Source organism: Achroia grisella, unplaced genomic scaffold (genome assembly GCF_030625045.1).
Source record: "Achroia grisella isolate CSIRO2021 unplaced genomic scaffold, CSIRO_AGI_Agris_v1 utg1245, whole genome shotgun sequence".
Taxonomy (NCBI): domain Eukaryota; kingdom Metazoa; phylum Arthropoda; class Insecta; order Lepidoptera; family Pyralidae; genus Achroia; species Achroia grisella.
This window is the reverse complement of record NW_026712606.1, coordinates 743,025-887,203: the sequence shown is the minus strand read 5'-3', so window position 1 is coordinate 887,203 and position 144,179 is coordinate 743,025. Positions and strand designations below refer to the sequence as shown.

General features: G+C 31.3%; 5 protein-coding genes across 10 annotated transcripts in view; 2 read left to right on the top strand and 3 right to left on the bottom strand.

Annotated features, from left to right (window-relative positions):
• Positions 1 to 427, top strand: part of LOC131854741 (caprin homolog) — a 5,770-nt gene extending 5,343 nt beyond the window's left edge. Inside the window, exon 4 of the mRNA XM_059205883.1 lies at positions 1 to 427. This exon is cut by the window's left edge and continues 996 nt beyond it. Coding sequence (XP_059061866.1) covers positions 1 to 427 — 427 coding nt within the window.
• A 113-nt stretch (positions 428 to 540) lies between these two features.
• On the bottom strand, positions 541 to 19,124 carry LOC131854850 (mucin-12-like). Of its 2 annotated transcripts, XM_059206018.1 has the most exons (9): positions 18,822 to 19,124; positions 17,522 to 18,528; positions 15,014 to 15,805; positions 13,781 to 13,941; positions 11,582 to 11,719; positions 11,232 to 11,493; positions 10,611 to 10,900; positions 4,327 to 4,509; positions 541 to 3,615 (listed from the first exon to the last, which is right to left on the bottom strand). In XM_059206018.1, the coding sequence occupies exons 2-9, from the start codon at positions 18,366 to 18,368 to the stop codon at positions 3,529 to 3,531; spliced, it is 2,760 nt and encodes a 919-aa protein (XP_059062001.1). In that variant the 5' UTR covers positions 18,369 to 18,528; positions 18,822 to 19,124; the 3' UTR covers positions 541 to 3,528. The 2 variants fall into 2 exon arrangements, with proteins under 2 accessions (XP_059062001.1, XP_059062000.1); XM_059206017.1 differs by having other exon boundaries at positions 15,014 to 18,528.
• A 5,438-nt stretch (positions 19,125 to 24,562) lies between these two features.
• Positions 24,563 to 44,401, bottom strand: LOC131854769 (DENN domain-containing protein 5B). 2 transcript variants are annotated; one of them, XM_059205910.1, is made up of 24 exons: positions 44,101 to 44,401; positions 43,917 to 44,026; positions 43,537 to 43,707; positions 42,438 to 42,673; positions 42,190 to 42,334; positions 41,296 to 41,440; positions 40,549 to 40,683; positions 38,892 to 39,082; positions 38,536 to 38,641; positions 37,195 to 37,344; positions 36,760 to 36,941; positions 36,256 to 36,467; positions 35,696 to 35,908; positions 31,203 to 31,359; positions 30,592 to 30,859; positions 30,020 to 30,055; positions 29,384 to 29,579; positions 28,456 to 28,706; positions 28,004 to 28,146; positions 27,665 to 27,783; positions 26,680 to 26,864; positions 25,598 to 25,780; positions 25,202 to 25,412; positions 24,563 to 24,946 (listed from the first exon to the last, which is right to left on the bottom strand). In XM_059205910.1, exons 1-24 carry the CDS (start codon positions 44,198 to 44,200, stop codon positions 24,769 to 24,771), a joined length of 4,023 nt encoding a protein of 1,340 aa, XP_059061893.1. In that variant the 5' UTR covers positions 44,201 to 44,401; the 3' UTR covers positions 24,563 to 24,768. The 2 variants fall into 2 exon arrangements, with proteins under 2 accessions (XP_059061893.1, XP_059061894.1); XM_059205911.1 differs by lacking the exon at positions 30,020 to 30,055.
• Positions 44,402 to 44,861: 460 nt separating this feature from the next.
• Positions 44,862 to 48,297, top strand: LOC131854814 (beta-1,4-mannosyltransferase egh). The gene is made up of 3 exons (XM_059205979.1): positions 44,862 to 45,005; positions 46,129 to 46,933; positions 47,540 to 48,297. Exons 2-3 carry the CDS (start codon positions 46,130 to 46,132, stop codon positions 48,110 to 48,112), a joined length of 1,377 nt encoding a protein of 458 aa, XP_059061962.1. The 5' UTR covers positions 44,862 to 45,005; position 46,129; the 3' UTR covers positions 48,113 to 48,297.
• A 12,960-nt stretch (positions 48,298 to 61,257) lies between these two features.
• LOC131854734 (eye-specific diacylglycerol kinase-like) lies at positions 61,258 to 133,199 on the bottom strand. Of its 4 annotated transcripts, none has more exons than XM_059205872.1 (17): positions 132,900 to 133,199; positions 96,958 to 97,096; positions 88,079 to 88,282; positions 80,371 to 80,500; positions 79,985 to 80,291; positions 78,039 to 78,207; positions 75,298 to 75,514; positions 73,156 to 73,348; positions 72,396 to 72,498; positions 71,456 to 71,646; positions 69,069 to 69,166; positions 68,172 to 68,297; positions 66,572 to 66,857; positions 64,080 to 64,331; positions 63,292 to 63,355; positions 62,156 to 62,477; positions 61,258 to 61,473 (listed from the first exon to the last, which is right to left on the bottom strand). In XM_059205872.1, the coding sequence occupies exons 1-17, from the start codon at positions 133,103 to 133,105 to the stop codon at positions 61,424 to 61,426; spliced, it is 3,057 nt and encodes a 1,018-aa protein (XP_059061855.1). In that variant the 5' UTR covers positions 133,106 to 133,199; the 3' UTR covers positions 61,258 to 61,423. The 4 variants fall into 4 exon arrangements, 3 of the variants coding, with proteins under 3 accessions (XP_059061855.1, XP_059061856.1, XP_059061858.1); XM_059205873.1 differs by lacking the exon at positions 132,900 to 133,199 and adding an exon at positions 113,482 to 113,993; XR_009358073.1 differs by lacking the exons at positions 61,258 to 61,473; positions 62,156 to 62,477 and adding an exon at positions 63,579 to 63,720 and having other exon boundaries at positions 63,296 to 63,355.
• Positions 133,200 to 144,179: the final 10,980 nt, after the last annotated feature.

The following is a 144,179-nucleotide window of genomic DNA, read 5'->3' as shown; positions in this document are numbered from 1 at the left end:
TGATAGACAGAATAGATACAGACGTTATGGTAGACGTGTAGGTGGTCGTGGGGCACCAAACGGTCATCGCGGCCGTGGAACCTTCCTGAATATGCAGAGCGGCGATGGGTATCGGGGTAGACACGGCGGCGAATACCAGACCAGGCCTAATAAGGAAGGCTACCAGAGCCGACAGTATGATGGTTATCAAAACAGGCACGGTAAGGACGGGTATAATAACCGAGCTGACACCCGAGAAGATGGGTACTACGGAAACGGCGATCCAGCTGATTCCCACCACCATAACGATAATGGTGGCCGAGACAGATACAATGATAATAATCAAAGCTATCAGGGTGGATTCAAAAGTCGCGGCAGGGGAGGGCCACGGGGTGGTCCACGTGGGACTGCGCGGCCTCCGCGCCCCCAACACTGCACGATGGGCTAATTGACCTGACCTCATGCTCATCTTATCATCCTCCACTGGTGCCCCCCCAGCGTAAACCGTTAGCGCAGGCGGGTGCACCATTCCATTATCAACCCTCAAAAAAAAAAAACACTTTAATCGCAAGTCAGACAACGTCGAATAATTATATATGAATTAGAAGATGCTTCGCATCATGGCCATTATGTCATATACATAGTGGTGGACAAAATCATTCGTGGAAGGCAGATTTCACCGGCAACAACGCGCTGTGGTAACAACAAACAGAGATTATGGTATAAAAATAATAAACAAAAAAAGAATAAAAAAAAAAGTAAAATATTGAAACATGAAACTGAATAAAAAATAAGTTACTTGAATTTAGATGTATGATATATGCAATTATTATAAGTTACGTAATTCTAGATTCTTGTATAGGTTATGGTCACGCTTGTGACTAAATTGAGGCGATATGGATCGGGCCAGTGGGGCCGCCATATGTCGCTAGTACCTCGTGCGTGCCTCGTCCTCGTGATAGATTAAGTACAGAAGATGTGTGCACACACAACTATTTACCGGGACCTTATTAAATCTCATTCATATTGTACTTTTAATACAGCTGATTTTAATTGTATGTATATTATATGTATTAAAATATTTCATGCATTGTTTCTTAAACCAACTTAGTTTGGTGATTAGATAATTTTACTATTATTTTAATATATTGAAACCAAGGTTAATAGCTTCAATAATAACATTCACTAATAATAAATAATGACTTTCAGCAATGTTTTAGACTAATTATTATTTTGAGTACGTATTACGTCGCCCGAAAAGTATTTGTTAATGTATTATTTCAGTCGGACTTCAGTTCTATTACTTAACAATAGAGGCTGTGTGCAAGCAAATTATAAGTATTCTGAAAAAAGGTACTTGTTTTATTTTCTAAATGTCCTAAAATAATATTAATCTGTTTATTAAAATAATAAAACGCGATTTGAAATTTCACAACAGAACAGGTAAGATTATTTTAAATAGCCCATTACAATTGTAAGTCTGTAAAATGCTGCTCACTATAAATCAGTGGTAGTGTTAGAACAAGGTTCTGCAAGGGAGCAATGAGTACAAGTAAATATTTCACAAATTTCCAGTTTCTGTAACTTTATTTATTTGTGTATAACTGTGTAATATTTGCTTATTTTGTTTTTTTTTAGTAATAAACCATTCATGAATAATTCTTCTTTTGAACAATTAATGAAAGATAATAATAAATGAAATTGCCGTTTATTAAGATGTCTTACATTAAAATATTGTGTCAAAACAAATTCGACCAAGTCTTGTCCAATCTGAACAAAATAAAGTTTTCTTCAACTTTAATTACCAGATAGAACCTGTATTTTTACAATGCTACATAACTACTTAGGATTATAAACTACATTATGTAGTAATGTGTTAACCTATACAACCTAATGCAATAATTATACAAAATATCATCTCGTACTGTACTTTATTTGCACAATAGAAATATTGTTACATTTTGTTCGCTTTATAAATAGGGGCAAATTGTAGTCGTGGTATATACCATAAAAGAAAATATTATTTTAATGAGACCAGGTAAGAATTATATCTCCAGGAATGTGAAATTGAATGTATACATCAATGTTCCCACATGTTGTAAACGCTAGTTTTTCACAGACCAAAGGCTTAAAAATAATAATTAAAAATCACAAAATCAACAAAAGATTTTTAGTATTACATTTATCAGATTGAAAAGTACAGTTAAAAATTAAGTGGTAAACTTCACGAGACTATTTGTAATTTTCATGTTTAAAGAACAAATGCCATGTTCTATACATATTAGCTTTATTGGAGTATATCGTTTATGTAGTTGAATATATTAGATAGAACAGAAAAGCAAGACACTAAGTATGATTGTTTGTATCGGCAAATTTCTTTTGTTACTTTGTTACCACTCCTTGTATCATTAATAGGCCTAAGATCTTATAAAAGAAAAGATTGTATGAAGATCTCATTTGTTTACAGAAAATCATACAAACGACTAAGTAAAAAAGGAACTATTTGCCTTGCAATTTAATAATTTCTATACAATTCTGTACATGGTCATAGTCACAAATAAAAGGTCACCGATAATTTGAAATATCTATAAAATTGTTTAATATAATAATTCTACATTTACAATCCACATTGTTAATTTAAAAGAAAATAAATCATATTCCTCATTAGGCATTGCACAATAATATCATATTTACAATAAGAAATAATAGTGGAATAATTTCATTACAATATTGAAAATATACTCATATTTTATTAGAACATAACAAAATTTATAGTTTGCTTTTCTTACTTAGCATAACTGGCAAATAAATGATGGTTCAAACAACATGACTACATTTCGAGTATATAAAATAGAGTATTTCTTTGATGAGCCGATCATTATACAATCTCTATAAGTTCTAATCTTTGTATAAGACACATTTTCATTTAACAATAGATTCAACGTATCCCAACCTCATTGTTTTATATTAGTATATGCCGATTTTTATTTAGTTTCTGGTCAATTACCACGTTTACTAAATTTTGTTTACTAGTAATGCCATACAAGAAAAAAAACAGACTATAACTATAGTGCTCGTCGAAATTACGTATTTATAATGAGATAAATTTGTTTTGGCCATTATTTTGGGTAGACAATTGAATTTGTTAAAACTCAAAGCTAAGCTGCTCAGGTATTTTAGAACATTTGTTGTTATTCTAATTACATAAATATAGCGAATAACGAAAAAGGTTACCATGATCCATACAACATAATTATTTTTTACAAAACGGTATAAAAATGGCACCGGTGTATTGACACGAATGGACTGATACTAAGTAACAGCCAATAAAATTCGATGACAAAAACAATAAAAATAATATTAACTAATAGAAACGTGATGTGTGCCTATAGCTAGTAGATCCTGCCCCTGGTATTTAAATTTAAATGCTAGTACATTGCATACTAAAATACAAAAAGAATTACATACATACAGCACGTATTTCACAGGTATCAAAATCAAATTAAAAAATAGTCCATGAATACAGCGTCGTACATCGACGAGTGCGGGTTATACGAGGTGTCTGGCAGGTTGCTGACGCAGCTTGCGCTCCCAAGCCTCTGCTTCCGCCCAAGAGTGACGCACGTCGCGGAACAACTGTCGACAAATACAATGTTTAATGTATTTCGTGCAATATTTTTGAAGATGTAATAATGTAATATGTTTTAGCACAAAACAAAATAGGAAAGACACAAATGATAAAAACGAAATAGTTTTTTTCTTTAGTGTTTTTACAGAAAACCCTACTTCGGATTACTTATAATAGATGGCGTTCGTCAACGACAAACGATAAAGTTTATATATTTAAACGGTCATTTCTTCTTAATTAAGGTAATTTCAAGATTGATAAGAATTATAACCTCTGATCAAAAGTTGTAATATACCTATTTTAGGTACATTGTAAGTGATAAGAAGTTCACAGGTCACAGTGATTTTACACCATTTTGATATTCATGTGCAATATCACAGAAACTACTTTCTTTAACAGATTAAAAGAATGTACTTATTTAGTCATTTATCAAATGAGGTATAATTTATCTTAATAATAATATTATAAACGCGTTTGTGAGTATCAATGTTTGATGTTCTTAACATGCAAAAACTACTAAACGGTTTTTTTTTTAAACTTTACAGTAATATAGCTTATGCAATATCAGAATAACATATAGGCTATATTTTTATTGAGATTTGACCTGGGTGAAACAGCGGACACAGCTAGTATCAAATACATTATGGACGACACAATATTAATATCTATTATATATATACATTTTGTGAGTTATTGTCATATTGATGCACAATTATTACCTGTGACAACCAAACTTCGTCTGCTAACAACTCATTTAGTATTACAGTAGTATCCTTATTGGGGTTTTGCATTCTTTTCTCGGCAACTCGTTTACTACATTCTGCGTACATTAGATACTTTTGATGTGATATTCTTGAATATAGTTGCACACGACCGCAACATGTCCCGCATACGAGAAACTCCTGGAATAATATTTATTTTAATTACTTATAAATAGGAAAAAGTTATATTTATTGTTCACGTGGAAATAACTTGTTGCAAGTGCTATCCTGTTATACATACACTCATCTGACTGGCTGTAGCATCATGTATTTATCATAAGTCAGCAAATAGCATGAACATATAATAAACGTTCAGTTTTCTCCCGATTAAAAATTTGTCATATGTTACTTTATATACTAGGTATTCTGTATAAAATAAAATTGTCAGCCGTAACGTAGTATACCCGTCAGCTAGTGTATTATAACAATATTAGTAAAAATTTGGTCTTTGATAACACTATAATAAGCTTAAAATCAATTCCAGTTCTTGTTTAGAAAATTAATTTTAATATATGGTGTACTGCATATATTTGTATTATAATCATTTCTCATCATTACCACTTTTCATGATAACTGGCCGCTTACAGACAAGACAGACACGATCCACATTAAAATATTCTCATGTCATCCGTCACTCGCCACAAAATTCTAATAAAATTTTCTAGTATCGATTTCTATAATCTTCCTTAATATATACATTTTATCATTTGTTGAGGGTATATTTTATTTACATTATTATTACTACCGACCCCACATTGGTGACCTACCGACCGGAACAAATTCAACATAATGGAACAACAAATCGGGTTGGCGTGAAAGTACCACCTTTCTGGCCCGAAGAACCAGCCGTATGGTTCGCTCAGATCGAAGGACAATTCACGTTATCAAACATCACAGCCGATACCACAAAATTTTGATCACTAGTACGCAGCCGAGGTGAAAGATATAATTGTTTCGCCGCCACCTACGGATAAGTACGAAAAGCTAAAATCCGAACTTATAAAACGACTTACCACGTCAAAGGAGCGTAGAATTAAGCAATTATTGATGCACGAAGAGCTCGGAGACAGGAAGCCTTCACAATTCTTGCATCACCTGAAAAGTCTCGCTGGACAAGCAGTAAGTGAAGATCTTTTATACGTACTATCTGGTCCAGTCGCTTACCCGCTAACCTTCAGGCTATCGTCGCTTTGCAAAAGGATAGCACACTTGAAGCCACCGCCGACTTGGTTGATCATGTACACGATATCGCACCACCTACCATCGCACATGTAACGTCAACCGTACCGGAATCCGCGTTCAACACCATGTGCCAGCGAGTAAAGGAGTTAACTAGCCAAGTACAAGCAACAAGATCAGTCTCGTTCCAGATCGAGAGGCAGACCTTACTATGGTAGACGTACTAATTCAAGATCCCGCTCCCGATCTAAATCACAAACCAACGATGTATGCTGGTATCATAGAACCTTCGGAGCTGCAGCAAGACGATGTACTACTCCCTGCACATACAATTCGGAAAACTGCACAGGCAGCCAGTAGTGGCGGCAAATGACTGCCTAGTATGCAACGGCCGCCTCTTCGTCACTGACAGGAAAACCAAGGTCCAGTTCCTAGTAGATACAGGCTCTGACTAATGCGTATTCCAAAAATCAGCGACCAGAGGACCACGACGTAAAACCAGGTACGAATTGTTCGCAGCTAATAATACAGTCATAGCAACATATGGTTATATCCAACTGCACCTCGATTTTGGCCTCAGAAGAGATTTCAATTGGAGAGTCAACGACTGGCCGACGTTACCAAACCGATAATAGGAGTCGATTTTTTAAGTCACTACAATTTATTAATCGACTGCCGCAACCATCGACTTATAGACGTCACCACTCTCTCCATTTCAATCCCTCATTGCCAAGATACATCACAAGAAACAATTACAATTAAAGCAGTTACAGGAGATTCACCATTTCACGATTTGCTGCGCTAGTATCCTGAAATCACACGACCAGCTGGTGCACCAACCGAACCGAAGCATAACACGCAACATCACATCCGAACCACTCCCGGACCTCCAGTTGCATCTCAGCCTCGCCGATTAGCAACCGACCGACTGCTCATAGCTAAAAAAGAATTTGAAGATATGTTACAGAATAGAACTGCACGGTGATCCGAGAGTTCCTGGTCATCATCTTGCACCCAAAAAAGATGATGGCTGGCGTCCTTGAGGAGATTATAGAGCTCACACTCATCGCACGGACGATACCTGACAGGTATCCAATCAGACACCTCCAGGACTTCAGTTACCACATATCAGGTTCGCAAATACTGTCAAAAATTGACTTAATAAAAGCCTACAACCAAATTCCCGTAAATGAAGCCGATATTCCAAAGACCGCCATCACCACATCCTTCGGGTTATTCGAATTCCCATTTATGACGTTCGGCTTAAAAAATGCAGCCCAAACATTTCAACGATTTATCTATGAAGTGCTACAGGGACTCGAATTTGTATTCTGATATTTGGACGACATACTTATCTTCTCCAGAATTCAGGAAGGGCATCTTCAACACCTTAGAATCCTGTTCGATAGATTCAAAGCTTACGGCGTACTAATCAATACAGAAAAGTGCGTCTGGGGCGTTAGTGAGCTAACATTTTTAGGATACCACGTTTCCGTACACGGTACTCGCCCACTTCCAGAGAAGATCACAGCAATTCAAAGTTATCCACTACCTAAAACCGCCAAGGAATTGAGGAGATTCCTAGGAATGCTGAATTACTACAGACGATTTATTCCTAATGCAGCACAAATACAAGGAGACCTCAATTCTAAACTCGCAGGAAACATCAAAGGTTCAACTCCTATCAATATAACTGAAGACTCTGAAGCCGCATTCAACAAATGTAAGTCCAGTCTTTCTCAGGCAACGCTCTTGTCACATCCAGATGTTCAAGCCGAATTAGCCTTATTTACTGATGCATCTGATGAAGCTATTGGCGCCGTACTTCAGCAAAGACAGAACAATGCATGGTCTCCATTGGGATTCTTTTCACGCAAACTGTCATCATCACAAAAGAAGTACAGTCCTTACGATCGTGAACTGAAGCCATATATGAAGGAATTAGATACTTCAGATTCATGCTAGAGGCTCGAAATTTCGTCATATTCACTGATCACAAACCCATCACCTTTGCATTCAAAACAAAACGAGATAAATGTTCACCTCGTCAATTCAGATATTTAGACTTCATATCCCAATTTACAACAGATTTACGTCACATTGCTGGTAGCGATAACGTTGTAGCCGATGCACTTTCTCGCATAAAAGAAATCGGGCATGAGATAAATTATGATGATCTCGCACGCGACCAGGCTCAAGACCCTGAATTGCAAGATCTTCTCAGAAAAGGATCAGCACTAGATTTAAGACAGACCGATGGGAATGTATACTGTCACCACTCAACGGCATATCCTCGACCATACTTGACACCATCATTCCGTCGACAAGCATTTGAAAACATGCACAATTTAAGTCTCCCCGGAGCAGCAGCAACAGCCAAACTAATTGCACAGAAATATGTATGGCCTGGTATACGACGTGACTGCAAATTATGGGCTCAACAATGCACAGATTGCCAACGCAGTAAAGTCACACGTCATTCATTCTCACCTTTCACTACATTTCCCATACCATCCGAACGCTTTTCTCATGTTCATCTCGACATAATTGGCCCTTTGGCACATTCTTCTGGTTACAGGTACTGCCTCGCCACCATCGACAGGTTTACTCGTTGGCCTGAAGCTTACCCACTGGTGGACATCACCGCAGAATCATGTGCAAGCGCCTTCATTTCCGGCTGGATTGCCCGCTTTGGTTGCCCGCACTCCATAACCACGGACCGGGGGCAACAGTTTCAAACCTCTTCCAGCGCATTTCATAACTGGTCGGTGCTCAACACAATTCTACCACTGCTTATCATCCGCAGTGCAACGGCATAGTAGAGCGACTACACCGCCAACTCAAGGCAGCGATTATATGCCATAATAATCCACAGTGGACCGAAGTACTGCCACTGGTTTTATTGGGTATCCGCAGCGCCTGGAAGGAAGACCTGAAATCTTCAGCAGCTGAACTTGTCTACGGCGAGACACTCCGATTGCCCGGCGAGTTCTTCACTCCAGCTGCTAACACCACATCCGATCCCACGGATTTCGTCGCTCGCTTGCGCAGACATATATGGCCAAGTTTACACCAACTCCTGCATCGTGTCACAGTAAGCCAACATTTTACCTACCAAAAGATCTCTCCAGTGCAGAATATGTATTCTTACGCAGAGGTCCTATTAAGAAAGCTCTCGAACCACCCTATACGGGGCCGCATAGAATTATCTCAAGAGAAGCTAAGACGTACAAGATCGACGTTCAAGGCAAGGAGCTTACCGTCGGTTGAAACCAGCTTATATGGCACGCAGCGACAACGATTCCAGTCCGCACTCTACGTCAACGCAACAGCGATCACAATCCGCACCTGAGAGGCCACGTACTACACGCAGCGGCAGGACAGTTCACTTCCCGGACTACTATCGCCCGTGACACGGTCTCGGCAAGGGAGTGTTATGGTGTACTGTATAAATTTGTATTATAATCATTTCACATCATTACCTCTTTTCATGACAACTGGCCGCTTACAGACAAGACAGATACGATCCACATTAAAATATTCTCATGTCATCCGTCACTCGCCACATAATTCTAATAATATTTTCTAGTATCAATTTCTATAATTTTCCTTAATATACATTTTATCATTTGTTGAGGGTCTATTTTATTTACATTATTATTACTACCGACCCCACAAATAGATAACTTAATCTGCTTCGGCGCGCTACATGAAGCTGTATAAAATGTAGAACACGCTTGTTTTTAGTTTTGATGACCTTCTATAGAAGGTTTATAATAAACCTTATCATTGGTATTAATTAAATATAAATGATGACAAAAAAATATCTGAGCATTCTATAGAAGGTCATCAAAACTAAAACCTAACCTAACACCATCTAGTCTCAAGCTATCCAGAGCTTAACTGTTACATATACATAGTTGTAATTTTAGTTTTTTTTTGTTATCATTTTTTGTTAAAATTTTAATTTTTGTTATACATATATAATATATACAGAAAATACCCCACCCAATCATATCATACTCATGACTATTTGTATCGTGCAAGAAATCGAACGAATCCATTCAGCGATTATCAAAAATAAGGTGATGTGCTAAATCGCTAGACTACGGATGACATACAAATGTTTGAATTAAGTTAGGAAACATGTAGTCACTACCCGCATGAGGCATTACATTGATGTCAAAGAATTTAATCAGCAGTCGTTCAGCGATAACTCTTCTACGCCTTTACAAATAATTAGTTTGTCTACAAACGAAGAAGACAATTTTTGTTGACAATTATGCATTACAAATTACATTATAAATACAAGGCATAAGCTAGCTATACAAGTTATTGTAAATGTTAATTACTAGGTAGTTTTAAATTGTCAATATAAATTGATCGGAATAAATTGGTTCAGTATTGTTTACTAAAATTCACTATACATATTTTATTGACAAATTGAACGTAATTTAAAGCTCCAATATCTTTAAATGTTTAGTCGTTCCTTACTAATATAAATTACGTATATCATAATATGTTTAATAAATAAGAACACCTGAATCAATATTAATCTTATTTTAACTTTACGTTGTGTCATTCACGTTATACAAATTATTATTTGTATAACATGAATGACACAACGTACGTTGTGTGTATTGGTCTAGGTAGACCAATCCAAACAATCATACTCGTGGATACAAAAGTTTCGTCGCGAAAGGACCACCGCTTATCACACTATGCCAACTAAATATGTGGAGTATTTTTGTTTTTGTTGGAATTATAATGGCATGGTGCACCTGCCTACGTTAACGGTATACGCTGGCGGTCGTCACCAGTGGAGCATGATAAATATATAAGTTCAGTAATGTTATTGTCCATCATGACAATTCACCAGAAATTAGTCATGATGGTTTCCAGAGGGAACCGCGCGGAGGCCAGCCGACAATAGTACATTGCCAGCAATGGGGTCGTCAGTCCACATTACTAATAATTGGGGAATATTAGTAATGTGGACTGACAACTGACTGACCCCACCAACGTGTGAAGTAGTTAATAGGTAACGCTGGACAATAACTCACTTTCTCGTAGGCGAGCCTCGCGTCGGGCTGGACGGGCTCGAGCGTGGCGGGGTTGTAGGGCTGGCCGTAGAGCAGCAGGCGGGCGACAGCGGCGCGGGCGCAGGCCCGGCACGCGCCAGCGCCGGCCGCCACGCTCAGCCCGGGCCACGTGCCCACCGCAGCGTCCAGCGCCCGCGCCGCTGCTGCCGCCGCTCCCCCAGCTCCACCCACACCCGCGCTGCTAGACACGCGCCCGCGCATCCGCTCCGTCACTTCATCCACCGTTTTCACGTTGGACAGGAAGTATTCGTCTGGAAACGATATTTGTACACGTTAATACGGTTCCAGATTCCCTATTCAAGTATATTTTTAGTGTATACATTTCAATGAATTCAGTTTCCTATTGATACCAAATTGATTAACTAGTTTTGTTACGATAGATGTTCTTTTTAATTAATACTAAACCTGCCTGCCATAATCTAAATAAATCGTTCAAGTTCATAACATTTTTACGATTGTGTATTTGCATTTTTATCTTGCGTCCGCAGAATTTAACACTTCTCTATATACCCAAACCACTGCAATTCTGTTACACTTTGGAGTTAATGAAAACATTTACATAAAAAATAAAAAGCAACTCACCTTGCTCTTGAAATATTTCCGTTAGAAAATTCGGGTCTAATGCATGTGATATTAATGTTTGTATATACACTTCAAAATTCTCCTGATACATTTGAGTTTCCAGCATCCTTTTCTCTATAAAACTACAATCATCGAAGGGCAATTCGCTTCTAGGCAATTCACTCCTAACTAACTCTACTATCGTCTCCAAATGCGACTGTGACCGAACTTTCACTGGGACCTGTGTGTATAATTTTTTATTTTCTGGATTCCACGCCGCGTACTGAAATTATATAATTTAATTATCAGACACGAAATCAAACCATTGTCTTGTCTGATTAGTTTCTCTCTTTCACAACAATTTAACTTACAGTGGAAATATTTCGATACAATACTTTGCCATTCTCTTCAAAAGGTTCATACTTTTGTAGCAATGTTTTCCCATCTACCCTCCAAATAGAAGGCCACATCTCACTTAATTCAGTTTTTATCGCCACAAATTCTCCGGACTGAAATAAATTGGGTATTACTTAGATATTAGGAGCACGGAGCACATATAAGCAATAGACTGCATAAATACTCATACAATGTAACCTCAAGGTACTGGTGACTAGTATTTGGATACGTATACTCACGTTATATTGGATTGAACTCTACCTGTTAGAATAACGTCTACACACTGGCATGATTACGAAGTGCAGCGATTGAAGTACGTTTTCAAAGTGTAAAGTTAAGCTTAAATACATGGTAGATTCATAATCCGTAAATTTCTATATATCGGTATTATAATACCGTGGTAATACCAATAACTTTGTACTTAATACCTTGTTATTTATCCATGATTTTTATACCTCGATTCAGTACATAAAGCCTTTCTCTGGCTATTTATGTCACATAAAAATAAAGATATTAAACATTTTTTGTGACATTAATTAATAATAATAAATATAACCCAGGACAATTCACACAGCGCCATTTAGTAATGCCAAGTAGATAGTCTATCCAAGTGTCTGATTGGTACTAAACAATAGATATAAATAGATTTTTTGGCAATATATACATAACATACATAGGGAATATCCAAACCTTTCTTTAAACATCATACTTAGGAATACAAATGTTTGCGCTGTGCGAGTAATCGAACTGGCGACCATCAGAAGTTTGGCGGTGTTTAATCCGCAAGACCACCGAGGCCGTCAAGTACCTACTTAGATATTGTTAATATTTATTATTATGAATATCATAATATTACAGTCATTGTTAGACTATAACCTGCTTAACTTTGTTCACTTAATTCTGTAACTTCATCACTTTAATCCAAACGATAAGAACGAGACGACGTTTAAGACGACCTTGAGGTGATTTGAGAACCAGTGAGTAGATCCGCGTGGATTTCTTACTACTCAATTTTCTTAGTATAAACATCATAAGAAATTGCTTTAAGTTTTTTTTTGTATCCTTTTTGTTCCATGCGAACATTCTTGCAATTTCCTTGTTAAAAACATCATGTATTTTGTAATATGTTAACATAATAGTTATCCTATTTGCTTATTCCTTCTATGCGATCTTTTCTTACGCATTTCTTAAATCCATTACAAGTATCTTTTTCCAATACAATTTTCTTCTCCCTAGTTTCTCACCGTCTACTATTATCCGTATATGTGCGATTCTTTTCTCTCTCTACTCTTTTGGAGTGTAGCCTTGAGTTGAGTAATGCTTCTAACAATTGCCGAGTGGTCGATTTACCCGTCATACTGCCACGTCTTTCTTAAGATCTCGTACTTGTATTTAAGCAGAAGGAAGATTTCGAAAATTTAATTTAAAATGTTTAAATCTAAGAATTGACGTTTTATTAAAACCCTTTGTAAAAAAGATAACTATGACATACGTACGTACGTACATATGTACTATGCATAACATCATTATGAAATCAGTTTAGTAGTACTGTATCTTTTAAATTCACTTAGACAGCAAGAACATTGAACAAACATGATATTGGAGCCCAATAATACCTGAATATTTAGATTCTAGTATAAATGTTTTTTTTTATTTATTATAGAAGATATCTAGCAAGTGTTACCTACCTTCGTGAAATCTGTATTGAATAAGCAAACTTTTGAAACTACTTGCCAAAATACTTTACTTTTTTTTTCAGTACAGTTTAAAGTTAGAAAATATATTATTTATATATTTTGTTCAATGATTTTTCTGAACTAAGACGACTTTAAATTTAAGGCTATGATTAATAGAAGCAGTACTCAGGTTATAGGATGTTGATTTTTTAGCTTTTTTTTTATACAAATACTTATTAGTTTCATAACTACAGGGTCAAGATTTCTTTATTTTTCTGAATGCCTTCACTTCCGGTTAATCGTAGATCTTTGATAGCCTGTGTAGTATATATCTTTCTCGTACAGCCTCTGCAGTAATTTTATGTCGAGATACTATATTTTTATTAGTAGGTACTGTCCTGTATTTATTACAATTCTTACTGCCAAGAATTAAATTGATTCGATTTTGTTGGTGCGGTACTAAATTCGCCTTGTAAACAAACACTACAAATTCTTTACCTGATAAGGCATTTCTTCTATTGGTCTAGTATTTTCAATTTGTCCTGTACTGGAAATTTGCTGATGGGTTTTGATATGGTGTAATTTTCTATCGCTGTTGTTGTCATTTTCTTGAGCACCATATCCGAGCCCATAACCTAGACTAGGTCCATGTGCTGTAGCTAAAATGAAAATTTAAATCATAAACGAGAAATTACAGTTTTAAAAAACAAAAATTTAAAAATATATTTACCTGTTGTTAAGATCAATGCAGTGCTTGTTGTGTTGAATATATCAAATTGTAATTAAGGTTTGAGGAGTGGTGAGGAAAGGAAGCCAAGTGACGAACAAGTCATCATTGTGATAACATGTACACATGACAGCTATTGCTTTAATATTGCTTAGACAATTAATTTATTATACAATCAATAAATTCAAACAAAAAAAGATTACAATTACAATGTACATGTTATCCCTATTTTGGCGAAGTGAGGGGTGCTACCAGGAATAATTATAAATTAAAATTATTTTACACATGATCAGTAATATACTCGTGTTTATTTTATGTCTCCTCCTATTATACAAAAGTATTTACATAAAATATTGAGAATTGTGCATAAACAAATAACAATTAAATAGAAATACAAAAAACTTATGTCCAGGGCATGGCCATCTATTACATAATCTTGCACTTACTTATAGCTGTCAATTTATTATGCAAATCATTTTCTCCTTATAATATAAAATCACTTTCAGCTAAAGAATATGCATACACTATAGTAAGTACCACCTAAACTCAATACTGTAAAATACAATACACTATGTTATATATACAACAGACACCCACTGGTATTGATTCCATAAAAAAATATACCACGATTTTAGAATTATTAATGGTAGCACCCCTTCAGTAGCGAGTATGACAAGAGTCACAATTTCTACAATTTACAATAAAATGGCACTAATAATGTGTCATTAACAACAATGCAAGTGAAATCTTGTTACAGACTAACGCTAAAAATATCAACCTCTACAAGATAGGTACATCACATTTCTTTTATAGAAAATATATACAGTTCAATAATCATAGATTTCATCTAATAAAAATTTACATTATCACAGTTAAAATGTAACAAGTTTTCACGATAACCTGCCTTAATGGCAGTTAGCTTGCTCCTGTCATACAAGCTTCAGGGCTAGCTCTTCACCATCGCGCTCTACTTCTTAAATGGAAATCTAATAAATTGAACGCACCTTCGTCGGGTTGTTGTTGGTAATAGTATTGCTGGTGTGGCGCTGCCTGCAGCGTAGCCACGGGCGGCGGCGCAGGCGGTCGTGGCTTCTTAGGCGCGGCCGGCTGAGGCGCCACTACTGCTGAAGGCGTCGGCTTATTCATAGTCGTCCGACCCTTCTTACCTTTATCATTTAGAGGCGTACTAGGCACATTGAGCACTGGCTTATTCAATCTTCTTGCTTCTTCATCCGCATCGTAAGAAGATTCCTCACTTCCATCATATTTACGTTTTCTATCCTTATTCAAGTTATAATAACGGGGATCATCCAATTCAAGACCTTTTGTTTGCGAGCTAAGTAAATTTGTCGACGTACCATGTATCTGGTTAGCACCCAATAAGCCTGCTGTGCTCATATTTGCTGTCGAACTCATAGCTGGATTACTCAGAGACATCCCTGTATTTATTACATTAGGCGTCGTCATAGCGCCGTTAGCGCTTTGCTGAGTAGTATTTGCATCACACTGACTTTTAGTGTGATCATTCTGTGTGTACCCTTTATTATTAGTATTGCTGTTTGTAGTAGTTCTCGACCAAGTCGATTTTCTGGCGCCTCGACCGGCCGGTGGCGGAGAAGTATCCCGTTCTCCTTGTAAAAATTTCAAGTAAGAAGCCATGAAACCTGAACCGGGGCCCGTGACTGGGACATTGAATTTTTTTTCCATAATTTTTGTAGTAGCGTCTTGTGAAGTGCTGTTTAGATTTGGCTGCTGTGAAGTGGGTGCTACCGATGATGCAGTATTTGCCCGTTGTTCTGCAAGGAAACCAAGTTCTTCCTCTATATTAGGTACTACCACCTTAGGCTGTTCCTCTTCACGAGTTTCAGGCGTTGAAAAAGATGACGAGGAAGCCGAAGGTGGAGTCTCGCTAAATGACGACAATGGTGTTAACTCCACAGAAGATTGGAAATCAGGATGTGGACCTAGGTGAAATGGCGGGAAATATGTTAAAGCATGGCCATGTGGCATAGCAAGTGCTTGATGTTGGTTAGCAAAATTTGTTGCATGTAGTGGAGCTTGAGAACCGAAAGCGGTAGTGCCAGGAAACATTTTGGGTGGAGGAGGTGGAAGATTCCATCTTTCAAAATCAAAATAGCTACCATTCTGTTGTTGATTACTAGTTGAACTATGAGCTGGTGGTGGAATTCTATTAGCTAAATAATCTGCCATTACTGCATTTGATATTTCATTCATATTTGTATGAGAAACAGGTTTTTCAGTACTCTTTCTTCGTGCTACAGTTTTATTGGACACCGGTGGTGTTGATATTGGGGTTTGATTTTTACTTGATTTTGTATCTTGTAATTGACAACTTTGTTGCAAACTTTGCAAGTTTTTGACTATAGTCATGGGATCCCCTCTACAACTAGAAAGATCTTGTAAAGCCACATTGTTACTATCAAAATAGTTTTGATGTTTCTCTGACAAGGTTCTGTGAGTTGGAGTTTGAGGAGTTTCCTCATTATGACTGTTACTTTCAGCTAATGTACTATTATTGTAAGTATTACTATTACTACTGGTATTAGAAAATTTTCTAGTTGATTGCCGTTCATTTTCCCAACAACTTTGACTGGAAGACTGACTTTGTGTTCGTTCAAATCTATTTTCAGCATAGGTTTTAGTTTGATCAATACCTAAAGCTCGTGTTATAACAGACGGATACGCTACCTGACTATTTTGTGAAGGAGGCCGTGCTATTGATGCATCCAAAGGTGATCTGGGTGCAGAACTGTTAATTTTATTAAAGTGGTCACCATGTTGCTGTGGTGAATTTATAGAATTCATAGGACTATGGTACATAGGATAAGCAGGACTAGAACCATGCCCAATGGGAGAGGTCTGTGGGGGAGCATGTGAAGGACTCTGTCTTCTAGCTATAACCACACTGCAGTCAGGACCATTTTGTGAACTACTACTGGAATAACCAGTATCAGTACTAGAACTACTTTTTGCACGAACATGATAATCAGATTCAACATTATTACCACTTTGATAATGTCTAAAACTAGAACCCTGAGAGGCAGAATATTGAGTACTACCAATTCGATTAGATTTAGAAGAATTAATACTACTACTACTGTAGCTTAATCTTCCTGGGGCATCCATAATAGAATAACTTATAGGGGATGACTGAGGTTGCAATTTATCATTAGAGTCACAACTTTTTCTTTGTTCTGTATTTAGTTCTGGATATATTTTACTCTGAGCTTTTGTCTGCACTTGAGGTGGTTTTGATGTGGGTGAGACAAAACTACTACTACTATTTGATGATTGTCTTGATGATTTTTCACTACTGCTATTTTTAGGCGACTGGGAGTTATAAATAGAAGAGGAAGGTCGGGAAGTGGTGTTAGTGGAAGAACGATAATCTTTGCTTGGTGGTGTAGAGGAAGAGGTTACAGGTGGAGTTGACACAATACACGATTGCTGGGAATGAGCAGTTGAACTTGCAGAACTTGAATATGACTTACTTCCAGCATAATCCTGCTGAGATGAAAGTTGCCCACCCTTTGCACTTGCGCTTGTACTATATGAGTTATCAGTCTGATTTCCAAAAGATGAAGGAGATTGAAAAAATGTGGATGATGTGGAAGATGCTGGTTTTGATCCTGTTGCTGGTGAACCAGACCTATTTGTTTGTTTACCAGTACTTGAAATCTGAGAGTTCAGATGATTATTGAGTGTTTGTGCTGCAGCAAAATGGGCATTAAAATTCTCATAGGTTGCAGATGCCTTTGTTGTAGCTGGACTTGGTGATGACGGCACAACACTCTCATGGGGCAATATCCCAAATGGACTTGGAAGTTGATTATTTCCTTGCCAACTTAAGCTGGCTGTACTTCCTGGTGTTGAAGATTGATCAAAAAATGATGTTCCTTGTGCAGCTAATGTTTGATGAGAATAGTTTTCTCGCAATGAAGATAATTCAGTTTCTACTGAAGATTGTTTTGAAGCAACGGCTTGAGCTATTACTTGTCGATGTTGGGCCTGAAGAGAAGAGCTATAATGTGCAGGTTTAGGATTTGCATGGTGAAAAAGTGGTGAGAATACTGCATCATACCCAACAGCAGGTGGAGAAAGAAATCCTCCTGGGTTAAAAGGAGATGCTGTTGTTGAACCAAGTTGTCCTGCTAATGAAGCAGTAGTATGTGCTGCTTGAAGCAGCAACTGACTTGTTGTCGACGGTACGGACTGGCTGCCTAATCCTGTACCACCACTGGCTAGGTGGTGATGAAAGTCTCCACTTGCAGCACCAGCCTGTACCCCTGCTAACCGATTGTATGAAGCATATGCTGACCATGGTCCTACTGGATCCATTACCACCTCCGGGATGTTTTGTTTTGTGTCAATGTATGTAATATGTCAATAGAAGTCCACACTTTCATCCATATCCACTAGATGTGTTATTTACCACTAAATTGATGCACTGATTATCATCTTGAGTTTATTAGTAAATTCTTAGACATAAAATACACCCCTGAAAAGAAGAAAAGACAATTTTAGTGTACAAATACAACTCTACACAATTTAAATACGTCTTATTGGAGTTCTATTAAATGTTTATAATGGTATTAATGACTTCATAAATTACGAACATAGACTAATGACAATATCATTGTATATAAGAATATTAATTATCATTTGGACAATGTTATTGAAATAAAAATACCGCCGCTTCGCCATGAAAGCGTCAAGGTGCGACGGAACAATACAGAATCTTTTTTAATTGAACAGGTCACTTTCAGTAAGTGTACAGTCATCAAAACATACCATCGCTTCAGTTTTCAACAAAACATTTATCAATGTGGTTTCGGAGGACGCTCACACGACAGATAACATCATAAATATGGCCTCGACTCCTTGGGTGCTCGCTGCGACGGGTTTTGTCTATTGTGAAATAAAGCCACTGCAGTTTAACGACATACACAACAGTTCACGATATAATTTTCACTTTTACAATAATATATATCACTTTGTACAACAGTAAAATGATTAAATGTACCAATTACTTTATTTACAAGTAGAAATAAGACAACGTTTCGCCTTTCACATTAATAGTCGCCATCTTACTTGCCGAATATCTGTCGGTCGAACGACCGCACACAACAAGCAACGTAACGCCATCTAGTGATAGATATTAAAACATCGTTAGCGAGTATTCAAAAAATGTAATAGTTTAGACCTAAATAAAACTAGTTTCATATAAAAGTATATTAGTAGATCTTTTATTCCATTAAAAATAATATAATTTGAATAACAAATTTTTAATTGTCGTAACATAATACAATATATTAATATATACCATTTGAATTCAGCGCTTTTTTGTTATAGACAACGTTTAGTAATTTCATGTTTGACAAATAATACAGAAGTAGTAAAGGTATCGAATGTATAAATTTAGGAAATTAAATTATATTTTATTAAATATACCATACCTATGATTTACTGTACTTTACAAAATGTTAAGAGGTAACTTAAAATAATAAAACGTACTGCAATATTTTTGCAATAATATACGTACGTTCTGTTATACGCAAATAAACAGGGTTGTACCATTGAGCAAATTATCATAACGTTTAGTTGTACTTGTTGTAATTAGTGTAAATAACATAGTGATTACTAGCTCTAATTATTATAGCAATTCCCAATCGTTTCAATTCAGAGCAGATGCGATCTAAGTTTTACGGTTCGTTAATCCATTTAATTTACAGTTATTAACGAACCATTCAACCGTTAATAACTGTTAAATTGTAAATTTAATCCGTTCAAATGAGAATTGTTAGTAACTATTAAATCTAATATATTGGCTTAATATAAATTTAATAGTTACCACATTTATATGAACTACAAAATATAAGTACTTTTTTTCCAATGACATATTTCTAAGATTAAACAGAAGGAATTGCTGTTCTATATAATTAAGTAGTACGTAAGTAGCACTTTTGTTTGAAGTTTGAACGGCTACGGGTTAGACCCCAGACTAGAATAAAGTTTCTACCTACAGCTGTTTCTGTATGATACAGGTCTTTATACTTTATGCCAAATACGTAAAGATTATCACTAACTAGCCCATAGAAAGTTTTAAAAACTATCGGAGGGTAACAAAATGTGTAGTTATTTATTTACAGAACAGTAAACTATAGTAGTGATTTCTTTATTGAGTAGTTGTCTCTACTTGACAATAGATGGCGTTAACTTTCTAAGCTCTGGAACAATTTTTAACTCTTATAGTTACCAAATTTACGAATAATATTAAATTAGCAAGAAAGTAAGTTCTTTCAACCATAAAAGTTTAATTTGGAGAGTTTCTATATTCCAGGAACATGTATGTATAGAACATATATTTATAGAAATTAATTAATTGTATGTTACTTTAATCGTGTTCTTTTCTTAATACTTTTATTTTCGATTTCTGTTGCATATTATAAGATATGTAATGAAACTGAAATTCATAATATTATTGTGCCGCTATTTGTTAAAGCTTCTCAGTTTGTTTTACAAATAGTTTCAAATTATATTATATGAACAATTAAGAACAAATTGGAGTGGATCGGCGAGCTTATATCACGATTATAAATAAAAGACGGTATACTACAGATAATTTTAATGGACAAGTTTGTTGGAGTTATCTACGCAAGTAACAATTTATTATATGGAATCTTTGGTCAATTTTATAAAAAAAAAAACATTAAATTTAATGACTCGGAAGACTATAGTGTCAACGATTTTATTTGGTAATTAATGTTGTTATATCTGTAGACACAGGTGACTCACCATCGTGGTAGGGGAGGTTTTATAATAATATAACACTTTAGGCAAGTCTCAGTTAGATGAATCTCAAAATGGCGCCATTACAAAATGTCTGTACAATAGAAAGACAGTATATACAATAAATAAATAAAATCGTAACATGAATGTAGAATAATTTATCTACCCTTGCATTGTTTTATCTTCAACAGATATTTTACACTTTTACTCTAAAAATGTGTGTATGTAGGTATGTAATATAGAATAAGTTTAGAGTAAAATTATTAAATTAAAATACATATGCAGTACTTAATAATTCAATAATCTATTTATTATGAGGACATATTATTATATATATTTTTTGGCGAATACAGTAAACTTCCGTTATTTATCTGTTTTAATGATTTTCATACCCATTATTGGATCCATGCTGAAAGCTACGAAATTTATATTTCATAGCTTTCCAATATTGCTGAATGAATATTAAGAATCATAGGTATATTAGAAGTGTTTCTTAAAAGCATCAACCTTCAAATATAAACTATCAAAGCTAAACCACTAAATACTGTATTTTATACTTGAGAATGAGGACTATAACTTAGATGTTAAGCGAAAAACGTGAAGAAATATTACAATTCTTAGAAAATTTCCGACTCAGAAAAGCAATAAATACAGTTCTTCATTCTAAAAAGTATGTACTAAAGTGCAAACCTTCATTCATAACATGTCACAGAGGGCGGATTATAATAAAATGGCACCATTGTTGCTTTTTATAATGATATATAACACTGTGCATGTCTAGTTAGGGATTTTACAGATCTTGTTTGTTAACGGTAGTATTTTAAAAAAATATGTTTAATGGAACAGCTATTAATTCTAAGGTAAATACAGAAATAATTACCTAAAAATCCTATTAATAATGGAACATTAAATCACAACAAATTAATTTCAGAAAAATCACGATTTTTACCCTTTCTACATGCACTAACACTAATTTAATTACGACATCTTCCAATAACCCACTATTACTTTAAAGACAATGTTCTATAATAGTTACCTAATATTTTTAAACGTGTGTGGTGTATGTGTGTGTAAATTTCCAAACTATTTTAGTAAATTCAATCAGTATTATTTTTGGCACAAATACTATAAAAATATGCATTAAGTGGTTAAAAAATTGTAAAGAAACGATATAATAAATATTTAAAAATTTCTATTATTTGGCATAATTTGTGTAATGACACAGATTATATAACAATTGGTAGACAACACATCGAATTTTTAGATTAATTGATATATTTAAACTGATATATAATTTTAAATCAGTTACATGAGATTTTTAATAAATGAATCAGTTTCAAGTAGGCCGACAGAGGCTTTATCTTGATAGCAATGAATTGTTATTTTAAACTGGCTAAAATGTAAAATTTTGCGATTATGTAACAGTTGTAGTATGAAACGTACCTACTTACTACTCGATTTGTACCTTGCAACAGCGACAGGTAATCAAGCAAATTGTACAAGGTGAAGAGAAAGTAAGATCTGTAAAAAAATATTCCAGGTTCCATAACCATTATATAAAAATAAACGACCCGGCAATTATACATATCCTCCTAAAGTTAGCCACGTCTACTTATATTCTAAAAGACTTTAACATACGTCACAGTATTTGTACGAATTATAATGCATTGCATACTAATTGATAATTAACAAAATACAAAAGTAGAAGACAACATAAGACTTATAAAACTATTAAACCTGTAGTAAATGTCAGATAAATAAACATAATTACCATTGATACTTCACTGTTTGTCCCGGCTTCGCACGGGTGTACATGTATTATATATATAAACCTTCCTCTAGAATCACTCTATATATTTAAAAAAAAACCGCTTTAAAATCCGTAGTTTTAAAGATTTAAGCATACGTGGGGACAGACAGCGACAGCGACTTTATTTTATAATATGTAATAATGATAATGATGATATAATAAATTTTATTTCATATTATGTAATACAATAAAAATATATTTAATATGAATTTAATTATTACAAAATAACTTTGTATTTATTCAGAAGACGAATAAATGAAATTGCTGTTTAGTTATACAATAGTTTTTACATTCGAACAGTGCTTAGAATTTATTGTCTGATCCTATTAGTTTGTACAGCAGAGCTGTTGAATTGAAATTAAGATTAAAAAATGTTTAGCTGCCTATTAGTCAATTGCATCGTTCTTGTTATGTAATCATTAAAAGCATGTAGCATTTGATTTTTAAAAATATATGTATATTTTTTCCCGTGCATAGTTGTTGTTTAATTTCGCTAATCTAGCTTTTAATAAAGCCTAACATTGTATGTTTCATAAATTCTCTATATTTATAGATACTTGGCTCTTATATATTGCAGTAATAATGCTAATAATAGTTAACAAAGGAATTGAGGTAGTAAAATCAATAGAAATGTTGTTCTTATAATACAGAAAGTTCAATAAATTACGAACTGAAGTAATTTCTGCATTGTTACATAAGCTGTCTCAAATACATAAACATTTATCATACAATAATGTACCTACATATACGACATGCTGCATTAAAATTTGATGTTATATATATGTATGATTTTGCCTATTATGCGGAAAAAAGTGTGGCATAATGGTTATATGAATACGATGAATGTAACACGATATCATCGGTGTTACAATTTTAGAAAACAATGGTATATTTATTTAATAGAAGATTATTACATAAACAGTTCTTAGAATTAAATTGGATGAAAAAAAAGTTCTAAGTAATTTTTACAAATAATAACACATTATGACACTTTTAAATGTCTTTAGATCATAGTCGCCATACCCGGAGCAAAAAAAAACACCACAGTTACTACTACGAGACCGCATTACGCCGAATACACGTTGACTGCTTTCGTGCAGTGTTAGTTCCATGACTGTTGCGTCACTATCTTGCCTCAACATACGTATGTACATGGAAAATTTACATTTACTGTATTTTCAATGTGAATCAGAATAATTTAACATTGATTTTATCTACTTTGACTACGTATAAAGCTTTACTTCTCCGAACTTTAACAAAAATCATACGGTATGTACCAAAAAAGGTATGACATCCGTATTATTCGTTAAAATTAGAACAGAAACTTCATGCCCTGACTTATTACTAATATTTTTACTCGACAACAATTCATTATCAGTCATGTTGAAAAAAATATAATTAAATTTAATATAATAGTTGTCATGATAGAAAATAAGAATTTAGACAAAGTGTTATGTAATAAATGAATGAGTATTTCAATTTCTAATATATAATATATTATTGAATACTTTAATGAACAGCATCTTTTACCAAAATTGCACAAAAAATACTTACAAGATAAAAAAGTAAACCATAAAGCACCTTTCTAAAAAATAATCTTTGGGTTCAACTGGCAAGTAATATACATAAGTAAAGTACAACTTAATAATCATCACATGAAACTTAATAATAAACAAAGGTACAAAACAATCAGACCCTGGAAAATAATATCATTATCATAATGCCTATGAGTATTTCACATTACTTACATACTATTCTTTGAGTTGTTATAATTTTACACAGGATGGAAATTATTATAGAACTTTTTCACACGATACTGGTTTAACCATAAATTTCATTTGTATCATACATTACAACAAAATGTATGTACTAATTAATTAATTTTATTTGACACTACCACTACTGACACGCGGATGGAAGATAAAATATATATTATGTATTATTGTATACACTAAAGATATAAGTACTGTCACATTCGTTATAATTAACGCCTGTTGAAACTTTACAATGCACTCTATATAATAGTTTATATATCCAGTACATATCAATATAAGTAAAAAATAGGAAATGCAAATTAATTTCGATATTGAAATTCGATAAACAGACGTTAACAAAATACGAACGACTGTACGTCTAGATTTAAATGCCTTGGGTGAGAGAGTTTTCTAAGACAATATCAAACTCATCTAGTGGTTCGAGTATTTGTCTGAGGAATGTCAGGAGACCACGCTTACGTAGGAAACTTTGTTCTTCGTACATCTCAATTGTTACGCGAGTCATGGACATTGGCAGCAGCATTCGATGAAGCCAATGTTCTCTATAATAAAAAAAAAACATTGTATTTAGAATATCTGTTATGCATAACATTATCCATGCCATATAGGGTTAATTGTAAAGTGCCAAGCCACCTATAGTATTTTGAACCACTGAACCTGTATACTTTGACTTGTTTTTCATATAATATATTTTTTCATATTTCTGCCCACCTCAATGAGAGACGACTGCGTCGTATATGGTCACAACATAGTAGGACCCTTACTCACACGCATCTACTTTCTTACTAGGTACTTACCGTAAACTAAGGCATATAAAAAGTTGAAATTTGCCGTCTTTGCCTAGAGTACGGCCAGCGGTGCTGATTTCGTCCATAAGATGGCAGTAGCACCGCCAAATAGATCTGTGCTCCTGGTCTTGTCTACAGTTATACGCCACGCTGCAGCCCTTGTTCCCTTGGGGGCTCGGCTCATCACACAAGCTCATTTTGAACTCGTCTTTCACACGTGCTGATAACAAACACAATGAAAAACATTAAATACCAAACAAAACTAACAAGTAATTTATTTTAAATTAATATTTCCAGTAGAAATCACTTATAAGAAAGCATTGATTATGCCTTCATGTTTGTCTACTCATATATATCATAATATTTATTGTAACTCTATACTGGCTACTTTACACAAATACTTACCAAAGTAATCCCAAATGAATAGATTCTTTCCAAACAGACGTGCTGACTTAAATCCGCAAAGGAATGCTTGTTCTAAGCATTTAACCAATCCATTCTCACCGCATAAGAGTACACTGAGGGAGTTTGCATCTTTTTCTCTTTTAGACTGATAATGCCACTTCACTATAGCATTTACACAGTCACCTGTAATTAAAAAGGCTCCGAATTGACCCTGCAAGTTTGTCACACATTATGTAGATTCATGCAGTGAGTGTTTATAATTTAAAAGATTTAAACCAAGGAATTCGTGCCCTTTGATGGATTGTACTGACATATAATTTTAGAAATGTAAAATTATATAACATTTGTCGAAAAAAGTAACAGGCAAATATTTTGCTTATTCTATTGGCTGAATCAACTAATAATAAAAAAACCGTAAGTGTGATTTTATTAATTTTATATATACTTATATTATGTTCATTTCAATAAAGATTATTCTAATTGCTTTATTACAAAGTTTACTTGATTTAGGACTAGATTGTCAGTGTAATACATCAGGATTATAAATATATTTATACTTGCGATCAGTGTCATAAAATCCAATATTAAAACTTTTAATTACCATAAACATAATAAACTAATTATTATGTTTATGGTAATTAAAATTTATTTTAAATTTATTTACCAATATTCATGTCAAGATCCGACAAACTATAAAAATAACTAGCTATTGCCAGCGACTTTGCAAGAGTTTAGTTTGAAAGTTAAATGATTCTTAGCTTATGTTCTATAGTAAACTTATATAGGTACACCTACTAGATTCGGTTATGCGTTGATAATCAAACTATTTTATAAGTATTTCTATATACTGGCCGCTATATAGGGAAGATCCATATTCATGGATGTTAAACAAACATTGATGTTTGTTCATCATGGACAAGAAAAGTAGAGTATCGACACATATACGTTATCAAGATCAAATATTACCGGTCTATAAAAATATTAAAACTGATAGTTTAAGCGGAAACAATAACGTAAATACATATTTAGCTAATGTCTGTCCGATACTGTCTACAACAGTCAAACATATAAAAGCGACTAACCGATCATGTGCTGTATGGTGGAGGTGGAGAGGTGCGTGGTGGGCGTGTGGGGGGCCGGCGGGGGCGCGGGGGGCGCGGGCCGCGGGCCGCGGGGGGACCGCTCCGAGCGCAGCCGCGCCGCCAGCAGCAGGCGCTCCGTCGAGCCGTCGTCCACGCCCGTGCCCAGCCAACGGTTGCACGGGAACCTCCACCACAATCAATTACGTGTGAGTAATCGCCACCACAACCCATTATGAGTAGGTAATCGCCACCACAATAGATAACGGATCAGTAATCGATTAATTTCATACATGATTGAAAAAGAAAAGTAATCGATTCACTGATTTGATTGAATTCATTCAAGATTAAAAAGAAAAGTGATCGATTCATTAGTTTGATTGATTCCATTCATGATTGACACACATATTGTAAACATGATTACTGGCGTTAATCAATAATTGATTAGCATGATTAACTATGTTACAGACCCGGAATGGGGAACAAGTGTATTATACCCTTGTAAGACTCAGACCTCAGACCGAGCAGCGTTTTTTACACTTACTGATAAATCCCAAATATCGTGAGTTCAAATATGGACGTCCACAATTTTCTTATATTTCTGATTTAATCTTCGGTGGTGACGATACACATAAAACCCAAATTAATCGAAAAAAATACGCTAGACTAGGAATAAATAAGCAAAGGAAATACCATTGCTTGTTTATTCTTAGTGCAAACTACTACTCAGTGAAATTCAAATTTTTGCGTTGCGTCATTTGTTTTCATGTAGACATCAAACACAGTCAAATGCTATGAGAAACCTAAATGAAGCTCGTGAACTAAGAAAAACCACACCAATTTATTTTTTATAAGTTCAATGACGCAATCGAGTTGATGACCCAGCTGATGGAGACTAAGTTCTACATTTTTTGTGTGACATTTGCTAAATTACTAACAAAATAAATAAACTATTATACTATAGAGAAAATGTCTGTCTTATACTTACGTGTAAGTGTGTCCTGTGACTTCATTCCGCACAAATACTTGGTCAAGCAACCACTTAGGTGAGAGACCAGAATTATCGTGTCCTATACGTAACGTAGATAGTAGTCCCAAATTCTTGTGCTGAAGCAAATAAAATATATAATCAAACAAATCAAAAATTAATAGGGTCTAGTTTTGTTCGAGTTTTCATCACTTGCGCCAAAGTCGTTCGTCTGTACCTAGTCGTCTTATAAAACATCCTGCATTTCTATCCAAGGTGTTTTATAAGGCGAAATGAATACAGTGAGAGAATATTAAGTACCATGCAAATAAATATTAATGTAAATTACATATTACTTACATGGAAAACAAATTCATTGGTGTTTCGTGGTATTGGTATTTTGGGTGTAGATTCTCTGTTTGCACCTGATATAGCTATCCAGCAGTTGGCAGTAGTTTGGCTTGCCTTCCGAGATGGAACGATCAAAACACGATATGGCAATTCTAAAACAAAGTTACATGTGATTTGTGATATTTAAAAACTTGTCCTAGGCGTAGATTATTTCAAAGTAATGTATAAAAAAACTCTAAAGCTAGATAAAAAAATGAGAATATAGTGACATACATTGTACAAAAATTGTGCGAATTTGAAATTGTTTAGATACACTGGTGGTCTTTTAATATACTTAGAAATAGGACGACAAAGTTGAGTTTTCCTTAATAAAGTATGTAATAGTCTCTAAAAATTATTTATATTTTCTATTAATTAAATTAGAAGAGGTATAACATAGAATGTTTACAGAATCATCTTACTTGTAGTAGGATATGTATTAGTAAAACAATTATAATCAACAGCATTCAAAGTTAACAGATGATACAGGAATTGTTCTCGCTCTTCCTCGCATCGCAAGAAAGCCGTTCGCTTGTATTGAGATCGCAGTAAAGTGGTATCAGCTAAGAGCTCGCGAAGGTGTTTTGATAATAATTTCTTCTCAAGTGATAACCGCACCCAAGCACGAGCGTAACCAATTTCAGTCTTTATGTCGGTCATAGCTTGAACGTTTCTGTAAGCAAATAAATAAAAATAACAAATTTCACATAAAGAACGGTTACTTATAACGATAGCGCTCTTAATCTGCACCTTTTAGTATAACAAAAATCTGTACACTTTGCACTAACTCTTTAAAACGCTAATACTGACTTTTACTGACGCGAACATCTTAACCTGGAGATGTAGAAAAAGTAATAAAACTTATTATATATATATACATTATTAACGTTATCTAGTAGTACAGTTCTAAATACTATCTTGTTTGATTGTGCAATTGGTGTAGGTACTGTGTTACATATCGATTGCTTTGTATACACAGGTATATAAAGCAAACGATAATATAATAAAATTTCATTAGCCTTTGAATACTTTCACCCTTATTAAAATTACTGTATACAGTGTTAAATTAATAATAATTTGTCATTCTACGTTCCATGCTTATACTTCTTATAATGAGACAGTTTTCTGAATGAGCGGTAGATTAAAAGAAGTCAGTTATCCACTGACTATTCAAAAGTGTCTAAATTAAGTTAATTTGAATAAAGGATTTTCTATTCTATTCCATCTGATAGGGATAAGCTTTATCTACTTATCAGATGCACTTAGCGGTTAAAGAGAGCTCATATTTTTTGTCAATATTTATTAGTGCAGTAAGGAATAACAGTTTTAAAAATATTTGTAGCAACATACCTCATATCAAAAGTTAGACTCTCTGGTAGCGGCCGCAGTGGGTTTGGTGGTAAAGAAGATTTCCGTTCTAACGTTCCAGAATTGCTTAGACGATCACGAGAACTATCTCTGGAGCCGCCACGAGAACTGTCGCGAGACCTGTTACCACTACTAGTGCTTTGTTGAGCCTCCACTTCAGCACCCACCGAAGACAGATCTATAAAGAAAATTATTCATATCTATTATATGCTATTATAATAATTACAATTACAATAACATATATAGTGGAATAATAATATTGTCCAGAATGTTTAGTATTTAGAGGAAACTCTGGGGGGGATTATTAGTAATGTGGAAACCCTCAGTCAGCTTGACTTCCACGCGGTTCCCTCTGGAAATCATCGTGATAAATTACGCGTGAATTTGTCACGACGGGCTAACTGCCCTGAACTCATGCTCATCTTATTATCCTCCAACGGTGCCCGTAAGTACATTTGATAATTATTATATGTAGAAAAAACATTACACTTATTATATATTAGTATAAATAATACATTTCGATACCGTTAAAAAAGAGAAATACTATAAAATAATTTTAACTACATGTTGGATGATGCAAACAACGTCATGGAGACTATTAAGGCGACGTTTACTTACAGTCGAGACGCTTGCGTAACACACACCAGGCCAAAGCTGCATCCAAATTCAGTAAAACACAACCCATTTAAAATAAATAAGGAACAATTGAGAGCATAATTTCATGGGAATTATGATTTAGGGACAAGAAATTACAAATATGTTTAAATAATACATTGTTTCTTCATACATTATTCATGATTAATGATGACAATAATTAGATTAACAATTTAATTAAATATTAATAGTAATTAATAAAGAAGAAATAATTGCAATAGCAGCGCCCACAAGTACTACTAGAATTAGGTAGTAATGGTAACTATACAATGTTTTCCTACCACACATTCACTGTATGTTTTATTGTATTACTAGTTGTAACTGTTCTTACGTGTAATTTTGTCATTTTTTAGCTATGTGCGAGTGAAAGTCTCGTCAAAATCGAAGATTCGAAGCCGAAGTACAAACAGACTGGCAAAACATTAAAAAAATATTTAAAATATTAAAAATTTCATATGCATTTAGTGCATCTAATTTGAAATTACAAACAGATACTTCATATTTATTTATTTGTATAGATAGACTTGAAAGCATACCTGGCGTAAGATAATTAGGATCGATTGGTTTTGTGGAATTGCTACATTGTTCTAATTCTTGGTAATTTGTGAGATGCATCCATAAAGCGGACTTTCCCTTTTTGTGTTGCAACCCATGGGACCACAATCTCTCAAGCAGGTCGCATAACGATGCGATCATTGTACTCTCTTCAACTCCAGTTACAGACACCTCACAACCAAAACCTAGGTCACTCTCTTCTGTACCCATTTTTTCCAGAAGCATGCGTTTTGTTTTGCTTTTACACTCCTAAAATAAATAATTTAAGTATTAATACATTAGGATTATTGCTCGTTATATTTTCCTTAAATTATTATAGGTTTATTTGACATGTATAGCAAATAAGGCGTTGACCGATAGGAAGGCAAATGGTAACTGTCAGTAATAGATATGAAAACTATTAAAGAAACTGACAAAATACACTACGATTATATGTGGTAGGTACCTCTCACTAATTGCTGTTATTGAGTAATTAGGTGTCATCCTCATCCGTCAATCGAAAATTTTAGCTTTAACAAATAGGTGCGATAGAGGTACTGACGACTATGCGCAATTTACCTTCTATTATTAATAATAAAAATAAATGACAGACCTTGAGCAGTTTTTCTATAAATGTCTTATGATTCTGAACAATGACATTTGGTGTGGCTTCCGTGGACAATCTCCTACTAATATCTCCTAATAGTAATTCGGGTGGACAATCCTTCACTTGCCATTTTGCATTCTTTATACGCTTCAAGCTATTAGTTCTGAAATGTTAAATTATTTACTACACATAAATTTTGTGAGAAAATCACTAACATACATCAAAAAGCAAGCATACAAAGCTAAAAGACATTTGCAGTAACATTACTACAATACTAAATATGCATCTATTACAAAGTGCAAACATAGCTAAATATAAGGATAGGTGAACCAATATACAAAATACAATAATGTACATTTCAAAGTCTTTATTAGATATTACAAGTATTATTTTTTATATATTTATATGATTACTAAAATCTCGAGATAATAACAATTAAACATATTACTTTCAACTTAATGATGTTGTTCTCCTACTTATAATGAAATTATTACATTAAAAAATCTAACGATATTAAAATACGATCTCATAGACCAAATATAAAAACCATATAATAACAAATACTGCATTATATAAATTAATTACATGCAATGTTAACAAAGCATGCACAAATTATCACAAAAATGGAATATCAACTACAATTATTATACACCCAATAATACTAACCATAGGAGTCATCCATATATTTATAAAACAATTTTACAATAGTAATTATAAAGGGATACTAATAAAATATCAAATATTAAACAATTGTAGGAATACATAAAGATTCTTAATTGGGAAAGGTATTAGTGAGTTTCCAATACTGTTTAAAGCTTTGATAATTTCATATAAAAACGGTACTTTGTACTCATAACGGTTTAAATCTGGTATAAATATTATATTACTTAGGAGTCATCCATAAATTTTTTACATATTTAAGGAGCGCAAAGGCCGTAGGATTAAGTGGAGTGTGATTTTGAGTAAGGTTTTTAAATTTCGTGACGACACATGTACATATAAGGCTAAATTTAATTATTTTTAAAATAAAAATAATTCTGATTTCGAATTTAACCATCACCTGCTTCAAAATTGTAAAAAATATGATATCGCACTAGAGGTGTGACTCACAAATGTGATTAACTATAACAAGGACGAAAGGTCAAAATAATGAAATTCTTGTTTAATAAATGTGTTTATGGATGACATCTAACCAATAAAGTTAAATACATGGAACATATTTCTTTACTCATATCATGCATGTTAAACGCATCCAGCAATAATGCAAACAAAAAAAAACGAATTTTTATACATAACCAACGTAATAGGAAAAGTGCCTTAAGGAAGTATTAACGACGGATGTCGATATCTATTGTTGTTTTACATTGATAGTAACTCAAATTTAAATATTTATTTTTGCTATAATGATGATAATCGGTTAAACTATTCCAGATTATACATTAAGGGATTTTCAATTAATCACACATTACTACAAGGCAACGTTAAACTACAGTACTAAACATTGGAAGAATATTATTAAAGTGGCAATAAAGTGAGCACTGGATTCTTTAACTCTTTTAGACCTGAGTTCTTTTTTGTTTTAGATAATTACATTTAGATTCTTTATTTTGATGCCATTTCGCAGTCATACATGTGACTAATGTATCACCTCCTTGGTGATACAGTAGTCACATAGGCTAGGTACGATTTCTTAATGACCTAAATGTTAACTAACTTTAAACTCAGGCCCATATCAATCAGGTCTGCAAGGGTTTTCGATATTATTATGTATTAGTTCATAAACACACTAAACTAAATAAAAAATATACGCGTTTATTGTAGATATGACCACAAAAAATTCCTTTAGGATAATTTTTTTACATAATAAAGAACCGAAATAACAATTTTTAGTGCCCCTTGGAAATATAGAAGTTTAAATTCAATTTTTTATTTGTTACTAATGTTGATATTTATATATATAAACACATATATTCTAACAAGAATTCATGTTTTACTCCTTTGAGATTTAATTTGATAACAGATTAGAGCTTTCACACAAATTAAGATTATACAAAATATTCTAGCAATATTTCATATTGAGTATTACAATATAAATGAGATTAGTGGTAAGTTCATTAAATAAATTCGATTAGCTATTATAAATATAAAATCGATATAAACATTTACTAGACAGAAAATCTATATATAAAAATATAGAAATATTTTCTAAAGTAACAAACATTATTGCAATTAAGTTAATGTAATAATAATACAATAATAAAATGATTGTATATGAGATTCTAAAGAAGCTACCAAACATTTTTGGTACAATTGCAATACATTTTTTATAAATTTCTTGAGTCGTCAAATTTAATGTTTATTTTAAAAGATATCTAAAATTTTTGTTATACAATATGCTAGTTAAAATTAAATACTCAAGACAACGTTGTAAATAAGGTAGAAATCGCAGTTTCTACAAAAAAAAAACTTAAAATTAAGCACTACATTGTAGTACCATTTTACATAATATAAACAATCACTAACAACAGTTCAGGCTGATACAATCGCATGCTGTCACAAAAAGCGGGCAATTTATAAAAAAAAATATTTATTCATGAAGTATATGAAAAAACTGAGCAATCCGAGTTAACAATTTATAGTCAGGCTAGTAAATACGTTTTTAAATCACCAAATAATGTCAAAAAGAATTTTGGACTATATTCCATGTTTGATTATGGTCGTTTAAATGTTGTTATTGTTATATAATGTTATTAGTAGAATTTATTATATAAAGGTATAGCCAGGACCTATAGTCGATTTTTTTTATTATTTAATAAATTTCAGTCAAAAATGTTATTGTTTCAAATCAGGTTCCATGTTTCGTTTTCAGTTTAGACTAAATAGATGTTTTTTGTAAGTTGAAATACTTCTATTACTTCCTTTGTCTATATTTACGTTAGCGTTAGTATTTACAAGACGACAGTAAAAGCTATTTCTATGCACGTATATCTAATTAAAATGATTATTTATGTAAAAATTACAGGTACAACATGTTATCTCGACGCTCAGTGTATTTTGACAATGTGGGCGTGGACACCGATACCAACACAATGGCGTACGTACTACGACTGAGAAAACATTTTTCTTCATAATAAAATAGTATAATTTACACTTCATAGACAACTTTAATACATAATAAAAATAATTGAAATGTAATCTAAATAAAAATAGATTAATTCAATCGTAATAAGAATATACGCAGTTAACATTTTATGAAACAATAACAATAAATATGCTGTTTTCTCGCCCGTGAACGCTAAAAATATACCTAACTCTAACGATGCAACTGACTTATTTATATATTTTATTCTATATGGGAATGACCAACGATTATTCAGCAAATATTTATATAATGAGTTAGTTTTCAAAAGTTATGTATATAGTTCTTTATTATTCTTTCAGTGACTCGCATTACAAATTACTTTAACATCAAATATTGAGACACATAATTGCAAAGTATCAAAGAACATACTACGGCTGATCGGACGTGAGAGGACTTTGACATCATTATATGGTGTACTGCATATATTATTTATTATATGATTATAATGAGAGCAAATTTGGAAGTAAACTCGTAATATTTTCTATATTAACAATACTTACTTCGAATATTTTGAAATAAACCAATTCATATAACTTTTTATTGCACACCGAGATAATCTCATCATCTAGTATTCTCGTTGTGCAATAAAAATATATACATGTTGTAAGAAAGCGCTCTTATAGACAACTCCTAATCTGAATCATTGGTAAGACCCATTCTAGTGCGTGGCCGGTATGAACTGTGAGCAAACGTGGTTTGTGACAGTAAGACGGGAGCGTTAACCTTATCCACAGTGTGTCGCCATGTTGTGGTCATTAGGAGAATCGCTGCAGTTATTTATAACTGGATAAAAAAATATTTATGACGTATTGTATTAATATTTAAAGAGAATGTCGTAGTGGCAAGAGCTCTATCGAAAAGAGTGTGATTCTTAAATTATGAATGAGAACTAACATGGCGTATTCCATTTACAATAACAAAAAGAATTTAAATTAGTCGAAAAATGATTTTTTATTGTTCCGCAACTGGTCATTTTTAAAAATAGTTAAAAAAACCAGGCAATTTGAAAAAGTCTTCCTTTTATGAAGTTAATAAACGCCTGTCTAGCGAATGACGACTCGGAACAACTTTGATAAATACGTCCGTCACCCATTAGTTCATTGATTTATAGTATCACACCCCACTTAGGACACTATTGGCGTGTTTATATTTATGCTATAGCACCAAATGTCAGTCGCAGACTAAAGCCTTAGCCACTTACGTAATGGAAGTTACAATAATAGTCATATAATATTTCCGCACCCGCCATAGCCCACCACTGCGGCCACGCACCTATATATGATACGAAAAAGCAGCTGCATAATCAGAGCACGGGAGTGTTTCAGCGGCGGTGTTGCGGGGCGGCGGCCCGACGCACCTGCGGTCGGAGACGGGCGGCGGCGCGAGTGCTGTCGCGTCCAGCCGCGCCGGGAACGCGCGGTAGTAGGCCGCGCGGTGCGGCAGTCTCTCCCCCGGCGCTCCCACCTCCAGCTCGGCCCCCGCACCCCCCGCCACCCCGCCCGCACCTGCGCCGTTCCCGGCCCACACGCTGTAGCCGCGCGTCGCCAGTCCACCCTCCCCCAGTCGCCGTCTGCAACAAACCTCTCCTTACTCCCCGAGCGAGAGCTCAGGGCGCTTTCGTAGTCCGACGACGATGCTGAGATGCCCGTAATAAAGCTCGTGATATTTGTCAATGGAATATATTTATGTGCAAAATGCAGTATGAGTCCCATTAAGTGCTCGTTATATTGAGTGTGTTAAAACTTTAAATTATATTTAAAGTATGTTATCCATTTGGTGTAGGGACTTATTAGTAATGAAGCGAATGCGTACGATGTGAATAAAATTGACATAAGCTGACCTTAAAATAAAAAAATATATGCACAAAAACACCCCATTATGAAATCGTTCCTTGAAATATTAAAAAAAAACACGAACCTGACAGACTTAATTCGATGTTCGAAGACTTGTAGATTTGCATCATACTCTCCCCAATTACCCATGATTTTGTTGTCTATAAGTGTAGCGAACATTTGAGTTTCGAGAAATCGTGAGAGAAAAGACCTATGTCTCTGAGGTTGATCGGATAAGAAAGAAGCCTTATCAAAATTTATCATTGATTCGCGAGCTGAAAGCCAAGAATCCCGATCCTGCAAAGAAAAAATATATACAGAATCCACTTTCAATGCATACATTTTATAAATTTACCTTAACATTACAAGAAATGGTTATGATTTAGTCATGACATACAAACATTTATTGGTAACAAAAATGGATAATGTTATAGGTATGGCTATAACCAGAAATAGTATTCCTTGAGTGATGGAGCATCATATACATGTAATCTACTGTGTCTAATATATTAAACCCATTAAGAAGATACAAGAGTGAGTAAAGCTAATTTAATAACTTAATATAAAGATTATATATATTTCGGATTACCTGATTGGGCATGATGACAAAGTTCTCATACATAAGGAACATATGCACAAATCTGTTAAGGAAAGTCTCCCTAACAGCTACGTTAAAGCGAATATCTTCATTGTACTGTTCTTCATCATTAAGTATTTTCTTCTTTAAAGTCGGCATTACTGTATCAGCTTCCAAATCATCTATGTTAACACCTATGGAAATTAATTAGTGAAGTCAGTATCTTGTGTAGGTAAACATTACAATAAATTTCATTTTATATAAATAAGTAAGTCAGCCGCTGGACAGATATTTTGAAACGACGAAACTTGATGACTCTTGCTACAACTTGCCACGTCAGCACTAGTGTGACGACGTTTTGTGGACGTAATCTTTATTGCAGTAAATAAAAAATTAAGTCAATCGCCATATGTGCCTATCCGCTCACAGAAAGCAGTATGTACTTACCTGTGCGTTTAACGATGTCCACCATACGTTGAAGTGACTCCAGACGAAGCGGCGCTCGTCGGGTGGGCGAGGCAGGCGGAGACGCATTTAACGGCCGATTCTCGTCCCACTCTAGTACGTCGTGGAATGAGTGCTTGCGGCGCAAAGCACCTGCCAAAGTAGAGAGCATAATATGTAAATACACCAATGGCGTATTTACAGTATAGTTAAATATTATATTCAATGTTAAATATTATAATAAAAGTTAATTATTGCAAGTCAAAACAAACTACCACACATTGCTTTAGAAGGAAAATAAATCAAAGAGAAGAATGGAGAAGAAGAAGCAAGAAACTCACAGGAAGTTTATTTTCTTAAATGTTTTTGATTGTCAACTTTATAATGTAACGCTAGGTAATAATCTTTATTAAAATAAATTCAATACAAGCACTTTTAATAGTCATATTTTTTATTCTATCACTCACTCGAAACGCAGATTCATCACAAGAAGAATGAGCAAGACACTTGTGTGTTTCTCTTTTGAATAGATGTTTTATTTTATATAAATAAATAATTACACAATAACAAGTATGTGGTATGAGATAATCAACATAAAAATCGCTACGTACTAATTCTTAGTCAGCAATCAGATAATATTGTCAGCGCTATGAATTTTAAGTTTTTCTACAAAACAATTATTATCGTTAACGAACTCTTCAATTTTATAATATGCTTTTTTTATAAAGGAAGTATTTTATAGAAATACGACATTAGAATATACGACATTTAAATCTTTTTTCATGCGGATTTAAAACAAACTCTGGTAGTTTATTGTAAAACCTTACGCAATTACCATAAACGAATTAGTATCTGTAGTTAAACGACATTTCAATAAATTCTATATTTAAGTACAATCAGTTTGTCATTGTTATGTAAGTTTTTATTAGTGTAATCACTAACTCTTTTGAAATTGTCTACATTTTCCTCCTATAATATAATATACTAATATATAACTATAAGTAATAATAATAAATATTAAAGTATTTATTTGCCAATTGAATGTACAATAGTACCTATATATATATTGAATATACATAGTGCCCATTGAACTTAGAAGGAATAAAAGTTGTTTGAAAAATGTTAAAGATGTACCTAAGCCATTCTTTGAAATGATTTGTAATTTATTAGTTAGTTGCTGTTATTTACAGATGAAATTTCTGGTAAAAGTCGTCGTCTTTAGCAAATTTTAAATGTGTAACTTGCAAAATATCTCTAGAAATCAAATAGATTTGGAATAAGTATTTTGTATAACCATCTTTACTTAGTGTACTTTACAAGTGCAATAAAGTATATATGTCTTACCTGAAGGTAAAGTACAACTGCTACTCATGCTATCATTCATGTGTTTGTAAGAAGTTCCGTTTAATGGTACACCAAGTTTGGTTGGTTCTGTCTCTGGCCGTTGAATCTATAAAAAATATTGTATTAAAATGATTAAAAAATGAACACGATATGATTTATTTAATTGTAAATAAAGGTGTTTAATCTTATATTATCTTTATTTACCATTTACCAAAATTGTTCGTGTTAAGAACTGGTTAACAACATAAATAATGTATATTAGACACGAAACTTTAAAAATAACAATCACATACAACTTAGGGTCACTCTTTTACTACATGTAATAGAAATTAATCAAGTAACATATTTTTAAATACCTGATGTTTATCTAAAATATGATTTAATTCCTCAATAAAAGGAGTTCGGTGTGGGAAAATTGGAAGTTCCTCAGGTAGTTGTATGTCAGGTTTATCAATATCAACTAAACATAAAGCTGCTTCTGAACCGAGAGCAATACTCCGCGGGCCATTATGTCCAACACTCACGGCGGCACTGTCCGCATGTAGCCCTAAGAATATGAAACAAAATTATTAATGTATTTAGTTATTTATCATTCGTGGCACATTATTATATACAGTAAAAACTTTTTATTCACGGGATATATGTTCCATAAACATGCCGTGAATAGGGAATGGTAATTTATATGGCATTATAAGGGAGACGTTCCTAGACAAAGTAAAAACAAATGTATAAAAAATCAATTTAATTTAAGTTTTTGAACATTTTGATTCATTATCTTAGGCTTAGGCAATGGTTTGAATAATTTTGTAATTGTCTCTTGCTTGGCAGTTTTTTAAAGCTCCTACAATTCATACTGAAATACAGATACGATTTCCTTCGATACGTTTGTTTACATTCTCAAAAACACTGATCGCGGCGAAGACAGTTGATGTCAAAGTCCTCGGCGATATCATCTAACAACATGCAAAGTTGTAGTATATATATACATATTATATTCTATTTTACTTTTTTTATTAGTCCATTTGAAGGTAAGGAAATTTACAAAGCATATTGGGTTGGATACCTATTGGTATTATTATTATGTATGCTTATTAGATCCGCGAATAAAGAATTTTTAGCCGCGAATATGGGAATTTGGACGCATTTCTTTAATCCACGAATAGTGAAAACGCAAATTAAGGAAGTGCGAACAAGGAGCTTTTACTGTATACTAGTATTTCGTAGTTTATATTTTGTTACATCAAGTATTCAATCTGTAACTTAAAGTAATTAAATTACTCATTGTTATGAAATTAAAATGCCATAAAAATAATCGCTGACAAGTTATATACTAGTCATACTCATAAATACAGAACATAATATACATACATCGAAAAAAACCCTACCAACAAACATATACTTATGAAAAATGTTTGCATAATCTGGGACTTAAACCCGTACAAAAATTTCATGCAAAATTTTTCTGCTTTTTTATGAGATAAAACATAGCCTATATCTATATCCGCTATGCTGTTGAGCCCTGAAAAGGTAACCCTCAGATATATAGATAGACTATCGCATTTACATATACTTATTTATTTATTTATTCATTTATTTCAGGCAACTAGGCCCATATTATAAATACCTTATAGACTAACATACATATAATATAATATTTATATTTATAATATAATATATAACTTATATTTTTTTATTTACGATAATGAAATGGTGCATTCGCCTGCACTAATGGTTTACGCTGGCGGGCACCTGTGGAGTATGAGATAAAATGAGTATGAGGTCAGGTCAGTTAGCTCATCGAGACAAATTAACCAGGAATTTATCACGTTGGATTCCAAGAATGACCGCGTGGAGGTCGACCTGACATATACATTGATAGCAATGAGGTCATCAGTCCACATTACAATGTGTCAATACAACAATCCCCTTTCCCCCATTTATAATATTAGTATGGATAGTTGGTATGGAACTTTTAACTGCTTGTTTTCATTTAATTCTGGTAAATATACTCACCCATGACGAAAGGGACTGGCGCGTCCAGGAAATGATACAGCGGTGCTGGTAGTATGGGTACATATACGTGAGCCCACGTAAAAGGTACTAGTAAAGATACTATGCATTCTGCGACTAGCATCAGTTTATTATAATCTGCAAACATACAATTACCGTCCATTTTACATTTCTCACATTATCATATATCAGTTGCCTTTATTTTGCGGCCTGTAGAAAGTGTTTATATGTTGAATAAAATAGATAAGTACTATACGTAGTAAAAATACAATTACTATTCAATTATTTTAATTTACTCAAAAACTACAGCAAAATGTTTCACCTCACACATTGAGTGCTGTATACCTATATATTTATTTACGCTCGATACACTTATACAGAGTTTTTGTAATCGCAAGTAAGTACTGTGGGTTAAAGATATACGACACATTTATTTATTTTTTGTCTATATTTCCTTAGTTTATTCTAAAAATAAATTTTCTTTTCAAATTAATCCAAAATTATATTTTCTTTTAACTATACTTACTAGGAACTCGGCTAAACATTAGTCCTAACAGAAAATAAGGTTATTTTACTATAAATGTGATATCATGGAGCCTTTGATGTGAAACATTTCATGTATCAGGACAACTATTTACATGGCGATATGTAGTTAAAAAATGTTTTCAACACTTCACATACTCCAACCTCTACTTACTTTTTTTTTATTAAATTAGCAACTCATTCTTATAAAATATAATAATTACTTACCACTAGATCTGAGTAACACTTGATGTTCTAGTAGCACACATGTAAAAAGTTGAACGACGCACTCAACACCAAGCAAAGAAAACATTATACGTAGTGGATAGTCAAGTAGTGGTAACTCTTCGGGTGGGTTTGGCATTCTTATAATCTGGCAAATATAAAAAAAATTGCTGTTTAAAAACTATCGATATCTGATGATAATAATATTTATAAATAATAAGTATATATGAATTATCTATATCGTTAGTGGTTGGAAACATTTTGCTTGGCATGTTAAGTATACCTTTAAGTTAGATGCAAAAATACGATTTGCATGTCATATTCCCCCCTGAAACGCAACATCGTTTATACCTTAGTTGTCCATATCTGAATGCAAAAGTACATAAATACTTACTACTTATATTTGTTATTATTATTCATTTACTTTGTAAACTGTTTTCCAATTTAAAGTGTATGGCAGATACTATACTAAATCTTTATACTTGTTTTCCAATGTGCTAAACAAAGATCAGTTAAACAGTATGATGATAATGAAGTGCCGGATTAATTTTCTAAGCTGTTCTTGCAGCAAATATATAGTATTTGCTGTATGTTGCGGACCTATTGCATAAAAGTGCTCCAACACATACAAAATTATCTGAACATAATACAGAAAATAAATAACACATAGTTCCAAATATATTTTTTTATTTTGTATATAAGTTAAAAATGAATCTTTAACACAATTATTCATTTAATTGCGTAAATATTAAATATTAAGGCAATTAAGTATTAATCATTTCTAAGAGCTATATTTTTAAGAAATTAATCTAAACCATGGGTCTTTTGAAAGAATTTGCTACAGGCACTACATTGCAATATTCGGTACTGTGTTGATGATGAAAAATGAATACTTACAACAGGAACAGGGTCAAGGTGAGGCTCAGAAGGCGGCACATAAAGGCGTAGTGCTTGCCCAGGCAGTGGTACTGGGACTTCATAAAGCAGATTATATACATATGACTCAGGACTTAGTCCTGGTCCTGGCTGTCTTGGTAGTGACCTGGAAAATACCTGTGATAAGTATTTCAGAGCAGTAGGATAATTATACCAGAAATCTAATTTAAGAAAACTCATACACAAGATTTAAATTGTTACATACTTACCTAAATAGATTCTCTAGGAACATTTGTGCAACTCTGACATAGGGATATTGGCATATAAGAGCTATACTTTTGGCTACATAGAGTTTGTCTTTGGCTATGTCATAATAAGTGAGTGCAGCACCACTATGTGGTGTAAGTTTGAATGATCTAGGTAAAGACCTAGAGCTTTCTTTACCAGAACCTTTTCTGTGCCCAGGAGGTGTCTGTCCACTAGACAGTTCAGTAATGTACATTGCCTGCAGAATAGTAGAATATTATGGTATTATTAAATATGAAAGAAAGCAAAGAAAAGTGTGACTGGTACATTTAGTACATGATAACAATTACATAAATATGTTTTATTTATTTTATTATCTGTAAATTACACAAACACAATTACAATTAGTGCACAAAATTATTGATATCAAAAAACAATAATAACAATAACCTTGGACCATTCACACAGTGCCAATTAGTCTCAAGCTAAACAGAGCATGTGTTATGGGTACTAGAAATCTGACATAAATATTTAGATACATTTTTTGTAAATACATAGAAAACACTCAAGACTGATACAAACCTTTATAATCATATATACAAATGTTTGCACTATGTGAGGTATCAAATTAATGAGTATGGGAAGTAAAGCAGTGCTAAACTGCTGAACTATCATGGTAATCAAAAAGACTATGAAAATGTATTTCAAACAAACATTAATGTCATATTTTAACATTTCATTAAAGATAATCACATTAATATTTAAAATGTGAAAGTAAGTTACTTTAAATAAATGTTTAATGATAATATTAATATAAATACTTTGCCTGATAAATAAAATTCTCCTGAAACTTAGCATTTATACTATTTATGACATTCCATTGCCTCACAGATAAAATTTAAAAAATAATAAATAGTATTATCTCACTTTTTAGCACTGTCATATTTTTCTTTAATTTCAAGGATCTGGACTCAAAATCAGCTTCATTTTAACTATTTGATATGGGTGTCAAAATAAGAATAGAGCAAGCAGATTGGCTAATGTAAACTATATTGGTTAATAAGATAAAAATACGTTGTCATCATCTTAAATTTAAAAATGATAGACTGTAACAAAACATACCTGCAATGTATGCATTGCGGTACAAATCTTTCCATTTCTAACTTCTTCATAAAAAATAAGGCTACAGCCATAATATCTAGATGCATTCTCCCTTGTTACCACAAAACTGTGAAATTTTGGTTCCAGTGAGTGTTTTTGAGTTCTGAATTGTAATCCAGCTGGTAGACAAAGCTGAAAAAATGTATAACAATGCTAACTTGACATTTGTTCTTGATATAATGTTGAGATGGCAAATTAAATTATATATACAAAATTTCTCAATTTTTCTTTTAGAAAATATAAACCCTCAATTTTATGCAACATTATTTATTACAACACATACCATTTATTTTATATTTATGTATAAAAAAATATTAATGATCAATAGATAAAAATCTTACCATACACACTGCATGTTCATCAAATGGGTTACTCTGAATATTGTCTGGGTAATGAGCTAGAATCTTTCCTTTGTAGGACCGATCGAGAGGAGATACGTGTAAATTGTCACCTATAAATGGAACATACAATTTATTGATTGGATAAATTTAAACAGTAGGTAATTACCCCTTGAACGATACTTACCGCAGAGACGATCGGGTTCCAATCCAGAATCGAAATCTAGTCCACATATTGCAAAATAATCAGCAAAACGACATCCGACAGATAAATCAGGGACAGACATTATTTCTATCGACCCGTTATTTACTTATTTGAGACACTTTCTCTTCGATGTAGTAATTTTAAATATTTGTTTCAACATTTTATTATGGTTTCACTGGGTTCTTCCACATATTAATTGCACCATTACTTCAGATATTATGATTGCCTTTAAGGCTTGAAAATAAAATATTAAACAATACTTATACACAAAATATAATTAATCCATAAGACTGTACTAAACTGCCAAATAGTGCTTACTAGCGTCAAATGCGACTATATTACAAGTCAAAACTGTCAAGTCGAAGTTGTCAAACTGCTCCATGTGACAAACACGAACAATAAGCTAATTAAATAAAACACTTTATTGAATTCACGTAGAATTTAAAACATATACATGGTCAGTAATTAAATTTACAAGGAGTCATCAAGGAGTAAATTCCTGTGAACGAAGTAAAAGTCCTAAAATATGAGTTTCTCTTATGGATGTATGAACATCCCTTTGCCTTTCCGAAAGTAGAAAGAAAACCTACAAAATAATCTGTCAGTCCCGTCAAAAAAATGTCAAATTCTGTCAATCGAATATTCAAATTCTCAAAACTGGATTTGTTTTTTGGGCGTGTGTTGTGTGTTTGATATTGTTAATATAAAATAATATTTTTAATAATTTATCTATTCTTTATACTATATATAGACTTTATGTATATTTAATACATAAACGTAATTAAGTTATTTTGCGACTATGGTTTTGTTTTAAGTTTTTATTAGATTTTGAACCTGGTTGGTCGGCTGTGATTGATATTTTTACTATATTATTATACGAGTTGAAGGTAAAGCTTTTATATATTTATTACTTTAAGTTAAACTCAAGGACTAGTTTTTGTTAAATATCAGACACAAGAAAATTTGATCTTGTTCGAACAAATGTAAGTTTTTAAACTAGTAATTATATATTTTGAGATACCTTTTTTATCGGTTACAGATTGTTTTTCATATAGAATTAATAAGTTTATTAATTAGTAAGGATATTAGGTCCTACATCCTCCAAAACTATCCTGTATTTGACAGATAGGTGTTGGCCTTCAGCCAATCTATGGGTCTTTGCATAGGTTTGGAATGCCTTCTGCATTCAACCCCCTTTTTGTCTGGTGAATCTGTAATGGTCAGCTGTACTAAACAGTATTAGAATAGTAAGAAAAAGGTATTAAATACCTTAATATATAATTCTGCAGTCGGTAATCAATATTTTTTTATTATCATTCAATATCATTCATATTCTCATATTCCACAAAAAATATTTAATGTATTTGTACAGTTAAATAGCGTAGAACATTTCCATGTGATATTGGAGTAAAAGTCTTGTTATTATCACCAGCTTTTTGTAAGAGGTTAACTACTATAAAATAAAACTGAAGTAGGTGGTAATTCAAGATTGAAACTTATTATGTGTAGAAACTCATGCCTAAAAGTTGATGTTCTGAAGTTAGGAATATAAAAGAAACAAGAACATTTATCTTTGTTCTGTACAATAAAATAGGTAATATATAAATAATATATGTTAAAAAAATGATAAGTTTTATAAACTAATAATTTATATCTATTTATTATTTTTATATTCTATATACTTAGTCTATTTATAATATATTTATTTTTATGTATCATCTTTGTCATATATCTGTATAAAAAATATTAAATTATCAATAATTTTGTTGCCTCCTAGCAGCTTAAAAACTCAAAAATTTTACTTAGGTAAAATTCAACCACAATAATAGGGACTATTATCCCATTCAACCAATTTACCTGGAAAAGGTAGCAGTTTTTAATAGAGACTATTTTAATAATATCTTGGTAGCAAGATATGGCATATATGTAATTAAATTGTTATGATTTGCTAGTGATAGTTTAGGTTATTTATACATGTATTATGTATAAAATCTCTTTAATTTATTTCAGGATGTTAAGAGGAAGAGTAAAGCATTTGTTGCACTGTGCTGCTTTTTTGTCTTTTATATTCCTTTTTCTTGTATTCGCTGGAGCTGTGAACTTGGATGATAAGGAAAAAGAAATAATTGACCCCTGGGAGGCTTATGGTATACATGGCACTATAATATTATATATTTTGAGGCTGTTAACATTATTGACAATACCTCAAGTTCTATGTAACTTCTTTGGATTAATAATCTTTAATGCTTTCCCGGGAAAAGTTAAATTGAAAGGATCTCCATTACTAGCACCGTTTATTTGTATCAGAGTGGTAACAAGAGGGGACTTTCCCAAACTTGTAAGAGACAATGTAACAAGAAATATGAACCTGTGCCTTGGAGTGGGAATGGAAAACTTTATGATTGAGGTTGTCACTGATAAAGCAATAAATCTACCCAAACACAGAAGAGTGAGAGAGGTGGTGGTGCCATCGGAATACAAGACTAAGACAGGTGCTTTATTTAAATCACGCGCCCTGCAGTACTGTTTAGAAGATGATATAAATATATTAGCTGGTACTGACTGGATTGTGCATTTAGATGAGGAAACATTATTGACTGAGAACTCTGTATGTGGTATATTGAATTTTGTGATGGATGGCCAGCATCAATTTGGTCAAGGTCTTATTACATATGCCAATGAAAATATTGTGAACTGGCTTACAACACTTGCTGATAGCTTTCGTGTTGCAGATGATATGGGCAAACTCCGATTTCAGTTTTATATATTCCATAAACCACTATTCAGTTGGAAAGGGTCTTATGTTGTGACTCAGGTAAGAATAATTTTCATTTTATTCTATTTTTAATTTTGTGAGCCATCAGTTTGTTGTACTTTGTGTTTGGTACTTTTTTTTATTATAATAGCTTTGATTTGACCACAAATTTCATAACAACTATAATAGTTTCAAACTATGTAAAATACAAATATATGGCAGTTTTAATTGGAGTAGGTTAATATATTAGATATAACAATATTAAAATATATATAATGTCATAGTTTAACACTCCTTTTTTTCTTTATTGCTTTGCCAAGGATATGGGCCTCAAATAGCACATTACTTTTTAGATATCTTATGAACATAGTTAGGCATAGTAGTAATAAAATAATTTAAGAACTACCTCATTCCTAGGCTTAAGGATAAGAGCATAATCATTACAGCAAGTATGCTTAAATCTTTAAAACTGTGCAACTGATTTTGAAGCGGTTTTTTAATAGATAGAGTGATTCTAGAGGAAGGTTTATATATTTAATAATACATGTACACCCATGCGAAGCCGGGGAGGGTAGCTAGTATATTATATATTAAACTCATATTTTAACCTCATTATATTGTATTGAAAATAACCAAAGCTAATTTTTCTTTATTATATTTTTGTAGGTAAATGCTGAGAAAAAAGTGTCATTTGATAATGGGTTGGATGGATCAGTGGCTGAAGACTGCTACTTTGCAATGAAGGCCTACATGCAAAGGTTTACTTTTAATTTTGTTGAAGGGGAGATGTGGGAGAAGTCTCCATTCACAATGTGGGATTTCATTCAGCAAAGGAAAAGGTGGATCCAAGGTATACTTCTAGTAGTTCATTCAAAGGAAATACCTATTGTACATAAAATATTTTTAGCAATATCTTGTTATTCCTGGGTAACACTGCCACTATCTACAAGTAATGTCCTATTGAATGCTCTTTGTCCTATTCCTTGTCCACACTATTTGGATTTATTGTGTGGTTTTATAGGTGCTGTAAATATTTACATGTACATTTTTGGTGTTATCAAATCATTTCCTATACATAGATTTGGTCCGTTGAAGTTTTTCTTGTTCATTTGCGGGGCGTTGGCTACTATTCCACTAAATGTTGTTATAGAAAATATAGCTGTAGTATGGGGGGTTCTCGGAAAGAAACACAAATTTTACATAGTCAACAAAGAGATTAAGATTCCAGTCACTGTATGATTCACTATTTATAGTAGTATAAAGCTTTATTATCATTGTTACTTGATAAGTGCACAAATACTTAATGGAATATTCCTGCACTGAAATAATGCGTAATTGTAAAGTGGAGCAAGTATTCTTTTTAAGAACATACATATAAGACAATTTTGAAATTTATACAATTAACTACTAGCTTTTGTTACCAAAGGTCTAAATTAAGTGTTAAGAAAATCAAAATTTAGTGGTATACATAATTAAAACAGTATTTAAATAAAAAAATCTCACTTTAATGCGATGTTAATATAATTATTTTCTTAACGTTTTGTTTCGACAGATTATGATATGTCAATAACTCACTTCTAAATAAATTATTTTTATTTTTGTTACTCTAATTTTTTTATAGCATATTGCTGTTTTTAATAACTGCTTCTCTTGTGTTATAAAGTTAAAGTAATATTAAAATAATGTAATACCTCATCTGAATAATATTCGAATCTTAATTATTGTAAAATAGAGTTCGTGTTTTATTTCGTGTTTGTGTTTTCTAAATAAAGTACTTAAAATGAATGATGATTAGAAAATGCAACTATATTACGTTTACGAAGACCATGATAAAATTAGCAGTAGAAACGAAATAACTTAAATATTGAATAAAACTTAATATGCTGAGTAGAACTTAATTATGTTTAATTTATTCATGAATATTTTGTCTGAATAGTGTAATATATATATAAACAATTTTTGTCTATCCACAACTATATAATTGTGATGGTGTATGTGTTACCTTGTGCACAATTATTTTCTTCAATTCAACATATTTAATAATCGAAGTTCAATTTTAGTAGGCGATAAAAAAATTAAGCTCTGAAATATTGGACAGTTTATTGCTTTTTAAATAATAGTCTCCTGACAATAATGAAATCTATGATTAACTGGGAGTAGTAGGAGATGTAAAAGACATTCCAAGACCTCAAAACAAGTAATTTATAGCAATATAAGATATGAGAGAAAATTATAAAATGAACAAGGTTTTAATGACATACATGTATACCTGCTTTTAATACACTAATATTAGTGTATTAAAAAGTGTCGCTCCCACTATGAATTTATGTTCTTGTTCACTCGTCAGCATAAACGCCATTGCATAAAAACGCAAAAAATGTTCTTTATTTTAAATTTTGTGATAATATTTCATTTAAGTTTTTATTTTTGTGATAAGATTGCATATTGGTGCCATTTGAAATAGGTTCTTTTCCGGAAATATATTTAATTTTATATAATCTACAAATAACCAATATGATCTAAAAGACATTTCTAAATCATTATGAGTATTATGATAGTTACATAATATTAGGTAAAAATGTTATCATGACTAAGAATATCTATAGTGATTATATATCTTTCTGGTATATAACTGGTAGCTTGTTTCTTTGATCTTGAAATAATAAACGTAAATTTTAGTTAGATATGTTTTGGTTAAGTTTATACATTATTCCGTCTTTTGGATATTAGAATTGTAGGGTCAATTGAATCTCCAGTTGAGTCCAGTTCATAGAGTGCTCAGAATCCATAGTTAACACGTGTTATTTGGTCCCTTTATGATTTATTTATGTAGTTTCGTAGTTTTAAACGAATTTAACAAAATAATAATACAGAGTAGTGATGTTTGCGTGGTGGTTATGTGATGTGATGGTCTTTATAACTGAGAATAAGTCCGATTAGAATTACCACCAGAATTAAGCTGTCGTATTCTTTAATTGTTTTTATAATAGCAATTTAATAATCTTCGTTTGCTTACAAAACAACCGATTTGGTGTTTTTGATATGATATCTACTATAATAGCTTTTGGACTAGTCAGGAGGCCAAACCAAACCAAAGTTTTCATATGGATCATTGTACTTATTTGGCAATAATTAATATGATTGGTATCTTAATATAGGTATATAATATACAATTATAATCTACCAAGAGAATAGGTAGTCAAGCGGAATACGAATCGATGTCTAGATATATTCTCATTGATACTGAAACTCTTGATATATTCCTTCTGGGTTATTATCTGTTACCCGTTATTTTTATAAGGTTATTATTCCTATTCAAAGTTTCGTTTTCCTAGACCTAGTAGTTGCATCACTACTTGTTTATAAATAAATATATATATAGATTTTTTTAAATACAAAGGTTTCGGAATATGCTACAAATTAAAAATGAGTTAGTTTTGCTACAATTTATCTGTTACAGGAGAATATCTATTCATTAAACGTTGAAGAGGTGCTAATAACCTGTTATTTATATAACTTGTGTATGTAATATTATAGTCAGATAATTTACATTTCATAAATGAAGGAAAGAAATATTTCCTATGTTCTGAGCTACTAAAGACTCGTCATTACATCCGAGGTCATTTAGTTAACCTCAATAGAGCTATTTTAAATTCTTCAATTGAGTCTGCAATAGAGGTGTCCGTCAATGGAACACTAATTAAGACCCACTATGATTTCAAGAAGTTAAATTTATATAATAATCTCATAAGATTTTTTATGTATACAGGCTAAGACAGCTTATTATGTAACGCAAACACAGATAGTTGTAATTATGGGTGCAGTACTGTATTAGTTGCGCCACTCGCAATATGACTAGAAATAATAATAATAACAAAGGTTCGTAGGTAATTGCAACCCTATTAATTTTATTCAATTTCACACATCTTAGTTCTTAGTTTCACACCTTACAATATCAACGATATAATATAATTTATATATATATATATATATATATATACTTCTTGCGTCACATTCATTAAGTCTAGTATGTGATGTAATTAATGTACAGAATCTAAAATTTAATATGTCGTCATTGTAAACTAAACTTAAATAGTTATTTAAGTAAATAACTATTGTATGTCAGAAGTATCTTTGTATACAAAATGTAGCAAATAATATTTATAAAAAAATCTCTTAATGAGATCCTGTGCATTCATGCAAAGATGAATAATACAATCTGTTATATTTACGAGTAGTAGTTATAAGTTCGCGCCATTCAAGTACCTATTACAATAAACCTTGAATTCTGTACCTGTGTATTTGTGGTTGATGGTAAAAATTGTAGTAAAATTATGGAGGTCGAAATGATATGTGTTTGAATAGATATATTATCCTGTGGTTTGGCATTCACTGTTTTTCAAAGTTATCGACGGAGCAATAAAACTCAGTAGATATATGTTTATTTGCGTGGACGAGGAACATACTATATTAATGTCGTTTTTCTCAGAGAACAATTTTTCCTTGTAGTCGTGTACTTGGACGAATATAGTTCCGTTTTTTAGTACATAATTACATAATTATTTTGAGCGATGAAATTATGCGTCAAGGTTATTTCCTCGTCTGTGCAGGCCCGATATGTTATTGCACTTTTGTAATTAGATATTACTTGATATTTTATTTAGTAGAAGTCCCTGTTGCTGTTAATTTTTATCATATTTTTTCAAATGTACGACAATAAAGTAAATTATTTTAGGTACATATCTACTTATAGAAGTGTATATGTATGAATGTCTATTTTTTATTATCATAATTTTTTAATTTTGATGTATGCTAGCAGTGTCACTGCCAGTGTATTGTGTAATGTCTGTTAATTATTTTGTTGTTTAATATAAACAATATCACGTTTTAAGTATATCCTAAAATTCTTAGACGTTAAATTTATTGAAATGTTTCAAATTGTTAATTGTGTCAATTGTGTATTGTGTGTGTGACAGAATCAGAAGGTCACATTTTGTTCCATAAATAAATTTTGATTGGATTAATATAGCGTTATTTTTATAATACCTAGTGTCTACGTTCATATATACATAATGGCATATTCAGTTGTCACAAAGATGAAACAGTCGCGAGGTAATTAACCTGAAGAATTCGTTTACCTGTAAAATTATTACTAGTGCCAGAATAATAATTGTGGTATGTTGATTATTTTTTAGTTTAGTGCATAAATATTGTATTTATGCCTATCAGAAATTATTTAGTTTGTTATTAAGTATTTTTATGTTGTCACGAATATAGATGCGATAATGTGTGTTTGTCTTATTGTGTGTGTGTGTATGATTACTAAAAATATGTTTAAATAATGAAGGCATAATTAGTATGTAGTATGAATAAAAGTTATATAAATACATAATGGTTTTATAATTGTGTCACCTTTTTTTATCAAATCTACATTTTATGCTCTAGAGTAAGGAGTTACAATTCTTATAAGCTAAGCTTATACCGCGTCATGACGTCACTAGGTATGCCAATACCTACCGTTACAAAATATACGAAAATACATTTATGGCAAACATTAAATTATATTATTAGCAGGCTATAGTTTACAATTATTTTTTATTTACTTCCGTTATTGATTTAAAATTGACAGCTGGTGAGTTAGACATCACAAATGTAGGAGCTTTCGTATACCTACCTGTAATTAAGATAATAGCAGTATTTTTTTTAATGGATGATAATAGAATGGTATCCCGGAGAGGACTGGGTGGAGGTTGACCTGATATAGCAAAAGCTTCACCGATAAGAGACTCATATCGTTATGAATGAATGATATAATTATGATTTATGAACGATAATTATGAATGAATGAATGAACTCATACTAACTTTGTAAATGCGAAACAAGTGTCTGCAGGTCTGCTACTTTTCATGCCTAAACGGACATCACGAATCATAATAAGGTTGGTTTGCGAATGGTCTCGTGGTGAAATTTGACAGCATTAGAAGATGTATTAATTATATCATGGACGAACTTTTCATGCCTAAAATAGTACCTATTCGCAGACCAACCTTATTATGATTCGTGGTGTCCGTTTAGGCATGAAAAGTTCGTCCATGATATAATTAATACATCTTCTAATCCTGTCAAATTTCATGACAAAATTGCCCATATAATTACTCTGTTCATAAAACTATTCTATTGTTTTATTTAAAAAGAGTTGGCGCTAACGCGTAGTAAAGCAGTAAAGCGCTAACGCAATTGTAATATAGGTAGCCCAATAATATTTTTGTGGCTAAGCAACTTTTATTTGTTTTAAATAAAAGTTTTTTTCATATTTCTTACTGTTATTAACTTATTCTGAAAAAAAAAGGCATTCTTTAACCCTTTTTTTAATCATCCCTTTCCCAACTTAAATCAAATTTTATTCTGAATATTATTATTAAAGTATTTGCGGACCTATTTATATATCTTGCGTCAAAACTGGTCACATCATAGTTTTATTTAATATTTTATTGGACTATTAATTGAATTATTAGTAGACAGACATTTTGTGAACGGTAATAGTAGGGAAGTCACCTGGGATTAAATATTAATTTGATACCAGGTGAAGCTATCCATGTTATACTTATACATTCGTATGTGCACGTGACGGAGCCGGTGTTAACATCCGTCAGCAAATCCAATAAGCAGTCCGTAACGGGGGTAAATAAAAAGAGTTGTAAAAGCGGATATTGTTTGCAATATTGTTGTATCTAATAGATAGATAGGTAGATACCTATTGCACAAGTTGTATGAAAGTGTAATTTTAAATTAGATTTATACGTAGTATATATACGGGATTAATAAATGAAAGGATTACGACGCATACAAATTGATAAATTATAAATGCAGTCCTGTAATTTCAATAATCCTCATACGCTTCCTAACAGATTGGTCGTACTATAAGTACTACATAGTTTTACATCTGTAATTACAGTATAATAATAATAAGAACAAATTACCGCCATCGCCATCTAGTCCTAAGCTAAGCCGAGCTCATGTTATGGGTACTAGACAACTTATATAAATACATGGATACATTTTTTTTGTAAATAAATATATATTATACATAGTAAAACCCAGACCGATACAAACAATCATACTCATGAATACAAAATGTTTGTACCGTGCAAGGAATCGAACCCACTAAACCACTAGTCCACCGAGGCTGTCAAGTAGCAGTATTAGTACAGTATAAGTAAAACAAACAAAGAGACACATGAGAAATATATTAGGTACTACTGAATTCAAATGTTTGTGTTGTATAGAGGTCAAACCCGTGATAATCGGAAAGTTCGGCAATGTGATAGCGAAAACCACATGTCTTCGAGATAGATTCTGGTCCTCCACTCACACATAGACGGGTAGGTGGACATATTTGCGACTATTATCCTTAATGGCATAGAGGCATTGCCAATTGCCCAGGCTGTAGTCCACATCCGCTCAGTATATTTGAATCTAACGTGGCAGGGGGTGAGCTTACAGTCGTATCTAAATTGATTGGTTTATTATCGGTTTTTTTGTCAACCGAAACAATTTTTTGACCGATCAGATTCACGACTTTTCTGTTTAAATATTAATCATTTTGGAATTAAAACACTTAGCCACATGTTTCTCTAAGCTATAGATATAGATCCTATATTTCAAAATATTACTGCAGGAGTATCATATGATATATGCAATAGGAGTTCAATTTCGTTTATCCATATCAGATAAGTAGGTATAATAAATAGTGATCAATTTTAAAAAATATATTACGTAATTTGATGGTCAAGTGGGTATTATCTACTTATAGAATTTCTCAGAATGTTGGTAAGGAGCTATGTAGATATCTGTAATGAAACTCAAATTAAATCGTACTTTATTTATTGTTCTTTCAGTGTACTTCATTAAATAACTTTATTTAAAATAGTGACTTTATTGTGTGCAAAAATAAGTATGTACTTACAATGAAAAGAGTGCTCTCAAATCTCTATTAAAATTACAGTTAGGTACATTATTATTTATAAAAGGTTTGATAAAGCAGGGTTCAAAATAAGTGCTTATCTAGGTTTCAGGTTTCAATTTACAACAGTGTTTTATTTATATAATTTAAGTCGTACCTATGACATATAGTTTAAACAAGAATAATTAAATTTAACAATATGTAATGGTCATTTTGAGGAATAATTAGGTACATAATGAGTTTTACATACTCGTATTTAATGTTGCAATACGCCATATTAAATTACATTTACCTTCAACCATACCTATCTACTATTATCAACAAAGAAATAAGGAATAAAATACTAATTAACTTGCAATATTGATTGAACACGTTAGATGCCTATTAGTTTCTGTACACCTATAGTTCCGTTTATCTTCATTACTTAACTAAGTATTAGGTATATGTTAACAAAATGGTTGTTTAAGAAATTGAAGCCCACACGTCTTCGTACAGCTCGTCAATTACAATCTAGGATTTGTAACAAATTAATATCACGTTGATAAATCTTAGGATGATTGCCGACGAGTTAAATAAAATCTACGAGTAGATACTATCTATCTAAATTATACCTCAAAATGAGTAAAGGATCTATTTCATGCGAAATAGTTGCTAGACAAATAATAAGTATAGGTACCTATTTAAATTGGTGTCTTTTATAATTTAAACATTATCCTAATATTTAAGAATTGATATTTTTTTAATAATTTCTTATAAGTAGGTATATATAAGTATTTACCTAAGTTTGTTCATGCCATGAAAATATAGTCTATGGTCACTAAACAGGAATAGGTAGGTATTATATATTAATTCTGAAAGTATTCTAAAGAATTCAGATTTAAAGTACTTAATAATATTATGCTTTTTTAAATTCATATTTCAATAAAATATTGATAATACTATAGTACTTTTGCACTGTAAATAATGTCACTTAAAAATAAAGTAAATGTACCATTTACCAACACTTAATCACATTCAATCAAAACACGTAAAGATGTAAGTAAGATGCTTCTAGCTAATAATAATTAACAACTCATACTCCATATAAATAACTTAATGCCTATATACATATACAATTTAGGAAGTAGATAAGTAATATTTGTTGACATAACTACATGTGAATGAAGGCATATATATATATAGAAAAATAGCTAAATTTTGTATATCTAATGAGTAATAGATAGGTATAGATACGGGTAGCTCAATAAAAGTGTAACAGAATGAAATTCACCATTTGAAATATTGTTATCTTTCCTCCTCCTTAACCCTCTTAAATATTGTTATACCTCCCGTTGGAAGTTTTCTGCTGTTGGAAAGATAAAAAAGTCAGAAATAACTGGAGTTCTGAAATTTCGCATTTTATGTAAAAATAAGTTTGTGATAATATAATTTCTGTAAAAAAGATATAACACGGAGTGTAGGTTTTCACATTTAGGAAATTACCTATTAGTTATATAATATAAGGCTTTTCTTCGCACTGACGAGGGACAATCCTGAGTGCACATTTTGTCCTTGATACTATAATATTGAAAGGGCGTGTTAAGTATCCGTTAATTATACATGAAATTCTCCTTGCTGAATAAAGTCCTCGTCAGCACAAAGTCATAGTTTTATATCATAAAATAATGGTATTTTCATTAAGTATCTAAAATTACAATATAGAATTGTTGATCACTAATACATACCTAATAGTATTTCCACTATTATTTTCGTGAGCGCTGAAAGAGTATTTTCTTTCAAAAATAAGTACGATAATACTTAAGAGAAAATGCAAAATTAATTATTAAGAAAAGCAGACAGCTAATTCCGTAAGCGGTAGATATATATTAAAAATACTTAAAATATATAAACTCGCCGATAGATAAATCAGTTTCAAATTAACAAAATACCTACAAATAGATAAATACTAAGAAAAGAAAAGCTCAAAAAGTTTAAATGAATACATATCTTAAATATCTACCGAGTTTTTCAAATTTTTATTAATGAATGAAAAATGGAATGCCTTGCTGGTCTCATAGAGAGGTGATATAGCATGTAACACATTTACTCACTTCTACTAATAATCCTAACACTCGAAACTACACTAAGTTAATGCTTGAGTAGATTCATTTTGTAAAATGTTTTAGGGGTACCTACAATGATCCCGATTGTGAACTGCTGTGTTAACATCTCCATACGTGTGGTTTTATGCAGCGCGGTGCTTTATTTCATTAATTATAATTATAAACTCGATAATATTATTTGCAGTGCTATAGGTATGTTAGAAACCGTTGGTGCTTTATTTGAATGATTCTTTTAATGTTACCGAAAAGTACTGTAAGAATTGAGACTATACAGTTAGAAAAATAGCGCACGATTTCTCTCAGCATTTATCTATATCCATGGAGACGCTACGTTAAAGATGATTTTAATACAGGATTCGTTGTTTAGGTACATCGAGATAAATTTTCAAACATTTATATCAAAATTGCATCTCTACACAATATGTAATTAGTAAAATTTTCTTACTAAACCAATATTAAAAAAAACATGTCCATTAAGTTTACTGAGAAAACGATGTAAATGTTCTGTATACCTACCTAAGTAACAACCAGTTAACGTGAGTATTAAGACAGTAAGTTTTATCCCATTTTCTTTAATTTGACATTAGTAAACAGTCTGGTAAAGCGACAGAACATATGATACATTCGATTTTTTATGTAGGTATCTTAAATGTTAATAATAAGTTACTTACTATCATTTTATTCATACAGTCCAGTAAGTACACCTAAGTAGATTAAAGTTTATCTATTTACTTAGATACCATAAATATTACGATCACCGCACATGGCGCATAAGAGGATGTTTTAGTAGGGATTTGATAAACATTTAAAAATAAATTAAACAACGTTATAATTATAAGTAGTTCTATCAAATATTCGATCAAAAAGCATTCGTAAATCAGTGCTTGAATCTAACCTAGTGATATTAAATTTCCTTTAAGATAGAATTTGGTCGAGAAAATACTTATTTGTTTATTATAAGAGATAATATAAAACACACTACACGAATCAAGGCCTCCAATACAGTATAATACAAAGACTATTAATATTTCATAGGAAAGTATCACTAACATATTTTAAGATTAAATTGGCGTAGGAAATAGTTTGGATTTTAATGGATACATAAACAAATATGTATTAGGTTTTTTTTTAAATATTAGGTATTAAGTATTCAAAATAGTTTTATTTGTGTCGCTAGATAGTGACCTCATAAGAAATGTAGATATAGATCTAGGTAATAAAAACGTATTTAATAATATCTAAGTATAATTAATACCAACATCTATTTGATGTTAATAGAACAAAAGAGTATTTATAAACGTTGCATTTTTTTTTCAACGTTTAAAAAATATGCTTTTGTCTACACATGGGTGCCACAATTAATAAGTAGTTTATTTTCTATAATTTATATCAACAAGTCCACATATTTTCATTCATTACTATATACTAACGCCTAGACAACAAACTCGTCAGAATAATCAACAGCAGAAATCATTTATGACAACAAGGACAGCGAAATTATTCAAACACAACAATTTATTACACTATAGAACAATAAATTATGAATCTTATAATGCTCTATCTACAATCACAAACAAAGAAACTCACAGACAGTGTAACGGTTGTACATCGTTCTCGCTTACAATAAAAATGAACTTACTTTTTACATTATGACCAAAATTCTCACAGCTTTGTCTTTCATTGTTCGCTTGTTAGCGAGTAGTACGAGTAAATTCGTTAAACACTAAACTATTAGAGTACATTTTATACATAGAGGTATTGGCATTAAAGTTATATATGTAACACTAACAACACCACAAAATATTTCAAAACATTGTACTATACTTATAATAACATACAAAGGTGGAAAAAAATGTTTACTGTTTCACAGGATTCTCAATTGCATTACGAGTACCTATGTAGGTACTCGTAATGCAATCTAATCTAATCTAAATTATGTAGAAGATTCCATATAACATGTGTCGTTATCTAAAATTAGGTGAAATCAGATCGTTGTAAATATTATTACAGAAACGAGATCTTATTAATTAGTTACAAAAGTTAAATAAGGAACTGATTTTCTGAAGCTCCACGATATCGAGTTATGATATCATCACAGAATCATGTATGCAAGAAAATTTTAAACGAAGTACCAAGAAGTTGGAAAGTATAAGGCATTCCTATTACAAATACTTATAAATATTTACATACACAGTACATACCTATGTTTTTTTATCGTGTTATATTTTTATGATAGCTATGTAATTGTGTATAAAATAATGTGACTCGAGAGGTACTTTATCAATTGCATATACATATAAGATTGAATATAGACATGGCATCTAAAAAGTATTTTTTTTAGTTTTAATATACGATAAATTCTCATCATAATAGGGTAGGCACGAGTAAAAAATCATATGTACGTATAGTGGTAAAATAATACTTATATGAATAAGTGACACTGAGATCATTCATTATACAATGTACTGATTATATCAGCAGCATTTACTAAAACGTACACAGAAACATTAATATTCGTCTTAAAGTAATAACCTATTATTGCTGAAGATAGTATAGCTATTTTAAGTTCGCAATAAAGTGTCGCAAGTGTGAAAAAAAATGTAGAGTTTCTTAAGGTATAATAACTACTTACGACTTAAGGATATATTACAACCAGATATATGTAGGCAGCATGATAAGATAAATTTGGCTAGGTATATTTTACAGAAACATGTGTTAGGTAATTACCATATATATTACCATACATATACATATAGTCATGATTAAGTATCATTTTATATATATTATAATAATTTACGTACTAGATGATAGGTTAACATATGTAAGAAAAATACATAATATTTCTATTACAGCAGATTGTTAGAAATGCATATTTTTTGTGGAGGAAAAGTCAGACGCTAATTTGTAGGTTCAGTATCAATAGGTTAGGAAACGTAACGTAAAATTTATTTGTAAACAATAAGTTGCAATTATAAAGAAAACATTTTTCTTATATACTTTTAATAATATTTTCTCTACCCTTAGCAGATCCGGTTAGTTTGCTTGGTTAATAGTACTCAAGTATAAAATATTTTTTATAAATATTAAAATAGTAATTTTTAAATTTAAAAATTCAATACCATGAGCATTACACTATTTATATTAACAAATGCCGAATATAGACATAGTTAGTGTCACAAAAATTGAGCATATTTCACAATTTTTTGTTTAAATTGCACCGTCATAAATTGTATAAATGTTGGAACTTATATAAATTTTACGAGTGAAATTTGCTCTCTTGATTCTGACTAAAGTTATGGTAAAGTGGAACCGGTAGCTTCAAATAGAATTATTTTTCATCATCGAACTTTCAATAATTGGGTACGTTTGTTTTGATTAACTTTCCCTTGTCTACCATAGTAAATAGACCTCGAAGCATCCTTATAAAATAATCTATGTACTTAAATTGCATTTATTACTTACGAAATATAATATCTTTTTAATTATTTTAATGGTTTAATATTATAGTATCATATCAATTTAACGATACATTTAGACATAGTTTAGACCGTATTCTTATAATAAGAAAAGGCAATTTATATATTTGTATGCAGAAAAAGTGCATTAGGTATTATTTGCACATTATTTATTGCATATATTCTACTATTGGTAATAATTAACAAACATAACATTAAAATATCATTTTAAATATCATCAATATTGCATGTAGGTATAATGTATCCGAAGTAGACTTTAATTTAATTTTTCATAAGATCAGAGCTGTTTAAAGGTATTTTGTTGTAAAGTCAAATATTATATACACGAATATATTTTTAATTCAAATGAATTTAATTGTATATTCTTTTAAAAGTATACGTAATCTTAGAAAGTTGAGTACTTACTTATCTACGATAACATAATAATTTTAGATGCCAGTGACATGTAAGTAAATAAATAAGTATTAAGTACAACCTGAGACGCTTTCATATTATATAGATCAAATAGCAGCAGTCTACAGACGTTAGTTTTACAGGGAATAGATTTTTAAATATAGTTTTAGCCAGTAGCTCTTAAATTTAATCTATATCAACCTAAGCAAAATGTAGCTATTCACTAGGTTTTAAGTTCTTAGAATGCCCTGTAGAGAATTGTTAAATGGAATATCGTTTAATTATATAAATATTTAAAATCTATTAATATCTTTGATATTTTAAAATATTGTTATTTCGTAATATTTATACCGACTTAATCATATCATAATTACACTATTAATTTAGAATCAAAATACAATATTTATGAAACTCTTTCAATGGAAATATTTAAACAGTGAAATAGTCAATTCTTCTACAATAGTCACAAGATCTAAATATCACTTCTGTATTAGAGTATAATAAAAATAGTTCTCAAACATTTTCAATTATATTTTGTATTATTTGAGACTCGTAATTCTCAGAGTTCCAGGTGCTTTTGTAATAAATTGCCCTTCTGCGATCAGATTTCCCTTTTTCAAACAGCAGTTTCTAAGTCTTCAGAGACTAATTGGAAATGCTCTTGACCTGAAATAGAATCTACGTTTAGATATATACTATTAGACATTGTAAATTTACATTTAACAGTATAGATTAGAATAGAACAGGGTTAAAAGCATAGCTTATAGAGGCTTCTATTATTAGTGTGATTATGGTTGATAATACAGATAGTACTAATTAACATTTATAATTTGTATCCTGTACAAAGCACACATGCGGTACATACAAAGCACGCATGACAGATATCACTTCATATTAAGGACATCAGTACTACGATTTACCATACAATATGACGATATTAGGATTTATCATTCAAGTCACTAGGACCCTAAAAATATAACTAAGTAACATTGCTTGCTACTCTTTGTTCAATGAAGATATATATTAATTGAATATATATTATAACAATAATAGATCTGGACAATTCACACAGCGCCATTTAGTCCTAAACTAAGCAGAACTTGTGTTTTGGGTACTAGATAACTGATATGAATACATACTTTTTTTGTAAATACATACATACCATACATAGAGAACACCCAAACCGATACGAACAATCATACTCATGAATACAAATGTTGGTACCATGTGAAGAATCCATGTTCATTACATGTAAAGAGGAGTGCTAAACCGTTAGACTACCAGGGCCGTCGAATATATAAATCTAAAATATGTCTACAAATATCTAATAACGTTTTTTATAACTTACTTTCTAAGTACGCAGCCAAATCGTGGTCTTCAGCCCGCAACGCCAGATGTCTCGGGGTTAGACCGGCATGATCTTGTCTGGTTAAGGATGCTCCACCGGCCACCAGCATGCAACATATCGCCCGCCTCTTATGGGTTGCTGCTTTATGTAGAGCTGTTTGTCCTCGTTCGTTGTCGCGCATGTTAAGAATAGCGGTCGGAGCACACGCTATCAGGTATTTGACTATCTCTTTGTTGCCGTATCGAGCGGCAATGTGTAATGCAGTTTGCCCGCTAGAGTCGATGGATAGAAGGGAGTAACCTGCTGCGTGTAGCTCTTTCATCTTTAAAGAAACAAATATCTCTGTTAATAGCGTCAAATGTGTGATTGCGGTATTCTTGTGTAAGCTAGCGTTAGCCAAAACTTAACTACAAAGGCGCGTATCTTGCTATGTAGTTATATGTATTTCAGTATTATGTTCAAACATTTGCACTTTGACATTTTTAAGGGGTTTTTAACGGATTTTAATCGAATTAAAAACTGACTGTTAAATCTGTTAAGTTTCTTGCCAGATCTTCGCAATTGAATCTGTGTACTGAACTGGACGGTAGGGAAAAATATTAATATAAAAAATTACACTTTGAGAAGCGGCTAAAATGTACTGCATGAATAAATGATTTGATTTGATTTTGTAATTTAGTGTGCACTTACTAAGCATACTTAGTAAAGCATGTCGGACATATATGTATTCGATCATATTAAGAGATGTTTGAACATATGATTAAAAAAATATTTGAAGCTTTGAATCTAGTGGTGTTATAAATAACTAGAGTACGAATTAAGCATGTGGGCTACATGTATTAATACTGATGTAAAGAGTCACCACATCCCACGCATCGCACACAGAAGTCTTGGGAGTTTCCGACAATTATACAAAGATTCAGTCAGTCAGAGTACATAGTAATTCTAGAGCTGCCAAATTAATAATTGAGTATTGGGATACAAAATAATAATAACATTTTATTACATTATTAATCCACATTATTTTTACATGTCCGATAGATTCCAAATAATATTAAGTAGGAAATTATGATGTTTCGATTTAGAGACATTACAAGTTATTTATTCAATTTTGTATAACACAGGTGTCGTCTTACCAATTTCAGGTCGCCTACTTTAGCAGCCTTAAGAAGTGAGTCCGATGTTTTTTCCAATAAATTTCTGGAACAACATTAGTTAATCAATTCGTTATCTACCTATTTATTACGGTAACCATAAGAAGTTGCATTTATAACAAATAATTTTATTAATAACTAAAATTTGTCTCATATTAATACTAATTTAGTTGATATACTTACTTCATTTTTAAAGTATTGGAATTAACTACTGTAAAACCACAAAAATATTAAGCTATTTTCTAATCAATACATGTTAGTGATCTCACCTATAGCCAAATACTTCTTGATCAAGTCCAAACAGTTTTTCATGTATGCTGCATGCAATAGAAGAAAGAAGAAATAGAGTGCAGATTTCAGTCCCGAGACAAGTGTGCGCCGTGCTTTAGAGGTCATACGTGTGCGGTGAACCTAATGACATAATGATCACACTCTTTTATCTAGGGTAAGTCAATCAGTCTTTAATATTTACTAACTGTACAGAGCCAGTTCCTTTGTAAGCGTGCAATTTCTAAATTCATGGCTAAAGGCTAATTTTGCAGTCGGTTACATACTCGTAACTTAGGTTTGCAAACACACTTTGAAGTTATAAGCTTTGGCAATATTAATCTCACTCTCAATTTATGTAACGCCATGTTAACGCTTGTTAATGTTAGTTAAGTCTTGTTTTAGTTAAATTATTAATTATGTTAATCACAGCGATTTTTTAATAATGTCAAAGCAATTTATTAAGTACAAGTACACAATAAACTATATATACAGATACTTACGTTTTAAATCGTGCTATTGAATCGTGAGTTGGCCGATGCTCTTTGGCTGGTGGACTCGTGCAGAGAGGGGGAGAATTGGAGTCTTGAATCGACGTGGAAATGATTTTTGGTGACGGCGGCTGTGGTGACGTGGATTTAGGAGTACCAGGAGTAGGAGTTTTGGGAGCGGGAGTAGCGAGCGAGACTGGCGGCGGGGTTTGTGGACTTAGGAATTCCTCTGAAGTCCGTGCCGGGCTGCCGAGGCCAGATTCACTGTTAGACAATCAAAATAATTATCGATAAGCAAATTTCTTGAAACATATAACAAATAGTATTTAATTCAAATGAACTTTTTGTTCATTATAAATTTTATTCTTAGCTTATCGAACGATTAGCTTGTCCTCTCTCGGAGAGGATTTCCTTGGCCGAGCCCTACTAAGACCATTTTCAACTGTTTCATCATTTCCATGTGTTTTTTAATGATCAATTGCATTAAAAACTTTCTTAATAGAACAATTTTTATATTTGCCCATTTTGAACAAAATAGAATTCAGGTAAAATTTTGAATCGCCGCCAAAATAATAGAAAAAGACAAGAAAGAAATATTATTTTTCAATGTCAAAAAAAGAACGAGATATGGACGTTTTTTTAAAATATTTCTAATCCAAGTGGCAAGTAACAGTCAATAAACTTATACATGTTTAAGACTCATTTTATAATTGAAAGTAAAATATGTTTTATATTTTAACCATTTAATGAGTTTTTAATTTGAGTGGCTATATTATTGCATGATTATTAATTATTGAATGTGTATATTTTATTATATAATTTGTACGTTTACGCTATACTTTCTTTATTCATAAGAAGTGTTTCTAATTATATGACCACCACTGTATATATACTTAAATAAATTATAAAAAAAAACCATTTAAAAATATATCTTTATAATCCTCAGAGTTGGATTAGGTTCGTATTTTTCCGTTTTTTGTTTAAATAAATAATTAAGAACAGATTTAAACAACTGTTAGTTAAATTAATACCTTTGACTGAGTGTACCTATTATACTTTCCATTTCTAATTAAGAGTAGGCACCCGACGCAATTCTACCTTTTGAAAACACTTCAATCACTGTCAGAAATTGCTTAAACAACTTTACTAAGTTTACTAAGAAATCCTGGAACTATTTAATGTTCTTACTTACTAATTCCTCGCGTTGACGAACTTTTAGAAAACTTGTTCTACAGATTTTCAATTATTTACAACTTACGAGCAAGATTTATTATGGATGTTCTAATTATTTTTTAATTAATATTTTTATTTCCATGTTTTATAATAATATCTATTCGTTTATAGTTTTAGTTGTCTTAACAGTGAGATTTTTAAGACACTTCGGATATATCACAAAGGCTTTTTATATAAAGAAATTACGAACAACGCAGAGGTAACAATGGGCCGCCTTATGGCTAAATTCTTCTAGAAAATCTTAGACTGAAGAGGTATGAGATACAATTAACTATATTTTCAATAACATTTAGATATATTGTTAGTGCACTTTCAGTTTAAAGTTATTCTTCAGATACCGGTATCGTATAACATGTTGCACCATGTCTCGAATTCCATTATCTAGAATTAATTCCATTCCAATGTGCATGCATATGCAATAGAATTCTACATGTATATTAATGTCTCGGTTATTAACCTATATTTACAAATAACTAACATAATACAATGGTATGTTCGCTGAGGTAGATTTACAAATTCTTATGCCCACGCACCTCTGTTTCACCTAAGTCACCAAGCAAATCCATTTGTAGCGTACGAGCGTAAAAACGAAATATTTCTTGCTCGCTGAAGGGATATCACAGCAGCACGTGAGGGGTTACACCGGTATCGTATTATGACGAGATAGGTGCGTACATATATATTGTATAGGCGACAGTTGCCACATATCATCAGGCTGTCAATTTCTTTGCCATCCATACAAGTTACATAAAATAAATGTTTATCTAATTATAAAATCTTCAAAGAAAAGCATTTCATTTACTACGTGTCCTACTGTTTCATTATAAATTAAATTTTAGTAGTTATTCTACTGGTAGGTAAATAACAGTGTAAGAGCTTAAATATTGGCTTTCAATCGATTTGTGAATAAGAACAGCGGGTACAGAATTTTAATAAAAGGTACAGTGTAGCTATGTAATAATAAGCCAAATTTGTTACTTTGAAAATGAAGGGCTAAATTTATTTAATAATACTTCTAACTTTAATCAATTAATTCGTTATTAATTAAATCACAATCTTAACTTGTTTCTAATTGAGATATTATAATTGACTGTTCGATCGGCGCCATCTGTTTTTCATTTAGGAATTGAATTAAATAATAACGTTGCTTACTAAACATTATATACCTAGTAACTTAATTCGATTCGTAAAACGTGATAATTAATTTAAAAATAAATATATTATTGCTCGATTTACAATATTATCTAAGTAGAAAAAAAATATCAAGTTACCTGGCATGCGACTCGGGGACATCTAGCGATACTCCCGCACTGGGTGTGTCGACACTTTGAGATATGTCAAGCGACACCGACAGGCCTGTTGTAGTGTCTAACGAGACGGATGGCCCGGTGCGGTCGAAGGATGCCGTCGCGGTGGTGTCAGGAGGCGCCGTCGACTCAGTGTCCGGTGTCAGTGGCGCCGTGTCCAAAATGTATATGTTCTCATTACCAATGTCCGTGGGGTAGTGGAGATTTTCTTGAGCCTTGTCGATACGAAAGAAGCGCTCTGCTGTTACGGCTGAAAGGTATTTAGAATAAGTAAATAATAATAATAATATTTTTTCACAAATAGGTATACAGTACAATTTAATACATGGCTTTCGAAATAGGTAAACCTGTGCCACGAAAACCAATTCCCTTCAACATGATATAAACATTTTAATTACATTTGTAGATAGTACGTTCTACTTTTTATATGACCAAAATTAAGCTTAATTGTATATAAAAAGAAAACGTTCACATTGGACTATGGATTTCAATAAAACAGTGCATTTCTGAATATTGCTATCTCTACAGCTCTTGGGAACTAAGGTAATGCTTGTGTACCCATTTATATTACTGCCAAATGAGACCCTGCAAACTCAATTGGTTACTATTAAATAAATATATAAGTAATACACACACGTATTTATATATGTATCTCACACTGTAAACCTGTTGTATTGTGTATAATATAAAGTAAAAGTATATATAACTGGATAGGAATTTGCTAAACTTATTAACATCATAAGCTACCTATTTATGTATAGGTTACTTATTTATATGTGCGTAACTATATTTACTGAAACAGTCAATTGTATTTCTTTAATTTATTTGTACAGTTTCATAAATATTATGGGTCGTACTATCTTTATACCATTCTGTTTGTACTTTTACATGATTCGTAGAAGTATAGTGGAACACGTTTTATCAAAGTACTGAATAGATATTTGCCTGGCAAAGAGACAGCTGAGGCAACTGAGGCTAGTTTTATATATATACTAAAGGATTACAAGATATACGATACTGCGGTAGGAATTATTTATGGACTCTCTGAAATAGCACTCAAATCTTTTAAGTCCCAAGCGGCATGAACAGGATGGAGAGCTTAGGCATATAGATGCCGTGAAGATATATTACGTTACAATGAGTTATGAATATTCGTGTAGTTTCTACCTTAACGTCTAACTCATACTATTATAAATATTATATTTATTATATTGTAATATGCTAATCATTAATTAATAAAATTGATTAAATTCTTACTTCGTACCTATTTCAGATTTTATCATAAATTTATTAATATTCAAATAATATTCCATAAAAGTTGCACAAATGTAAAATAGAGACATTGTACTAAATGACAACCAATTATCATCATTATAATTCCAGTAAAATAAACCTTCCTTATTTTAAAATTAAATTTGATAACACTTTAATATTATAAGAATTAATTTTATAGAACTAAAGTAATAATATAATAAATTGACGTTTGTTTTCCTAATCATTGCATTGTAAATAATAAAAACGTACTTAGTAAAAATAAAAAGCATATATGTTTTCCAGAACTTACAGTCGACAAACCACCAGTCGACGAGACCGGAGTATACTTGAGATTCTTTGATCACGTTCTGTATGAGAGTGCGCATTTGCTCCAAATCTGCCGTTGGGTTTACTTCAAGAGTGCCCACACGCTCCGCTGTAAATAATAAAAATTGTTATAATTCGTGTTTCAAATATTTTATTTATATAATGGGACAGATTACATTTATATATAAAACTTGTATACATAATGTCTGCGTCATAAAATATTTTAAACTGAGAAAAAAAATTAAAGAAATGCAAAAAAATATATTAAAAATTGAAGATAGCAAAATTTTTCATAACATATATTACCTGAGCAGAGAATATACAATAGTCATCTCATTTTCTTTATGAGGTGTAACTATATTCGTCGGTATCAGTCTCATGTCAGTTGTACATAAGGTAGGTAGGTCGTTGTATAGACGACCTACTTAAAACTATAAAGTACAATCTAATCAAGTTCACTGCCATGAAACTTTGTAAATATTAATGTTTCTATCAATACAAGAGTAGGCACACATTATTATACGCAAAGTCCATTAGAGTGTTCGTGTCACGGTACTCTCTGCCAGTTAATTTATGTATGAATCAATTTACTTTGCTCGGCAGACGTCCGCAGTAGTCCGGGAAAATTATGCTACTATATCAAGTTTGGGAAAATAGCAATAACACATATACTGAACAGTATTTTTTTAATATTTATCATGTGACAACATTTACAGAAAAACTATTTGTTTTAATCTAAAAACTATAACTACTTGCGCTACTTAGTTATTGTAAATTGTGTGTATATTCATTTATTGTTTAATTATTTTATTGCATTTCTATTCTATAGACTTCCCTTAATTTAGTTAACCTAATGTACGTTTTACAGTGAGATATTTACCTGTTTTGGCGAGTAATTCCTTATCGTAATGATGTCTTTCGTAGTCGCCCATTGTAATGAGATTCACTGTGAATGTCAACTTGTCCACCGTTGTTTGACTGAAATTAAATGTTAATTGTAGCAAATTTATAACTACCATAAATAACGTATGGATTTAGAAAATAACAAACAGTAATATTTATCGAAATTCCGTATTCGTTTTATTGATTTGGATTTTACGTATTCCATGTAATGAATCATTAATTAAATTAAACAAACTTTATGTACGTGTTTGGAAAATAATTTGAGAAACTCAGTATAACATTAACATTATAAATGCAAATGTGAGTGTGTTTACTATTTATGTATGTGCTTAAATTTTATATTTTTAAGTTCAATTATATCAATTGCAGACGGAGGAATCAGCTGGTTAACTACATCGTGATAATATTTACTAGCCTTAAATAATCAGATAATCGAGGGGAAAAGTGCAGTGAAATGTGAGTTAATTACTAAACTAATTATTATAATTTCAGTTTTCGTATAATGTCGCAATATTTTAATAATACAACCAAATGTTAATAAACGGACTGATATCACGACAAACGTTAAGACGTTGACATGGCTAGAATGATAGTTAATTGTAACTTCATTCAATAATAACCAAACGAGAAGCACTGAATCACTGGCAAGAAATGCCAGGATTAATACATTCAAAAGACCTTATATCGGGCTTCTCGACCAAATACTCCAATACATAGATTACTGCAATTGAGTAAAAACAACATATGCATGATGACTAGGGCCCTCACAGGACACTGCAAATTGAACAAGCATATGGCTAAGCTAGGCCTATGCACGACAAGTATCTGCAGATTCTGCCAAACTGAAGAGGAAACGCCGCTTCACATCCTATGTGGTTGTAGCCCACTCATGCATAAACGAAATATCTCCTTTGGAAAGTTTACACTCTTTCCCGAGGAGATAAAAACGATCGCTCCTAAGAATATCCTTCAATTCTTGTCCCTGACGGGTCTAGGTAGCGAACTCTGAAAAGGGCGAGCACAATAGATCTATGTAGGTCGCAGTGCTACAGGTGCTACACATCTGACATTAGCCCAAACAACCCAATAAAAAAAAAAAACTTCATGCAATCATTCATTTTATAAAAAAGTGGAATACATTAGAACCTAGTAAGTTAGACTTAGACCAGTTATTAAGGCAATTATCAGATTTTTTTTTAAAATATTTTGAAATATTTTAAGGTCTAGTTAAGGAAATATAAATTTTAGTGAACATATTATAGGTACTAACAAAAAACTACTGCTACCTACTTGAGAGATGTTATCATATTTATTTATCTTACTTATTAATTCACTTATGTTGGTTACATTAAATAGTCTTTAAAATGTCATTAAGAATGTGCCAGTGGTATTTCGTTTATACCTTCCATATACATATCTTAGAAGTTAAATTGTATAATTCCTAATTGTAATGTATCTAATTGTCAACTAAAATTCTGGTACAAACCTTTTACCGCGTTAATTATTATGACCCTTTGCTGTTAAGAGAAAATGTAGTTTTGTTTAAGGATTTTTTGGGTTATTTAGAATCAACTCTAGTTTTAAACAAATATTCAAGTTATAATTTTGTATTCATTATTTTTAAAATAGTTTTACTTTACCCATTAAAATAATTTTCAAGCAAGTGACGGTAAACTAAACTAATTGCAAATCATGCCACGATAGATTGGACATGCTTGAAGAAATATTGTGCAATTTGATCGCAGATAATCCATTCTGACTATCCGATCCCGAGTGAGATTGCAGAAGTGAGTATAGACATTTTTTTTTCAGTGATTAATATATGGCTAGTAACAGATGTTTAGGTAGTATTTGCCAGTTTTTACACATGTGATCTGGCAATATAGAATGTAATAATGTAAATCTAGAGCTAGTATCAAAACATGTGATGATAGTCAGTATTAATGATTATTTTACTTAATAGCATGTCAATATTAATGATTCCAGAAATAGTCGGAGCAGATGCAAGTAATGAAATATATTACACAGAAACTACAAAATAGAAAGACCACCGCGGCCTTCTAGTTTATTCCGTCTTGGACACCCCAATTGCTTTCGCATACCAAAAACTTTCTGTATTAATATCACTAACTGACTCTCCAGTGATGGTAATATTAATAAGAAACCACTCAATTCGAGAGACTGGGGTAGATTCACCGCACACATGTCAATTATGGTAGCTTAATTTAACAATAACTGCAATTACTTTGGTTGGGTTTGCAGTCATAGATTTGTTAAAATATAAAAAATATTAATTGGTACGTAATATGTATGTCGGTAGTAAAGTTAAAGCATTACAAATCGATTCTATTGAACACAACTTACGGTGCTATAGTTCGTCCAGGTTTCTTTTTAGCCAACATAGTAGCCTGGTTGAGTCTGGAAAGAGTAATAATGGAAGGTGCGAGCCTGCATGCCTCGCCGTCCACCTGCATTGGTATCACTTTCGTGGTGACAATCTTCGCAGTCTTGCATTGCGTAATACATGTGCCATGACCGCCAGCTTGCAGCAACGGCTGAATGAATAATAAATGTTGTGAAAGGTTCCTAATTGACAGATAGAGATATTAATGATAATGTAATGATGCACCCGCCTGCGCCAACAGTTTAAGCTTGTGGGGCACCAGTGGAGGATGATAAAATGCATATAGCATGAAGTCAGGTCAGTTTTTCTCCTTCCTTCTTTTCTTCCTCTTGGCAAATGGTAATTTACCATCACGGTTTCCAGGGGGACCCGGGTGTATGTGGAGCTGACATGGCATGACAATTCCGTGCAATAATCGAAAATAAAAGTACGAAAGGTCCGTTAATCTGATTCAGATTCGAGTCTGTAAATAGTCAGTTTACTGCTTTGCTTTGATTGATTACTTTATTAAGTGTACAAAAACATTGAAGAAATTCATTAAACACATAATCAATGACCCTTAAAAAATTAACAATAATAATCAGAATGCATAATATAGCTTATGTAGGCTTGTATAGCTCCGAATTTGTACGAATAGTGACAGTGTTTTGGACTACCATTATCAATTTAAGTTATATCGTAATATCAATTACATTAATTTATTTAAAATTATGTATATTTAACTATTTAGATATTTAAGATTACGTGTATTTAACGATGATTATTAGTAATCAATAAAGTATTGTAATGTATTTTTAACTGAATAATTAAATTACAATGATATGATATAAAATATTATAAATGTCACGATAATTAGTAAGTAAAATTTATTTAATTCAATAAAAGTATAATAATATTTACCAATTGATATGTTGTTAATCCTACTACTTCTATTAGACCATCTTCAGTCGAAGGTTCAAATGATCCTCCCGATTTGTTCCAGGGGTGAGTACCACCCCCGTAGCTGCGAATGATAAGACGTTGCGATTAAATTATGTATTACGTAATGCTAACAGACATAAATATTAATTCGACATGAAAATGTCAAAATAAAGCGACATTAACTTAGTAACTTCGTATTAAATTAATTCAATAAATAATTACAGTTCTATAACTGCATCTATATGCATAAGATGTGAAAATAAAATGTATGTGTTATAAACTTTACTTTGTAGACCTTACTTTATATTCTTTTTTATCTAATACATTCTAATTTATTTCTATTTTACTTTAATATTTAGATATGTTAGTAAACATTTTTTGGTTCAGTTTACTTTCAAATATTAGAAATATTCGAAAAAAGTATCAATATTTTCTATAGTCGAAAAAAAAAATATGTACGATATAATATTTTTAAGACAAACATAATTTGCTTTTAGCTAGAAATAAACAAAGTCCACACAGACATTTTATACTGTAGTATGTACACACAAATATAATAAATGTTTATTAACCATTATATAAAACTATATTTAAACAATGGTTTCCATCATAAGTATTTTTTTAACATATATAATTAAAAAAATATTTATAATGGAATACTAATATTTCTAGGAATTCTTTATGGAGAAAATACAAGTAAGCCCAGAAGTATTGTTTAGGAAAATAATAATAAGTGTACCTTGGAATGTTTAAAAAAACAATAGCGTGAACTTTGTGCTCTCGGAGCACAGGCGTGAGATCCTTGCCGTCACACTCCATGGTGACAAACTCGGCAAGGCCTTTCCACTTCCGCTGCATCAGATCCTTCCCTCCAGCCGTACCATAGAACAACTTATTTCTTATACGTGAGTTGAATTTCTCAGGATGCGCCTCTGTTTAAATGAAATAAAATAAGACATAATCAGTAATTATCTTTTGACCTATTTCTTACTAGACACAAGCATATATAAGTCACGTATATATATTACTCTGTTAAATACGTTGTAATTACATTGGTGTTAACCTTCTTGTTAACCTAATGAATAAATAAATAGCTCATCGTAGATTAATTTTCTACAACTACTTGGTTTTCCTAGAAAATAATAAGCAAGTACAGACCTACCTCCTTGTAATAATATTACAATAATAATTACGTAAAAATCTACAGCTTTGTTTTGAATATAATAATAAAATTATGATAAAGAAATGTATACTTTTGTCTGCTCATTTACAATGCTGATTAAATTACGTAAATTGTTTTTGACTGTATAATAAACTACAATATGTATGTTGTGATCAAAAGAATGGTTATATAATTTCTTTACGTTTGTAAGTAACTTTATAAAACCTATAGAAAGTATTTACAGAAATCTTTTATAAACATTATCAATATATTTTGGAATTTAGAGAAGGTGAAATTTATGATCAAGTTTAATATGAATATTATATTTGCACCGACATTTTTCATTGTAAAAATATCATGAAAGACATTCATCTATTTCAAAAATTTTATTAACCTGTGTGTTCGGTGTAAACAATAAAAAGGACACGATTTTTTACAAATTAAGGCAAAGAATGAGAAAAGACAATATCTACTATATACCTACTAAACTCCTAATATCAAATGTAAACAAACATTGCCTAATTTCAACATGAATGTTTTCTAATAGAAGAGGATTGAATTATACAAAACTGGGTTCATAATTTATACATTCTTAGGGTTCTGTAGAACTCTATTGTTATGCCGACGCTGTTTGTCTATCACGAACTTTATACGCAAGATGAAACAGTATCTTGAAATATGTGCATAATAATAATATCAATATTAAAAAAAATGGCTAAGTTCGAGTGGGTTTTATGCTGCCGATGATATATATATATATATATATATATATATATATATATATATATATATATATATATATATATATATATATGTTTATGTATGTGTGTTTATGTATATGTTTTGTAATGTGATGTGTAGGTAAATATTAGCTAAAAATACTGTAGATTTTTTTTGTAATATTTACAACTTTGGGAATAAGGTTTAAATTATTTTCATTGTTACATCAAAAACTAAGTCTCAAATAAAAAGAACAGTTAGCATTATATGAGGAAGATAGAAGAATAAACATCATATCCTCTATCCTTGTAAATTATATACGCTGACACCTACCTCTGTACGAGAGATGTTCAGGTGTACTGTTCATACATGCGAAGGTTGATATTTTGTGTACATTGTGGCGTGTCGTTTGAGCTTTTTGTATTTGTATTCTACACTTTTCGTCGCAACAGTATAATTAATTTCATGTTTTTTTTATGTAACTGGAATAACAAATAAGCTGACCACCCACTATATGGAAAGTGGCAACTGTCATCTATATAAATGTACATCACGAACATCAAGTCGACATGTAACATTAATGCTAGGTCTTGTGCACTGTACACTGTAATTTCACCCCTATATTTCAGCTTTTCTACCATAAACCTTACAAAGTGCTTGACGATATAATTAAAAATAATTACAATAAACCAGAAGACTTCACACAGCTCCCTCTAAGTATAGCTTGTGTTATGAGTACTAGGCAACTGACAGAAATAAATAAATACTTAAGTTTTTTACACATACAGTCATATAATATGTACACAGAAAACACGCACTATACAATCATCTCATGAATACAAATGTACATCATAAGAGGAATCGAGCCCTTGACTATCTGAATTAAAGCAGCGTGCTAAATTGCTAGACTACAGAGGTCCAACCAGGAACCAATTCTACATTTCTTATTTTGTACGTACTTACAAAGTAAACAATAATTTACTACTGAACTTTACTCACCTCTCGCTTCATGAAATTCAAGAGCAATATGAGCATCTACTCCAAAGGAGAAGTAGTTATTGACGACATTGAGCGGTAGTTCTGGTTTAGCATTCCTTGTATCTTCGCCTGCTGCTGCCGTATTAGGTTCTACTGTAAGTTGCCATCTATCCAGTAACACGGTGTCACTTTCACCAATATTTGCTAGAATCTTCGATATAGGCTCATCTTCGTAACCCTGTTAAATTCAGTACATACAATTATTTATTCTAAAGTAGCCATAACATTTAAACATATATACTTAATAATATTTACTTATATACAAACATACTTGTTTGTTTTTTTATAACATCAAATATCTAATTATTTTGTAATTATATTAACTTCAAAGTTAATATAATTTGATTTCTTTCTCTAATTTGAATGAATTTCCGTGCGGTTATAAAAAAAAAATAGAGCACATGCAATTTTCTCTCCATTGCCACAAGGCAACATTTTATTTAAAGAATTGTAGAAGATTTAATATTATTAATATACTGTTCAAGTTCTGCACGATTTTATTGTTTCGAACACATAAGATTACAAGTCAAAATTCACTGTATTATATAATTTCACGCTAAAAAAATCTGTGTGAATTCCCGAGTATCACCCTGAACTTTCGCTGTTACCTGTTGGCCTAAAATATGAATAGAGAAGTGTGACATTGTTATTTTCACCTTATTGTAAATTAAATATTATATAAAATTAATAATTTTTAAGTACCTTCCGACACAAAAAATACGGCAGCTAATATAAGGTCTGATGACTTTTAAATGGCTGGGGAAACCTTCATAAATTGTAGCTAAACCATCTCGATCACGTCAACTTTCACATAAAAAACTCCATCATAATCGATCCCATTAATTTAGAGCTCATATTTACCACACACTGACAGAAAGATACCACAAACTATTTTTGCGCAGTTTTACTTTTTATTTCGCTAGTGGATAATAAAACAAATATTTTAAAAATTTTGTAGCTTTTAGTAGTTATTTACCTATGTATATATATTCATAGAATAATAAACGATGTTTACGCGAGTTTTATTTTATACTGTTCATGTAGCTTACGGCCTAAAATATAGTTTTTTTTTATCATTTAAAAAGTGAAATTCGTGTTAATTTTATTTATTCTATGAATTGAAATAAAACAAATATGTAATGTATACACAAGTGAATATTATATTACTATAATATTTCTATGTTACAATACTGTCATATGATACCTATAGCACAATATATGTTGATATTATTGATATTTTGAACAATTGTAATCAGTAGATTTGTATTTTTTTATTTAATTATAACCAAGTATCATAAAATTTATATAGGTAATACCAATATATGTACTTTATAATTTCGGAGCGAGTTAACAATCAAAGAACTTAATGAGATTCTTTATAAAAATAAAAGCTTTCTAGACAATATGAAGCCAAAACTAATAAAGTTACTGTAGGAGAACTAATGGAGTTATGGTTTGTTGATTATATGATTATTTATATGGATAGCAATAATGTCATACAAATTCCGGTAGTTACATCATTAAGGGCTACTTTGACGGCGTCCACGCTCATCCGAAGTTTGTCGTTTTGAACAATAATAAAATTTGATGAGCGATGTAAGCTATAAATGTTGTTTACGAGCTCGTTAAAACATATTGCCGTACCTACGTCAAGCTTCAGGTAATCATAGTATTTGCATTACATTATCTTCTTATGTATAGTCAACAACGTACGAATATGATAAACATCTTTCCTAAATTTAAGCCCCGTTACTTGATTTTCATTACGCACATGTAATATAGTAGAATATCTAATTATAAATGTACAACTAGATATTTTATGTTATTATTTCATGATAATTATTATAATTTTATAACAATGGAAAATGGAAATTATCTACTTATAATATGTTCAAAATTTTAGAGAGCTTGTACAGAATTCTTTATACAAAATCTACTTCAGTAAAATTCTATGTAGGTAACATAGAATTTTACTGAGGTAGATTTTGTACAACAATGTTTGCGTGGATCACTTTGTGTCGCCTATTTCAGCCGCCTAGCAGCTTGCTTTGTAGGATATGTTTCAGTTGAAACTACATGATGGAGAGTACATATATATATATATATATATATATACCACTCATACATCTATTACTCATATATAGATGAGTGGTATCTTAGGCATCACATATTAATGTGATGTCCGTGGTGCTGTTCACACATACAGGGCACGGTTACCACTTCTATCAGGTGGACCGTAGGCTTATTTACCAGTCCAGTTTTATTGAAACAATAATAAATTTATTTATTACCTTAGATTGAAAATAATTTCTTGGTTGTAAACAAAATGTCATGTTAATGTGTGTTGGATTGTTAAACATCTAATCTAACAATAAGGGTTATTTATAAATATGAAACGCTATAACGAATGAGATATAAATGAATGAACAGAGAAATAAAGCTTTGCATTTCATTAAACTTAAGTACAATATTTCGTTCCAGTCAAGCACCTCGATGAAGTTAGAGGTCAAGAGGGTCTGTCTCAATTATGGGTAATCGTTCTAGTATCTACCACTGAAGACCAAATTACTCCTTAAAAATGTATATAAATAGATATGTGAGTCTTATTTCACAGGACTATGAAATATAGAAATTATCTATTATTACCTACATAAGTGACTACCTAATAAGTACCACTAGTTAGTATTAGTAAACTGACGTACCCCACCCCAGCCGAGTGCCCTGGCGAGGTCGTTGCCAGTGCCCAAGGGTAGCACACCAACAGCAGGTCTTGAAGCTATGCGATCCAGAACGCTCAAGACCCAGCCAACAGTGCCGTCTCCGCCGCAAGCCAGCACGCGCAGATTAGGCACTTTGCGAAATAATTCCAGCCTGCAACAATTGTGTGGGTTTTAGGTAAATCCTATACAACGCCTATTTTTTGGAATTGTTACATTTAATAGTAATTTTTGGCGCCACTTTGCACACGTGGTGTCATTAATTTTGGCTATTTTAAAGTCCTCTTTTAGCGAAAGCTTATGTTATATATAAAGTAAAATCAATAATTTATATAAAGGTAAAATCAAAAATTAAAATTAGATTACTAAAAATCACGATCTAAAAATATACAACGAAATATATTAGTACACTTTTGAAATTGTCGTAAGATTGTTAGTTCTTATCGCGATATATGGTCATATGACATCCTCTCGTTGTATAGTTACTATACAAATAATATTTGCTTAGTACTGTTGTAGGCATTATTTTATTGTGTAGGTGGATAAAAATCACTAATAAATTTGAGAACTTTGAAAGATTGATATGTCGAACATAAATCAATTCATGAAATCCATTTTATTCGTAATTTAATGGTTTTTAAAAAAAGACTACTAAGCAATAAATTCTTCACGTTTTAGCAAAGTTTTATTGTTAATAACATAGAACAAGAATGTTTCAATTGAATCAAATCGATCGACAAAATGTCGAAAGGGCTTCAGTAGCTCTAAAGAGCACTTAATGGCGGCTCAGACGGCTTTATCAATTCCCATTAGCCCGACAATTCCTAAGATCATTATACAACGACGAAATAAAACACTGGCCATTCTTGCAGTGGGGTTTCCTTGAGCTTTAGGTATTAATCGGGTTGTTTATTATTTGACCCATATAATAATGGATTTATTACTTAAAAAAACGTATCGATTTTGTCCGTACGTAACACATTTGTTATAAAATTACTAACGTTACAAAAAAGGAAATATATTTTTGATGTACTGACTATGCTGTTATGTTTGTCTAATTATAGTTTCTCTAAATTATTGATCTGAGATGAGATATTTAGCTATATACGTAATTATTACTATAGAAGCATCTGTGTGCCCATGGCGATGCCAATTTTTGATTGCTCATCGCAAACAGGATATTGTATTGTCCAAAAAATGTCATGGCATAACAAGGATTAACGTTCAGAATATAGGATATTTATAATAAGCAGATATGGATAAAACATTCTATAAAGCAATTTCTGTGGGGGCGGAAAAAACGTTCTAACTATTATATTAGTAGACGTTGTTATGATTAAAGGTATTAGGTACTGTTAATGGTATTAAGTACTCATTTTATACAGAAAGCGCAGCACTTAGGCAGGTATTACTTTCTATGTAATATTTTAATAAAGAAAGTTCATAATAAATGCAACGTCATGACAAAACAGTTTTAGAGATAGGAAAGTAAGCACTATAATTGTAAGTCGACATAATTATTCATTACTCTAATAAAAAATAAAGATGCCATTAACATTATGTCTCCAATATATAAAAAAAATGTTCCTTTTTATGGTCAACGACTACCTACAAATTTGCAACTTGCTGATATTAACATTTTCTTTCGACAAGATTCGTGTAATCTTCATATTCAATAAATTGAACTGAGTTCAATGATTATGTAATCAATAGAATTCGAAGCTTAGCTTAATTTTATATAACATAAATATTGAACTTTTTATTTTCTTACAGTTATTTGCATTTATGTGACACTATTTTAGGCTCTCTTGAGATCTCTTTTAGAAATAAGTCCTCCTTTGCTAACAAGGATTTTAATATTTATTTAAATTATGTATTTATAAGTGCGGTAAAAATTTTAATTTAGAATTGTAACAAAAGTAGGCATTTACCCAGGTCCTGGTCCACCTTGAGTTAAGTCAAAAACCTGTCGAGGATTCAGCAGCCACTGAAATTTCTGTAGAAGTTTGGCGCCTTGGTTGCCTCCACTCTTGGGGTTTATAAAAACTAACACTGGTCTCACGTTCACGGATGGTATTGGTTTTATCACAAATGTTTTTTGCTCATTCTTTGAATCTTTTCCTTTCTTTTTTGAGGCACTTTTCTTTTTAGGCGATTTTCTTAGTGAAGATTTGAAACTTCCTTTTCTTGGCAATTTTACAATCCACGAGGGCGGCACTAAGATGTTTGATTGTGAACCTAATAAATATTGTTTTTATATTAATGTATTTAAGAGCAATCCTTAATTAAACAATGTTAAAAGCTCATAGTCAGTTACCTAATGAACACTCTTCTCCTATTCGCTGAAGATTGAAGCAACTTTCTTTATTGTGATAAGCATCTTTGCACCACGAACAACTGAGAGCCACGATTTCTTTTGAGCTGAAAGATAGTTTGGCTTGCAGCGACTGTTGGCAAATAAAATTTCTTTATTAAATTACTAATATAATAAGAGGTAATTAATACATTTTAATTTACGTGCATTAGTGATACGAGAATTTTATGAAAATATTTCTAAACCATATTAACATTAATTAGTATAGGTAGTCATTATTAATTTACGGATTAGTAAAGTAAACGTTTATTTTCGTTATACTCGTATATTTTAAATTATAACAAAGTGAATTATATTGTAGCCGTAAAAGCTTTTAGATTTTTAATGGAAAAAGCAAGGTTTAATTGTAGCACCTGCCTACAGACAGGAATTATAATACGCACGCGGTCCAACAATTCATAGTCTACACGTAAAGGGCTGTGTACTGACTCTTGTGTTGATATGCACGAACCACAGCAACTGCGCCGGAATGACTGTGACAACAAAACAACCATGCAACACACAACATGCACAAAATACAAACACGTAACTATGCAACATAAAAGAAGAAAACAAAATATGGCATTACTTTATTCTACAGATGATAAAGGCCGTAATTATTAATATGTAATATTTAAACAACTTCTTAATACTAAATATTGTTCTTCAAAATGTCTATTAGTTGAAATTTTGAAAACGTCATTTTAATAATAAATATGCAACATGTTCCAATACATAGAGTTAAATTTACATTTTAGTTAAAGTAAACAGTTATTGATAATTACTTAAATATAATTAATTATCAAATATATAAGTAATATGCTTAATAAAGCACAGTAATAAACTTTATTAAGCATATTACTTATATATTTGATAATTAATTAAAACCATATCATCTGTGTTAGTAACCAAGCGATTAATGTGCAACATTGTATCCGAGATAGGTACTATTAACCCATTGAGCTCTATGAAGAGGCATTTCTATTAAATTCCAGTGTATATTTAAAAAAAATCTACTACGTGGATATATCTAGAATCTTAGCATTAAGGGGGTCTTCCTATGTGATGGGTTGAAAAAATCGATTTTTTTTTTTTTTCATTAATTGCTCCCTTAACATGTCTAGAATACGGTAGTAAAGCGATTTTAGAAAATTCGAAGTCATTTTAAAGATACAGCAGGTAAAAGAAAGAGCGGTTCGGAGCGGTGAGTTGGCAGTTAGAGACCGGGCCTATTGTGTACCGTCGGCTTTATACCTGGCCTCTCTTTTATTAATATATTTGTTTATACAAGTTTAGACACGTTTCTACAGACTTAAACAGAAATTTCTATTGTTATAATATTTTACCGAAGTTATTTTAGTCTTGATTGAACTTCGAAGAGAGCAACACCTACAAATTATTTTTTTTCATAATGAGTGGACGGAAAGGAAGTACGAGTGGAAATGTTCATCCTGGTCGTAGTAAAAAAAGAAAGTTTTGTGGAAACCGTTTTACCCACCAAAATGATACAAAACTTAAAAATAACATGAACATGAATGTTCCCATCGCTTCGAATTTCGCATATTGCATTTTGGAGTTTGTTTCTGTATTTGCTGCAATCTCTGAAATAGTTATATGTAAAACTTGTAAAAGTGACGTGTCTATTTCGCGATCAAGTTTCCGAGGCCTAGGCTTTAAAATTATTTTATCGTGTGAGTGTGAAAAACAGACAGTTATAAACTCAGGCCCGTTGATCGGAAATGCATTTGAGGTTAATCGTCGGTTTGTATTTGCGATGCGATTATTGGGAGTTGGTCAAGAAGGAGTAAATCTTTTCTGTAGCTTTATGGACATGTGTTGGGGTGTTGCAAATTCTACTTATACTGCACTACTGGAAAACATTCATATTGCTACATCTTTACTGTGTGATACTTTATTGGCATTCGCTGTTACGCAAGAAAAAAACTATGAATGAAGAATCAGGAAAACCACAGGATGAATTGATTGTGTCAGGTGACGGTACTTGGAAGAAAAGAGGCTTTTCATCTCTGCTCGGCGTATCTACGTTGATCGGCAAGTACACTGGGAAAGTTTTAGATGTCATGGTCATGAGTAGTTTTTGTGGTGGATGTAATTTGTGGAAAAATAAAAAAAAACAAATCCTTTAGAATACGAGATGTGGTATAAAACGCATGTAGATGAATGCACCATAAACCATTCCGGAAGTTCCGGTAAAATGGAAATAAGTGCCATCACGAAAATGTTTCTGAGGTCTGTAGAAAAATATGGCGTAAAGTATCTAACATACATTGGCGACGGTGACAGCAAAACTTTCAAGGACATCCTAGATACTAAACCGTATGGAGATACTGCGGTAACAAAAAAAGAATGTGTGGGTATATATAGATAATATATGGGAACACGACTTCGGGCTGTTAAAAAGGATAAAACCAATAAAGGAATAGGAGGAAAAGGAGCAGGTAAACTTACTGATAAAGTTATCCAAGAAATTACAAAATTCTACGGATTAGCAATTCGACGCCATCCAGATTCGCTTGAAGATATGAGAAAGGAAGTTTGGGCAACGTACTATCACAAATGTTCTTCTGATGAAAACCCTCAGCATCAATTTTGTCCAGAAGGCGAAGACAGTTGGTGTAAATGGCGTAAGGCTGAAGCTAATAATGAACTGGACCAATTTCATCACGATAAACCACCTCTAATTCCGCAAGTCCAAGAAGCTATCAAACCGGTTTTCGAAGATTTATCGAAAGACGAATTATTAATTCGTTGTTTAGGAGCAGAGACACAAAACAATAACGAATCTTTGAATTCTTTGATTTGGACTTTCGCTCCTAAACATCTTCATTCTGGTCCCAAAGTTGTTGAAATTGCTAGCTACTTAGCAGTTATTATCTTTAATGAAGGTTTTCAAGGTATTTTAAAAGTTATGTCGATTATGGGATGCCCTGTTGGTCGTGAAGCCCAAGCGTATGTTGAGAAACGGTATGAAAAGCGAATCTTACGCTCTGAGCGGCGCGTAAGTGATGTCGTTAAACAAGCCAGGATTGACTCAAGAGCTGAACAATCTGCTTTAAAAGAGTTTCACGAGGAAGAGGAAGGAATACTCTATGGACCAGGCATCGCCGATTGAGAGTAAGTTGATATTTTAATAGTTTTTAACGGACTTGAAACTTTAAACGCGTTTTTCTCAAAACTGTGTTTTTCAAACTTTCCTCCATTGTATCTCAGAAACGGCTGGACCGAATTACTTGAAATTTACAGGGTACACTCAATATATGTAAACGCATGAAATTTTCAAAACTTCGATTTTTTTATAGCAAAAAACAAAAAAAAAAAACGCCTAATTTGCAACTTTTATTTCAAATGTCTATCAAAAATCCAATTTTTTTTATATTCATTTGATTATAGGTCATTCCGTGCTTTTAAGCCTACAAATTAAAACGCCGTTTTTTTTTTTTTTTTTTTTTTTCAGATAAGCCAATCAGCCGGAATCGTGGAGGAAGTGGGAGCTCTTTTTTTCGAGGCGGGGGTGTTCAGAGCGCTGTAACTCTAGTTTGACTGAATATTTTTAGCTGAAATTTTATATTTATACTGTCCAAATATGTGTTAATAAATGATAAAAAACTTGAAGCTCTAAATATTTACTGGTCGTAGAAAAAAAATCCTAAAATATCCCTAAAAAACAGGCCGTCACATAGGAAGACCCCCTTAATACATTTTACTACTACTACAAATGGTACATAATCTTGATGCATAAATAATACAACTTAGCTTATGTTGCATCAACATAATTTCACAATGTTACCTACAAACCTCTTTTTAACGACTTAAAATCAAGCAAGTAGTGCAAGCTAGCTATGCGGTATGATATGCTAACACGTCATTAAAAATGAAGTTTTAATTTCGCTTTATGCTTCTAGCGTTCGTGTCGTGACGCAGGCGAGCCAAATGCGAGGTAAATGCAAATGATTTCAGCTTGACAGAGCGTTGGGCGGGAGCGGGCGGGCGAGCGTGCTTAGCCTCTACGCTGAGTTGTAGGACCCACCGCCCGCCGCCCGCCGCAGCTCGTAGTTGCGAGGGCGCGTTTTCCATATCACTCATACATAGTATTATCCCCGTGACAGATTTGTATATATATTCACGCAAACTACGTAATTTTAATTCTTGCTGTATTATAGTTGTAGATAAAATATTTAAGAACCATATATTTCTAAGTTTTACCTATTCAAAAAATACAATATTTATAAAAAAGTATGAAGTAAACATTATAATAGAGTATGTCAATGTTTTTTTGTATAGAAAATAATGAAATATTTAGTAAATTTGACTTTTAGTTGTTAATGTAATACTAATTATGCATTATAGTCTATATTTTATAAACAAGATACTTTTAAGATTTAATTTTATTTTGTTGGATTGACATGTATATTATATATAAATTAAGTAATTGCTTTGTATGCGCTAACACTTAAGTTTCGTACAGTTTAATCTAAATTATAGAAAATTAAACAGTTATTTTCAGTATTTATTTTCGAACTACAGAAATACCTTAGTATAGACTAATAATATATATAAAATAAATAATATAAAATAATAAGGATTCATTCATATCTATGTTAAAATCATAAAATTTTGCATAAAACCTGTGTTCTTAAGTTGTTTTTAGTCAAATAGATTGGCTACACGACGTATACATATGACGTTGTTTCCCATTCTTTTAGTCGTTTCCCCTTAACAATCTTTAGGGTGAATAACCTATCGATCCTTTAACCACAGTTACCTTGCATTTGGCTTGCACTTGAGTTATTCCATTAATTACATGGTATCTACGACAAGCCATTTACGTTCGTCGTCCACCCCATTAATTTGACTTTCAATATCAATTGCACTCATCGTCATGTTTCCTTTTATTTTCTTCTATGATTGCAATCACTAAGTATCTGCTTGCACTAAGTAAGCGCTTCTATGTGTAAGAAATATTTGGAGTAATTATACTATTCGAAACCTATTTGTTTATTATCTCCTGATAGAATGCATAAATATGCCAAACTTCTATCTAACGCCTATTTTCAACATTTCAAAGAATGTTACGATACACTATAATAGTTAATATAACTTTGTTTATGAGTGAGCGGGGTTAGGTATACATAATCTGTGTGACATAAAGATAATATTGGCTACTTTTGTTTCCGATTAATAACGTCAAATAAACGAATTTTCGTTTTTATAATATTAGTACAATCAATTACTAGGTATGTATGTAGTATGTATTATGTAAAAGTCTTCTTTCATAATAATAATGTCTCTTATATTATTACTATTAAAGAAGACTGTAACATTAGACTAAAATTGGATGTTTAAATAATATTACGTGCTTAGAAACTTCATTTAACCACAGCACTGCACCACAGACGATTAAAGTAGTTACTACACAAACTGCAGTTTACACAATGTAGGTAGGTAATTACATCTCGAGTCTTGAATGAGTAATATTTAGTATTGTGGTATACTCTCCAACATTATTAAAGCCTAAAATTCAAATATAAAAATGAAATATATATATATCAATATACTTTTTTTTAATTGAAATTCTTGAAGCTGTAGTAAATATTTAAAAGTTTTGTAACTTTGTTCTCTAAAAGAGTAAAAAAAACTTATGTCACGATTCCTTTTCATCTTCAAATACTCTTCAAAGTCTTTTGCAGAATAATAAAATTCTAAACAAAAACTTTACTTTATGGTATTTTAATGGCATGTTATACTCGGTTCTGAATTAAGATTTGAAGTATAGTTTATTTCGTGACTTTCGAGGTGCCGTATATATCGATATTAAATACTGTTAGTATTTAATACTGACTACTCCCCTGCTGGAAAATATTATATAAATAATACTTTCCAGAAGATATAACAGGCTGATTTTATATTAATTTTGTGATGTGTATAGGTTTTTTGTGCAATTTTAAATTAATCGGTTTCTAATATTGTTCGAAGTTAAAAGTTTTTAAATAATGTAATAGGTTCCACGGCTGAAATAAATCATCGCTTGATTTTGATCAACTTGGCGCTGAATAGGTAAATGGTACTTGTATTTCACACGCAGCGTGCGGTTGAAATGTTAATGGGCATAGGTGGGTCTTTGAAAACTTTTCTCATTATCTTTTACTTCTCCCTGCAGACTGTGTGGGATTGATATAAAAACAATTGAATCTTTAATTATTACAGATTCAGTTATGTACGTAACTTATTCTGATAATTTTATTGCTGTTGTTTTACGTTTGTTTTGTGGCAATAAATATAACAGCTACCATAATGATAAGGTACAGTAGGAATTTCAGCAAAACTAAAGTAATGTCAGTAATATAATGTGGAATCATTTTTCAACACGCTACTTATATATATATTATGTTAAGATTTAAAATTAATTGTGGACAAAACCAACCAAATATATATCATACTTGGTTATAGTATACATAAATTATGCTTGCGCATGTGAAACGATTAACTGTGACTATAGATTTTTGTCATGCAATTTAATGGATCGATACAGTAAGTGAAGTTTAATAATATACTTAAAATGTGATATGTTTTTTTACTTTTGGACATATAACTAAAACGAAGACCTAAAATTTACTAAAAATTGTTATTATTTGCCGATTACGAGAGGCCTAATACATAAAAACATGATGAATAACTATTATTACATAAAGTAAATAATAGATATATGATTTCTTTCTACATTATTCACATTCTTAAGATATTTTGTTGTCGAAACCACGTATTAATACAAAATTAGACAATGAAATATTTTTGTTAGATTTATTTTAATTACACTGTTAATTGTTAGATACAATGTGTCGTCCTGTCTCTCATTTGGTTTTATGTCGAAGTCTGACAACGTCTGCTTTATTAAGTTTATCTGATTTGTACTATCAATAAAAACACATTTCAATGCACTCGAAGGATGACATAAAAATACATAGAGGTAAACTTTCATTTACCATAAAATTATTTGTGTTAAGAGTCGATTAATTATATGGATAATTAATATATTCGATCGATCGATAATCGATTAATATCGATATATAAATATCGATATTAATAAATTCTAGTACTAGTTGTTGGTATTTTACAAGTACACCCAGTTTTTTTTAAGTTTATAAATAGGTATATTTAAAAAGTTTAAGTTTTTATTTTTAAATTTCAGCGATAGTTGTGAATGTTTTTAGGTGGTTAATCTTTCTCCTTTTATTAAATATATATGGAACTCTTAGAAAATATTATTATGTTGTAACAAAACAAGAGACAATATGTACGAATTTTGACAGCTAATACATACGATGCCAGTTTTGCGATTTCAGTCTTATTACATTATCATAAATACAGTATCATATTTAAATATAATATTGTTATGTATAAAAGGTAGAAATGAAAAGTAATCCCATAAAATTACTTCACTAAGATCTCGTCTGATATGATCCTGTATATTTGATGTGTAGTAAACTCCGCAAATCTTCTTAGTTAGATGTGCTATAAATCTTTTATGGGTTGAGATAATGTGAGTAATTATTATTAACATTATAGAGTTAGAGACGAAAAATAAAAGACAAACAATCTCTATATACAAATATCCATCAGAATTAGTTACGTTGTTTTTTTTAAGCACACTCACCTTTCCACAAGCCTTGCACTTGCCCTTCTCTGACCTCCGATGCACCCAGTGGTGGTGAGTGATTGTTTGCTCACGATACTGTCTGACGCCCACGTCACGAAATGTGGGTTTGCAAGTGAATTGCACTCTATCCATTAGTATATCGATACATGCTGTATGCGCGACGATTTTGCACGCCGAGCATTTCATACGGGATCCGTGTTTCTGTAACAAAACAAACATTACATTGATAATTATGAATTTATTTTATTCAATGAACATAGACGGCTCAGTCTAACGACGTAAGGACTCCTTCATTGCTTTGCCTTTCTGTTTTATTTTTAGTATGTATTCTAAATTGTATACTTTAATATTATGTTACATAAAATAAAATCGAACAGGAATAAATCACTTAAAATTTAACTGTTAATGTTATTAGAATATACCTATAAATAATGAACAAACTCAACATAATCAATTCCCAGTATCTAGTGAGAGCCTAGTTCGTTTTTAAGTTGGATTTGGATAGATTTCTAGAAAAGTCATGTATTCTTCATAACGAGTTAGTATGTACCTATAATTAAATGTAGGTACTTTACCGCTATCAGAGTACAATACCATTAAACAAAGTATCTCATACACAAGGGCAACAGGTTGCGATTCAACACATAGGTACTTTGTTCATTAACTGCAAAGGAGCTGGCACGAATATATCAAGTTTCTACAGGATTAACTACACGGTTCAGGATCCTGTTGTAAACTTCCATAAGTAGCGTTGATCCTTTGGATTTTAAGGCTAGTCTACGCCAGTTCTTGTTGCATATCAATGATCCTTGAGTGAGATAGTCGACTACCGGCTAATCCAGTCACGTATTTGTATAAAATAACTTGAGAAATTTTTATATCATGTTTTTACAATTTGATAATAAATAAAATTAATAGTTATAATCTTATTGTAGTTACAAGTACATAAAAAATATTATTTTATAAAAAATTTAAATGCAAGAGGATAATAAGTAAGACAGTTAGAGATGTATAATAATCACATGGTATTTTAAAGACACATTGGTTTTTAGGTGGCCTTAGAGATAGTTATTCTTATTATATGACATTTACGTCTATTTCCTCAGGTGGTTATTTATTACTTAGTTCTTATTCTATGTTTCTTATTATCTTTTATTATAGGATAGAGTTGCATAACAGTCTTCTGGAATGGCAATGCTTGATGAGTACTACGTGGATAATATGATGATAGCATGTCCGTGGTGCTGTTCATGGACATTAGCGACGGTTGCCACTTACGATCAGGTGAGCAGCCAGCTTGTTTATGAATAAAAAATCACCTAGCACAACATGGGTCAAGAAAACTATGAATTAAGAATTATATAGCGGTATTATGGCTATACGGATAATAATATAGGTATTATACCCAACTACAAAAACAATTGAAGGATGGAATTAATGATACTGTATTATAACCGCAACTTCCAATGAGCAGAACAATTTAAAAAAACACATGTTTTATCAGATCACACCATTATACAAAATGAACCTTTTGCGTAAAAGGTGTTTTAGTGAAAAACACCTTTGACCATAAGCACAAAAGCCGATTTTAGAGGTCCATTTAGGGATCACAAAGTATCGCATGTAGGTAAACAAATAAGCAGGCATTTTCAAGAAACCGTGTTACATACACATTTCGCATCTCTACTGAAATGTAACGATGATTGTGATATTTTATTACAAAATTAAAGGTAAGTCAAATACAATTTGTATAAATAAGTGAATAAATATGTATACGATATATTAATACGAAATATCAATACATTCTTATAAAAAAATCAATATTGTATTGGGATTAATGCAGCCACTGAAGTTAGTTTGTATAGTATTTGTTTGTATTATGTATATATAAATATCATTGAGACTTTGGTAGTTAAATACCAAAGTGTCAATAATATTTAAGAAAACAAATTTTTGTATATAACTGGTATTGTTGTTAAAAACAACTTTGACTACAACGCCATATATTTTTTTATATACTACTACTATTATTTTCTTTAACCATATCCATTATCCATAACCATTTATTAGTATATATTATTTACTATTTACTTTATTAATATTTTTTATTACATATTATTGCGGCGGATGGATACCTACCATTCTGTAGTAGTTTCGAAAAAAAAACATCATACACACACTAATTCTATGTAACATTGATGTTTCATACAAAATTGTGCTTTGAAAAGGGTTTATTCAATATAAATTTGTTGTAGCTAACACGACCCTTTTATAACTTACTGTTATCAATCATACAAGACAACATATTATTGTATAAAAATATATTCAGTTTTATAAATTCGTATCTTAGCTATTGTTGTATGTACGTTTTGACTTGTAGAAGTGATTAATCGTACATTGTATAATCATATCGCTCTCGAAGTTGTAAGCCTATTAGCGGCACTCAGTAACTTGTCGAAGAAAGATTACGTAAGTCATTTCCTCATTCTGATACAATTAGGCTGCGCTAAAAAGGGAGAAATTACGACGTACATTTGTTCCAAATGTATTTTAGGGAGCCATACCTGTACGGAATTGCATGCTACAAGAAAAGTATATATGTACATGCATGTATTCATTACTATACTATTCCGTAAAATCTTTAATCTTCACTGATATTTGTATAAAGTTTTATTGCCGTGTCATCTTTTACATTCTATAAATATAAAGGATCATGGTTAAAATTGCAACATCATTGGAGATAAACTTAAAAAAAAATACTCAGAGAAACATGGAAAATCCACGTACAGAGGCGAACCATAACTGCACATTATAGTTGTCAGAATATAATAGACCACTGCAAGCTACAACGCACACGTGCCTGAAGTATGCGGCTGATAGGGGAATAAAGGGGATCAAAGAGGCAATTTTATGATATCCTTGGCATGATGATTTGACTAGATAAAATTTCAAAGGGCACAGAAATGTGCTGTCTCACTATGTTAGTTGTGTTTGAATAGGCAAATAATTGGCATATACCATGTAAACATATAGTACCTGCGATCGTAATTTTTAGGATAAGAACTCATAGCGCTCTTTTAGTCGAGTGGGATTTCTTTACCGTCATGTAGCTTTAATTATGTAGGTTCTCACAATAGCTGCGCTTGATAATTGTGACTAGGCTGGACAGAAGATCCTTCTGTATTATATCTACTTAATGCACTATAATGTACAAGTACTACAAGTGTATTATAGAAACTTAAAAAAATACGTCCTTTGATGAGTTCCTTTTCACAGAGCCAGGAATTTACCGCGGCTTATGCGATTGATGCACCGGTGCGATTTGTTGGTGCAGTGGGAACTATAAAATAACTGGTGAATTAGAGCGAGATCCATGTCCTAAAAGCAATAGCTTTTTTATAGATCTTACTTCACTTTTCAATCATGGGGCTAACGCGGATTGAATCCGTCCTATGAGTTCCTGATCTTACAACGAATTATTAGTAAAATTTCCAGACGGAAAAGAATTTAGTGCCAATTGGATGCAATAAAGACTACCGGAAAGCAACTGATAAAAGATGTCCACAAGCTTTTGTTACGGCAAAATGACTGGACATCGCCTCAATAACGCTAGGCGGGCCATTAATCTCACATTCAACTATGACGGCCACTAGCTGCTATCATCATACAATGGACAGGAAACTTGCTAATGGTTGTTGAGGAAATTACAATTTCTTGCCCTGTCGCTTCGCTACCACCTGCCGAATTGTATTCCGACGTTTGTCTGAAATTCAATAGGTTTTTCCTACTTACAGACGCTCCACGATGTAATTCAAAGAAACCTTTTGTATAAAAGGAACAAATAACAGGATAGATAGAAGTGAAAGATATTTGCAAATAGGGAGCCAGATAAGCCTCGTTACGGAAAAATAAAAGGAATGGGTTTGTGTTGTTCGATAAACGTTGTATTATTATTTCCCATTAGTTAGCCTTAATTTTGTTCTCATTTTATTTTCTATAAACTGATAAGAGAAAACTTTTATATTTACGTAGTATTTTATGTTTATGTATAGGAATATGCTTATGTCCAGCAGTGGACTGCAGTGGGCTGATGATGATGATGATGATGATGATGATGTATAGGAACAGCAGTATATTAAATTACAATATCTCCACTATTATTTTTTTAATACGTGGTCTAAATAAATTATAAGCAATTTCAACTGTAATATTATTGTGCATTATAATATTTATTATGACAATATATATTAGCTCTCATGTTTTCTTGAACATCTATATATGTGAATATTTCTTTTTAAATTACAGTATAGTTCATCTGTCTTTGGATGTAACAAAATATATAATCCAGTGCTAATTATATTTTTTTTCCATTTGACTGAAATGTTGAACAAACTGTCCTGATGTTAAGTTGTTAAGTTCATAAACAGTACTGTCATCATGTAATAGAGATATGAGATGCTGTTATAATTCCTAATGCTTAGCCAGATGGCTAAAAAAAAATTACAGAGTACAGAGCCATGATGTCTAGATAGACATCATGGCTCTGTACTCTGTAATTTTTCTAATATATCTCGCGGTCCAACTGAATCACAGTCTACAAAGAAAACTGCTTGGAGGAGGAAATTGTTGAGGCAGAAGTACTCTTTACTCATGGGGGTAAATTTGCACAAAATCTACCTACCTAACCTACCTTAAGAGTTAATAGATAACATAAACCTTTATGTTGTAACTTTATTAATCAAAGCTTTCATAGCTTCTGTTAAATACAATATATATTGTATATTGTATTCAAAGAACATAAATTTGATGCAAGTACGCTATTAAGATGTTACATCAATTTCATAACGCTTACCTGCTTTTATCGGGCTAGAAATTTTCTCTCAGACGTTTAACCTATTAAAGTCTCCATGCGCGTAATCTTAAATTGACGAAGTCATATATATTACTTAACCTGTATTTGTAACGTTCATAAAACATACGTATCATAAAATGTTATACCTATAGATATTATACGTATTATCTACTTAATATAACTTTTATAGTGAGAATATGATAACAGATGAGATTGAAGCAGCTCCAAAGTTTATTCCAACAGATATTTTATTAAAACCATTGTTGATTGCACCAAATGTACTAACAGAACTTTATCGCCTCATTTTATGACACTTATTGATGAATATATGCATAATACTTAATTGTAAATAATACAATCTATTATCATGATATTAAAAAAAAACATTAATTATGGAGACGATGACAAGTTGAGTGACTACACTTTATTATACTCATTTTAAACAATGCATTTAAAATATTACAAGCAGTAGAAGTAAATTTGTATTTTAATTACAATAAGTAACAAAAGTTCACCATAAAATTATATATAAGTATTAGGTATCATCGATACAATACGAAATATTCAGAAAATAAATGATCCTTGACAAAGTAAATAAGTTGTTAAGATAATACAATCGCTCGTTTATCTTTTAAGTATCTCATTTCAGAACGGTAATAGAGTTAATGTTTGTTATTTCATTTAAGAAAATGTCTATTAGGGTCACTAGTCGGAAGTACACACCTAATCCTCTGTAATCACAAAGAAATTTATTATGCTCTCACGTTTTTCATGGTGGCATAATTGTTTACGATTTCTCATGTCTGTGTCTCGTTATTCTTGTCACTGATGATGTGCAGTGGCTTTATTAAATCTTCGAGTCTTGGTACGCAGTTCCAGAGCAAGCAGGAAAACGATAAAAAGAAAAGTTCAAAACACTTCTTAGAAAGAATAAATAGAGTGTTTTTGACATCAAGTACATATTTGTTGCAAATTTTTCAGCAATGTTAATTAAATGTGACGAAAAAATAAGGGAATTAAACATATTCAGCTGTTTAAATAAAAACAGTATTTTATTTCACTCAACAGGGCAACAAAGGCTTCAAATTTCAATAGAAACATTTTAGTTACTTAGCATTCAATGTCTACGTCAACAGATATATACAGATTTACAAGTACCTACTGTCACATATTTGTAGGTTTTTTCGTATATTTGTTATATTTAAATATATATTTTATACAGAGTGTACATTTAATATTGACATGAAAATAAATAACTAAATTTATTCTTGCTTTCACAATTTCAGTTGATAAATACTAATATAATAGGATCAGAATGTGTTAGCTCTGTCTCTATAACGTTAATATTATGCAGATTGGACACCGACCTCGTAACAAGAAAACATACGGCTATCACGTAAGAAAATTGGAGGGATAAAAACTACTAACAAGATGTTATATTCTATAAATTATATTGCTAACTAGGTACCTCTTTTTATGTTTTCGTTCTATAAATCAAACAGATAAGTAGGTCTCGAGAAAGGATCAGATGCTTAGTGAAATACCATCAAAATATATTTAACTTGAATTTTCCCTAAACTCTGCTTATGTTTGAAACTTGTAATTATCTGATCGTATTGGATGTACTATGTATTTATGATATAATAAAGAGGTGATATTTATTTTCCTTCTTTTTTTTAATTTATATTAGAATCATTATATTATAGTATTACATTATACCAAAGAAACCTTTGAATTTAGGTAAGTTAGTATTTATAAAAAATATATATTTAACAGGTTGTCTGTGTCGGTGTTTATATTTTTCACGATTTATTTTTTAGAGGGAACTGTAAAATGGTAAGGAACCTAATAGGTGACACTGAGATTTATACTTGTTAATTTATACTTATAGCTTTCCAATAGCAAAATAAATTGCATGCCAATCGAAAGGATCTACAACTGGCTGTATTGTATAAGATCAAAGTCCTCTGTTTCATTATTTTCGACTCATTTAATTAGTTGAATAATTTGGACGCTTTTAAACCTCTTAGTATCTTTTAATGAATATAATTAATACAGGATGAATAAGAGCTGGCTTATTGTTTTACTATCCTGAATTACGTACAAGAGGTTATAAGCTCAAATCTATTTGACAATAAAAATAATTATCTGTTTATAATATAGTACTATTTTTTGACAGGATATTCGACGACGGATTAGTAGGATCCTACTCCGCTATTAAACCGATGGTAAATACGGCGGTAAACTCGTTCTGTGCCACGTTGCATTAAAATATATCGGTCGAAATATGAACCTGTTAAATGTTGCATTCACCACAGAGATAAATAAAATTTCAAAGGAAGGTGGCAAACGAACTTACCTTATGCCTGATGACTTCTATCGATCCCTCGCACCAAGGGAATAGCAGTTGAGACTGCCTTTAAGAACAAATATTATACTTTCTATTCCTTGAGATTTTAATATCGGTAAGCTCCAAAATACTACCATCCTGCAGGAAATTTGATTCCATAATATAGTTCTTAGTAAAAAAATCTTGAAAAAGCGAGGTACTTTGAGACCTCCATTTATCTAGGTCATCAGGATAAATGGATCATCATTGTTAATTTCTGGCGGTTTGTGCAATGATGGAATTGATTATATTAGTAGTGCTATGAATTCTATAATTTATGTATTTATTCATTATACAGATCCCAATTCCATACGTTGCGAATAATTATACAGAAAATAAATGAGACGTACTTCCTCTTGTTTGTTCGCATCACAAACAACATATACAAATGTTTAATATTCGCACATCGTGTTCATGTTCATTTTATTTCGTGTGATTGTGTTTGACGATGGATTGCCATTGGAGATTAGGTATATCGATTTCCAAATTGCTGTTTCTTTTTTTAGATTTGCAAATGTAACGTGATAATCGTTTATATATGAACTACATTAAATTCTTTAAACTTTTATTCCATATAAGAGTTTACAGTAATAACAATATAACTCTTTATTGCGCATAGAATAATATTTAGACTAAGAAAATTTTACATGATTGTGTAAACAGAAGGCGGCGTTATCGCTTAAGGCTTATGGCTATATAGACAGAATTTTATGAAATTAGTTTTATATTTTATTTAAAATATGCGGTATATTATATACTACCTATATTAAACTTACTCGCGAATTTGACTGATTTGAGATAACAGATAGCATAGTATAATTCGTAATAATCGGTTTTTAAGTCAATTTTTATTAAATTCCAGTCAGACAGGCATTCTTTTACGGGTATAATATTAGTATATATTTGATTTCTATTGTAACATAATTATGGAAACTGGACGAAGCTTTATGCATTACGAAAAAGAAGGGACGCGAAAATAAAATAGAGTAAGTACATATTTGTACGCGGGAAAAAAAACCACGTGCGGAATATCAATTACAATGATAATTCGTAACATGAATATGCAATAACGACAGAAATTTTCTGTGTTAAACATTTACATATAGAATCGGAAAAATTTCAAATCGTGGTTCATTGTATTATTACGATATATGAAATAAAGTTTTATTAAATGAATGACAATAATAATTACTTGAGATGAGAGTATAAAATATTATAATAAATAATAATTATGAAAACTAATACAAGTCTGTCTTATTGTGTTTCCCGACCTTATCCTAATTCGCGATAAAAAAGTGTCATTATTGGGCAGACTATTTCTTTTTAGAGTCGGTTAATAAAATCTAATAATTAGTACTACCATTGGTAACCGTCTACGAAACTATGAACAACACCACAAACATATGTGTCCAATATCAGATCTCTATTGCTTTACCATTCCAGAGGACTACGATGTTATGGCTCCCTTTTTCTGAATCACATCTTGCAATGCTAGCTATCTAGCGGTTGAAATAAGGGAAAGAGATGTGTCCAGAAGTTTTGCATAAAGTCTAGTATCTCGATTGAGTTTTTGTATTGGGACGTCCAAAAAAAGTATATATATATGTTCGAGGATGGCAACTGAAATTCATTTACCTGACATTCGGCATCTCCAACATAACAGCAGTCCCCTGATACGGATGTCGGTGACCAGAGATGTTCGCCGCTAATAGCGCCGTCGCACCAATCAGGTGTCGAGCGAAGCACTCGGGCGCCACCGCCTTCTCCGCCACGTCTGTACAAAAGAGGTTTAAGGTTTATATATTTTAAGATTACAATTAATATGAAATTAGAATACAATCTATTTATATAAATAATAGTTGAATTGAGAATGCCCTATGTTTTAAAGACAGTTGAAAACAGAAGTCTGTGTTCTAATTTTTACTTCTGATTCAATTGGCAGTCATTTTTGACATTTAACATTGAGGAATCGTAGTTGCTTAGTTTCTTATAAAAGAAATAATACAAATAATAATTTTAATACATACAAACTTAAAGAAAATTTTTCATTTATGATTTTCCAAAATATACATATATAGATTTAGGAGACCTATTCAACTTAGCTTAACTTATATAATAAGTATAGTAATATTTAATTAATAAGTTTAATAATGGAAATCCAAGAAGTATTAATAAATGTAACTGATAGTGAGATCAATCTAGTACTCACCAGAATAACAATTGTAGCGGTATATTTTAAATACTCTGTAGATTTGAAAATAATAATAAACTGTGTATATTTCAGTGTGTAAATTGAATAGCTAAAGTTAAATTACCATTCTATTTGAGAATACTTGTTCATTCTACAGCAAATGTCTTGAGTTCGTACCAAAACGTAGATACAATAAATAGAACGCGAGCTCGATAACAAGACTTTATTCAGATAGAAAGAGTTCACTGTGGTCTCGCACTTAATTTTGTTGTTCGAGTTGGTAGATCTATTGTAATTCAAATGCGCTTTGTATTTAAATTGGAAAACGTTTACCGTCTAACTGTATTTTATGTTTATCTATATCCAATATTATAAAGAGAAGAAAAGAGAGAGCGGTTTTATTATTTGTATATTCGTTTCTAATGAATAAACAAAAAATGCGTATGAGTGAATCAAGCAAGCGGCAGGCTAGACAGGCTGATACGGGATATCAGATAGTTATTTTTTAAATTAAAAGCGATTTCATATATACCTAGCCGTTATACCGACGTACTGTCGTGTACAGTAAAAGGTATTATATAATTTATAATATTAATATATTTTTTAACTAAAATTTTTCGTTCAAGATTAAAATTTAATCAAGGATTACATGGAATAAGAGTAGAAGAGAAATTTTAGAACAATTTAGTAATTGTTCTGAGTCTATTAAGTTCACTGAAATCTAATTAGCTTTGTACACATTATTATGTCTACCTCTCACTTCGTTCCTATTTTCTCATTATAATTATATATGTACTCCTATTGCACTTGTAACATAAGAAAATAGAAAATGATTATTAAAAATAAAGTGATAAAGGGTTATATCGTATATTTATTTAGTGGATATCAATATTAAACAAGTCATACCTATTAGTAATGCAATCCCATCAACTTAGAGCACATAATTTGATTTGATCAATATATAAAAAATATAAAATTTGTAACATCTCGTTCTGATATTAAATCATGAGTTAGTACTTTTCGCCGAGTTTGTTAAAGAATGCCTACTGTGGAGAATCACGTACTCTGAAAATAAATATAAAACCTTTTTATTACATTGGTTTGTTTTGTATCAATCAAAGAATATTTATTTAAAAGCAATAATTTGAATTTCTAAATCAAAACGATTACAATTTGTTTTTCTTCAGTCTATTTCTCTCTGCCACGCTAAAAATATCTAAAAAGTATAAAAAATTCATGCATATTTAAAGGATCCGAAGTAAAGTATATAAAAAGTGGACAATTCTGAAATATTTTTTGAATAAAAATTGCGTAAGTCTACTATTTCTATTTAAATTATTTTTTAGTATATAACTAGTTTTTAAATTTCTTAACAGTCCTATGTCATCAAATTGAGTACTGTATCGCAAGGTCATTCAAATATTTGTTCCATAGATCTCGGCATAACATAATTGTATTTTTAATTTGTAATGTGTTTTCTCAAAGACAATACATCCCCTATATAACGTTCAAATACTATTTTAAAACTATTCCCTGTCTAAGCGATTTATGCGTTTTATATAATGTAGATATTACTGTTACACCAGAAGAATATATTTGTTTTTATGGTGACGAAAACCGTGATAAAAACTAAATCTATGCTTTACACGGTGGATTCAAATAATTCATCGGAATATAGCAGTACGCATTTCAAATGTTCCGTTCTACCGCCGTTAATCGCCGTCGTTGCTGGGTATATAATCAAGTAATAATCAAGTGATAATTTATTAAAAGTTATACATTTCATATTACAGGTGTTTAAATTTTGGACAAAATGGACTGTGCCTATTGTAATCGTACAATGGAAGGCTGTGCCTCAATCAAATGCAGTCACTGCTCATCACACTTCCATCTTGAGTGTGTGAGCAGTGCGCACTTAGCCCGCAAAAATAATTCGTGGAGATGCTGCAAGTGTGAAATGCTCGCAAATACTGCAATAGCGCCTAAGTTAGTAGACACAGTTCATGCGTAAAACGTTTTTAGTGAAGTTGTAAATTTATTGTGAATTTTGAAATAAAAATCCTTGATCGTTAGCCATCTTGTTAATCAGCATCCTGTAGACTATAGCAAAGAAGTCGTAGTCAGAAATTCCTATTCAATTCAACAAGTCAAAAGTAATTGTATCATATTAACTTCCATTTTTTTCTTTTAATTGTTAAGTGAGTACTGTTTATTTTTTGTAGTATTATTTAAAAAAATTATAAATGCATTTATTATAACTAGCCATTGAAGTATAGAAGATAACGCAATAAATAGATATTACCAATAATTTTATTCAATTCATAAATATAATTGCTGATTTGATGTGGTAAGCAATGATTGTTAATTACCTATTCATGTCTTACATGCATTTCGAACATAAATATTTTTTTGTTATGATATTCATTAGAAATATCATGCAGGTACCCCATCTATGAAATGTGTAATTGTAGGATTCATTACGAGGACAGGTCGATGGGTGTTTTGATGCATATTGCAATGGTAACCGTTAGGGATGAACAAATAATAGAATATTTTGCTGCAGGCGTTCCTTTGGCACTGCTACTCTTGTGGATTAGGGGTTGTCTCCTATCTCGGATAGCGCTGGATAACCTAGTTACAGGTTATCCAGCGCTATCATCAGAGTATAACACAATACTGTATGTATTATTGTTATGGTAGAAGTAGAGGATAAGAGAGAAACCTCACAAAAATATATAACAAATATTTTTATCCTTGAAAAAAAAATACAATTGTATTTTATAAAAATGATTCCACAGAATAATACAAGTGTTACTTATGTATATAGGTATGTATGTATAATGCCCTAAAAAGCCGAAACCGGTCACGTTTGTTTTATATTCACAACGGGTATATATATATATATATATATATATATATATAAGAATAGTAATATGGATAGGATAATAAAGTCTTTATTCATATCGAACATATTACAATTAAAAAAAGTAAAATATTAATATAACTTCTCATAATTAAATTAAATATGTAAATAAATAAAATTCCAATTTCAGTAAATTTATACAAATATGAATGAATACTTAGGGACACAATATAATAGCAGAATGCGATATATTACGTATAAAGCTTCAGGATTACTACGATTAATTGTATTTATACAAATTAGTATTATGTCGAAACAATACTGTATTAACATTATATTTTAATCCGGAAAAACCTTGGATAGTTGCGCATTTTTAACTTTAGGGTAATGATGCATAATGATTTGACATAAGTAAACTTATGTCAAATCATTATGCATCATTACCCAACACAGTTTTATCTATGATTGCCATTCTGTATCTCATCTAATGATAAATATAAATAATTATACGTATATTATAATAGACTCATAGTAAAAATCTGGGAACCGTGTATTTTTTGTATCGTCACGAAAACATAAAAATTACACTGTGTGAGTAGGTAGATAGTCCGAAATATTGAAAGATCCAACAATGGGAACAATATGTGTTGGTGTAAGAAAATAATAAAATACTACGCTTAGTCGTCTGGCTAGCATGGATATACGACTAAGCGTAGTAGGCTTTGTAGAAGGTAACCAACGAGATTAAAACGAGTGTTGATATGCTGTATTGTTACTCAACACACGGAGTTTCAATTACCTCATAATAAATTGCCTATAAAAGCGAAAATATGGGTACAGATAAATAACGTGGCATCACAAATTATAAGCATTAATCCAATACACGATGTAAGCACGTTCAAGTGTATGTTTTAAATGAGTTTTTTGTAAGCTTTCACGAGTATTATATTATTATATTTCATATTCCATATTTTTATTTACAAAGTTATACTACTTTTATATATAATATATATTTAAAATAATATCAAGGTGCCTTTAGTGAGCTTTTTGTTGTCTTACATCTACCTGTCTAATCACATACTGCTGTGCGATAATGGTCATAGGTACAAAAAATAAATATGTAATGTCTCTGCATCACACGTTCTGTCTGTATAGATATTAATAAAAAATAATTTCAATGTTATTTAATTCACTATAGCTATACTAAACTATCAAGCAGATAAAATGGACTTGTACACCAGCAAGCGCGATCCAATTTAAGTGCAATTAAATGCACGTGAGCTACTTATTATATCCATTTTATTTTTATTCAATGACGTTATACCATAGCTATAAGTAATATTTACATTTTAGAGTCATGTGCTATGACTATTTGGTAGTTTTATTTAATGTAAGTATACAATTGAAATCGTTCGAGCAAGTATCGTTCTGTTTTGGATAAGTAAATATTTTATTACCAAGATTACGTAGAGCATAAGTGTTAATGAGATGACAATATTAAAACAAACATTTGAAATAAAATTGACGTCATAAGGCAGATATAGATCTTTTTATATGTCAAAAACCAAATATATTTTTTATATTTCAAGAAAAGTCCAAAACAATCTCTTCTTAGTGCTCATTAAGAATAGAAGGTTACATTTTTAGATACAGTTATTGTTCTATAATTACCCACTGTCACTCTTCTAAATGTACATTATTATTTTCTATTTTTAGACAAATACCTACATAACATGTAACAAGTTATTATTTGTTATCAGTCCTGACACTTTCTTCTGAGGGTGTAGGTGATCGCCCACGTACTCTCGACCTTGGGGTACAGATCGGACAGGAAATAGGAAAGAACATAGGTATAAGAAGTCTATTTTTAAGCCGCTATTTAGATTGATAAAATGTCTATGGTAAATTTTACTGTGAACATATTTTTGAGTGTGAATTTTATTTCCTCAAATTCAAGTATATTAAGTATATACATTGAATACATGAATATTTATTGTACTATAGTCTGGCTGTGTTTTCCGCATGGATTTGTACATATCCTGAGTTGTGGAAAACCCGATAAAAAAATAGCATACCGCATAGGTAGGTAGATAACTACGTAGTCTTAGAATCTAGTTTCCTGTAATTCTACTATTTAGCTAAAAGGTGAAATTATCTATAATATATTTTTTACAGTTTATTATATATTTTTTTTAATTTGTATTTATTATTTTTACTAGATCTTCACAGAACCTTTCAGTGCTAAGAAAGATATAATCCCTATAAGTACATACATAAAACTTTTACAAGTTTTAATATTATTCACACAACATTCAGTATTTCATTATTCTTTGTTTTGGAAGCGATGAGGATCATTAAACTAAAGTACGAGAAACATTACTCACTATTAAGTCTTCTGGTCAACTTCGTTCATTCCAAGATAATGCCTTAATTAAATGCAAGCCATGGTTTCTAGAGAACCGGACTAGGCATATGGCGCCTATCTTAACAGAAACATATATATACAGTCTACGTAATATTCTTCTATCTGTGATACTAACTTATTATACTATTTGTGGACGTGCGCTGATATAAAAGAGGAAAACAGAAGCCGATCAAGACTTATTGAATTCGGTAACGATAGGTACGAGGTTGTATTGTCATATCAGTATGACATGTCAGTTATTATTAGTTTTTCCTCTATTACTTTTTCGTTTACTTGTTATTTCTAGGTGATACCTAGAGTTTTTATTTCTACTGAGGAGATGACAACTTTCATTTTTCTTATAGACATACACGTCTATAAATATTAACCATATAGATTCAGATATTTCTAACAATATATTTAAGTGCATCGTGGCATAGTGGTTAATAATCACTACTTACACTCTAAAGGTCATTAGTTCAAATCTGGCCGGTAAAATAAAAATGTGTATTGATTTATATTTCTGAATGACACTTCTATGAGATGAACGTTTTGAGGAAACGCGGTAGTCACCCTGTGCTACGTTTAATTTAAATATAGGTAAGTCAACTGTTATTTTCACCACAACATCGACAGTTGAAGATGCTTCTGAATATCTCATCTGAGAAAATAGTATATAATCATAATCATACCCGTATGTTGCCACTGCATGGTTTTGCAATAGTTATGGGCCGCTTATCATCAAGCGATGAATATGATTGATTACTCTTGTCAAGTCTGTTTTTTCATTACATATACCTAGATAATATGATGCTCTAATTAGTATGGAAATTATGACTTGAAATCAATCTGTCAATAAATATTAATAAACAAATATTAATATAATATTATAAACTCGAAGATTTGTGGATATTGATTCATGTTTGTTACTCTTTCATGCAAAACCTACTGAACGAATTTTGATGAAACTTTCCAGTAATATAGCTTATTACATCAGAATAACACATAGGCTATAATTTAAAAAAATATTTTGTTAAGATAAACTGGGCGCATATATAATGATAAATGTCAAGTAGGTGTGATAGTGTGATGTAGTGATGCAGACGAAGTTGCGCGGTCAGCTAGTAAATTCATAATATTGAACACTTTAAACTGTGAAATGAATGTTGAAATCCCTAAACTACCAGAAATATTTGTGATCTTAAATTTTATTGGAACTTTTTTAAATATCATGAATTCTCTTTATACAACGGACGCCTACAAATTTCTCTGATCATTAAATATTCTGTTGGTGTAAACAATAATTGTTGTGGAACGGGGATAATACACATTGTGTAGGGTCTGTACGGTCCACTGCTTTGTTTCATATTTTTAGGAGATATTTAAAAAAATTATTATGTTGCTACATTAAATTTTCATTAGGTACATCAAATCTCATTATATGTGCTTTGATCACGTAGATTACCTATTGATTGCAAACATATACCTATGTACTGTTTATTTTATCCCAAATTACTGGTCTAATATTTCATCTTATTAATGTTATAAACGCGACAGTTTGTGAGTATGGATGGATGTTTGTTATTCTTTCACGCAAACACTACTGAATGGGTTTTGATGAAACTTTACAGTAATATAACTTATACATCAGAATAATATATAAGCTATAAATGTACCGCGGGCACAGCTAGTACAAAATATTTTCATTAAAAACGCTATTACCGTTTATAATATTGAGTTCAGTTAAAGTGATATTTATTAAAACAATAAATACCACTAACTCACACAATATATATCGTGTGATTTGGTGGTATTTATTGTTACACATTATAATTATGTACTTGTTATTCAAACGATTATGAATTATCTGCTAATTCCGCTTCGGTATGAGTTCTTGGCCACAGAACCGGTTTTATTAACGTCACACCGTGCTCCGCTGAGCTGCAATGGCATTGTATGACCATACATAATATAACGTTATAAACAAAGTGGTTATAACCATACGCATAAGTATCCTTTATTAGTAATTAAATGAACTAAGCTAACCAAAATACATTGACGACTAGAGAAGCAATTAAGAGAGAAACAAACTCAAATTACTAGTGCGCTGAAATGAGAATAATGTACATCCCTATTCAGAAAAAAAGTAGCCAGGATTTGTGAAAAATGAGTGAATTTGATATTCTGCAATATCACCATGAAGTGTCAATTTTCAAAATAAATTTCTACAATTGCAGTATTTATAATATTAGTATAATATTATGATAGCAGTATAATAATAATTTATTAATTGAAAAGTACCTTGATAGCATACTAGAACATTAATCATGTAATACGACTACCAATATAATCAACACTGAAAATTTTAATATTGATAGCAATAAAGTAGGTATATGGAGAAGTAAAATATGAAGTAGTTGTGCCATTTTTATTGGTAGATTTATATGAAACATGTTTTACGATCAATATTTTTAGTTCGCTACAGGAACCCTTTTTGTTGCCATATAGGGAAATACTGAAAATTATTTTCATACGTTACGGTACTTCGGTAGTGCATCCCTTAAAGCTCTTAATAACCACTTAGACATGGGCATTATACAAACAAAATGATATAATTACAATTAATTTTTACAATATTAGATAAAGATATATATGTGCATGTTTGAAAATGCGATATAGTTCTTTTATAAGATTTTTCATTTTCTGCATTCGTTTGACTTTCCAGTACATTTTTAGGTATTATTACTTAAGTTTACAAGCACTTACTAACATTCTATGGAGCTCAATTTTAACGTATCTACTCCATTCTTTGTAATCTAAGACTAGGTCACCCTGGAATTATCTTATAGAGATGAAAGAGAAAAATTTGTACTAAAACTTTATCGAGTTTGAAATGTTTTGTTAATTAATCGAATCAAGTAGATAATAAATGCTGATTAGTATCTATCTAATATCTATCATCTATATAAGTACCTGAATATAAAGTAATGTAAAGAAGAGCATGTTTTAGAGAGTAGGTTTTTAGAATAAACTTTATTTATATTATTTACAAGCATGTCGGTCATTGCAATAAAGTGAGGTTAAATGGTTTAATTTGCAAAAATTGTATCAAACACCAACAGCTCGGGGCTATTATAGTAGATACCGTGACTTAGCATTGTTGACTTCGTTAATGTGTATATGTCTTTATACTGATATTGGCATTATACGTGCGGAAACCAGCCACATTCACAGTAGGGACGTAAAAAATAATATAATCAATTTACAAAAATCGACAATTCTAGTCGTTCTTAATATTTAATTAGCAATTATAATCGAATTTTACTCAAGTGATTTTATCATTCGATTTTTATCTGAGTGGGTTACAAAACGTAAATAAATGGTGATCTAAAAAAAGAGGATCACCTATAGTCCAAAATTTCCAAAATTTACGGCTGTGAAATGGTATTAGATTATGGAAAATATATTATCTACTAAAAACGATTTTCATCGATTATTATATTGTTTCTACTTTTTTATACAAAATGTCACATCCCTAATTTACTGTTGATGCATCGCAGAACCACGAACTGGCCACGCCCGCGCTTTACCGCCTCTTACAAGGCTTCTACTACATACAATTGCTTGAACTTGAAAATGCCAACATTTATTAGAACGGGAGATATGCGTAGGCATAACCTTGATTTATAATTTGATTATATTTTTTTACTTTCTTGATGACTTTAATATTGTGGATATGGTATATCAACTGTACCACGTACATCACTCTATCATATGCCAGCCGAAGGATTATATTTTTTTTCTCCATATTCTGTTATAATACTGTCTTAACTCGCTCATCGCTTAAACTGAAACATATCAAATTGTTTGGCAGTTGAAATAGGTGTAACTAAGGTATCCACGCAGTCGACTTTTTACATAGTAGGTACAATTTATTATTTAAGAACTAGAAACTTGTGACTAGTAACAGTCACAATCATCTTTTGCCCCATAATAGGGTTGTAAAATCAACAAAAAGGTAAAAATAACATAGAATACAAATTAATGCCTTTTTCTCTTTTGAAGTCGATCTATAAACCGGAACCGTAACAACTATGGCGACTATATTTTGTACGATGACGCGATGCGTGATACAAGCACCAATACATTATTCATTGTATGACGTAAATAATGTATGTAAAGAATACATGTATACCTGTATATAATGAATATGTATAGGCATTATTTATATGATAAAAATAAATTCTATCTGAAATGATGTAGTAGATCAGCCCACCTGATAGGTAGGTACTGTCTGGTAACCGTTGTCAATAAACAATCTCTCATCTTCAATATCCCAGGATACCTCCCAAGGTATTATTTTCTCTATACGCTGATATTTCACTACAATATAGAACATTTATCAAACAAAACACAGCACAGCCTGTAAACCAAGTGTTGGCGACAGAATGCAAATACAGTTGATCGACTGAAAGATATATAGCTTAAATATTTATAACTAGTTGACCCGTGCTCCCTTCGTTGGGTGGTAAACATTTTTACTTGTGATGAAATTATGAGTGTGGCTTTGTTAATAGAATTTATTTCCTGGTTGCCAAAATGCAGTAAGAATTTCATTTTTACTGCATATGTATTTACATACCAATTTGGCTATATTAACAGGTTTCAAATGACAGAATGAAATTATTGTGATTGATGAATGAATGAACTTATATTTATTTAAATTATTCAAAACTGCTCTTTTTACTATATCAGATGTACTTCTATCTCTAGTTGGAACTCCTAAAAGGCAATATATAAAATATATTGCCTTTTAGGAGTTCCAACTAGAGATAACCTAACACATAACTGCCCATGGAAAAACCATTGCTTTCTCAGGTCATTGCCCAACGGAGAGACTATTCGACCATTGGACTTACTAATAGTGGCAAAAGAGATCTTGACGGGATACTAGAAGCCTTTTAAACGGTATGGGTAAATCCGCCGGAATCGTGTGAAATACAAGATATATATGTAGTTATCCTAAATAAATAGATTAACGTATTGTATATGAAAAAACCGTATAATAAAAATATCACTCAATAGATTACGACCAGGTGCGGTTCCATACCTTTGTGTTTATCTCTTTAAACACTTGTCCATTTTGTTTTTCTCTAGAATTCTATCATACATATCTCATAGTTAAGGCGTTATATGAGAAACGTTTAGTTCTCTATTTTTTACCTTATCCACTTTCTTACTCTTCTTACCTTGCAAACATGACTATTACGAAAAAGGGTTTTACTTTTTCGGCTTAATACACATAGCCTCACACATACACTCACAAATAAAGTGGCCTTCTATAGGTAAAACAATTTTTAAAATCGGTTCACTAATTCCAGGACTTCCTACAATCTCGTAAATTCACAAACTTTACCACTTTATAATACTAGTATAGACTAGCTATTACCCGCAGTCCTTCTAGTGAAATAATGTTTTATTTTTTATTAAATGAAATTTCTGAAACAAAAGTAAGTAAGCCTAAGTTACTTCTTATAACATTAGGTATCAGCGAGTGAAAGTCCTATCAAAAATCGGTCCAGTCGTTTCAGGCATTAATAGGAATAAATAAACACAGATAGATGTTCATATTAATTTAGTGAAAAGTTGTTGATTTTTAAATTATAAACAGACACTACAATTTTAGTTATTTGTATAGATTACTATATATGAAAAAATAGTTAACTTGTAATGTAATGAATGAATTAGTTTTATTTAAATTTTTTAAATATTTTCTATTTTTTAACAATATACAACGAACTCAATACAAAAGTTATTTTTGGTCAAGGAGACAGTTAACTCTTGTTCTAATATGTTATGGTAGTTATTTATTTCATTGTATTTCGTGTATATTGGCAATACATTGTGTAGGTATAGGTAATAGGTGGTAATAAATTCGGAATTTTGTGCGTAACCAACTGTGATGCCAGTCACGTTTGTCATCTAAGAGATTGCTGGGCATTATTCAGCAAGACTTTTTATTTTCTTATTTCAGGATATACTAAAACAAATATCTTACTAAAAATATAAACGCGGAATTTTATGAGTGTGGATAGATGCATAGATGGATGGATATTTCTTACTCTTTATCAAACACTACTGAATGGATTTTAATGAATGAATCTTACCATATTATATGTCAGGTGACGAAAATTCAATCTGGAATGTACCAATTTTGTTGGATTCAAATAGATCCAGCTAGGATTGCTTTGCATGTTCTGTTTATTAAACGAGTCTGACTTCGACAATTGAAGTTTACCCTAAACTGTAACAATCGTATAATGTAAAAATAACATGGGCACCTTATAATATTATCATTTTTTGTTACAAAAATGTCTTCTACATTTATCATTTGAAATAATAAATTATACATTATGTTACATTCATACATATGTATATTAGATACGTAGATATTTGTATTGTGATGATACAACTGACTGAGATATATAATTCAATAAATTTCTTTCTCAATGAGTCACGAACTCACGTCATCCCAGACAGGAGGCGATCCTACTCGACTTTTTGTGTTTTATAAAAGTATCCAATATAACGGGTATTTATTTTATACTACATTATGAAAATAACTTATACACATATTATAAAAATAACTGTAATAATCAAATGAGGTACCTATTTTCATAATTTTTAGGTATAATTCTCGAAAACGGAACACAAGTTGCATAGGAAGCTGTTCGCGGTAAAATTAGTTACTTCAAAACTAAAATAGTCGCCGTAGGAACCCTAGATATCATATAGTATATAGTATATAGATATATATATGTATATATATAGGAGGAGTTGCGCACTAGATCCGAATTCCATTTTCTGAAGCCGAGAATATCTCCAATTCAAGCATTGTTCACGGGCCGAGGTAATCACATAATAATTGTATGAATGCTTCGCTTTGAGCCAGTCGAAACAATTTCAAGTTGAGTTTAAGTGTGCAAGCAACATCCATCGAAATGAACTCAATGGGCAATCAACATCCGCATTTGATCTATGATGATTCTACATTACTAGTTTTTACGTATACATATGAAGAAAAATATCAATAAGTACATGTATATAAATTTATGTATCGTCATAATTACTATATAACAATTAAATGAATGACATCATTTAATCGTTTGGAATGTTGCCTTGTAAGAAAATTAATTTTTTTATCGAATTCGGTGCTAGTGCTTGTAGATGTCATCGGAATTATACGATGACATCTATAAGAATCTCCTATTTATCAACAAAATACCTATAACGTGACCGTTACCAAACTATTTATGCTATAAAGCCACAATATAGGCCACAAACCTTGAAACTTCTGGGTTTGTAACAGCTTCAAAACTCTGGGATTGCGGTTGCCCATGAGTTATGTGTATTCCCTACAATATACCATAGACATTCCTTCATCGAGTTCCAATATGCATTGCTTATATGTCTACTATGCTCCTGCATAATCAAAGTGAGAACGTATCTATTTAGGGTAACATACCTAAATATGCATTTGGCACTACATACCTGATCATATGTTTTATAGATAATGTCAATATGTTATTGCGATAAAATTTATCAAATTAGGTATAGAAAGTTGGATATATAATTATCAGTGTATTTGTTTTTGGTATACAAGCTTATCAAAATATTAGCTACGTCTAAATAGTGCTTAATGATATAATTAATTAGATGTCTACCAAAATGGTAGGCGTAGTATAAGAAATAAAATAATTAACAACGTAGTCTTATTTAATCAAATAGCACATGAGTGCGTTTCAGGGTCTTATTCCCCAAGAAAATGGCTAGAGAAATATATATAAAATATGCGTAAGAAAAGAGGAAACAAATTATTTTCTGGAGCAACGTAATTGGGCCAACTCATTTTTCATTGGGGTAAACAAAGATGGTTTTGCTCGTTTAATTTTATTTTTTAATAAGTTAAGGTATTTATAAAAGGTTCTCAAGCCTGTTATGTTGAAATACTTATTAAAATAGATAACATAAATTAAAATATTCTTGAACAAATATAATTTGAAATAGTAGAAAGAATTAAAAAATATATACATTATTTTCTAATTCGGCGTTAAAAATATGTTTCAAGTTATTATGGCAACAGTAGCATAATTGTGTTCGGTGGATGTGACAAATTTATATATTTATCCATGATCAGCTATTTATTCCCATAGATTCCCGCACTAGGCTACTTTTTTACACTACACAATGTAAAGCAGCAAATAAAGTAAGGATATGAACATGATATATTTTGTTTCAGTAATATCACATATAACAAAACAATTAGGTAGAAAATATATTCCAACATGTTTTAAAAATCGAATCATACGTTGTACCTGTCTAGTACCAACTCGTGTTTGTTGTTATTGTTAAAAACGTAGTTACTTCCTCGGTAATTATTATTAAAGTAATAGTGCCAATATGCACTGTGTATGTCTATTTTAAGATTTCAAGCGCAACGTATAAAGTTGTTATTGCTATGCATACCAGTACATCACTAAGCACTAATGTTATACTTTGTCACAGATTATGACCACCCCTAGCAACGGACCGTCATAGTCGTAAACTACCATTAAATAGTCATTGTAATTCTTGGTTATCAATGTATTGTAATTATATATTAATGGGAACATAAATGAAAAAGCAGGCAAAATTGTAAGAGAATTTTTGAATGATTCACCATGCGATTTAGAAGTTCTGTGTTAGATTAAATGTTGTTATTTAAACATTTAAGTTACAGAAGCGTGTTCTTATTTAAATATTAATACCACGGGAGCAGTCATGATATCGTAAAGTCTGACATACTTGTAGATTATATGATCTTTGCCAGACAGTGAAAATGTTTTCAGGTACGTCGTCCCGCTGTAGATTAGGACATAACTGTTTACAAAGTAGTTCGACTTTGATAATTATGTTGCTCTAAAGTCAATAATGGTTAGTTTATGTGAATTGATAAAATTAACTCTTAAGTGCAAAATATTCTGAAATTTTATCAGAATCCGTTTATATGTGTAAAATCAAATATATTTCTATTACACATCTTTCTTCACATATAAAACTTCAAGGTTATAAAAACAAAAACCATGTAAAAAATAAAATAAAAATAATTTAAACCCGACTACAAAATAATGTATCTATATTTATAATCTATATATCTCTAATCTACTATAATATGTAAGCGTATAAAGACTTATGCTTTATTATCTAAATATGACCTTAATTTAACAGACTCTGACTGACTCATCTCGTGGTTGTCGGAGGTCGTAGGTTCGGTTTCCGTACAATGCAACCTATTATACTCATTACTATGAGATTGTTTAGACTTCTTGTTTTCTATGTATGAGTATATTACTTATATATCTCTGAATATCGCATACTATCTATAATAGTTTTTAATTTAGTATTCTTATCATTTATAGTAGTAGCCTAGCTTTGGTTTATTTATTTTATTTATTGTATATTTCATCTGTTTAATATGTTACTCAACAGCGGCAATTGTCACGTAAGACGAAGTCAAGGATGTTATGCTTGATCGAGCAAAAATTGTCTGAAATCGATTACGACAATTTAGGCAAGTACCTTCCTACTGCCATAATCAACTATCCATACTAGATTTATCGACTATATTAATAAAAAAACAAAACATTTTCTATAATAATTGAAGTATGTACTTTGGACATTCAAAATTAAGTTTTTATGGCACTTATATAAACTTTAACCTCAGTTCTTTCAATTGTATCTTCGTCTTGATTTAAAATTACGATAAAATTCATTCATATGATTAGCGGCAAAAAGGTAACGAGAAAACTTTTGTATTCATAATATTACTATGTTATTAATATGGATATAGATAATATTTAATTTAACGACTGAGTTTTTTTTATTACAAGATTTCATTAGGTTAGGAATTAAATAATTAATGTGGTTTGTCAATGGAAACTCATATGGAGTTTGAATTATAAAAGACATTGTGTTAATCAATTTTGTTACAAGTTAAAAGTTCAAGGATAATTTGCCAGTAAAATCGATACAAAGCGAAAGTACCTATAATAGTCACATAGTATGTACCTAACCTTGGTGCCATTTCATCCGTCTGTATGCCCGTCTGTTACAGTGTATATGTATATGCTAGAAAACAGAAACTACGAGATTTCAAATTTGGAATAATGTTTTAAATTTACTTTAATTACCTTTCAAATAAAAAAATATGTAGGTACAGAGATTTCTAGCCGTTTTACAGTTTTGTATTATAATATTTATTTTTAAAGAGGCACTAATAAGTTTTGTGAAAAGTATATGTTATTGTTTATATATTCATATATATATACATACACATACGTATGTAACATGAATGTATATATCTCTTAACATCAGTCGTTAGAACTCACTGTCTTAAAATAAATAACGTTCATGCCTAACATACAAAAAATATAATTTAAATTATGGTTTCTGTCATTGTGACTATCATAATACAAATTAACGTATTAAATTTAGTAAACGACATGACTTGATAACGCGTGACTGTATAATGTGTCACACTTTATTATCAGTGATATAAACAAGATATACGAGATAACTTATGTGAGCTTGCAAAAATATGACCCACATCGTAACAAATGTGCATTGTATTGTTTATATTCTTTAATAAAAAAATAAAATAACCTGTTTCTCGCGTGTGTTCTCCTCTTGAACTTGAAATTAGGACACCTTTTAAACACAGTAAAGGAAACGACGTTTAAGAAACCCATAGTTTAATATCACATGTTTATCACAACGTTTGAATTAATACTATTTATATCACAGTGAGTGCGGTGCGCGACAGTCGTAGTGTGATCAGTGACTAAGCGTTCAGCGCGACCACATAACGAGAGCCGGCTTGTGGCTGCCGGGCCCCAGTACTACAAAGCCAGCACTGTTCCATTTGCTAACGGGATTAAATCTCCTGACAACACAACATAGCACGATGCACGCCACTGAACGTGCTCGCGAACTAGCATTATTTAAGGTACTGCAGTACAAATCTTTGACTATTGTTTATGTAAATAAAACCTCTCGGCGTAAAACGCTCGCGGTGCGAACTCAGCGCGCCCACGATTACGATTGAACAAATCAGCAACAATGATTTAAATGGGCATATCATTTATTGTTCCCTGACCTCGGTGAACTGATGGAGCGCAGGTAGATAGTTTTTTTTATACATACAACATGATTTTAAAGTCAAACTAAAATGTTATATCAAGGCTATGTTTATATTTTAAAATGCAGGTAGGTATATATAATAGTAACTATACATATGACATGTACTTATGGTATAGTTATTGATAACACTGAAATGTAATTTTTTTAAATATGTAGAAATACAAGACATAACATTTCAAAAAACAAAACATATTTTAGTTGTGTCTTATTATAACTAAAATATGTTTGGTTTTTCAATGAACTTAAATAATGAAGATATTCATAATTCAGTGTCATAAAAGTTTATGCTAATTTCGTTTCAATACGAGTGGAACAATAAATGTTGTGATTTACGTAAAAGGTAGAAAGATATGTAATTTATATAAATGGATAACAACTAATCACAGGAAAATCTGCTAGGAAGTGTCAATTTATTTCTAGTGTTATTCTTTGACGTAATAGGTATAGATACTGTGTAAATAGCAAAGTGGAAATCTTAAAGCAAATATTTTATAAACTAAATTGATATGTGCACGTGTTTTTAAAAATATGATTTTTTTGTTTTTCTTTTTGAATAATATATTTAGGGATTAGGGATAAATAAAGGTTTTATAGTACAATACCGAAACTATTGTACTATAAAACCTTTATTTATTTAGTGTTTAATTATGTAACCCTGACACTAACAAATCTATTTATTTAATTATTCATTTATTTCAGGCAACTAGGCCCATATTATAGTACCTTATAGACTAACATACATAGTATAATTTAATATTTAAAAACTAATTATGGACACTATCATTGGCTTTCTACTTAATATAACCTTTACGACTAAGCTTGTTTAGTTGAAATCATTACATGCCCTTTACAAATGTAATGGGAAATCACATTTGTAAAGGGCATGTAATGATACGAGATACAAGTATATGCTTTAATAATCCATCAAGTGCATATTTTAAAATTTATTTAGAATACATTACAAAATGACAATTGACGTGTAGTTAAGAATAAAACCAATTAAATATATTTCTATGAATATGAAGTTTTCAACACTATACATACATTATTTATATTCAAGTATCAAAATTATTGCATATTTTTTAATTATACTCAATATGTACTAGAGATACAGATAAATGTTTTTTTATTATTAGTATATATGCATATTGTTGTTTATTATTAGGTAAACTAAATTTAGTATACCTAATTATAAACAACAGTTTCGTTAACTATTAAGGCTAAGCTGACACTTTTTGAACAAAGTTTACTTCAAACATAAGGTTTTACAATGTCATATTTCGGTATATTTTAGGTAAGTTTCCATATCAAATGATTAAGCTATACTAACAACAGCCTCTTAAAGTATAGACATTGTATGATGTCACTTCATTGAGTGTAGGTACTAGCTACCACAGTACCTGCGTATCGTATTATACATATTGCGTAGTAAATATAAATTCATGTACACATCGAAAAGTTTTATAATGAATATTTGTGAATGTTTATTCTCACTTAAAATTTTTAACGCGCAAATCTTCCGCATATTCTGTACGTCACATTTTAAAACTGGTCTTGTTATGGATTAAATCCGTATTATTTTAACATTATGTTACTAAATAAATTATTGCAAAATAGAATTAAAGTAGCAAATTAGTACAGTTTTACTATTACAATTTAACTGCACTGCGGATAAAAAGTTCGTGCAAATAATTCTATTTCATATTCATACGCTAAATAAGTACACAGAATAAATTTAACATAATTAAAACGTGCTATTAAAAAGTCACGAAAAAATAGTTGAGCGAATAAGGTCTAGTTTGATATTAGGGGAAAATGTGGATCGACTATATTTGGTACTAAGCAATAATAACAAAAAATATTTACGTCAGTTTTAAAGTCTGCGCTGAACGTTGTGTTACGAGTACCTCGCAAGTACAACACAGTATGTGCGTACAAAGAAAACAAAATGAAACTATAACAACATGTATGGACGTTCCATAGCAAGCTTTTAGCGAACATTTTCTCCACTATCTACTAAAAATCTATACGAAGTATTTTTAGCACAGATTGCAGGAAATATACCAATACATGCATAGTATCATACACATGCATAGATATATAAACATTTCATCTATTTCATTTATCTTTTAAAACATTAAAAAAAGAAAGTAAAATACACTGTCTCACTTTCCACTTAATTTTGAGTCATGCAACTCACTATTTCACCTGAAATACTCCAATACCAAATCGAAAATCCAAAGAAAGGATGTTTAATTGCATTTTATACAATTGAGAAAAAGTCGTCAGGTCAAACGTACGGAGGTCATGAAGATTTTGACAAGGTCATCTTATTACTTACTTATGACATTAAGATATAAGAGTAGTTTACGGATTCCGTATTATTCTTTGTCAAGACGTGAAGTAGAGCCTGATATTATTGAAACGTATTACACAATTGTCATAACATACTCAATAAATATAGGCTGATAGGAGATAATTTATTTATCTATATAGATAATATGATGGATATCGTAGGTATATATGGGAGATAAATTGCAGATATAAGCAATGGATTCTTATTATACCTCCGGTCATCTGTTTCTACATATTTATTGTTTATTAAAAACAAACGACAACAGTATCTAATATTAGTGTACTTAGATTTGATTACAATTTATATCAATTATTAAGGAAAGATAAATCAGTGGAATTAGTCTCTTTTCAAAGAAAATATTAATGAAATACATATACAAGCTTGAAATGATGCGAATAAGGTCGTCATTGTCGTAAATTCATCGTCCCACTGTTTAGCAAGGGTCTCTATAACTATTTATAAATAAATAAACAGTAGATGTAGATTCTTATTTAGATGTTACATTTTCTTGCACGGATATAACATGTTTTGTTCTCCCATTCTACATTTGCGAAATCGTCACACATACATGGTTAAAAAGAGTTACGAGACGCTGTATATTAATTGAGTCATCGCATGAAGAGGATTAATTCATTTCTGTGAGTCATAATCTGGAATATAGTCAGATAAGTTGTCTGTTAAACGTCACTAGACTAAATTTTATTTTCAGTCTTTGATTTCTAAATACATAAGTATATAACAACAACTATTCAAACTTAAAGAAATATATATATTAAAACATTACACAATCTTAAAGCACTTGGTATACAAATAGATATTTACTAAATAGGATTTTATTGACTATTGGATGTTTTGTGTTAAATGCCAAGCTTTATGCAAGTTTGACAATAATATTATTTCCGAGTTCATAACCAATTAAGAAAGCAAGCAGCGAGACTTTCATTAACACTGTATATAAAGTTTAAATGGGTTATTTTGTAAGCAATAACAACCAAAAGTTTATAACGGGAGAAACCCAACAACAAAATACAAGATTAAAAATAAACTTCTAATTGAGTCATGTTACCTACTTTTGTCGTCTAAAAGGGATGTATGGTTATTCATGGTAATAACATGTCTTAAAAAGATACTTTTACTCTTTATTTATTATTTAATAAAAACTTCACTATTATTACTTAAAGACAGACAGTCGTCCTATGATCTACAATTATTCGCATTATTACTCGTATATAGAAGAAACAAAAAAGAACTCTATGAGTGCTTCAAACAATTTCATTTTGTACTAAACTCGATTTAGTAGGTACAACAAAAACCTCAAGTTTTTCTCCTACAACTTAGATTGTATAAATATGTAATTATAGATGTAATTACAATCTTTAATTGATTTATCAATTATGGTTTAGTCAATTTCATTAATATTAGTCTGTAAAATTTTCCTCGCTAGTTCTGATTTTAAATAAATTGTGATGGAAATGTACCCGTAACTGAGTCCTCATTTCGTGAATATTTTTATAGTTCCTTAACCATAAATTGAACTTTCATTCTTACATGTAACCGATTGCATTATTTGCATGAAGACATTATACCTAGATCTTTGTTTCTGTATGTATTTGTATATATAGGTTTGCATATATAGACATATTACGTCTTAATACCTGTATTGATTTTAGATAACTTCCGGAAAAAAAATATTTTACTCTTCTCTCTCCTAAAGCATAAATAGTAATATAGTATAATATTACTATAGTAGTAAATAATCTATAGTAATATTATAAATGAGAAAATTTATATGTCTGATTTGAAGATAGACTATGTCACGAAAAGGAACAGTGATTTTTTTTTATTTCAAAAAGAGCAGATCAAATCACGTGTAAAAACTACGTTCTACACGAATATAATATTCAGAAATGAAGACTGTTGCTCTTAAAATGTCAAAAAATGGAAGAGCAAAAAAAATTGTGCAGGACCATATAAAAATGCACAGATTAACATATTTCAACATTAAAGTAAATTACTATGGATAATAAAAAGCTGTTGTTTGATCTGAGAAAAATACATTTAACGTCCTCAAGACTAGACCCCGATTAACCTCTATCAGCCAAGTAATCATAGAAATAAATCAATAGAGACCAAAGTCACTGGGCCTACATTATTTCATTACACAACTAGTGATGTCTGTAAACTCATCTGTGCGTATATTTCTAGACGATAATCAAACTATAAAAATAAATAAGGCATTTGTACTGCGCCATCTTTTACTTATAAATGAATTATAAATAGCATTTATAAAATTAATAAGAAATAATTACCAATTGGCCTCTGGTTCTTATGTTTCCCTACATTTAACAACATATTCTTTGAAAATTTCATCCTTATGTTTAGGTGAGTGTGATACAGAACAAAACAAATAGATCGGTGGGCTAATTATGTAACAACGATTTTCGTATGTAACGTAGTGAAAATGACGTCATCTGTCAATCATGCGCTCATATAGACGCCATTTGACGCTGTCAACTAGCATTGCAACGTAAACGCAACTTTACATATCGATAAAAATTATTTCTATCGAATGTCGATTTAGTAACCTCGTTGCAACGTCACGTAATCGCTATTTTGCCGAAATGACAGCGTGGAATTGAAACGGTTTTTACATTATGAGAAACAATTTAGAAGGTGTTTCTTTTGGTTACAATCTTTAAAATATCAGCATTAGCAGCATTATTTATCTTGTTTTGGTAATTTTCAGTATTACATATATTTTTATTATATTAAATATTACGTAGAAAGTCGTGAAAAGGTTTTAAATTTATTAAAATGGGAAAATTGTCACGACTCACAACACGACATCAGTGTTGCCAATTCGATATTTTATTTTCGTCCCAAATCACATAGAATGTTGTATTAACTAGAGTAAATGTTTAATATAAAATTAGGGTTGATTATGATATTAATATAATTAAAAAACTATTTCAATGAATACGGTGCTCTGTGAACGGAATACAACGTTTATGATGCTCTGTGATTTGTTTAAAGTAAATAAATTTATTTGTTTAAAGTTTTTACAATTATGTACAAATTTAAAAAGATGTGCCCATATCATTTTAAATTTATATGGATACCTACGTACTTACCTAGGTATCTATAGCAGAAAAGAAAATTTAATTTGTAGGTTAGATTAATATTATTAATGATTATAAATAGTTTGTATAAAATATGCTTTTATATTCAAAATTATTAACCTTATTTTTTCATTAGAATAGAATAGACTTTCTTTATTTTATTTTATTAAATGTCTATTAATAAAATTAAAATAAAAGAACAAGTGAACGCTGCAGTATATTTTGTAATTTTTGAACGCAATAAAAATTGTTTCAAATCAACCAACTAGTGTAACAACCCAATAAATTAAAATGTATAAAGGTATATATCTATTGTACTGACTTTTTAAATTGGTCGGATTAACAATATTCCGCTGCAACTTCATAGTAGTGTTTTATCGATAGAAATGATTTATGTTGCGGTCATACCTTATTGATCGCATTTTTTAAATTGAAATGATTTCATATTGCATCACAACTTCAACAGAAACAATTTCATATCGTGTTACATAATTAGCCCACGGATCACTTCGTCGCTATTTTACGTATTGCATTCGAACTGTATGAAAAATACCTAACTGAAAATCAATTTGTCTAGATGCTATAATAGCACAGATCTTCTACTAAGAGTAGATGAGTTCATGAAAAATAAATTACAATTCAACCGGATGGAAGGACGGATGAACTAATTACGACGAGCAAGATAAATAAATGCTTGTAAAAATAGTCCGACTCTTATTGAGAGAACACACATTATCACACATTTATCATATATATATATATATATATATATATATATATATTGTGTTTATTTTTATACATCCATCTAGTAGATATGACATAAATATTAACAATAAATAATATGCTGATATTACAGCTTACTTTAAGATCTTTGCCTTGCAAAGATCTTTCCCTTTTGCATTATATAATATATTAAAAAAATATAAGTATAAAAATACACAACCCCCATTAAAAAGATCTCTCGTAATGTCTGTTCTTTAAATACAGGCTTATGTAGTAATAATGCTTAATGAAAATGAGTGTCTTCCCTACTAATTAAGTATAACGTTTTCGTAATTGCTATGTTGGTACTTTTACACTAATATCTTGGAAATTAACTAAGGCAACATAGCTTTATATCTAACTTGTTATTCAAAAATCTTTTAGATATATGTAAATATTAGGTGTATTTTTTTAAATAATTGCTAATTTGACAGATTATCTATATGTTACGTCTTGGACTACTTCACCAAGTACATGTTGGTCATATTTGTTCTAACTAATATTTTGAAATGCGAAAATAGGAACAATCATGACCGAGGTTACAGAGTAAAATATCGTTAATATATAGTATGAATTTTCTTATTCATACGCGGCCTAAGTAATGTTAAGGCAAAAATATTTTTGTAATCGACCGATTTTTAAAAGTATGGAAGTAATTAAGATGGACTGAGAATCGAACTTACAACTCGCTTCCTGAATTAAAATACTTAACAAGCATCTCATTCTAACTTATATATATTCATAACTTTTATGTAAAAAATGCGTCCTTAAAATATCTGTTGTAATAAAACAACTTTGAAAATACTATAAAATATGTTAGGGTCTATGATATTTAACTTTCATAGACCCTAACATATTTTATAACGAAACGAAAGTAATATGTTGCAACACGTACTACTATACAGACTTGTGTTCACGGATGTATCTAAATAAAAAGAAACTTACGACTATTCTGTCGCCTCTAAGTAAAATGTAGTGTTTCTAGTCTTACCTGAAACAAAAAGCAAAGACGATTAATATATATAGTTAATTACTTTCCTTACGAATGAATTTAACCAATCTAAAAGAAGTGGTTTTACTTATGTTAATGAAATGAAAATAGTTTTGACGTAAATAAGAGCGGTAGTAAGCATTTTTGTATTCTATTTTATTTTATTCCGTGAAAAAGTAACGCATAATTTGTATTTTGATCTGATGGAATTCTTCTTTTCCTTAAGAGTATTATATCGAATACGATTCATGTATGTACATACTATAACGTTATATACTTATAAGCGTTGCCATATTTAGTACAGTTCGTAGTGGTATTCAGGATTGGAATTTTCCATTCTGTTTACTTTGTATTTTTTTCTAACAGTAGGAGTATGTGTGGTATGAGTCTTATCTGTGGTAGAAATAAAACTGATTAAGACATGTGGGATGTGCACTGATAGAGTAGGATACCGCTCTACAGCTATGTATGTATAAATATTTACGAGTAACTTGGATATTATTAATAATATTTACCACATACTCATTCTACTGATACATTATAATAATTTACTCTCCTTATGCATTTTTATTGGGGATTTTGGGCTATTGTCAGGTGAGATTAAGATTAGATTAGATTAGATCTATTGTGCTCGCCCGTTTTTTAAGTTCGCTACCTAGACTCGTGAGGGACAAGAAATGAAGGATAGTCTTAGAAGTGATGGTTATTAATTTAATGGAAAATATACACTCTATACTGTGGAGCAGTATAGAGTGTATATTTTCCAATGGAGATATTTCATTTAGGTATGAGTGGGCTACAACTTCATAGGATGTGTAGTGGTGTTTCCTCATATACTTAGAAGAAGATAGGAAGGAACCAGCTCCTCTTATCCTTATTCATAATAATACTATAAGTTAGAAAATATATGCCTGTCCGTCTTCCCATTTGTTACATTTTTCCGACAAAAATGACGACGAAATTTGATTAGAAGATAAATTGTATAACAATAACGGATATAGATAATAGACTTCGTTAGTTTTTTTTTAAGATAAAAAATATTTTATGTTAAAAAAAACTAACGAAGTCACGAGAAATTGATAAAGGTCAAAGAAAGTAGTACTTAGTAAAGGATTTTACAATCGCCGTGCTGGCAGATCCCATTGGGTATACTTGGACTAAAACCCTACTTTATATTGCACTTTACGACCTTACTGTCTGTGGCACTGGTGCAGCTCTTTAATAGCTTTTTATTTTTAGGACAATAATGGTTTAAAGAGATATTCTTGTTCTGTTATCATGTGGTAAAATATTTAATAGATATTTTTATAACATTTATAATATTAGGTCCTACTCTGCGGGATATCTTCCGCAAATATATCGTATATAGTGTATTTTAAAATAGTAAATTAACATACATGTATTTTAAAATAGTAAATTAACATACATGAAGCGAAATTTAAACATTTTATAGCGTACGTACTGTACATTATGAGTATAATGCCTTCACAATGTAGAGTTGTGTTCATATATGTGGTAAATATTGCACAACAAACAAGCCGACATCTGTGATTATTGAGTATATATTACAATATGTAGTTTTATCATCATTAGATAGTACAAAATGAAGCCGCTATCACTATCTGTCCCTATATATGCTTAAATCTTTAAAACTACGCAACGGATTTTGAAGTGGTTCTTTATTAGATAGAGTGATTCAAGGGGAAGGTTTATATAAATATAATACATGTTCAACCATACAAAGCCGGGGCGAGTAGCTTTTTTTTATAAACAATGATTGGAAAAGTTCTCTTATGTGTTTTAATATACATATCCTCAATAACATTCAGAAACGAGTCAATAGTGCACTACTGAACTATTTTCCAGTTAATCTATTTGTCCCAGTGTTTACTGTATAAACTCAAAAATTATTTATTTCTATAGGCCATTTTCAATCAATTATGCAAGCCATAATTTTTATCACTAACCTTACCGCCAATTTTGTCAAGCTATTTCACTTGAGAAGAACTAGAAAAAAACTGAACTTGTATTTTTTAATTATACCGAAATTGGGTAATATAGTACATTACCTTATGATTAAACTTCCTAAATTTATGTATTTAAGTACATGGCACATACTCATATGTGAAGCCTATAACTCAAAACAGTTACGAAACGGTTAAGTATGGAAAGATCAAACAAGATTGGAGAAGAATAAACAAAAAGTTTCAGTAAGTATAACACAGGCCGCTTGATTGTATCTTATAGTCTCCTGTTAGATATAGTTATTGTTTATTCCAAATATCATATCTTTAAGGAATAACTGTGTCAATTTTTTTATTATAAACCTGGAAAATTTTAAAATTAGATAACGCAAGTTCTATTTATTTATCTTATTCATTTGTAAAGAAGGCCAATTTTTGATCTACAATTTTTAAAATTAGCAAATTTATGTTTTCTTTTCATATAATTCACATCATTTTAACATGCTGATATGGAGAAACGAATATTTTAAAAGAATTTTCTAAAAGTGTAGCACTAAAGTGTGTTGAAGTTGGTCTGAATTTGAGAACTTTATATAATATCGTAAATATCGAAAGAGCTCATTGAAGTACCGCCCGTTGATATAATTTAAAGTTGTATTCACATAATTTACTAAATAATGTTATTACTTCTCTGATTTAACTATATTGTAAAATATTAATAAGATCAGTACTATATAGCAATTTATTTAGTTCTAAATTAGTATTTAGTTATTCCCAAGAAAAAGTACGTAGTTCACTTATATGGTAGTAGTAGTTATATATAGTATAGTAGTTATAATATTATAGTATAGTAGTAGCGTGTATTTTTTTTGTATATCATTTCATGTCTTCGCCAATTCTCAACTGATATAGGTAATAGCATTTGCATCTGATTGTACAGCCTGTATAGGCGTGTCTTCTTGTATCATATACTAATTTTATCGAAATTGAAATTGGCTTTTAAAGTATCTTCCAAAAAGAGGTGATTCTCTCAATTCTTGTATGTTTATAACAATTTGTGTATGTTTATGTTCAGGAACTGGTTATTCGTAAATTATTTTTGCAAATAATTGCCTTTAAACCCTGATGAAACTATAGTAGATAAATTATGACAGGATTGGTAAATGTAGGTATATGTATAATCAGCAGATTACTAGTTATTTTTATTTGGAACCCAATTAATGATAGGTACTTGTTATGGCACAAAAATTTCCTCTTAAATTATTCGTATTGTGTTATTTGCTGTAATCCAATTAACTGAGCAAAATAACCCCTAGAGAGGCATCAGTCTGTTATGAACATATACAACATGCTACTTACCTACTTAGGTTATTATAGTAAGAGGAATTTTGTTAAGAGTCGTCTGCGTGGATAGGTATCCAGATGCACAGGTGTCATATTTATTTCAGCCGCCAAGCAACTTCCATTTTAGGCTGTCTTTCACTTGAAAGATAAAGCCGTGAAACTACAAGATAAGACGCAATGATATCATAGTCCTCCGGAAAAGCAACACATGATTGATGACAATGTGATGTTTGAGGTGCTGTTCATGTACACAGGTGAGAGTTGCCGAATACAATCAGATGGAACCTCAGCTTGATTATCAAGTTAGTTAATTATATATTTTCTTACGTCTATAGCGTAGTGTAAGACTTAAACATCTAAAGCATAAAAATAAATAGAATATTTAGTAATAAGTAAATGACCGTAATTAAATAATTCATAAAAAAAACTCAATTTAATTTACTAATAATTCTAATTCCGTTGCATTTTTTTAGCATCCTACATATACAGTTGTGTAAATACTGATTTCCTTATAATGGAAATCCCAATTTCTTTTGTAAAACAGTTTTATGTAAATGTTTATGAGGACGTATATAACTTTATACGAGGATACAACTGTAAACACAAATAAACTAAATATACCGCCTATAAAATATCTAATATCTTGTAAAAATTAATGTATTGTCAATATTGTATATTTTTGCGACTTTTTTACTACTTAGTAATCTCTACTTATTTAATAACTAGATGGCACTGTGTACCTTGTGTACAGTAAATAATTATATAAATTATTTATTTATAATTCAGGCGTACAATTTTTTAATCAGAGTTGAATCTCCTAGATTAATATATGTTATATAGTTACTAGGCCTATTAAAGAGTTTTAGAAACCTGGTAAAATGCTTTTCGAGGATATAAATTAAATATCCTTATAATTCTAATCTCTGATCTCGAACATATTATTTGATATATTCACTTAGAAACAAATATATTTGTTATTAATATTAAGGATCTTCCAATTCAATTGGCATGTACATTAGAGTATTATATTGGTAGAACAAATAATTTTGTTTAAATGGTGTCATTTCAGTTGACTGAGCGTTTGTTGCGGTCTGCGTGTTACTAGAAGGAATCTACAATCAATTAAAGCAATTAATTTAATTAATTTTAGTACACAAATTAGACATTTCATGTAATCACAATATATATAACAAAGGCTTTGTGGTTGTTATTTATTCTGAATGATATTATATGAAACAAATTAAAGTACCTATTTATTAAGTAATAAATATGAATTGTGACTAAAATATATATATTCTAAAAACATCCCTTAAGAATATCACTTAAATAAACTCTTAAGTCTAATTTATTTTGGGTTACAGGAAAAATATTAAATAACATAATTTAAAAGCATAGAGCGGAAGGTCGCTGTCGCAATTAATTTTGTTGAGTTAATTATGTATTTTTTAACGTGCTTTATGTCATTTTATACGGGAAAGTTAGGGTGGTTATTACCTTACTTCAGGTTAATCTTGTGGTTGGAGTTTCTATTACACTATCTGACAGTTCTCTGTACTAAGATTATAGCAACGTTGTTAATTGATGTCGTACTGCAACTCTGTCTGAAACTGACGGAAACCGCAAGCCTTTGAGTCTAAGTGATAGCTTGCAATCTGACAACGTGGCGAGACTTGAACAGACTATTCGGTTCTTTTATATTTACAAACACTCCACTGAAGAAAAATTTTTACTACTAGTAAAATAACAATAAACCCTTATTTCCATTCTCATGTTCCATCTAACACATAAAAAAATCTACCTATCTATACTCGTACTGTCTCGTACCTATCAAGAACTCTATATTAGGACTTGTTCTGTTTTTGTATTTAAATGCCTAAATGGTATTTTCAGCTTTTAAATCTGGAGCATTATTACAATATTCATACATCGGTAGTGAAATCTGTTACTGGCTTAACAGAAGCCCGATCTAAAAACCCGTTCGTTTAATACATAAAATAAAAATTATGTTTATTTATATAAATAATATTTTATGAAACTTCAATTCGTAGATATATGAAATCCATTATAGAAATGACTTTTTATTGGTTTTAAAATCTGTCTGAAATCTGAAATTAGGTCTGTTATTTTACGATATATCAGATATACCTACAATGTATGCGATAATATAGAGAGCGAATTTCTTGTAAAACAAACAAAATTTTAATTTTAAATTTGATTATGACTTGCTTTTTTATGTTGTTCATGGAAAAAAAATTAAATTATTGTGGATAAAGAGAATTAAACTATATAGATGTCACTTGGAATAAATCACAGAGACTTGTTCTGAGTAACTGGAAAATCAACGCATAGGCCTAAAACACAATATGATTTCCTTTCATGGTATACCTAGCTATTCAATAAAAAATTCAAGAAATTATTCGGAATAAGAGACAACGTGTCCAACCAGACAGCCGCAGTAGACATCTAGCTGCCTGATAAAGCTGCGGATTTCTTTAACTGTCTACATAAGAAATTATGTTCCCCTCATTCTAATAATATACTTTTTAAATTGTTCCCAAGACACTCAGTTTGTAGTACGTAAAGAGCGGAAAACTTTATTCACCAAGTATTCTTGGTCCCGAGATCAAGAATACTTGGTAATTTATAACAGTATTATATGGTTAAAGTATTTATATAAAGGTAAGTATTAGGACCATTAATACTACCATTTGGGACTATTTAAAATAAAAATGTCTACTTTTTAAAAATAGAACTATTACTTACTTATATATTTATAGCAGAAAAGGATTTTTAGCTTAGTTTTTGTTGGACAATCTAGTGGTGGTAGATGTAGCACAAGCTACGGACACTTAGTGACTTCACTATACTCCAATCAGCTTGTGACCATCGATAGTGCAACTTAATTGAAAGTGATAAAAACCTTTTTAATACAAAATTTTATGTTAAGACAAAATCAGTAATATTAATAAACTTAGATATTTATAACTTTTTATACTGTACTGTACAAAACTTGAATAGTAACTATAATTCTTAACAGTTTTAGAATGTGAAACAAATTCTGTTTGGTATACAAACTTCTAATAATGTATGTAATAATTTCCCTAAACCAAGAAATAGTTACATAAAGTTAATGTGAAACTGATATAGCGCAAGCTTTTAATCTATAATAAATTACTCATGATTTCACAGTATAATAGAATAGCGACCCGTCCTAACCTACTCCGAGTCGAATACAATATATGTATGTACATACATAATTATACAGAGACTATGTCCATCTGGAATATTATTCCTTCCAAATGGTGTAAAACTATTTCATAACCAATATATCGACTTCATAGGAAAAAAAGATTGTCAGGTGGCACCTTTGTATACGTATTCTGCTAGACCGCGTAGAGCAAACGATAAATTGCGGATTGTTACTGAGATACAGGTTTTCGACGAATGCATTCGGGTCAGTATCTCTTCCGACCCTCAGTAGACTTACATGTGTAGTTATCGATATTTCTACGAATTTAGGTGTCACGAGTGCCTTTGTAGTCAAAATTCGTATGATTTCAGTAGTTGAATACGCCGCACTAATTGGCGGTTTAGTACAATTTGCAGTCCTCTGTGTATCGTTTATTGCGGACCAACATTTGATATTCCCTTTACAGTGAGTTCACATTGAGCTTTTCATGCAGGTAATTAAGAGTTAATACTTTAATGCGTTCATAATATTTTACTGGAAATCTACAATTTCGTTAAAATATAGGCATATTTCGTAATGCTGTTCAGATGGATTATGCATATGTTATTGACTGATAATGTAGCCATTTGTAAATGAATGAATATTTTGAATTTATCATTAGAGTTCATACAATGTAAATAAACAATGTTAGAAAAATAGAAATACAGCTACGATTGGCTTTGATTGATTTTTGTGACTAGTAGCTATACATTTTCATATACAGTATTTAGAAGCTCATTATTTACTTTAATATTACATATGATCTCAGGATTTTTTGTTTTATCCGTTATACAATATCCTTTTTAATAACTCTTTATGTAATTGAGAGGCTTTACACCCTTGTTAGAACCGTACTTATTATATTATGATTGAAGTGTGTTTTTTCTATGGGATAAAATATAACGAAATAAAAAATGTAGTCAAATATGTAAGTAATTACATATTTGACTACATTTTTTATTTAATAAAATGAAAGTGACATAAATGAGCCTTTGTAAATAGAATTGATTTCGAATTCGGTATATTATCACTGTCTATTGAAAGTGAAGGATATGTCGTGATAAGAATCAATTATTTCTACTTCAATAGAAGGCAATAATCATTTGTTGCCATTAGATTGGTATGTCGCTATCGATTCATATTAATTTTGTCAAGAATCGGATTGGTAGGTAAATTAGTTCTTTTTGTGGAACAAATTTATTTTTAAAATATATCAGAAAGAGACTGAAATAAAAAATTGAATTAAATTGTATTAGAAAGAAACGTCTTTAGGTATGCATTTGATACAAAAATAGCAGGAGGAAACCCTGAGCCGATTTTTTAAACGAACCTCCAATCAATTAATTGATAACACCCGACGATAGATTGAATTGCTATTGCGGTCGGACGTCCAACTAATTGATTCTGTCAATTGACGTATCTGTTCTTATTTTGATTGTGGACAATAAACCGTTTAAAGTAATTGTTTCTGATCTGGTATTGTGTATATATAACTACGCTAAATCACTGAAATTGAATACTTGTTAAATGTTATTAGCTTGATAGTAAATAGGTTAACAACATAATAGTATATGTGTTTTGTCAAATCTAGTACGTATTTTCCAGTAATATTTTTTTTTTAATTGTATAATCACTTACTTTTACATTTCATGTATTGAATCTATTTGATTTGTTAATGAAATATTTTTACATATTACTAATACAATAATTTCAATAACATAGTATTGAAAATTAAGTAAAATAATATTTCTATTTTCAGCTAGAATAATACTAGTAAAAAGTAAATAGGTACTATATCTATCGGTACCGGTAGGTATGCCTATATGCCTGTATCTGGGAATGTATGCATATGTGTGTGTAAGAAATACAGAAAAGTACTCTATTTATGATTCAGTTATTAATGACAATTATGATTTAGGTGGATAATAAAATCACAAATTCATTAAATAGGGTTCGTTTCAGTTTTATTCAATGTTATACACTACATCGTGTGGTCATGTTATTATATATAGTATATAAACTGAATGGATTGATCTTTATCATATTTTGTTTTAAATCAATAGTTAGAACTATTTTACCACAAAATTACGACGTGGTAGAGCAACACCAATTAAGTACAGGTAGCTGAAGTTTCTATTCAGGATGTTTCCTGTTAATGAATAGCCCGGAAACCAAGAGCGTCTGCTTCTTATTAGTACTTACTTGTGTTAAAAATTATTTAGTTAACTTGCTCTATGACCTAAAGGTTATGAGTTATGTTTGCCGCGTGATAGAATTAGAAATGAAAAGTCCAGAGAACGAAGTTTATATACTTGCTAACGAATTATATTCTATTTACAACACAATTATTAATAAATTAGCAGTTTATTCGTAATACTCGCGATTTCTGTATTTTTCTGATAAAAGATATCTATGTTTGTCAATCATAATGTTAAATTTCATTAATTTCTGCTATTTATTTGCCAAAAGATAATAAACAGACAGGCTGTTATAAATGTGAGCGTATGAATATAAATTCGATAATAACTCTATACTTGTGTTATTATTACAGATAAAAGTATTAAAATAAATGCATACATTAAAATAAATACGTGTATCTGCAGGTTCAAGCTAATGTTAAGTATTCTTTGTTAAAACATTGCCTTTTTAGTTTACACAGGAGTAAAATGTAAGTTCTTATTTCTAATTCTTTAAAAATGTGGAGTGCTAATGTAGAGTAGGAATAAATTGTAAATCCATTAGTTTGTACGTTTCTACTGAATGTAGAAAGGGTGAAAAAGATACTTTTTATTTTAAAGTTTGTTTTCAATTGTTTTTTTAGATTAATACAGATCTTGGTTAGAAATCAATTTAATAAAGCAATCTTTCAATTATTAAGATAACAATTAATGTCTACTCGAAGCCTATGCGCTATAATATATTTAGGTTTAGAATTCCCTTAGAACAAATTTTTCATGCGTACTCGTAACTTTGAAGCTGTAAAATCGGGAATATTTAGTTATCCAGTAATTTGGAGTAGTCAAATGTATTGATTGCGAGGTTAGGACAGATTCTATTAGATTAGGAGGATGTTTTGGATTCTCATACAGCAAACTACATATCAGATAATATTATTAGTGGACTTACTTCAGCTAACCTAAACTACGAGTAATTACAAATAAAATGTCCATGAAGGTTTAGCATACCATGTTACTTTTAATGGTCGTGGGTACGATACGCACCTAAACATGTTTATATGTAATTGATTGTATTGCTTTGGGTGATTTTAAGTATATATCTGTAAAAAAATTAGGTCGTTGTTCTTTTGTCATATAATTTAAAATCGCTATAAAATAGGGGTTGTTAGAAAGGTGAAAATTTAGGGTTGTATTTACTTTTAATACATAATAAAAAATATTGATAAAAACTTTGTCCAATAAATAAAAATAAATGTTAGGGATGGACAATCCTCATGACTTAGGTATATGAAAAATAGATAGTAGCTGATTCTGTAACCTACTTAATATGTATATAAGTGATTTGTTTTGTGTGAACTGAATTATAATGAAATATGAATAATATTTAATTTAGGGATTTTACCGTAATACAGTATAAGTACTTAACTTAATATCTAGAAATAAGGCTGCTTTGGTCTCTTTAATTGTCAAAGTTCCACAAGATAACATAATCTGCACGCTTCGTAGAAGGACTTATATTAAATAGGAGTTTTAATTATGTTCCTGTTTCCGCTGTAATTGCTTTGCGACTACTGATAATTAATACTGTCAATCAGACCGCTGTTTAATACATTACGAGTATGTTTTATCTCGCATTTCAACCAAAATAAGTAGTAGGCACATGTTATAAGGATATTATAATTGCGACACGTGTTTACTTAAACAATTCAATTATATATTAATACTTTTTACTCGCGATTTCATCCGTAAGAATATACGGAATATATTAATTGAGTATAATGGAAGTAGCATATATATTAGCATTAACATTTCACTTTATAAATCGTTTTGCCATTGTAAACGAAAATGAATTACCGAATGTATATTAACGCATCGCTTCAGAACCGTTTCACCTATTTTATAATTTTTTTTTTATTATGTGTTTGTATAACTCAGAATAAAAGAAAATCGTATTGAAAGTATTTGGTTTTAAACTATATTTGGATTATTATATTGTATTAACTGGCACATGATTTTTCTTTCTTCATTAGCCATGCTTATTTACTATAAAAACGTAATAAATATACAAATGTTACGTCAAAAGTAAATTAACAATAGCAGTTATGACGTTTGTTTCTATTGTGTTGAACTTAGTATTTGTGTGTGTGTGTTATATTTGTGCGTGTGTGCTATACCTGTTGCAGGCATACAACGTGCCGCGGACATGTCCGGAATGTTAAATGGCTTGCTGTCTACCGGATGCCGTTCCCCATACGTACATACATATATTGCAGGTCTAACGTCAGACTAACATTATTTAATCGATAACGCACGATAGTCAACCACCTTTAGATCTCGTAGAGATGATAACCAATTGACTATTCCCACAATAATGTTAATTACAGCGAGAATGGAATTAAGATTTGATGACTACATAAGAATAAAATTAATTTAGTTAGGTATAGGTAATACTGTGATTGTGAAATTGTTTACTTTTTATTTCTTGTGTACTTTTGCGGCGCTATCGTTCCTTTGTTACAGGTGGTATTTTAGATAAGAAGATAAGTTTTAATAACTTTTTATGGCTATTGGATCATGGTAGTATTCCACTTTTTGTATGCTTTTATTAAGATAACATAGGTATATCCTTTCATACAGTGGATATTCATGTCGATTTTTATTTACATTTGTTCAGCCGTATAAGTTAACAAGCAATAAATACTAATTCAAATTTATAATATTGATGTAGATATCTTATAATATTAAAGTAGTTAAAACTAACTTAAAATGTATCGTTATATTTTGTCGCTTTGGTCATTGATTGACCCAAATCCTCTAACAATAACGTTTAGCCGCCTTTGCTGACCCAATAGTTGGAACTGCAGTCCCACAGATATAACTTTTAAAATTAGCTTCGCTAAATTTATAATAATATAGGATGGTAGGTAAGTAAAACAGACCTTATGACTCTAAAGCCAATTTTAGATTTCCTCTTAATTCTTATGGCGTGTCGTCTTCTGGCCAGGGCGGCGACGCCTGCGAGTATAGCTCCTTCAGTTTCACGGTCGCTGGCGTCCTCGCCGCTGGACTGGTGCTGGAGGAGAGAGCAGCTAGGAAAGGACACGGGCTTCGAAGTTCCCGCGGCTCCCCTCCCCCAGGACAGCATGGAACACCGCAGAGACCTGAGCGTCTCCGTTGTACAGCCGCTGTCACTACGTCACCATGCAACAACATATCGGCGCACCGACAGTACAACAAACTCTGCGCGACACTACAACCACGCGCACTGTATACAACAACTTTGCTCTTAGCGACACCTAATTTACACTTAATCATTAATCACCTTTATTAAGTGTTGATCGGAGGCACGTGGTTAACTTTATTATAAATATGTGATGACAGTAAGAATGCGCGCGCACGGTTCCCCCGGCATTATCACTGAACAAACAAAGGTATCTATGCGCACACATACTTTGAATATTCCTATTATATGGTGATATCATTAGTTTCATACATACTCAATTTTAGTACCGTTTTGTTCTCTAATGCACTGCGATGTATGATTCATATCGGTAGGTAGAGGATAAGTTGGATATTAATATTATATTCCAAATTTATGTATATTGAAATTAAAACTATATACATATTATTATATAACTAGTATTTACATAACCTAATTGTACAACTAAGAACCTAAAATAAAAAGCTTAAAAAAAATATATAATATGATGAATTTAATAATTTAATCTACCTAGGTATACACATTGTTATTGTTAACTTATTTGTATTTAATTCTATAAATAAATTATATATTAATTATGTCAAAACATATGTAAGACATGTATCACTTATTAGTTATTACAGTTTTAAATCGTCACTTTGCCGACCTATGTAGACAATTTGTGAATCGTGACCTTGAAACTAAACTCGTTTGTCTTAAAAAATAATTTAAATAAATACTTAGGTATTCCGTTTTATTCAAGTCAATTTGTATTGCATAGGTGTTTTAACATTATGAGAGTGTGTATTCAACTCTTTATGTCAGCTGTGTGATGTTGGGATGTCGTAAAAATACCCTTCGTTTGTATTGTAGGTATAAACGAGGCACTGACATGACATTGGGGCAATAAATATTTAATTTCACCAACACTTAACCTATATCACTTCACGAAAGAGCACAGTGGATTATCTGAATTTTTTCGCATTTTCCCACATTAACGGCACATTTGACATTATTCACATGAGCCCTGTGACCTGTTTATTTAGACGTGTTCGGCAGGGGAAACATACGCGTGAACTAAAGTAGGGACTACCTTTAGATCGCTTGCGCGGGCGCCGCATGCCACCGAGTCTCGCGCGTAGAGCGCCGGCTGGTGCCGCGACATTCGCGCCGAAATAGAAATGCTTCGAGTGACGCTGACGACGCGACGCGACGTGACGCGACGCCTGCACAAAGACACTTGTCACCTTGACAAAGTGTCACCATCGAGCACGTGGACAAATAAAACATTGCTTGCTTGTTACTTTGTTCAGGAATGGAACTGTGTTTTCAATTCAACACCATAAACTGAATAGTCTTCAAATTTAATTTTTTTTTATTATTAATCAAATCATTGCTAACAATGGGTACCAAGTCTTGTAGTCCTCCACACGTTCCCTTTGGAAACAATTATGTGTAATTCCTGTTGAATTTATCCTGTATTTTCCATTCATTCCCTAGCTTACATATACCGTAGGCGCAATTCCATTTACCACCTTTAAAAGAAATTAACTTACATTTTTTTCGGTATTTTCAAATCATATAAATTGTTATCACTATCCAATAGTTAAATTAATTATATGATCACAACAATACATATATATAATATATATAATACTTTAGTTTAAATTATACAACGAACTTAACTAATCATTAATTTATATATAGATATCTAACAAGACAACATTTTAGCCCTAGTTTATATCCTAAATAGGTTCTAAATAAATCTGATCGTAAGAAATATCATAATAATTTTAATTGACGTTTTATATTGATGCTTTTATTACTATTCTATTCTAGCCACCTACAACCTTTTGTCTTTTCTCCTCTACCCAAAGGTTGTCTGGAAGAGATTGCATAAGCGATGAGCCGCCTTTGTACCCTATTACTCTGTTAATTTTGATTCATAAAATTTATCTGGTGCAATAAAGATTATATAAATAAATAAATTGACACAGTCCCACAGAGAATAAAACTATGGGCATTATTTATATGAAACGACGTACCTTAACCACTAATGCAGTGGTCTCTGAATCAATTAGCAGGGATCAAAAGACTTATTGGCTGTTATTATTACGGAATTAACACGAGCGCTGCGTGAGATGATGACGCGGCTCAGATGATATAATAATATGTATACCTAACGATGAAATAATCGCATTAATCTCGTTTGCTTAAATTACAATCACCTATATCTGTAATTTAGAAAGGTTGGTTATAGAAAAGTATGTCGAATAGATGATATTATTTTATTAATAAAATAATATCACTATAACTAATTTGTAAATGTAAATGATGGATAATTTGAAAAGAGAATAGATTTTGTCTAAAATGCCAGCGTTTATAATAAAGGCTCGGCAAATTCAGAGACTGGTCTCTGTTGTCTGAAATATAAATTAAATTAAATTTATAATTATCTATGTGAAGTATGAAGGAATGTTGAGCTTTAAATGATTTAATTGTTTTAAATAGAGTTTAATCGTATGAGAACATATAGAACCCTAGTTTTCTTTTATGTATTATATGAGAATGAAATGATTTGAATCGTCAGAAGTATTTCATAATAATTTTACAGATATGTGAAATTTTTGAACAATTTTCATCACACACACATGGTACACATCACATGTTGCCATTAAATATAACTGAGATGTTATAACATCGGGACTTGTAATTTTATTGCTACATCTCACTTTTTAACAGAAGACAGCTTTTAATAAAATAAAGCAGCAAATTATTTAACAATAGAAATGGATGAGACAGAGATGCAATGAAGATGAATTGGTACAGTTCCACTCTGGTAAAACGTGAGTTGAATAGAGCATTTGATTTTCTCAGGCATTTGTTGAAACAGCTTGTGAAACATTTCAACTGCACCTGCATTGTTGTGCATTCTATGACATGTCTAAAGTGTTTATCCATTCTATACAATATGCAATGGTTTAATTTACAACCTGCTTCTGTAAAAACTTGATACTTATCTTTGTGTAATATTAGTGTATATAATATTACGTAATTATAAACATAAATTTTGTATAGGTAAGTAGGTAGGTAGGTTACTTATACATTAATAATACAATTCAATACAAAAGTCACCTCGTTTATAATAATATAATATTCTTCTACTTCTTTTAGTTTAAATGGCTTCCACCAAATGTAATATAATATAATTTATTAATTATAATAATAAACAAAAAAATAAAAGTTCTGACAGAACTTGGCACCGTCATTATTTCCAATACAATAATAGGTAAATATATATTTAGGTGGGTATTTATATTGAGATTGAAACTAACAGGTCTACACGTCGATCTGTGGCCAAATTTATATAATAATTTAAGGAACGGCGCGTGAGTACCCGCCGCGCGACATTTTGTGTGGCATATGACATGACGCTACGAACGGATGCAAGGGGAAGGTGGGCTGAACTGACTCTCAGATTTGCCGTACATCTGCCAAGTGATAAAGGCTATTTATAGCTTTACAAGTATGCGCGTGACCGACTACTTTAAACACACATCTATTTTCAGCGGTTACAATAAAAAACTATAGAGGTAAACACGGAAGAATAGCTTATTATAAACATTCTTGGCATTGATGGCGATATCCTAATAAATAGAAAAGTATACATACGTGCGATTATATATTATGTAAGTAAATCAACAAATGTATGTACTTTTATAGCTTTTTAATTACATGAGTTCAATAACCTATCATACGTTCGTATAATGATGGTAAGATGTCTACAATCGTATTGTCTGCCTGTAATCGACCCAAGATGAAGAGGTTCAATACCAAACATTAATGTACTCCAGCCATTTTAATTCATTAAATAAAATTTCTATAGAATTTTTCATGTTTTAGACCTTCTGAATAATTGTTTTACCAATGAATTGGAACGTCAGTTATCCGTGTTTTATGAACAACAAATTACTCAGCTAACAAATAGTGATGGATTGGGGTGGTGCTGAACGTTTTTAGATACAAAAATAAGAGGCGGTGAAGCTTGGTACATTTATATTTTATATTATTGTTATTTTATATGTTCAGTGGAATATATTTGACATATATACATATATAGTTATATAAAATAATATGTCAAAATTGTCATAGATCTAATTATGTGTATGACACGATAAAAATCTTTATTTTTAATTCTGAATTAATGATATTACTTTACACTTACACGTAAAATACAGTAAAATTGAGAACTTTTATCTAAAGTTGCTTGGAAATCAAGTAAATATAATGTAAATAGGTTTCCATCAAATTTAATTACTAGTGGCTGGCCCCTGCTTCGCCCATAATGAATATATTGATCTTTGATAATATACCTTTTCTCTTTATTAGACTAAGTTTTTTGGAGACCTGAGTAATATAATATTTTATATGAATATATAAAACTTATGTTTATACATAACTTTTAGACGTATATTTCTTGGGAATGCGAGCAAAAACCACGGTAAATTGCAAGCCAACAGTATACGCTTTATATAAATTAATTACTAAGAATGAACAGAGATTTACTTTTTAATCTTGCTGTTAAGAGTCCATTAAGTTTAGATAAATGATCCTAAACAGTTATTAACTCTTGAGCTGAAAATTTCGACACTTCGAAGGCTTTATTAACGCGGAAAAGTTCTTCCTGTGTCGAGGGCAATAAATTTTAGAAAACGGTAATTTGAAACGTTATCTTTCATTAAAACGACACCTACTAATAAAAAGTAACGAAGTATGCAAAGTCGAATTTATAACACAATCTGTTTTACGTTTGAAAGCTAGTGACAGTGGCATAGTGTGTTTTTGTATCGATTCAACATGTGTATGTGTATAGTTATAAATAAATAAATAACAATAAGGAGCGGTATAATTGCGAATCACACCTGTGGTTGACATGTAGTCTAGCGCTTTAGCACACCGTTTTACATTGGTTTTGGGTTCGATTTCTCGCATGATGCAAACATTTGTTATCAGTATAATTGTTTTTATTGGTTCGGTCCTTTTTACGTATGTTATATATTTATTTACAAAACAGAAAATATTATATAATATATAAAGTACCTATTATATTTTCATCAGACATTTAGTACTCAAAACATAAGCTCTACTGCGCCTGAGACTGGATGGCGCTGTGTGAATTATCCAGGGTTATTATTATTGAAATAGATTATATTGAAATATCTTGTAAAATACATACATGCATAGGTACCCTACACTTAATCCTGGCATAATCTGGATACTGTTTCACACAACGGTATCCAGTTTATGCCAGAATTTTTCAAATTATATCGTAACACAGAAGAATGCTCCGTGTCCCAGTATTCACTGACACTCTTAGCTCTCTTTCTGTCAGGTGATCTGGTGATGATTCCGTTAGTTTGTTTATACTAATCGTAATATCAAAAAAATATATCGATATAAAATTATAATAATTGCAATATTCTTCTTTAGTACCTGTACAGCACAGCAAAATCCTCTCAAATGTAGCTATCAAGTTTATCGAAACTAGATAGCTATATTTGAGGAGAGAAGATATACATCATACTGATACAGTTACAAATTGGGTTCTCATTTATGATTTCAGGTTACAATTCTGTTTTTTTTTTTCATTAATGTAACATTTAAAAAAAAATGAAGTCAAGTATAGTATAGAACACATTAGAAAATCCTTTACTCAAATAAACTTAATTTAAGCATTTTGAATAGTAATCACATTTTTTTTATTTACCGCTAATTCGGAAAGCTATCTCATAATAAGAAGAATGAGCAAGAAACTTGTGTGTTGTTCTTTTAAATAATCGTTGTAACTTTATATTTTTAAGTCAAAATTTGTCTACCAACCAACACTAATTTATTAGGGTCAGTTTCTTTATAAAATATATTAATCAATACTTCCAAAACAAATAATATCCTATAAAAATATAGGTAAACAAATGCACCTTTACATATCACTGTTTCGATAAGAGGCCAAGCCCACATACATCGCGAGGGGTTCCCGCCTGGTGTCACATAACGAGCCGAACATTATGACGGTCTACACCAAACCCTCAAAGGTGCCCTATCCTATAATAGTATTTGTCAAGTATGAGTTGGCCCCATTGCAAATTTTACTGCGAGTAAGTTTATATTTAGATTACATTCATTTCCCATGTATTTGATAGTAGATACTATACAACAAACAACGGTACTTAAATGTCGGAAATTTATATTACGGCCAATACCGGTAAACTCTTCAATATAAAAGATAATAATCAAAATCTGTTTATTATTGGATAAAAATTTACACATCATACATGTTATAGTAGATACCTAGCAAGTATTACGACACATCCTCAATGGCGATCGGATCGGACCACCAAGCATGACGCAAGAAGGTGCGCTACCGAGAAAACCACCTGCGTCGAATCAGCATTTTAGTCCCCACAGCAATAATACCCATTTCCCTGATTTTTAATTTTATATAATTGCACTTACGGATCACACATCGATCCGAAGACACCTATATAATTGTAATAATTAATTTTTAGAATTAAATTTAGTTTACTTATAAAAATTGGTTTTTTTTGGGTCTTCCGCCAGCGACTTCAATAACTGGCGCAGTCGGTAGGATACTCGAGACGTATCGAGAATAGAAATAGTATATCTCACATCGATTACCGTGTCGTCTATGATCGCTATCGTCGTCGCGAGCGATTCGCGTCCACGAGTATCCAGAAAGAAGAACCTTTTCCTGGCTGGAAGAGAAATCAAGACATCGATCCTAGAACTACCAATATGCAGCGCATGTGAGTACATATATTTTTCCTGTATTGCTCTCAAGGTGTAAAGTTTAGTGAATAGTTATATAGTTTAGTTGCAACCATTTTCCACCCTAGGAAAATCACCCCTAGACCTGCGCGCGATAGACTATCCCGTAGACTCAATTTAGATAGAAATAGAGATTTAACTTTAGAATCAGTGTATAATATAGTAATATGGGTGACGTAGATAATATTCTGAAGGCCATGCGCCTAGTACCAGAATTTGATGGTAATCCTCACGTCTTACCTAGATTTATCCGTCTTTGTGACCAATTTGTTAATGAGTATTGTATTAAGGAAAATCCTGGCAACGAGTTTGTTAATTTATGTATTGTAAATGCTATTTTAAATAAAATAACTGGACCAGCCGCGCGCATAGTAAATTCTAACGGATTATCTGAGAATTGGGATAGCATTAAAAAAGATTTAATTAATAATTTTTCGGATCAAAGAGACGAGACCGCTCTTTACAATGATCTTATGTTAGCTACACAAGGAAATAGGTCTCCACAGGAATTTTATGACCATTGCGTTAACATGTTCAGCACTATAATGACTTATGTGACTTTGCACGAAACTATTAGCACTACTGTCGAGGCGAAACGTATTTTATATAGGAAACTAACTAAAGATGCATTTGTTCGAGGCTTAAAAGAGCCATTAGGTTCTAGAATACACATGCGTCCTGATAATGTCGAGAAAGCTCTCGAGTTTGTACAAGAGGAATTGAACGTCATTTATTTGCAAGGCCGTAATGAAAATAATGATAAAAAGGCACATATGCATAATCCACTACCTAAACTGTCTTCTTTGGCCTTACCATCTAGTACTATGCCTATTTATAAGCCGATCAATTCCTTAGTACGACCACCTCTTTTGCATCAGTGGCAATCACCGCCCATGCAACAACCATGGAAAGCTAGTTATCCGCCTAACCAGCCTGTACAATACAGACCTACAGGTATACCTTCACGCACACAACAGATATTTAGCTCAACACCCCCATATTATAACACTCAATTTAATAAATTTCAATTACCTTCAAGGCAAGCTCCGCAAACTCAAGGGCCTAAACCCAATAGTGGTGTAAGCCATTATGTCGCTAGGGAAAGACCTATACAGGGTCAATTAACTGGACATGATTGGCATAGACATGGAAATCCGCCTCCATCGAACTATTTTAAGACTAGGGATATGAATATGAATGAATGTTCTGACTATAATTATAATGATTATTATTACTATACCGATTTTTCTCCATACTACGATTGTGATAACTATTATTTCGAACATAATTATGATTTAGAAAATAAGACGGATTACTTTAATTATAACGACCAAGATTTTAATAACCTGAATGAGGATCATACTTACCCTGCGGATTCAACCTTCAACAAGTTCTATTGAGGAGCAGGATTTTCCCAAAAATCAGAAAAATCAAAATAGAAATTAATATGCACACTCAAAGTTACCATTTATACAAATTTCAAATCCACCTATGAATTCCTTATAGACACTGGAGCGAATCAATCATTCATATCTCCAGAAGCTGTAGACCGATTTTTCTATAATGTTCACTTAAACTATGAATCGTTTGAAGTAACGAATGCCCATACTACGTCTAGACATAATTATTCTATTACTATTCCTTACTTTAAAAAGTTTAGGGAGCCAGATGGAATGAAATTATTCATTTATAAATTTCACAAAACTTTTGATGGTTTAATTGGATATGATTTACTGGAACAACTAGAATCAAATATTGATCTTAAAAATAAATTACTTAAAACCCGTAATAGTAGTATCCCCATTAATTTATATAATTCTTGTAACGTTAATTTATACGAGGATGTTATTCCTGCTATTCAAAGAAATTGCTAAGACTTCCATATTTACAAGATATATAACAATTTTTTTCTAATTGTATCGTTAGTGACTGTGTAACTATAGTAAAAAATAGTCGCGGATTTGTTGAAATTGTAAACCCAACAAATCATGATATAATATTTTCCATGGATCGTGCTATTCAAGCTGAAACATATAACATGGAATCATTCCGTACTAAGCAGTTACCCTCGCGAGTACAAGAAGTCCTCTCACGACTACGCACAGATCATTTAAATCCGGAGGAACGCGCTAACTTAGAAACATTATGTACTAAATATGCGGATGTGTTTTATATTGACGGAGAATCATTAACTTTTACGAATAAAGTTAAACATAAAATTAGGACTACGGACGAAATACCAGTGCACGGAAAGAATTACCGGTACCCATACGTACATAGGGATGAAGTTAGAGATCAGATAGGCAAGATGTTAGATCAGGGTATTATCCAACCATCAGAATCTGCATGGAGCTCACCTATTTGGGTCGTACCCAAAAAGGCTGACGCTTCGGATAAAACTAAATGGCGATTAGTAGTAGACTTCAGAAAATTAAACGAAAAAACATATGACGATAAGTACCCTATTCCTAATATTACAGATGTTCTAGATAAACTCGGAAACTGTCAATACTTCTCTACTTTAGATCTTGCCAGTGGGTTTTATCAGGTCGAGATGGAACCCAGTGATATTGATAAAACAGCATTCAACGTAGAACGGACATTATGAATTTTTACGCATGCCCATGGGTTTAAAAAATTCCCCATATACTTTCCAACGGGTAATGGACAATGTTCTTAAGGACCTTCAAAACGTTGTATGCTTAGTATATTTAGACGATATCATTGTATTCAGTACCTCTCTCCAGGAACACATGATCAATCTTGAGAAGGTATTTCAAAAACTACGAGAATCGAATTTTAAAATCCAGATGGATAAATCCGAATTTCTCAAGCTTGAAACAGCTTTATATAATCACCAAGGATGGAATTAAACCAAACCCCGACAAAATTACAGCTATTCAGAACTATCCTCTTCCAAAAACACCGAAAGAAATCAAACAATTTCTTGGTTTGGTTGGATATTACAGAAAGTTTATTCCCGATTTCGCTACTATTACTAAACCATTAACGACATGTCTGAAAAAAGGTAGGAAGGTAACAGTTAATTCAGAATATGTTAGTTGTTTCGAGAAGTGTAAAACTCTCTTAACTAACGATCCGATTTTACAGTACCCGGATTTTGCAAGAGACTTCATTTTAACGACTGATGCATCTAATGTAGCTTTAGGCGCGATATTGTCCCAGGGTACATTGGGTTCAGACAACCCATTTGCTTTGCATCGCGTACCCTTAATGACAGTGAAGCCAACTATAGTACGATTGAAAAGGAGCTTCTTGCTATTGTCTGGGCGACTAAATATTTTAGGCCGTATCTATTTGGTCGTAAATTCAAAATTGTCACGGACCATAAACCCCTCCAATGGGTAATGAGTTTGAAGGAACCGAACTCGAGAATAATTCGTTGGAAGCTAAAATTATCCGAGTTCGATTTTTCAGTAGTTTACAAAAAGGGACGAAATAATACTAACGCCGACGCCCTTTCTCGTATTGAAATTCACAACGAGGAAGCTAATTCACTGGTTGTCAACCCATCTGAACGCCCTCTTTCAAATTCATCCACTCTATCTGCTCATACTAGTAGAGAAAACCCAATATTAGAGATTCCAATAGTTGACCAACCACTGAATAAATTTCATAGACAGCTCGTCATTACCGTAGTTAGTGACATCAGAAAGCGTGCTACCACATCGAAGCCTTTTGAAACACACACAAGGATATCTGCTCAAGTATCCGAGACAAATTTAGAAAGCGATATCGTAGAAATTATGAAAGAATATGTTAATCCTAAAATTAAAACCGCACTATTTATTAACCCACGTTTAGCAATGTATGATATAGTACCAATTATTCAAAATAAGTTTAAAAGCTCTGCGATGCAACTTGTATTGACTACGTCTGAAGTTGAGAATGTAAAAGAATATTTAAGACAACAGGATATAATTAAAAATTATCATGAAGGGAAAACTAATCACCGCGGCATTAATGAATGCTACTTAGCTCTATCAAGACGTTACTACTGGCCTAAAATGAAGGACCAAGTAACAAAAATAATTAATGATTGTGCCATTTGTGGTCAAGCCAAATACGATCGCAATCCTATACGACCACAATTCCGTATAGTTCCACCTGCTACAAAGCCTTTTGAAGTAGTACATATAGACCTATTCACCAT

Coding starts and splice junctions, on each gene's coding strand:
- LOC131854850 (XM_059206017.1), bottom strand. CDS start 18,368: ATGGATCCAGTAGGACCATGGTCAGCATATGCTTCATACAATCGGTTA. Junction 11,494..11,581: donor TGTATCGAAATATTTCCACT/GTAAGTTAAATT, acceptor ATATAATTTCAG/TACGCGGCGTGGAATCCAGA. Junction 4,510..10,610: donor CGAGGCTCGCCTACGAGAAA/GTGAGTTATTGT, acceptor ATATTATTCCAG/GAGTTTCTCGTATGCGGGAC.
- LOC131854769 (XM_059205910.1), bottom strand. CDS start 44,200: ATGTCTGTCCCTGATTTATCTGTCGGATGTCGTTTTGCTGATTATTTT. Junction 38,642..38,891: donor ATATTTTAGATAAACATCAG/GTATTTAAAAAT, acceptor TATTTTTTATAG/ATTCAACGGCCAGAGACAGA. Junction 30,056..30,591: donor TCCTAATTATCTTACGCCAG/GTATGCTTTCAA, acceptor ATTTGGATGCAG/CTTTGGCCTGGTGTGTGTTA.
- LOC131854814 (XM_059205979.1), top strand. CDS start 46,130: ATGTTAAGAGGAAGAGTAAAGCATTTGTTGCACTGTGCTGCTTTTTTG. Junction 46,934..47,539: donor GGTCTTATGTTGTGACTCAG/GTAAGAATAATT, acceptor ATATTTTTGTAG/GTAAATGCTGAGAAAAAAGT.
- LOC131854734 (XM_059205872.1), bottom strand. CDS start 133,105: ATGCTGTCCTGGGGGAGGGGAGCCGCGGGAACTTCGAAGCCCGTGTCC. Junction 63,356..64,079: donor TCAATAGCACGATTTAAAAC/GTAAGTATCTGT, acceptor ATGTTGTTCCAG/AAATTTATTGGAAAAAACAT. Junction 61,474..62,155: donor TTTGGCTGCGTACTTAGAAA/GTAAGTTATAAA, acceptor ATTCTATTTCAG/GTCAAGAGCATTTCCAATTA.